The sequence below is a fragment of the Crotalus tigris genome, unplaced genomic scaffold, assembly GCF_016545835.1.
Source record: "Crotalus tigris isolate CLP2741 ecotype Arizona unplaced genomic scaffold, ASM1654583v1 scf7180000020151.727365, whole genome shotgun sequence".
Classification (NCBI taxonomy): Eukaryota; Metazoa; Chordata; class Lepidosauria; order Squamata; family Viperidae; genus Crotalus; species Crotalus tigris.
Window position 1 is genome coordinate 284,608 of NW_024097879.1, and position 119,572 is coordinate 404,179.

The 119,572-nt window shown below is 44.6% G+C and overlaps 2 protein-coding genes across 7 annotated transcripts; both read left to right on the forward strand.

The window, feature by feature from the left end:
• The first annotated feature begins 15,013 nt into the window (after positions 1-15,013).
• On the forward strand, positions 15,014-33,503 carry OAF (out at first homolog). 2 transcript variants are annotated; one of them, XM_039365680.1, is made up of 4 exons: positions 15,018-15,395; positions 29,504-29,638; positions 31,947-32,127; positions 33,113-33,503. In XM_039365680.1, exons 1-4 carry the CDS (start codon positions 15,141-15,143, stop codon positions 33,385-33,387), a joined length of 846 nt encoding a protein of 281 aa, XP_039221614.1. In that variant the 5' UTR covers positions 15,018-15,140; the 3' UTR covers positions 33,388-33,503. The 2 variants fall into 2 exon arrangements, with proteins under 2 accessions (XP_039221615.1, XP_039221614.1); XM_039365681.1 differs by lacking the exon at positions 29,504-29,638 and having other exon boundaries at positions 15,014-15,395.
• Positions 33,504-43,270: 9,767 nt separating this feature from the next.
• On the forward strand, positions 43,271-106,977 carry POU2F3 (POU class 2 homeobox 3). Of its 5 annotated transcripts, none has more exons than XM_039365687.1 (13): positions 43,271-43,479; positions 55,728-55,796; positions 72,557-72,591; positions 90,189-90,293; positions 92,433-92,508; positions 95,886-95,968; positions 97,660-97,842; positions 99,072-99,213; positions 100,255-100,391; positions 100,839-101,000; positions 103,411-103,468; positions 104,120-104,252; positions 105,177-106,977. In XM_039365687.1, the coding sequence occupies exons 1-13, from the start codon at positions 43,452-43,454 to the stop codon at positions 105,214-105,216; spliced, it is 1,251 nt and encodes a 416-aa protein (XP_039221621.1). In that variant the 5' UTR covers positions 43,271-43,451; the 3' UTR covers positions 105,217-106,977. The 5 variants fall into 5 exon arrangements, with proteins under 5 accessions (XP_039221621.1, XP_039221620.1, XP_039221623.1 ...); XM_039365686.1 differs by having other exon boundaries at positions 43,272-43,479; positions 92,406-92,508; XM_039365689.1 differs by lacking the exon at positions 55,728-55,796 and having other exon boundaries at positions 43,272-43,479; positions 92,406-92,508.
• The last annotated feature ends 12,595 nt before the right edge of the window (positions 106,978-119,572 follow it).

A 119,572-nucleotide genomic window follows, 5' to 3' on the forward strand; every position in this document is an offset into this window, starting at 1 on the left:
GCTATTTATTTATTTATTTATTTATTTTATGAGACTTATATACCGCTTTTAAGTGCAAGCACTCTCTAAGCGGTGTACACCAGTAAGCAATGTATATATATATTTACATTGCCCCCAACAATCTGGGTCCTCATTTTACCTACCCCGGAAGGATGGAAGGCTGAGTCGACCTTGAGCCGGTGAGATTTGAACCGCTGACCTGCTGAACACAGTCAGCTAAAGCGGCCTGCAGTACTGCACTCTAACTGCTGCGCCACCTCGGCTCATTGCTATGTGTTCAAGATGGACAGCGATTAATATTTATATATTTATATGTCTATGTATGGGTAGAGAGAGAGAGAGAGAGAGGTACATAGTGTTATGTCCCGAGCCTTTGCAAACGGCTCGGGCGTTTGCAGGCAGTCCCGGGCAGGTGCAAAGCTGCCCGGGACCAGACAGGCTGTCGCCAGCGCCGTGCGCATGCGCGGGTGCTGGCGCGGGAAAAGTAACCCATTTACCCGGGAGTTGCCTATATAAGAGGCTGCGAGTCGTTTGGGCGAGGCTGAAGCCATCTTCCTGTAAGCTGAACGCTGAATAAATGAAACTGAGAACTCCAGCTGCTTCTCGTGTCTGTTTTCCCGCCACGGACTCAACACTGGCGACGAAGGTGGGATGCCTTGCACTACCTGGCAAGGAAGAAGTGTAAGCTTACCCAAGGAGTCCTGAGCGGCGGAAGAGGAACGGCGTCGACTCGGCAGCTGCCCGCCAATCCGGTGCGCATTCGGGGGTAGGCTGGCTGATAGACCCGTTCCTGAAGATCCGAAGATGGCGAAAATCGGAAGGCTTTCGGAATTCGACATCTCACATCCAGAGCGGTGGGAGTCCTACGTATCCAGAATGGAGAACTACTTCAAGGCAAACCAAGTGAGGGAAGATAGCTTGAAGGCCGCCACCCTGCTTTGCGTTTGCGGCCAAGACGCCTTCGAAATCGCAGAAAATCTTGCAGCACCTGTTCCAATAGAGTCTGTAAGCTACGCAGACCTGAAGAAGCTGCTGAAAGAGCACTTCCACCCCAAGGTGTCCGTTATCTCATGGCGCCACACCTTCGAGCAGAGGGATCAACGGTCCGGTGAAACAGCCAAGGAATACATCGCCGCGCTACGGAAGGCCGCCAAGCCCTGCGAGTTCAAGGACCTCGAGGAACGACTGAGGGACCGATTCGTGTGCGGGCTAAGGCATCGAGAGCTACAACAGAGACTTTTTGCCAAGGAAGAATTATCCTTCCAAGACGCCTTAAGGAAGTCACCGCAGAAGAAGCAGCAGGCGGCGCCATCAAAAACATGCGGCCGATCAGAAACAGTGCAGAGGGTGCGTCCGTGCACCAGGAAGACGTCCGACGAAACTCCGAGGAGGATCCGGACGAGGAAGTCGACCGTCTACACCCCGCGAAGGAAGAGAACCAGAAGGGAAGCTCTTCGGCTCTGCTCAAGTGCATCGGCTGTGGAGGTCGCCACAGGAGAACCGACTGCAAGTTCCGCTCCGCTACCTGTCGGGCATGCGGCAAACAAGGGCACATTGCAGCTGTGTGTCTGAGCCGACGAAAGGCACAACCCCAAGAAGAACGCCTGAAAGGTACCAGATTCCCCAGCCAGAATAGGGTAGGTTTTTGCGCTTCGCGAAGAAGCATCTGTAGAACAGGCAAACCTGATTCGTCATGCCACGTCTGCGCCTTTTCACCCGTCCACCAACGGTATGGCGGAACGCATGGTGCGCATCGCAAAGGACGCCTTGAAGAGACTCACCTACGGGGACTGGCATCACAGGTTGGCTGACTTTCTCCTTTCTTATCGCACCACACCGTCCACTTCTACAGGGAGAAGTCCAGCTGAACTTCGTTGGGGGCGCCAACTTACTACTAGACTTGACCGGTTGCATCCGGACAGACTGCCTTCATCTACCTCACATCCTAGGGCACCTAGACAACTACTTGTGGGTGCCCCGGTTTGGGCTCGCAATTACGGGCCTGGTCATACATGGGTCCCCGCTTCTGTGTCCAGGATCACAGGTCCTCTCTCCTACGAGGTTGCCCTGGACAACGGTCGTGTCCTGCATCGGCACATCGACCAACTTCGCTCTAGGCGAGACTTTTCTGCTGAGACTCCTGGGTCTTTTCCAGGGGGGGAGGGGGACCCTTTGGAGCAAAGGGAAGGGCAAGAGTTACTGCCCATCTCCACTGAGGGAGCCACAAACGGCCCATCCCAGGGTTCCGCGAGAGCTCCGAACAAGAATTCCATGAGCTTACCTAACTACCAGGCATCCACGCCTACTCCAGTCACGGAGGATACCCGGGGGCATCCCAACAAATCATTCCCTGCAAGAGAGCTGGCACACAATCCCCAAAGTTGGCCTGACCTTACCCCAAATCCTACAGGGGGTCAAACATACACAGAGCTAGTCGAGGAACCAAGTCCCGACTACAACACCCCTAGCACAAATCAGGGAACACCTGAGTTTTGGGAAAGTACAGAAACCCACACGAGCCCGAGCACAGAATGGGGTTCAGGGAATGGACAGCCTCCTGACAGGTCTTGGACTGACCCAGGAGGTTCTACAGAGACGCCCAGCAGTGGCTATCACTTCAAGGGGCCCGAGGGTCTACAGCTAGGCAGGTCAACCAGGTCACAAAGCAACAGAAGCCCTGGCCTGACGAGCCCGGTGGGCAAGCAAGCAGGCCAGGCATCGGGGCACAGTCCTTGGAAGACACCAGGGCACAATAGAGAGAACAGGCTCACGCCTCCCTCCAGTCAGGGGACTTATGCCAGTAACCCACAGCTAAGAAGGTCACAGAGAGCAAAGAAATCTCCTAAGTACCTAGAAGACTACATAACATTGCTGGCAAGGCAAAGGCCAGTAAACAGTGGGAGCACTGGGGAGCAAAATGTCATATAAAATAAATGTTGTATGTTGGTAGTAGTTTTAGCCCGGGGGAAAGGGGTGTTATGTCCCGAGCCTTTGCAAACGGCTCGGGCGTTTGCAGGCAGTCCCAGGGCAGGTGCAAAGCTGCCCGGGACCAGACAGGCTGTCGCCAGCGCCGTGCGCATGCGCGGGTGCTGGCGCGGGAAAAGTAACCCATTTACCCGGGAGTTGCCTATATAAGAGGCTGCGAGGCGTTTGGGCGAGGCTGAAGCCATCTTCCTGTAAGCTGAACGCTGAATAAAAGAAACTGAGAACTCCAGCTGCTTCTCGTGTCTGTTTTCCCGCCAAGGACGCAACACATAGGTAGAGATAGGTAGATAGATAGATAGATAGATAGATAGATAGATAGATAGATAGATAGAGAAATAGATGATAGATAGATAGATAGATAGATAGATAGATAGATAGATAGATAGAGAAATAGATGATAGATAGATAGATAGATAGCTATGTATATAGCATGTGTATACATGTGTTAAGTATGCGTCTGGGAAAATATATATTTTCTTTTGAGAGAAGGCAACAGAATTTCATTTTTAATGTGGGCCAGCATGCTCACAGTAAAAAATGACAATAAAGGTTATTTTATCTGTCCTATCTTATCATGCAAACGTCTGACGCCTGCAGTCGTAAGCGGCTGGATTCCTGCCCCCTCGGAGAGTTTCTTCCCTGCTTTGGCTAATTGCTGCAGCCCTTTTCTAAAAAGCCAGCCCTGGCCTCCCCACCTCTCCAAGCTCTGGAATAAATAATCTTCAAATAAAGGACTGGTTCATTTCCTTTCATGCTTTTCTCCCACTCCTTGTCAGCTCTGACCATGGGCACCAATATGTGGGCTTTTTTTTTCCTCCCCCCAGCCTGATGATCTTTGCAACCAGGCCTGGAGTTTCAAGCGGGGGGGGGGGGGGGAGGGAAAGCTTGTACTTTGGCACGGCCCGATCCCTGCCCTGGAACACTGCGAGGCCTTGTAACTTTTCTGACAAGTTGTAGACTGCAATCAAGTAATCGGTCTCCCATCTTCTTGCCATGTATTGGTTCTGCAAAAGTTCTGGATTTACTCATTGGGCTAATCTCTGATTCATTTACTGCATCATCCCTGTCTTAATGATTTATTAGAACCAGTACGGTCTAGCGGTGAAGGCACCAAGCTACAAAGCAGGAAACTGGGAGTTCTAGTTTTGCCTTACGCATGAAAGCAGGCTGACTGACTTTGGGCCAATCACCAGGAGACTGGAAGTTCTAGTCCTGCCTTAGGCATGAAATATGGTTGGGTGATTTTAGGCCAATCACCAGGAGACTGGGAGTTCTAGACCTGGATTAGGCATGAAAGCCAGCTGGGTGACTTTGGGCCAATCACCAGGAGACTGAGAGTTTATATCCTGCCTGATGCATGAAAGCCAGCTGGGTGACTTTGGGCCAATCACCAGGAGACTGGGAGTTATAGTCCTGGATTAGGCATGAAAGCCGGGTGGGTGATTCTGGGCAAATCAACAAAACTAACCAGGCTCCATTTCAACATAACTAATTAGCTAAACATGACCACTCCCCACATTTAATAATTTTCTCATCATCTTTATGACAATTTGCAGACAAGTTTTGGAAAGCACAAAAGTTTGCAGCTGCCTTCAGAAACTATAATTTACAAGCTGCAGTACAGCAAATCCCAGTGTTGAGAAACTTCCGGTTTAAGGACAACTCATAGTTAAGAACTCAGCCTATTATCGCAAAATTTGAGTTAAACACACATTGATTCGGGTCAAATACACAATGGTTTGAGTTTGTTGCACAATATTACTTATACAGTATTATACAATTATGCTGTTCTGGCTAACATATAAATGTGAGTTAGGGACAGACATTGGAATGGAACTCACTCTTAAATTGCAGACTATCTGTAGCAGTTTCCTTGTGTTTTAGTGAGCCAAACCCTGCCCTCCGTGTAAATGTCGGAACCCAACCTTCTTCCTTAAGATGGTAACCAGAGGGCTCTTCATGAAGGACCACCAACCTTTGCATAGAAGGAGGAAGTTACTTTGCTGAGTTCTAAGCAGTCATTTCAAAGAAGACCCAAATTGTTGGAGGGGAGATGCCAAGAGGCCTGTAAAGCAGGGTTCCAAAATGTTTCTAGCTTTGCAAACCGGGGGAGGGGGAGGCACGTGGGGGGAGGAGAGGAGAGGTTAGCACATTCAGCTAACCAATGAATTACATAGAATAACAGAATTGGAAGGAGCCTTGAAGGTCATCTAGTCCAAACCCTTGCTCAGGCAGAAGACCCTATACCAGTGGTGGCGAACCTATGGCATGTGTGCCAGAGGCGGCACTCGGAGCCCTCTCTGTGGGCACATGTGCTATCGCCCCAGCCCCACCTCCTCCCACGGCCCCCTCCTTACCAGCAGCCCCCCCCGGAGGAGAGTCGCCCTGAGTGTGGCCCACGTGGAGCAGCGCAGCCAAGCACATGGAGCCGGGCAGCAGGGACAAGACTCCGCCCTTGCACTCCATTGTGCACAGATGATGCTGCAGGGTTTGGGCGGAGGGCATGGCCGCCCTGGTGCTGCTGGGCCGCCTGGGCAATCTGCTGCGTGTCATGGAGGCAGTGAGTTGCCCTGCAGGTGGGCGGGGCAGGGGCAGAGCAGGCTGGGGGTGGGGGCAGAGTGGGTGGGATGGGGCAGAGTGGGCTAGGGGTGGTTTTGGGGCACTCGGTCTCTAAAAGGTTCGCCATCACTGCCCTATACCATTTCAGACAAATAGCTGTGCAGTCTCTTAAAAGCCTCCCGTGATGGAGCACCCACAACTTCCAGAGACAAACGTTCCACTGATGGGTTGTTCTCACTATTAGGAAATTTCTCCTTAGTTCTAGACTGGTTCTCTCCTTGATTAGTTTCCATCCGTTGCTTCTCGTCTTGACTTCTGGTGCTTTGGAAAATAGGTTGACCCCCCTCATCTTTATAGCAGCCCCGCAAATATTGGAAGACCACTATCATGTCACCCCTAGTTCTTCTTTTCAAAATCCAATTCCTGCAACAGTTCTCCATGTTTTAGCCTCCAGACCCCTAATCCTCTTTTTTTTTTTTTTTGCTCTTTGCTGCACTCTCTCCAGAGTCTCTACATCTTTTTTATATTGCATTGATCAAAACTGGATGCAGCATTCCAAGTGTGGAGCAAAAGTCTCTCTCCCTTCGTTCAGAATCTGGCTTTTCGTTGAATGGGACGGAAAAGTATTTTGTCTGGAAGACTGGAGGAGAAGATTTTGTCTGGATCCACCCTGGATGGAGAATTTTCATCCCTGCTGGGAAACACTCCTCCTTGATGCAATTTGATTGGGAAAACTGGCCACTTTCAAAGGAACTGGAGGAGGAATCCTACCAGAGCCATCAAACTGGCAAGGAAAGTTCTCCCAACTGAAGCCATGGTCAGCTCAGTCTGACCCATCCGTCTTCCAGAACAGCTGTTTGATTCTGAGACCACCTCTGTCCGCCTCTTCCTGTTCCCCAGCATCTTTGCAGCTGGGTCTGGCCAGCCAATCTCATTCCTGGTTAATGAGAAACTCCTGGACTTTGTTTCTGGGATTGCAGTCCCAGGCAGCAAACGTGACTTTGCAAAGCTGCAGGAGACAGAAACGGAGCTGAGACAGAAGCTACCCAAAGCCAGCAATGACTCTGCTTCATCTGAAGGGATGAGTTGGGAGCCCCCAAAAGAAGAACATGTCTTTTTCATGGGAAAGGGTAACCCCAAGTGAACAGGGGTGTTCTATCAAGACCACCCTTGGAATATTTCATCCAGTTTGAGTGGCCACAATATAAAAAATAAAAGACGTTGAAACTCTAGAAAGAGTGCAGAGAAGAGCAACAAAGGGGACGGATGCCACCCACATGGATCTAGTTTGATTCCAATATTTGAGGGGCTGCCCCAAAGAAGAGGAGATGGGGTCATCCCCTTTTCCAAAGCACCTGGAGGCAACCACGAAGGGAAACTCAAAGAGAGAAGCAACCTGAAACTAAGGATAAATTTCCTGACAGTGAGAACAATTAACCAGCGGAAGGACTTCCCTCCAGAAGTTGAGGTTTTTAAGAAGAGATTGTCTGAAATGGTATAGGGTTTCCTGCTTAAGCAGGGGGTTGGACTAGAAGACCTCCAAGGCCCCTTCCAACTCTGTTATTGTGTTTTGTTGTTGTTAACTGCGAAGTCGTGTCCGACCCATCGCGACCCCATGGACAACGTTCCTCCAGGTCTTCCTGTCCTCTACCATCTTCTGGAGTCCATTTAAGTTCACACCTACTGCTTCACTGTTATTGTGTTAACCAGGGTTTAAGAAGAAGGCTTCTGAGTTTCAAAAGGAGGAACATCCATTTTTTTTTTCTGGAGAATGGAAAAAAAAAGAAAAGAAAGGATACTGATTGAGCCAGGCATATCTTGGGAAACCGGCACAGAAAATTGAAAGGTTCTCTCCCCTCCAGCTTCGTTATTATGAACCCTGGGGGAAAAAATGAGAGAGAAAAATATTGTTGCAAACCGTTGTTATTCCTGGCTTTCTGCTCAGCAGGGTGGAGGAAGGAGATGGGGAGATCCTGGCCGGTGGTGCTTTCCTGCCCTGGCTTAGATTTTGATCAGTCCCTGGATAGGCAACTTGGCACCCAGGCCAAGCAAATGGCAGGGAAGAGGCCTCCGGGCGCCAGCTCTGAACTGCCACATCAGCAGCAGCAGCAGCAGAGCGGGGGCCACGAGCCGTCAAGCTGGCCGGTGACGGTAATGGGGACAGCGCGTGGTTTGCTGGCTGAGCTCCAGCGCCCGGCCTTGGGGCCTTGGATGCAGAAGAGAGGAGGAAGCTGCTGTGGTTTTGGGGGGGGGGCAGAAGTCTCTGCCGTGGAATCAGCATGAGCCCCGGCAAATGCGAGGGCTGGGCAGAGGCCCAAAGCCAGCCGAGAGGCACAGGGGCAACCCCGCTTGCCTGCAGTTGCTCGCCTCGGCTTTCATTTGAGGTTGTTTGCGTAATCGCTACCCTGGTCGGGTCTTGGAAGCGCTCGCTGGGCAGAGTTGGTAGCTTGGAGCAAGCGGGGTGGGCTGGAAGGGAAGACGGGAACGTAGATCTGGGACCAGGCAGGAAAGAACACGAGGCTCCAGCTGGAACTGAAGCAGAACTTAACCCTGGTGAGCTCAGTTGAGAAGATCTGCAGAGCCACCAGGCTGGAGTGGATGGGGATGGGGAAGGGAGGGAGGGAGGGAGGAAGGAAGGAAGGAAGGAAGGAAGGAAGGAAGGAAGGAAGGAAGGAAGGAAGGAAGGAAGGAAGGAAGGAAGGAAGGAAGGAGGGAGGAAGGAAAATGGATGGAAGGAAGGAAAAAAATGGAAGGAAGGAAAAAAATGGAAGGAAGGAAAAGAAAATGGAAGGAAGGAAGGAAGGAAGGAAGGAAGGAAGGAAGGAAGGAAGGAAGGAAGGAAGGAAGGAAGGAAGGAAGGAAAATGGAAGGGTGGGAGGGAAGGAGAGAGGGAGGGAGGAAAATGGATGGAAGGAAGGAAAGAAAAGAAAATGGAAGGAAGGAAAAGAAAATGAATGGAAGGAAGGAAGGAAGGAAGGAAGGAAGGAAGGAAGGAAGGAAGGAAAAAAAGAAAATGGAAGGAAGGAAGGAAAGAAAGAATGCAATCATAGAGATAGTCCTTCACTTACAACCATTCATTTAGTGACCATTCAAAGTTACAACAGCCCCGAGAAGTTATTTACAGCCGGTCCTCACATTTATGACTATCACAACATTCCCACAATCAAAATTCAGGGATTTGGCACAACCGTGTCCCTAACATAGTCACTGCAATGGTTCACTTCACAACTGTGGCAAGAAAGGTCGTAAAATGAAACAAAAGTCACTTAGCAAATGTCTCTTAGCCACAGAAATCTGGGGCTGAATTGTGGTTGTACGCCAAAGACTCTCTGTGCGATGTCCATTTTGCTCTCACGAGTTCATGGTGACCTAACCCTAAGTGGAATTTCCCTCCAATGGGATTTTCCCATGTATTTTACCAGGACTGGTAAAGTTGATTTAACCCTTGCTGAACTGTGGGAATGTTAACTCCTCCCTTTTTACTGGACTCATCCAAAAGTACGGTGTGAACAGACTTGAGATACATGAGAATCCAGGAAAAAAAGGGGGCAGCTTAGCAGCCAGGAACAAAATCTCTGACATAATGGATTTTCCCGGTTGCACAAACATCAAGGCAACTATACGCAACTCTTACGAAGTCTCACCTTTGAGCCAGTTCATATCCAGTTTATTTTGCCCTTGTGGACCCAAAGACGCCCAAAGACCTCCCAGAATTCTCCCAGGGAAAACGATTTAGAAACATTCAAACTGCTCTTTCTAACCGGAGGCCCACAAGCCAAGCCAGCAGCCTGCAAACCTCTAACCTGTGGCTTGTTGCAAAGCCCTTTTCCAGAGAGCTGAGCAGTGAGGCGTTGCAGCAGCCTGGGATCAAGAAGAGAAATGCATCCATTGCCCTCATTAAGAAGCCATAATCTCTCCTGAGTTGGCAGAAAAGGGTTATAATGGAGGTTGACACCCTGGCTCAGTCTTGGCTACCAGCTCTTGATTTGCAGATGGCCCGTTTTGGCACCAGCCTCTAATCCAGTGGTTCTCAACCTTTTTAATGCCATGATCCCCAACCGGTCGTAAGTCGAGGACTAAACCGGTTGTAAGTCGAGGACTAAACCGGTCTTAAGTCGAGGACTATCCAACCGGTCGTAAGTCGAGGACCTTCCCTGACCAGGAGCACCACGCATGCGTGGTGCCGCCCCCTGCGCCGGCTGAGGCGTAGCTGGCAAGCGGCAGAGACGGCGCAGGCCGACCACCGGCTGGGCCACCAGCTGGCCCAGCCCAAGGGAGGTAAGGCACCCGCCGGAAAAGGGGAAAAAATGGCGGACAGCCTTGCTTGGCGACCCCCGTGAAATGGTCGATTGACCCCAAATGGGGTCGCGACCCATAGGTTGAGAACCGCTGCTCTAATCTAATGCCAAGGTTTATCTGGGAGGTGCAACAGCCCACCACTGAATCTTCATCAATCCCACTAACAAGGGAGGGTGGAAGTTTGTCCCCCACGATTGCAAAAAATAAAGACTGACTAGTGAAACAATTTGCTGGAAGAACTAAAGCTACCACTTAAATTCAGACCAGCAGACACTGGCTACTCTGTTTTCAGATTTTAGGGATGGTTCCCTTACTCCTGAAGGTTGATGCGGCACTCCGGGTGTGCCTGACTTCCGAGGACCGGCCGGCTCTTCTAAACACTGTTCACTGGATCCTTTCATTTTTACAGTGGATCTCTCCAGCTCCAAGACTAGCGTTCGCTGTAAACACCATTTATTTATTTATTAAACCAAGTTATAGAGCTGCCCAGCTCACCCATAGGGGCATCTGGGTGGCTTACAACGTTAAAAATATGTAATAATTATAATCCACTATATTTTAAAAAAACATAAAAAGCCCCACCCCCACCTCCCATGGCAGCAATGATTGGCCCAAAGTCACCCAGCTGGCTTTCTTGGCTAAAGTGGCACTAGAATTCACTGTCTCCTGGTAATTGGCCCAGTCACCCAACTGGCTTTCATGGCTAAGGCGGCACTAGAACTCACCGTCTCCTGATGATTGGCCCAAAGTCACCCAGCTGGCTTTCTTGGCTAAGGTGGCACTAGAACTCACCGTCTCCTGGTGATCGGCCCAGTCACCCAACTGGCTTTCATGGCTAAGGCGGCACTAGAACTCACCATCTCCTGGTGATTGGCCCAAAGTCACCCAGCTGGCTTTCTTGGCTAAGGCGGCACTAGAACTCACCATCTCCTGGTGATTGGCCCAAAGTCACCCAACTGGCTTTCATGGCTAAGGCGGCACTAGAAGTCACCATCCCCTGGTGATCGGCCCAGTCACCCAACTGGCTTTCATGGCTAAGGCGGCACTAGAACTCACCATCTCCTGGTGATTGGCCCAAAGTCACCCAGCTGACTTTCTTGGCTAAGGTGGCACTAGAACTCACCGTCTCCTGGTGATCGGCCCAGTCACCCAACTGGCTTTCAAGGCTAAGGCGGCACTAGAACTCACCGTCTCCTGGTGATCGGCCCAGTCATCCAACTGGCTTTCAAGGCTAAGGCGGCACTAGAACTCACCGTCTCCTGGTGACTGGCCCAAAGTCACCCAGCTGGCTTTCATGGCTAAGGCGGCACTAGAACTCACCATCCCCTGGTGCCTTAACAACTAGACCAAACTGCTAAATTGATGGATGGTGGCATTCAAAGTTGCCATTGCAGCCCAAAGCATCCTCTTCACAGCCCACCAACTGGTCATAAATGCGTGATGTGCAACTCTCCAGAGAGCTTCCAACTGGCTGGAATAGAGTAAAATGCACTGTTTCTCTATTGCGTGTCTTCTGTATTTTGGATGACAAAAAATCTGGATGTTTTTTTGCCCTCCCTGGCAGTGAGGAAAGCATCTGCCACACAATCCATCTTGGTCTCCTAGAAGCTGGAAAGACATTTGTAAGGACTGAGGAAAGAAACCCCCTCCTCTCCGGTCACAGTCAACCTCGTGGGCTGCTGCTAGTTGGATCCAGATGTTGAGCTGGGGACTCCCCCAAACATAATACAGCAAGGAGACTCTGGGCCACATGTTCTCCAGCACAGCAGCCGTGGGACGCCCTGTGCTATCCGTAGGTGGCCTGCTGGGAAGAGCATGGGAAAAGCACTGCAGGAGAAATTCTCAAGTCTGGTTTTAATCATCCAGGCACATACTCTGCTGATAAGGTCTCCAAGGATACCATTCAGAGGGAGAAGAGAGTGGGGTGTTCGGTTGGGGTGTCGCTCACGAAGCCAGCTGAATCTAGGAAATCAGCAGGAATTCAGAGGGAAAACTTGGCGTCTTCTGCTCTGGGAGAGGACAATCAAACTTGAGTTGGCCCAGAGCACTTTTTATTAATTAGTAGACTCCAAAGTCATGTTTCATTAATTTCAGTCTACGTGGGGATGGGAATAGGGATCAGATTGAGACCAAAACCTTCCTCTTCTGGGTATTTCTTCCTTAACTTCCGCCTTCTCCAAGATGTAATTATTTTTCTGCAGGCAATGCTCACAGATCTTTTCCACTTTTAGGGAAGGTTGTCAGCCACCAAACCTGGTGACTCCATCAAGAAGGAGAAACTTTGCAGTCCTCTCACCCCCTTCTAGGATGCCTCTGAGATGATTCAGACCCTCACAGTCAAGAAATATTCAAGCTACAACCGTCTTTCAATGCAGATTGATCTCAACTTCAGACTGGATCTGGTCGTCTAAGTCAGGGGATAGCCAAGGTTTAAGACTTGGGGACTTCAATACTGTTCTCGTAGACCAGGGGGCTCCAAACTTGGCAACTTGAAGACTTGTGGACTTCAACTCCCAGAATTCCCCAGCCAGCATGGGGAATTGACCTCTCAGCTTGGCTGGCTGAGGAATTCTGGGAGCTGAAAGTCCACAAGTTTTAACATTGCCAAGTTTGAATAACAGAATGCCAGAGTTGGGAGGGAGCTTGGAGGTCTTCTAGTCCAACCCCTTGCTCAAGCCAGGAGACCCTCTGCCATTGCAGACAAGTGGCTGTCATCTCTTCTTAAAAATCTCTGGTGATGAAGCACCCTCAAGGCAAGCAGTTCCATTGGTTAATAGTCATCATTGTCAGGAAGTTTCTCCTTAATCCTCAAGGTTGCTTCTCTCCTTGATTAGTTTCCACCCATTGCTGCTTCTCCTTCCTTCAGATGCTTTGAAGAACCCTGGTCTAAGTGAACGGACCCTTTAAAACACAAAGCCAATTAAATCAGAGAACTTGACTCTGGGTTTATTATTTTGACAATTGTGTGCATAAGGGAACTTCATGAGTTGGAATGCCCAAAAAAAAGCATCTGGTTGGGATCCTCCTTCAAAAGCCGAGAGTCTCTGTCCATTGACAATTTAGCCTGTGGATTGTTCTTCTGAGAACAAAGGTCCTGCTGAGATCCTGCAGTAGGTGCCCTGCCGCTGATCCACAGCTCTCTTGCAATTGGCTCCCAATCCCCACAAAACTTCCTTTTTGGAGAAGAAACACATTCCTAGGAAAAAGGCTTGGCTTCTCCTGTGACCTGATGGTTTTTGGGTTCCTCCTTTTTTAAAAAAACAAAAAACCTCCTTGGAGCAACGTCAAAGATGAGCAGAAGAGGGATGGAAAATCTCAGCCCAGCACAAAAAGTGAGGTTAGGCAGGGGTCTTCAAACTTGGCCCTGTTATGACTTGTGGACTTCAACTGCCAGAATTCCTCAGCCAGGCACGCTGGCTGAGGAATTCCGGGAGTTGAAGCCCACAAGTCATAAAAGGGCCAAGTTTGAAGACCCATGGATTAAGGCCATCAAGATGGTCAAGGACAGCAGAGCCCATCAGCCAACCAGCATCCTGCTGGTGAGGAATGTTATCAAACCATCTATCAATGCTAACCAAGCTTGAAAAGGTTTTCGAGGAATAAGGTGTTTTGGCTCCCAGGAGCATCCCTCTTTCTGTTCTCTGCAGAAAGCAGGATTTGTCCCTCAAGCACTTCTTGGAAGCAGCCAGCCAAATCTGAAGCTGGAAGCCCCTCCTGTCTTACACTGATGATGTTACCTAGTTGGGTAATGAAAGGACTGCAAGAAAACAACCCAGCTCAGAAGAAGAAACCAGCATTCCCACCCACAGGAAAAGCCACTTGTACATAAACTGAGAGCAAACCCCACTTCCTCCTAGCACTGATGCTGTGACCTAGTTGGATCATGAAAGGTCTGCAAGAAAGCCACCAAGCACCCCACAGTTCAAACCCCAGCGACAAATACTCTCTTCTGCTGGGTCTCCAGGACAGACCACCAGCTTCCCAATGGAGCATCTGCCACCGTGCAGATTGTGGACTTCTCCCAGTTCAGCTGCCCCTATTTTTCCAGGGCAAAACCGCTCCCGGTTGAAGTCTTGTCAACTTCTGTTTTTTTATTTCGAGCACATGTGGAGGAACAACTGGACCGGGCCCCGTTTGCTTCCAGCTACTAAGTGGGACTCTCATTTCTCGCTGAAGAACGGAGCAGCCTCAGGAGATGGTTTAAATCAGTGGTTCTCAACCTGTGGGTCGGGACCCCATTTGGGGTCGAACGACCATTTCACGGGGGTCGCCAAACAACGCAGTCCGCCATTTTTTTCCCCTTTTCCTTAGCTGTGCTACTCCCTTTTATTCTATTGGCTTTTGAAAGCCAATAGAATAGTCTCTCTTGAATAGAGTCTAATTCTATTGGCTTTCAAAAGCCAATAGGAATGGTCCAGGCTGTCTCTGCCCTGCTGAGCCTGCCAAAAGTCCCATCCTGCAAACGGTGCTGCACCAGTTGAGTAGTCCTCGACTTACGACCGGTTGAGTAGTCCTCGACTTACGACCGGTTGGGGGGTCGCGGCATTAAACAGGTTGAGAACCACTGGTTTAAATTAAAGAAAAAAAGGGGTCTCTTCTTCCTCCCTAGAAACGGGCGCCCACGCTCTATTCCCCCCCACCCTTCGCTCCCTTCCAAGTTTTCTGACGTTCACACGACCCTCAAACCTTCCCCACCCTTCCCAGCCTCGCAGTGTGCGTTCGCACTACAGAGCCGCGACGCAAAGCAACCCAGCCCCCCCGGGCAAGCCTCGCGCAACTCCCCCCCCCCCCGAAACTCTAGGCAGGCTAAGCGCCACGTGGGAAGCCGGCCTCCCCTCCCCTCCCAACTCCCCTCCTCTCCCTCCTCCCCGGCGGCGAGGGCGGGTATTCTCCAGCCGGGCCCCCTCCCGTCCCCCTTCGCAGCCCCTCTCCGGCCCAGCCGGGGGGGGGAGAGGAAGGGGGGGCGCCTGCAGCTTTAAGGCTGCTCCTCGCGGGTCGCGGCGCGGGGCAAGGCGGCGAGCGCGGCCGGGGGCGCCCCGAGAGGGGTCCGGGCAGGGGTCGGCGGAGCCCCGCAGCTGCCAGCCGCCGAGGAGGCGGGTTCCCAGAGCGGTCCGCCCTCCCGCCCAGCCCAGCCCAGCCCAGCCAGCCGGCAGCCGCTCTCCTCCCGCTTCCCCCCCCCCCACTCGCGCCGCGCAGCCAGCAAACTTCGGGAAAGTTTTTTCCGCGCGGCGGCCGGAGCAGCGCCCGGGGCTGAGTCCCGTCTCTGGCCGTCCAGCCGCTTTGCGCTCCGGCCGGGGATGCCCGCTCGGGCCAGTTGGGACGGCCGGCTGCCCGCCGCGCTCCTCGGCTGGCTGCTGGGGCTGGGGCTGCTGCTGCGGCTGGGGCTGAGCGGGGCGGCGGCGGCGCCGTCGGAGCTGCGGGTGCGAGTGCGGCTCCCCGACGGGCGGGTGACGGAGGAGAGCCTGCAGGCGGACAGCGGCGCCGACTGCGTCAGCCTGGAGCTCCGGAAGAGCGACGGGACGCTGGTCAGCCTGACCGCCGACTTCAAGCAGGTGCGCGGACGCCGTCCGGGGCTGGAGGGGGGGGGGCTGGTGGGGAGAGGAGAGGACCTAGAGGGATCCCGTACAAGAAACGGGGAGTCAGCGGGAAGGAGGGGGGGATAAACTCCCCTCCCACTGAGCCTCCCCACTCCCGCCCCCCCCCCCGGTGCGAGGAAGCCTTTTACTCTCCGGTAAGGAAAAAAGCTGCCTTGATCAGCTCAGCTTTCATCCAGCCAAAGGGATCCGGGCGGTGTCGTTTGCTCCTGCTGCGTGGGATGATGCTCTCGACAACCCTGTGAGGTAGGCCTAGAGAGCTTGGCTGCAAGCACCCGGGACTGAAACCTGGTTTCTTGGGTCGACTTCACCCTTGGAAGGAGAGTCCCTGGCTTTGCAGCCCACCCTGGTTAAGATTTGACCCCATAATGCAGCTGGTGGAGAGAGTCAATGGCTGGAAAAAAAGAGGACTTGAAAGGCTTTTGGTCATTTGCTCGCTCATCAAATGGGAACTTCCAGATGTGGAGGGAGGGGGGGAAATGTGGTGGGGAGGGGCTTTCCTTCAGAAAAGTGAGTTTGGCAGCTAAAACTCGGTGGAAGTTTGCAATTGTCTTTATCTTTCCATGTTGGATGCTTTTTATCCTCCCATTTTTTCCCTGTTCTTGTGCTTCCCCCCCCTCTTTTCACACCAGCCCTGTTGAGAAAATGTGTCTAGCTGACAGGGAGTTCCCACCTGGGTCCTCCTCCTCCTCCTGCCCCCCCCTCCCCCAGCCTCCAGGGTTCTTCCCATATTGCATCTTCAGCTTTCAGATCTGCTCAGATCACAGCATTTTTTTTCTGTGCAGTTGCTCCCAGACTTCAAAAGTTTCGTTTTCTTTTCCAAGCCCTCAAAAATATATATTTAAAAAAAAAAAAATCCCCCGCATTTCTCCCATGGCTGTATTCTCCCTGACCTGCTTAAAAGTTGGGACATCAGGCAGATTACAAGACTTGGGAATCGCCTGGAGGTGTATGCCTAATTAACTTGAGTCACATGTTGTACTAACCACAATCAGAAGCCAAGATAGCTGAGCTGGACTCTGGGAATCTGGGAAACCATATACCACTGTTGGGCAATCAGCTGATTCAGCCCAGCCCCAAATCTGCAAGCTTCTTCTGGTTCCTTCTGTTGTGTTCCAGTAGTAGCTGAGGGTTGAACTGAGGAGTCTTTGGTGCTCTCTGAGCTTGTTTGTTTTCTTGTAGATGTTTCACAGCCCAGCTAAGTAACATCATCTGTGCTAGAAGGGGATGGAGTTTGTAGGGAGGGTGAGGAGGAGGGGGGTCCTTAGTGCTCTCTGAGCTTAATGGTTTTCTTGCAAACATTTAATGACCCAACTTGGTAACATCTTCAGTGCTGGAAGGCCTAGGAGAAACCCACTCCCTTCTAGCACTGATGATGTTAGCTAGTTGGGTCGTGAAACCATTTATCACCTAGTTAAGAAATGTCCTTAAAGAGAGAGGGGACTTCCACCCATCTAGCTGCAAGCACTGGAGGTCTCCCTGGGGAGGCCACATCCATGCAAAATAACACACGGCCTGGACTTTGTCTTGAGAACAGAGAGAGACTCTTGAGCAGTGGTTCTCAACCTGTGGGTCGGGACCGCATTTGGGGTCGAACGACCATTTCACGGGGGTCGCCAAACAATGCAGTCCGCCATTTTTCCCCCTTTTCCTTAGCTGGGCTACTCCCTTTTATTCTATTGGCTTTTGAAAGCCAATAGAATAGACTCTCTTGAATAGAGTCTAATTCTATTGGCTTTCAAAAGCCAATAGGAATTGTCCAGGCTGTCTCTGCCCTGCTGAGCCCGCCAAAAGTCCCATTCTGCAAACGGTGCTGCACCAGTTGAGTAGTCTTCAACTTACGACCGGTTGAGTAGTCCTCGACTTACGACCAGTTGAGGGGCGCGGCATTAAAAAGGTTGAGAATCACTGCTCTTGAGAGAGACTTTGGGCCTCTGCTTATCAACATGGACCATTTCCCCCAATCTTTATGGGGAGGAGTTATCTTCTCTTTGGTGAGTGTATCTGATGAGCTGGCCAAGATCACAGGAACAGCCTTGAGAAGATACAATCTTTCCCATTCTCCAGTGAGGGAATGAGACAGTCTCTGGCTTGGAACCACCCCTCCTTTGTAAACACATAGATGGAAAGGCCGGAGATAGTTGCTGGGAAAGAGAGAGGTAATCTCCTGCCCCCCCCCCCAATCAACTCAGGGCTAGCCCAAGAGCTACTACTGGTTAGGAACACCCAAGCACTGACAGTGATGGATATGAAATAATTCTTACTGCCAGGAAGACAGAATAAATTATAGAGCAAAGGTCACCTGGGAAAGTTCTCTAATCTTTTGAGGAAAGTCCAATTCTGCTCACTTCTTTCTCTTGAAGAAAATACCTTTGGAGGTATTGAAGATCTCTCGTGGAAATGCAACATCTGCCTACTTTTCATATCTAGCTTGGGAAATTGACTTCTGCAACTTTTGGCATGGCTTCTTGGAATGTCATTTCTCCAATTTGGTGCCTTCTCAAGAGGTTGAAAGATCCTGAATAACAATAATAGAGTTAGAATCTCTTAGTCCAACGCCTTGCTCAGGCAGGAGATCCTATACCATTTCAGGCAAGTGATTGTTCAATCTCTTCTTCAAAACCTGCAGCGTTGGAGCACCCACAACTTCTAGACTAGAGGCAAGCCATTCCACTGGTTAATTGTTCTTGTTGTCAGGAAATTTCTCCCTAGTTCTAGGTTGGTTCTCTCTCTGATAGGTTTCCATCCGTTGCTTCTTGTCCTGCCTTCAGGTGCTTTGGAGCATAGGTGGACCCCATCTACTCTGTGACAGCCCCTCAAATATTGGAAGACTACTTTCATGTCACTCCCTAGTCCAGTGATGGTGAACCTTTTAGAGACCCAATGCCCAAACTGCAACCCAAAACCCACTTATTTATCACCGGGTGCCGGGTGGGCATGGCCGCGGTGGTCATGGCAGACTGGGTGGGCGGGGTCAGGGCGGCGGGGGCCAGTCCCTCGCCATCTCTGGGGCATGGCACGTGTGCCCACAGAGAGGGCTCTGAGTGCTGCCTCTGGCACGCGTGCCATAGGTTCGCCACCACTGCCCTAGTCCTTCTTTTCATTAAACTAGACATGCCTAATTTCTGCAACCGTTCTTTGTATGTTTTAGCCTCTAGTCCCTATGCTGTAATGGAAGCGCTCCAAAATGTTTCCTGCCCAACTGGATGATAGGGTCTGATCCTCAGTCTTCATCCCCTGCCCCCAATTGATTGTGATCTTTGGCCACCTAAAGGCTGTCCACCCACTCTTGGTCCAGAAGTCTCTTCTAGGTGGACTGGTTTAAACATTAGACCACTGGTTCTCAACCTTTTTCATGCCGCGACCCCAACCGGTCGTAGGTCGATGACTACTCAACCGGTCGTAAGTCGAGGACTACTCAACTGGTGCAGCACCGTTTGCAGAATGGGACTTTTGGCGGGCTCAGCGGGGCAGAGACAGCCTGGACAATTCCTATTGGCTTTTGAAAGCAAATAGAATTAGACTCTATTCAAGAGAGTCTATTCTATTGGCTTTCAAAAGCCAATAGAATAAAAGGGAGTAGCACAGTTAAGGAAAAGGGGAAAAAATGGCGGACGGCATTGTTTGGCGACCCCCGTGAAATGGTCGTTCGACCCCAAATGGGGTCCTGACCCACAGGTTGAGAACCACTGCATTAGACCTAAGTGTCTGGCCTAATCCAAAATGGGTTTTCTCCCCCTCCCCCCCCTCTCTTTTGCACTTCTTGAATACATACAGAAGAAAGCATTTTTAGCAAATGGTTGGTGGAAAAATAAATATTGTTATTGACTGCTTTCACCATTGCCTTGTGGGGCTGCCATTAAATCAGACATGAAACATCATCCCGTTTGCAGGCATTTGGAGACAACTGAGTGATTGGGTGGAAAATCCTTCGAGTTGAACTCTTCATAAGGAATTCCATGGTTGGCCTCCCCACCTTCTCTTTTCCTTGTTCTTCAGTCTTGCATGAAAATGTTCTAAAGCAGAGGTCTCCAACCTTTTGGGTACCAGGGACCAGTTCCGTGGAGAAAGGTTTTTCCACGGACCGGAGAGTGTGTGGTTGTGTGTTCTGCCTGCATCTCGCGGATGGGACTTTGCTCGTTTGTGTGGACCAGTTGGTGGCATGCCATGGCCCAGTACCAGTCCACAGATCGGGGGTTGGGGACCCCTATTCTATAGTAACTCTTTAGCACTTCAGAGTTGCTCCCTTTCCTTTTTTATGGCCTTGCCCACTGGCTACAAGTTGATTGCCACTATGGACAAACTGCCCGAGAAGATACACCCGTCAAGGAGGAAGGAAGTTCAGACATGACATTTGGGATTCCCCGTTTCTGGATTTAACCAAGAGGTGACTTCTCTCTTTTAGAGCCAAGGACAAAGGTTCCTTGTGTGAGAAGATTGGAGGCGGATCTTGCTAAGATCTTATTAAGTAGCAAAATATGGAGAAAGTGCTATTCAGGGAGAAACTGTGTCAGGACAACCTATAGTGTCCCCTGGCCTCTCTCCCCCTCCCCCACACTTTCTCTTTCTTTAGTGAAGGGGGGGTCTTAAATGTCACCCCAGAGTGTTTCTCCTTTTCTTTTCTGCTACCTGCAAAGCCACTTCTAAAGTAGGAGAGGGAGGGAGGGAGGAAAGAAGGAAGGAAGGAAGGAAGGAAGGAAGGAAGGAAGGAAGGAAGGAAGGAAGGAAGGAAGGAAGGAAGGAAGGAAGGAAGGAATTCTTGGTGAGGTCATCTTTAGAAAAATTCATATTCCACTTGCACCTTCTGTGATGCACTATGAACACTGGAGGAGAATTTAAGTGACTGTTCGTTCATTATCACTTCACCATACCAGGGATTAATTTCTAAGAGGACAGGTACAAAGGGATGGTGAAATTAGCCCCAAAGAAGCTGATCCCTATGGCTGCAGAGCCAATTAGGATAGAGAGTAAATCAAAAATATGAAGTCTGGCATAAATTGGTCATTGTAAGAGGAGAACCTTGCTGGTCTGTGGTGAAGACCAAATCAACCCCTTTTCTTACCATGTTATTAAAAGATACTGTATAAGCTGCACTTCTTACCATCCCAATGTGTTGCATTTCCATTCATTCCATCTCTAGCATGTCCACCCAAGCTAGGAATTCTGGAATTTGAAATCTAACCCATCTAGAAGATGATATTCTTGAGACAGGCAATTGTGAATAGAAGTTGTGGTGTTCCCAATTGCCCTAGAAAGTTGATGGACAAATAAGAGATAGAATGGGTCTTCTGAAGATCTGTTGACCACAGTGGTTCTCCAGTACTTCTACAAGGCCTTTATTCAAGCAGGAGCAAACGCCAAAAATCTTGAGTTTCAGCAGAGACCAAAAAGGGAAGGGTCCTTTGGGAAGAACTGGGGAAGGTCTAGCATTTCCAGATGTTTCATATTTCCATTTCTGACCCCACCCCCACTTTAAACACACAACTCTCTTGAATTCCACAGCACTGATGCGCCAGCTTCAAAGCTCCTTTGATTTGGGCCTGACACATCCTAGCAACCGTCAGGGAAAGCAACCTGGCGCTAAGAGATACCTACCTGCAAGGTGATGGGAAGGCTATGGAGCAGACAGGAAGAAGACCTTTGAAGCATAGAAGATACTCTTTCTAACATTGTTAAGGACCGAGTGCTCTTAGCCATGACTGCCATGTTGAGAATCAGCTGTCCCCTTATGAATCATGAATTACTTCAGTATTATCGCTTATCTTCTCCCCCTTCCTTTCCTGGAAGAGATGATAAGAATATTTAAAAAGGCACTTTTCAAAAGAGCCACGCAGATATAGAAAATTTTCCCAGTCGAGCTGCTCTTTGAAACACAGAGAGCCTGTTGGAAAATACGGCAATCAGTTAGCAATCCTTATCTCCATCCCTAAAGCCCTGTTTATTTGCTCACCGCACGCAAGCAGAGCCCTTCCCCTCTCATCTAAGTAATGGAAAGTAATGGGAAGCTGTAGTAGGAGGAGTGGAAAAGAACAAACTCTTTGCTTTGGGAAAATTCTACCTCCAACTTCCAGAGTTTGAAGCAGGTTCCGGCTGGTCAGGACTGAGCTGAATTCCCTGACCTTGTGCTAGGCAGTTGTGTTGAGACAGCAACGCCTGTGATTTCCAGACAGCAATCCAGGCTGGAGTAACCAACCCTTCAACTGGCATTTATGCACATAAACACAGAGACAAGCAGGCACCTCTCCTTGAAAAGAGTAGTAGATAAAGGATGTCACCTAGAAAGGCAAGTCCTAGTCCTACTTTAGGTATGAAAGCCAGCTGGGTGACTTTGGGCCAATCGCCAGGAATTGGTGAGTTCTAGTTCCGCTTTGAGGATGAAAGCTGGCTGGGTAACTTTGGGCTAATTGCCAGGAGACGGTGAGTTCTAGTTCTGCCTTAGGTGTGAAAGCTGGCTGGGTGACTTTGGGCCAGTCCCTCTCTCTCAGCCCCATTCATCTCACAGGATTGTAGTTGTGGAAGAAGGAGAATTATATATATTCAGCTCTTTGAGTTACTTACAAAGTCATAAAGGCAGGATTAAAATCTAATAAATAAATAACTAAAAATACATTTTCCAGCTCCATGAAATGAGGGAAGCCAGTTGATGTTAGATAGGACTTTACCCTTTGTATGTGGGGGCTGGGGGTGGGTGGGTCCGAGCAGAGAAAGTGAAAGAATGTCTGAAAGCATCCTGGGATCTTCGATCTCTGTTTACATTGCATTGGCTCGCAATTCTCCAGTCATCTGGAGGAGAGAGACGCCCCCCCCCCCAATACACCCCAGCTGAAGTGCCAGGAAATGCAGAAACTGTCTCTTGAGTGGTAGTTAAAATTCCAAAGCCCGGGGCCCAACTTCCCTGCATTTTTTTACTCTAAGGCCTCTGCTGGATTAATCTTTCTGCAACAGTTTGAATCTACACGTGCTGCAGATATTATCCAAGGTACCTTGGATGGATGGATGGATGGATGGATGGATGGATGGATGGATGGATGGATGGATTTAGGTTTAGGTTAGATTCAGATTCAGTACAGAAAGAGTACAATCCAAGGAAATCCATCTATTCTCTCTCTCTCTCTCTCTCTCTCTCCCTATCTATCTATCTATCTATCTATCTATCTATCTATCACAGCGGTTCTCAACCTATGGGTCGTGACCCCATTTGGGGTCGATGGACCATTTCACGGGTGTCGCCATTTTTTCCCCCTTTTCCGGCGGGTACCTTGGTCGGCCTGCTCCGTCTCTGCCGCTTGCCAGCTACGCCTCGGCCGGCGCAGGGGGCGGCACCATGCATGCGCAGCGCTCCCGGGCAGGGAAAGTCCTTGACTTACGACTGGTTGGGTAGTCCTCGACTTATGACCGGTTTAGTCCTCAACTTATGACCGGTTTAGTCCTCGACTTACAACCGGTTGGGGTCGCGGCATTAAAAAGGTTGAGAACCACTGATCTATCGTTATCTATCCATCTCTCCATGTAAGTATTACAGGCCATTCCCTGCTTACCTGCTCTGATATCAACCAAGTCTGTACCCCCCCCTCCGCACAACCGCACATCCCTCACGCCAAAGAAGTGGCCATACCAAGCCAGTTCCGTGCTTTCAAGGACTCATTTTGATGTTCCCGAATTCCTGCCCTTTCCCCCGAAAGAAGGAAGACTTCTAAATGTTCACTTAGAATTTCCACTGGGAGTTGTAAGGCCAGCTCTCTGCTGGAATATCTCAGCTGCGTTAAACATTAGCAAATTTATCACGAGGCTATTAAAGTCTATGTTTCCTGTTGCCCTCTCTGCACTTTGGAAAAACGCGGCTTTTGTTATCCTGCAGCAGCTCCGTGGCGCGTTTGCATTTTAATTAAGCATTATCTTTCTAAAGAGGTGGAAAAATGGAAAATCCCTTTGGAAGATGGGGTGTTCCAGTCAACCAGGATGCCAAAATGACATTGCTGAATGGGATTATGGTCATGTAAAACAATACCTATCAACCATTCATTTAGTGACCATCCAAAGTTACAACGGCACTGGAAAAAGTGACTTATGGCCAACCCTCATATTTACGACCATCCCCCAGAGTCACGGGTTCAAAATTCGGGCGCTTAACAACCAGCACGTATTTACAATGGTTGCTGCATCCCAGGGCTATATGATGGTGGTTGGGGCCCTTCCTGGCCAGCAAAGTCAATGTGGGGACACTGGGTTCGTTTAACGACTGCCCAATTCACTTAAGGACTGCCCTGATTCTCTTAGCAACTGTAGCAAAAAAAAAGGTTATAAAATCGGACACGACTCCCTTAACAACCTCCTGGCTTAGCAACGGACATTCTGTTGGGATTGTTAAATCCAGGGCTACCTACAATATACAGTATAAGAGAATTTAGTCTGAATACTAAGTAGCCCTTCGTATGGAGTTTAGACTCCTATCCTGCCCACGCTAAACGCACTTTTATTCTTTCTGAGACCTTAAACACACCCACACACCCCTTTGCAAGCATATTCAAAATCCTTCTGACTTAACGTACCAAAATGCATGAATGCACATATACTGCTAAGTTGAAAAACCTGGAGGGCAAAAATTAGACATCGGTTTGTGCAACCTTCCACTTGTTCTCGTTCCTGACTTGCCTAAACTGCTCTCTGTGGCGGAACCTGGACTCCCATCGGATGCGAAGCTGTGAGCCTCGTGGTTCTGCAGCATGGATGGTTGTTTTTTCCTCTTTGCGAACTGCTGGATGGCAAGGTGATCTCTCTAACTGAGTTCCAGAGACGGCCTTGCCATTCCAGGCAACATAAACCCCTGCCAAATTTGGAAACATTAAACACAGATTCCTTTCCCCGCCTACACATTTTGTGTCCCTGAAGTAGTCATCAAAGCAAAACTTCCCAATAAAACTCCCTGCAGGAAGAGCTGGCCGAACATCCCCAAAACAAGCAGTCACAGCCGCCATCAGCTGCAACATCTGTGGAGGTGCTTGATGTCACGCAGAGGCTTGGAAAATTTCAAGGAAATCCCTGGGCGCTGCGTCCTTTCCTTGGCCAAGATATTAGGCTCTGTTGAATCTTCCTTTTTGCTTTTTTCTCACTGGGATTATAGGGAGAAAATTTAGGGGAAAGGCTTGTGCTTGGAAATGCTGAAACACACACGCATGCACACAAACAGACAGACCCCCGATCTAGTGAATTGCCCTAAGAAATCACACCAGAATTTCTTTCATGGAAAGCCCGTGGTCTTTCCGGGATGGTCAACCTGATCTGCTTCCAGGATTGTGCTAAAAATTGAGTTCATTTTTTTTTTTGACAACTTTCTTAGTTTAATTAGCTGACGCCAAAGCTACAGAAAAACTGAGACGGAATGATAAAAAAAAAAAAAGGAAACTCGTGAGAAATAAAGTCCCTTTATCAGATTTTCCGTGCAGGAATGGGGTGTATACTGTATGCATGTAAAGTTAGTAAGGCTTAGAGTCCACTGAGGCATGCTCAGCCTTTGTGCAAATGTAATTTTAAAGGGTTGGGGAGAAGAAGCGCACCTTCTCTTGAGTATCGTTGCTTAAAAATCCCCACTTTCTCAGTAAGGCAGAAAGTCTGTAAACCATCGTGGAAAAGCATATCACAATTTTAAAAAAACAGGAAAGAGGATTCCTGATATCACAAAAATATGTATAGGTAGTCCTTGGCTAACGTTCACAATTGAGCCCAAAATTTCAGCCTGTATGGTACTGCAGCCTTCGGTGGTGTTTTATATCATGATAATCTCGATAACATATCTAAAATAAAACACATCTTGACATCTCATTTTTCCTGTTTGTCGCATAAGGCAAATTTGGTTTCTTTCTCTTCCCGAATATATGATTTGCAGTTGGCCTGTTCTTTTTTGCTCTTCATATTCCTTTGCTTCTTCCACCCTTCCTTCTGGATTATTGTGATGCTCTTGGCCTCTTCTACACACACACACACACACACACACACACATACACACACACAACCACACACACATTGCACAAGATGCTAGCAACCACCCACATGCAAAAAGTTTCTCTGCGGCCTTCCTGTTTACTCCAGGTCCAGCCCAGTTGCCTGCAGCCTATAAATCTCTCTGCACGCAGAGAAATCTGTAAATATTTAAAATTGGGTTAGCCATATTGCAAAGGCCCCCACTTTTGGCAGTGCAGAGAGAGAAGAATCACAGGGGGTGGGAAAGGAGGAGTGTCCTGTGGGGAAGGGAAAGGCCCATTTGCCTCCTATCTATGAGGGATCCAAAGGGACACGCTTTAGGGATCCCTGACCTTTTAAGGCAAGAATAGTTTCAGCAATCCTCAGGGATATTAGTGCTGGCTGGAGGAAGCACGTTGTCTTCCTTGTCGTTCTTGGTCTTGCAAGGATTAAATTGCACCAGTTCAGTTACAAGACATTAGCAAGGGCTTTCCATGGACCCTCTGGATCTCACTTTGGGTAGAACCTTCAACAACATCTTGAACATGAGAGAGACACTAGAAATACCAGAAACATGGGGGGTTTTCACCCGTAAGTCCTCTTTGAAGGATTAGTGAGGTGCTCTTGGATCAGACGGGACCCCTGACAGCTGTATAGACAATGCTGATGGTTTCATTTTCCATCAGTAATCCATAACTCTTCCAAGGAGGCTCTTACGCTCTCCTTGATCTCAGCAATGTACCTTGTCCTCTATCTCCCCTTCTGCTTCCCTCAACCTTGCTACTTACCTTGATGTTTGTAGTTGCTTTTCTAGTCCATCATCTGTCACAACTCTTGTCCAAAATAGGTCCGCGGGGGTTCTCTGGTGGTCGTAAGTGAGAACGAGTCATAAGTCACTTTCAGTGCTTTTGTAACTTGAATGGACATTAAACAAACTGTTGTAAGTTGAGGACTGCCCACATGAGCGTATCCATTTATCAAATGCAGAGTCTCTCTAGTGGTGACTTCAGGGATAGGTCCATGCATTTTCCTTAGTGGTAGTCTTCTGCAGTGTTTCTCAATGGTGGCAACTTTAAGCTGCATGGACTTCAACTCCCAGAATTCCCCTGCTAGCATGGCTGGCTGGCTGGCTGTTGAATTCTGGAAGTTGAAGTCCATATAGCTTAAAGTTGTCGAAGCTGAGAAACATTAGACTATTGCCTTCTTCTGATTTTATTTTTCAACTTTCCTGGTGACCTCCGATATGTGCAAAACAGCCACTTTGCTGAGCTTTTTAACATGAGCCAAGTTCCAAGAAATGCTTCTATTTATTCCATTTTTTGTTGCTGTTGATTTCCTTATTTCTGGCTTTTGTGTGTTGTCTAATTTTTTTTTATACTTGTTTGCTTAGAAAGTGTGACTTAATAAAGGACCACTTGTCCATCAAAAATACCTACTCAGAGCAGGGTTGGGGGGGAGAGATTGGCTGTGATTCGGTTGCATTCCCAATTGATCAATCAGCCTGGACATCTGTTATGGAGGTGGGGGGGGGGAAGAAACAGAGAAACTTTTTTCTATATTGTACATTCACTGCACTTCATGCTTCCTGACATATGTCAGATGGAATTAGGTTGCTGCAAATTCTTTCCAGTCGAAGGAACCAAGGGGTCAGTTGGAAAAGCCGGACTTTCGTTTCCAGGTTTGGGGTTAGCCCCTCCCAGCTAAATAATGCCTTATTAGCAAGCTCCAAAACATGCATTTAGATTGCAGAATTACACACTCTGTGTAAAAAGAGGAGAGGTGCGTTTATTTGTCTGTGTGTGCGTGCACCAAAGTTACAACTTCTTGCAAAGCCTCATCTCAACTCTGAGCTGCAAATATTCTCCTTTATTGGTTGCTAGACAAGTGACGGTAAGCCAAGGACTCCTTGGAGGGGGGGGTGGAAAAGGCAGAGCTTAGCGCTGTCTGTTGAAATTTGTTTAATTGCACCCAGGCTTCCCTTGCAGTGCCGGTTTGTGGGTAGCTCTGGAGAACATTTGCAGAGAAGATTGGCAGTCATTGAATATGATTCCTCTCCCTTCCTGGAAATACCAGAGTTGTATTGAAGGCTAAGCTCCAGATTTCCACAGCAGTGTGTGTAACGCAATATTTCCTCCCCGCAGTCTTCCACCTACCGTGGGTGTCAGGGGCTACAGGCTGTAGCAGGAAAGTACTGTAGAAACATGACAAGGATACGTTGTCCTAGATCAGGGGTCTTCAAACTTGGCCCTTTTATGACTTGTGGACTTCCACTCCCAGAATTCCTCCTGGCTGAGGAATTCTGGGAGTGGAAGTCCACAAGTCATAAAAGGGCCAAGTCTGAAGACCCCTGTCGTAGATGGAGAGACTTGTGTGAAAACTTGCAAGCATAGGACTTGATGGCACTCCACATTGCTTTTCAGCTTAGCTCACAGGAGGAGCTTTCTGGGTCTTTGTGTGAGTGTGTGCGTGGCAGCTCTTGGCCTCCTGCGTCTTCACAAATGCAGCCTGCCAGATCTCAGCTGTGAGGCGTCCAGATGTTTCCTCTTTTGTGTGGCTCCTCGTTGCGATTCATGGGAACAGAGACAGTGACTCAGTCATGGGACACGAATGTCTGGAAGGGACGATTCATCTCCAGGAAGGGCTTAGTCAACCTTTAGGACGGTTACTAGATTTCGAATCCGTGGCCTGTTAGCCATGTGCCTGGGATTCTGCAGGATTTGTGAGGGACGACAGCTGAGAAAGGACACGTCATAACACAACGCAAGGGTGTCTCACGATGGTGTCTTGTGACATTTCAGGGACTCCCCGACCTACCTTGAGATTTCTTTCCTCGCCTGCAGTCTTGCAAAGCCAAGATAGTTCTCTGCTTAAGAAGAAGCTGGAGGAAGAAACAGGGGGGGGGGAACAGACTGACAGTTCCAGAGACTTTGCTTCAGTTTAATTGGTGTTTTGCAATCCCGTTGGGGTTTTTTATTAAAAAAATATAATTTGGTGATTTGCATAGTATTTGATTGTGTCTTTCAGTGATGGAAATTCAGGAAAGGCAAAATTAGATTTAGTTTTCTTTTCTTCCATCACAGTCCCTCCCTCTCCCTCCCTCCCTCCTTCCTTCCTTCCTTCCTTCCTTCCTTCCTTCCTTCCTTCCTTCCTTCCTTCCTTCCTCTTAACCATCATCCTTCTTTCCTTCCTTCCTTCCTACCTTCCTTCCTTTCTTCCACTTAACCATCATCCATCCTTCCTTCCTTCCTTCCTCTTATCCATCATCCTTCCTTCTTTCCTTCCTTCCTTCCTTCCTACCTACCTTCCTTCCTCTTAACCATCATCCTTCCTTCTTTCCTTCCTTCCTCTTATCCATCATCCTTCCTTCTTTCCTTCCTTCCTTCCTTCCTTCCTTCCTTCCTCTTAACCATCATCCATCCTTCCTTCCTTCCTTCCTCTTATCCATCATCCTTCCTTCTTTCCTTCCTTCCTCTTATCCATCATCCTTCCTTCTTTCCTTCCTTCCTTCCTTCCTACCTTCCTTCCTTCCTCTTAACCATCATCCTTCCTTCTTTTCTTCCTTCCTCTTATCCATCATCCTTCCTTCTTTCCTTCCTTCCTTTTTGCTTCTAATCCAAGAAGCTTCTTCAATTCTGACTGGATGGTGAGGGAACTGAAGAAGCTTCTTGGATGAGAAGCAAAATATCTTCAAAGAAAAACAAGAAAGTCCAGTTGCCTCGTGGAAAAGTATCTTTCGGATAACTATGACCTGGATGACTGAGAATCTCCATAGACCTTTCCTCCCTCCCTCCCTCCCTCCCTCCCTCCCTTTCATTTAGCAGTAACTTGTCCTGGTCCTCTATGAGCTACTTCCTGTCACAGGTAGACTTCTCTTTGCCGGGAAGCCCAAAAGGAAGAAGAATCAGCTGCCAACGTCCTCGTAGGCTCTAGTTAGCTGCCAAGGTTGGTAGTTGGGTTTCCGGGATAGGTTCGCCACCTGGTATTCTTCAATGTTTTACGTCGTGGTCCAAATTTCAACATCGGCTCCACTGCCATGACGGAAAGACCTTGAGACAGGTCAAAGCGCTGGGCTGTCTGCCAAATCAAAAGAAACATTTCTTCCCTCACAGGAGGTGAAGATATTCCGAGCCCTGATACTTGGGGAACTGGAAAGGGGACAGAGTCAGTTCCAAGCTCTTTGCTTCATCACCAGGCTGCAGCGCAACGAGATCATCCCCAGCGAATCCATGGCCAAACTGAGACAGGTAAGCCAGAGGAAAGCTCATCCGCGTCGCAGCTAGGATGAGATTTAACTGTAAGCCACAGTACTGCAGGCCACTTTAAGCTGACTGTGTTCAGCAGGTCAGCGGTTCAAATCTCACCGGCTCAAGGTTGACTCAGCCTTCCATCCTTCCGGGGTAGGTAAAATGAGGACCCAGATTGTTGGGGGCAATGTAAATATATATATACATTGCTTACTGGTGTACACCGCTTAGAGAGTGCTTGCACTTAAAGTGGCATATAAGTCTCATAAATAAATAAATAAATAAATAAATCTCTTGTGATTCTTTGGAGAACTGAGTCAGTTTTCTGCAGAAGGCAAGGCATGCCAAGAGGTCTCCAGGCCTGGCTGTTGGGGTCATTTCCTTTTTTTATATTTATGATAAATCAGCCTAGTTATTAATATCGGTGGTGAGAATATGCAAGAATAGGGGCCCCCTGGTGGATCCCAGAGCAAATGCTTGACTAACACTCTTCTTTTTAGAAAAAAAAAAATGTTTAAGTTGACGTTGGATGTCCCTTTGACTGTTCCTGTCATATTTAAAATACATCTTGTGCTTCCAAAGGTAAAAAAAAAAAAAAAAATCCTTTGGGAGGCTGCCGCCTTCTGTGCGAAATTTCCCGGAATGATTTGCAAAGTTGCATCACCTCACTGTCAGTGCAGGAAACGCTGCAGCGGCAAAACAGCCTCTGTAAAGAGACCCACTCTAGGAAGAGGGGGCCCTGGGGGGGGGCCTTGAAAGAATCGTAGCCGTCTTGCGCTTCTTCAAATGAAGGTTCACCTCCGTTCTTTCTTAAACAGTTTGGCCATTCTTTCCCCTTTGTTGTTGTTGTTGTTGTTAATTGCGAAGTCGTGTCCGACCCATCACGACCCCATGGACAACGTTCCTCCAGGTCTTCCTGTCCTCTACCATCTTCTGGAGTCCATTTAAGCTCACGCCTCCTGCTTCAGTGACTCCATCCAGCCCCCTCATTCTCTGTCGTCCCCTTCTTCTATTGCCCTCAATCTTTCCCAGCATCAGGCTCTTCTCCGGTGAGTCCTTCCTTCTCATTAGGTGGCCAAAGTATTTGAGTTTCAACTTCAGGATCTGGCCTTCTAAAGAGCAGTTGGGGTTGATCTCTTCTAGGACTGACCGGTTGATCTCTTCTAGGACTGACTTTCCCCTAGTTTTTCTATTTGGAAGTCCTGCGAAATGGACAGGGCAATGAAGGAACTGATCCAGAATTCTGTAGTCAAGAGAGGAGCCCCAATCCCTAGTCATCTGGTGACAGGGAAAAGAGAGGAAAGTAGTAGTAGTAGTAGTAGTAGTAGCAGCAGCAGCAGCAGCAGCAGCAGCAGTAGTAATAATAGAGTTGGAAGGGACCTTGGAGGTCTTATAGCAGTGATGGTGAACCTTTTAGAGACCGAGTGCCCAAAAACTACCCCCCACCCTCCCCCGAACTGCCCGCCTACAGGGCCACCCACTGCCTCCACGGTCCACCACAGAACACCCAGGCAGCCTAGCAGTGCCATGGCAGCCATGCCCTCCGCCCGCACCCCACAGCATTGACTGCACGCGACGGGTGCGAGGGCAAAGTCTTGTCCCCGCTGCCCAGCTGCCATGTCCTTGGCTGCGCTGCTCCACACGAGCTGTGCTCAGGGGTGACTCTTCTCCAGGGGGGCTGCTGGTGAGGGGGCTGTGGGGGGAGGCGGGTCTAGGGCAATGGCGTGCATGCCCACAGAGAGGGCTCTGAGTGCCGCCTCTGGCATGCATGCCATAGGTTCACCACCACTGTCTTATAGCCCACCCCCCTGCCCAAGCAGGAAATCCTATACCATTCCAGACAAATGGCTGTCCAATCTTTTCTTTAAAACCTCCAGTGTTGGAGCATTCACCGCTTCTGGAGGTAAGTTGTTCCACTGGTTAATTGTCCACATTGTCAGGAAATTTCTCCTTGGTTCTAGGTTGCTTCAATCAAGATCAGATTGAAGAGAATAATTGTAGCTCACGGTTGGACTGTGGGATCCTTGGTGATCTCTGAGCTTGTTTTTCTGAAGATGTTTCATAACCCAACTAGGTAACGTCATCAGTGCTAAAAGGGAGTGGGGTTTGTCTCTGTCCCCTCCGCTCTAGCACTGATGATGTCACCTAGTTGGGTAATGAGACATCTGCAAGAAAACAATCACGCTCAGAAAGCACCAAGGACCCCACATCTAGATCAGAGCTAGGGATGGCTCAAAGCAGCGATTGAGTTTAAAATCAATATCAGGAATGGAAATGGTGATGTTCCCCCATTTTTTTCCCTTGCCAGAAAAACCCACAGACAGTGCGGCAGGCGGAGGAGGTTCGTGCGCTCGAGCATCTCAGCATGGATATAGCTGTCAATTTCAGCAAAGGGGGCCAGCTTAGCTCTCACATCTACAACATCTGTTCAGAGGCCAAGGAGACCATCTACACGCGAGAAGAAGATGTGAAGTTCTGGATGGAGAAAGGTAGGAAGCACTTTAGCCATCAGGGGACGGAGCTATCTTGTAATGCCCCTCATGCGGGGATTGTCCTAGCTGACAATCAAATACTTCCATTTTCCCAAATGGAAACAAATATTGCTTTTATAGGCATGGAAAATAGAAGAGGAATGTCAGCTGAAGAGTTAGGATGGAAGGGCTTATTCAAAACTTTCCTGGAAATAGATAAGCTTTCCTTAAGGATTAGGTGTGCAAAATATTCCATTGTGGAGCAATCTGACTGTAAAACAGACCATTCTGAATGTTTCGCTAGTAGAAACAGACCTTCTGTCCATTCAAGGCTGAACCGCTCCAGAATACTATTGCTGGTCCATTTTGAGGATGGAACAGCCTAGGTTTGGAGCGAGATGTTCTGCAGTTCAGACTGGCGTGGTTCTGACAGACAGAGATGAATAAAGCAGAACTCCGAGGCTTGGGAATTCCTCAAAGAACATGTTTATTAGGTTCATAGTATCAGCTCAGTCAAAAGTGAAACCAAGTCTGAATACACAAATAACAATTGCCCAAATACAAAGTTTAACGTCTCACCCACAAAACTATGCAAGCAACTACGTTCCCCAATATACTCATTTGGCGGGCTTTTTTAATGCAATGCCCAGTCCCTGGTCATAGGAACAGTAGATGACCTTGGTTCCCATGGGACACAATATTATTTTGATTAACGAAGCACCTGGGCAAGCCCCCCTTCCTCCGTTCAATGTGGCAACCTAGAATGAGAAGAGAAAAATGGCTGCAGTCATGCTCATTGTAGAGCTGACACAGACATTTTGCCCACAATTAGTAGTGAGAGAAGAGAGGTCCTTGCTGAAGGACCTTTGCCGCTTCTGCAGGAGAAGGGCAGAGTTGTTAATGAGAAAAGGAGGACCTTTGGTGGAAGATGACAAAGGAGGAAGGACTTTAACTAGGGGAAGTGACTTTCTTTTTCCTCTTCTTCTGCCTGTCTCTCCTGCAGGGGTGGATGGCTCCATGTTTGAGGTCCTGCCTCAGTCTGCCGACTTGCCTGATCTGCAACATTGTCGGGTCTGTGTAGATCGCTGGAAACCTTGCATCTGCAGCTATGCCTTGAGCATTGAGTGGTACCCCTGCATGCTCAAATATTGCAAGAGCCGAGACGCAGCGGGAAAGGCAACCTCCTACAAGTGTGGCATCCGCAGCTGCCAGAAGGCCTACATTTTTGATTACTACGTGCCCCAGAAGCAGCTCTGCCTGTGGGATGAAGAGACTTAGCAGGACACCCGAGTAGCCATCTTTTTTTTCCAGACTGTGAGGACTTGTCTTCTACCTTCCTTCCTGGAGCTCTGGGTAGGACTACCAAGATGGCTGCCTGGGCCTGAAAAGAAGAAGGGGCAGGGCATGGAGGGAGGGAGGGAGGGAGGGAGGGAGGGAGAACCCTGTGAGATGCCTCCTAAGCATGTTTTTGGGAGTAACTCTCTCCATCTTCTCCTGTAGAAAGGGCCACCTTCAGATTTACAGGCAGAGATTCCAGTCAACGTAATGTTGTCAAAGATGAGGAACATCAGAACAAGGGCTGTTGGCCCTCTTGACTTTTGAAGCTTCTTGACAGCAATGAGATCTGTGCCTGCTTTTTTTTTTTAAAAAAAAAATGAAGACAGGGAGGATGTCCTTCCTGGACAACCTCCCAGAAAGGATTAGACACCAGGTAGGTAGCAGAATGCCTTTGTGGATAGAGGATCTTCTGGACAAAGCTTGTGAGCTTCCAAAATGTCCTACAGTTGCTACCTGGAGCCACCCAAAGGAGGAAACATAAAGCCATGATGACATTGGAACCTGCAAGGACATCACACTGATATCCCAGATATTCTCTACACCATCTTATGCAAGAATAAGAGATTATTTGAGAACGCTGTAGGATGGCTGCTCTCCTGCAACCAACTGTCAGTTACCACCGTACCATGTGCTCTCAGCGACCAACACCCTGTGGATAACGCCATCCCTGGCCAGCTCTGACGATGGCAGTTTGCCAAAATGCCTCCGATATATATGCTGCAAAATCATCCAGGTGGGCCCCCAGGTGAGGGTACCCAGGGCCCAGCTCTTGATCTTGATTGACTCCTTAATGCTGGAGCAGGTGAGAACATAGATCTCTGGCCCCTTTTTTCCTCATCGCTCTGCCTTCATAAGGGATTGCACCCACCTCGCTTCCAGGGACTGAAGATTGCAGACAATCAGACCCCATTTAAAGAGAGTCCAATAGCCTTTCCTGGGCTGGAGCTCCCTGTGTGCCTTTTCTCCTGATGAGAAAGTCAAATGCTGTTTTACTTTCTAATCTGTTTCTGTACCTCCTCTCCCACAAAATTGTGATTGGACAGAGCAATGCAGTGTGTGTGTCTCTCTGTGTGTCTCTGTGTGTGTGTGTGTGAGAGAGAGGGAGAGAGAGAAAGAGAGAGAGAAATAATGAATGAATATAAAACTAAGGGGAGCCATAATAATGCAAAATATGAATGCCCCAAATGTTAGAGAAAAACAGCAGAATATTTGGGTTACAGAAATGGAGCACATACCCAGATATGAAGTGGGAAAGAAGCAGAAGTGTGATGTTGCGTACAGTCAGTCCACACCTGGCACTTTGCCCCTCAGTTAAGACTTGAAGCAGCATCCTTTGAAGACTCGTAGAAGAAGCTGTGATACAAACGCACACAAACACACCGTAGCAGCAATGCTACAAGCTTTGTGGGGGGTTTTCCTACCTTCCCAACCATCTCCCTGCCTGTATTGGTGCTATCACCAAATTGAGAAAAATGGTGGCAAACTGGAACATCTGGATTGTGTTTCTACAACACAATAATAATCTAGGCTTGTGTCTTTTGCCAGTCATTGTGTTGTGGGAACACAGCCAAGCATGAAGTTCACATTGAGGTTAAGGCCTTGCATTGGGTTTTTTTTTGTTTGTGCCCCCTTTGGCTGACTTGTGGTTAGTGTATTGTGGAGCCCATCAATTGAGGTGGTTAGTTTTGCAAAGAAAGACAGTGAAATGTAACAGAAAGTTGCTGTTTCCCAGGTTCCCACACCTTTGGATGGGCGGAAATTCAAGATGGCCCGTTCTTGTCACAATAAGTTTGCAGTGATGCAGAGAGCGTTCCCTGTTGAATTTCTGCCTGCCTTGCAGTTGCTGCTGCTTCTTCTTTTAAAAAGGGGATTTATTGCAGATCAGCTGTAGGTCTGTTATGCATCCTTAACTTCTTTCCCTTTCTGCAGGCTACCTTCCCTCTGTAATCTGGGCACTTCAGACCGTTGACTTTCAGGCCTTAAGAATTCTATTTTAAAAGATAATGTTTATCTGTCTATTTCCTAGAATTGTGTGAGTGTCAGAGAGAGTGAAATGTGCAGCTGTGATTCGTGTTTTTGATTGGAGTTCCTTTGGCACTCTTAAAAATGACCCCGGGAAATGAAATAAATGTAAACTTGAATGAAAGGTGTGTGGGTTTTTTTCAAACAAATTATTTATGATATGTAAGCTGAATAAACTGATTTTGAAAAAAAATATCTTTACGCAGTTTATGGGTTTGACAGAGGATTTCACTAACATTGCCCAGAGCTCTGAAATGTGCATTTCTGACTGTGATTCGTTCACTGTTTTTATAGCTATATGTCAGCATGCATAGGAAATCAAGCATCACTTTTATTAGTGCTAAGAATGTGCCATATTTACCTTATTTCTTACAAATGAGGAGTACTGGAGAAACTCAACTTATATGTCTCACTAAGAAACTGACTTTGTCTATGTCTCCAAAGAGTGCAGAGAAAAAGCAACAAAGATGATTAGGGGACTAGAGGCTAAAACATGTGAAAAAGGTTGCTGGAACTGGGTATGTCTAGTTTAATAAATAAAAGGACGAGGGGGGACATGATACCAGTGTTCCAGTATCTCAGGGGCTGCCACAAAATAGAGGGAGTCAAGCTATTCTCCAAAGCACCTGAAGGCAGGACAAGAAGCAACGGGTGGAAACTCATCAATGAGAGAAGTAACCTAGAACTAAGGAGAAATTTCCTGACAGTCAGAACAATTAATCAGTGGAACAACCTGCCCCAAGAAGTTGTGAATGCTCCAGCACTGGAAGTTTTTAAGAAGAAACTGGACAGCCATTTGTCTGAATGGTTCCTGCTTGAGCAGGGGGTTGGACTAGAAGACCTCCGAGGTCCTTTCCAACTTTGTTATTCTGTAATTCTTTGATTAGCATAAGTTTATGTTTTTTAATGACAGTTGCAGCACTCAGGACGGGGGTCATGTAATCACCAATTAAACCTTCCCAAGGGGCTTCCAATAAGCAAAATCAATGGGGGAAACTGTAGTTGCTTAATGACCATATGTTTCACTTAAGAACTGCAAATATTATCTTAACTCTGTCCGAAAAAGGGTGTAAAATTGAGCCTGTCTCACATATCAACCGCCCTGCTTAGTAACTGAAATTTTGATTCCAAAAGTCACAATCCAAAAACTACCTATAGACCTATGGAAACATGCATTTCAATCTATTATTTTGCCCTGACAGACCCATATCAATGTTTTCCCACTTCTCTTAACTCATAAAATTCTCACTTCTTTGGGATAACAAAAACACGAGTGGATCGTGCTGTTTTGATTTTTAAAATTGGTTTTACGCATGTTAATACCCTGATCATTTCAAAAAAGGCCGAACTAAGCTGGTTCAGAAAGAACTACAAAGTGGAAGGATTATTATACCAAAAATCCTTTGCCAGTGCAGATATCAGAATGCAAGGAAAGTGCTTAAACACAGAGCTGGCTTTATAGCTCACTAATTCTCCTTTATTTCTGTTAGAGGAAATTAAGTAGACTTCTTTCATTATGCAACAGACTAGATACAGCTTTAATTCTGACTTGGTCCATGGGTTTCTTTCTTTCAACAGTTGCTGTTTAAGGCTAGAAATGAGGGTGTTTTTCACTAGAATTCCTGTTTTCCGGTGGAGTTTATAGATGTTGTGGTTGGCAAGCATTGGACTGGGGAAGGCAAAAATGTGGGCTTCTTGTATAAAAAACTGAGTTTCCTCCAGAGCTTTGTGGTGCAATCTTTCCCACCACGAAAGAAAATCAGAACACTGAGAGCTAGTTCCTTGCCAACTTCATTCCTCCCTACTAGAATATTAACTTTCAGTTTTTCTTTTCAAAGAAGGAATTCAGTTGGAAAGGAACAAGGGGTCTTGCATTGATTTATTGACAAAGTGTCTAAATTATAGTATTTCTCAACCTCAGCTGGTTTAAGACATGTGGACTTTGATTCCCAGGATGGCTGGCTGGCTGGGGGATTCTGGGAACTGAAATCCACCTGTCTGAAAGTGACCAAACACTGACTTATAGGCTTGCTCATAAGGCCCTATTTCTCACTGCACCATCCACACACTCCTGCTGTATAGCCTCATGGGCTTCAAATACATCTGCATTTCAAAAAGGAAAAAAACCTTCCGTAGTTTTTGTCTTGAAAACATTTTGCTTCTCATCCAAGAAGAACTGAAGAAGCTTCTCAGATGAGAAGCGAAACGTTTTTGAGAAAAGAAAAAACACTATGGAAGTCTGATCATCTTTTGAAAAGCATCTTTGGGACGCTGCCACGAGGCCTTCTCAAGAATCTTGCAAGTACGGGTAGTCCTCACCACAACTAAGCCCAACATTTCTGCCGCTAAGGGAAACATTTGTTGAGTGAGGTTCGCCTCATTTTACAACCTTTCTTCCTACCGTTGTTAAGTGAATCACTGCGGCTGTTAGTCACCCGGTTGTTAAGTGAATCTGGCTTCCTCCATGGACGTTGCTTGTCAGAAAGTCACAAAAGGGGATCACGTGACCCCGGAACTCTGCAACGGTCATAAATAGGAGTCAGTTGACCTGTGTCTGAATTTTGATCACATGACCTTGGGGATGCCTCAACAGTCGTAAGTGTGAAAAACGGATGTAAGTCACTGTTTTCAATGACATTGTAACTTCAAATGGTCACTAAATGACTTAAGTTGAGGACTACCTGTATGGTAGAAACACGGGTGTCTTTTGCAACGGGAAAAAAAATACCATACAATGCACCATTTTTTTCCCCAAGCCTCATTTGAATGGCCTTTTTGACCTGGCTGGGGTCAGTTCAATGTCACAGATAATGCCATACTGTCGTAAATGAATTGCTCCTTTGGAAGATGGGTCCCCAACCCCTGGTCCATGGACCGGTACTGGGGCCATGGCATGCCAGCAATCGCACAAACAAGCAAGGCCCCATCCGCAGGATGCAGGCAGTACACAAAACCACACACTCTCCAGTCCATGAAAAAACCTCTCTGCATGGAACTGGTCCCTGGTGCCCAAAAAGTTGGAGACCTCTGCTTTAGAAGAAGGGGAGAGGACATAAGTCTTTCCCTTTTTTCACAAGAGTTTCTTTACATCGGAGACCGGTTGAAACGCAGCACTGCAGTACCGGAGGCAGCTGGCGCTAACATCATCATCGCCATCATCATCATCACAACAACAACAACCCTATACCATTACAGACAAATGGCTGTCCAGTCTCTTCTTAAAAACTTCCAGTGTTGGAGCATTCACCGCTTCTGGAGGCAGGTTGTTCCACTGGTTAATTGTTCTAACTGTCAGGAAGTTTCTCCTTAGTTCTAGGTTGCTTCTCTCTTTGGTCAGTTTCCATCTGTTGCTTCTTGTCCCGCTTTGGAGAAGAGCTTGACTCCTTCTTCTTTGGGGCAGCCCCTGAGATATTGGAACACTGCTATCATGTCCCTCCTCGTCCTTCTCTTCATTAAACTAGACCTACCCAATTCCAGCAACCGTTCCTTATATGTTTTAGCCTCCAGTCCTCTAATCATCTTTGTTGCTTTTCTCTGTACTCTTTCTAGAGTCTCAACATCTTTTTTACATCGTGGTGACCAAAACTGGATGCAGAATTCCAAGAGTGGCCTTACCAAGGCATTGTAAAATGGTATTAATCAGTGCTTTTTTTCTAAAAAAAAAAAAAAAAAGGGTGCCGGAATTCACACACGTCATACAACCGGCCTTGCCTACCCTACAAGGTTCCATCCCTAAAAGGTGCCGGAACTTTGTTCTGGGCGTTCTATGAGAAAAAAAGCCCTGGTATTAATACTTCACGTGATCTTGATTCTATCCTTATTTATTTATTTATTAAAATTTATAGACCGCCCCACTCCCGCAGGACTCCGGGCGGCTAACAATAAAAATCCTTCTGTTAATGCAACCTTTAAAAAGAATTGACCGACATCCAATCCCTCTCTATACTGTCATGCAAATTAGGAGCTACCTCTAATTGGTTACAGCAGGGAAACTAGTTACAGCAGCATCCTATGTGTCAGCAAGGTCAGATATGGGGTGAATTCTTTGGGGTAATGAGGTGGAACTACAGAAACAACAGTCCATTGAGAGAACAAAGGGGGTATTCTACGAACATAGTTGCTTCTTAATTATGGGGTGCTTCTTAAACAGGCCTTGGTTCCCAGAAACTATGGTCAATGTATTTTCTCCTAGTTTCAACAAGTTTTTTTTTTCTCTTTTCTTGCCTTCCTCTGAGTTTTATGGCTGACTGAGTTTATTGTTCCTTGGATGCCTGGGAAGGTAATTAGAGGAAGGAGCCTTTTTGCTTTATGATGATAATAATTTTATCAAACTGTATACTGCCTGACTCTGTGGTTCTGGGTGACTCACGGCAATGGAAGAAATTACAATAAAATCAGACTTTATTACTCTAGCTAGCACCATTCTTGATCCTCCTGCAGCACCAAGAAATTCATCTTAAAGCAGAATGAATGTGGAACCAGCAGAGTCTTTATTTTCCACTGCCTAAAGATTCTCAAGAGGAATTGCCTAACATTTCATGAAAATAACCAAGGGACAAAATGTTCTAGGGGTGACACGATAGCAGTGTTCCAATATCTCAGGGGCTGCCACAAAGAAGAGGGGGGTCAAACTATTCTCCAAAGCACCTGAAGGCAGGACAAGAAACAACTGATGGAAACTAATCAAGGAGAGAAGCAACCTAGAACCAAGGAGGAATCATTAATTAATGGAATGGCTCCTGTCCAGAAGTTGTGGATGCTCCATCACTGCAAGTTTTTAAGAAGATATTGGAGAGCCAATTGTCTAAAATGTTATAGGGTTTCCTGCGTGAGCAGGGGCTTGGAATGGAGGACCTCTAAAGTCCCTTCCAAATCTGTTATTGTATTCTGTTAAAATTCTTTGAATGATTGAAACTGAATCTGGAGATGTTGACCTGCAGTGATTCTTCAAAGGACCACAAGGGGTCACGCTAAATCCATCCTACAGTAAGGCAGTCCTAGACACTGAGAAAGTTGCATGAAAAAAAATATCTACATATTCAGATTCCCCAACTTTTCTTACTTAAGAGGAGATAAAAGGCGATAGGTATGCAATGGATCACACCGATGTACAAGCACATCCACTTTTCTTTTGAAAAGGAAAGATGTAATTTGCTTGCTCGCACAAGACACTAAGTTAAAAGTATTGGTTCGAGAAAGCAACACATTGGAATACAAAAAGGATTTATCACATTAAGGTTTAAAATAGAATATGCTACTATTTCTGGTAGCCCTTCATTAAGTGACCAACTTTTTTACAATGAAAAGGAGGACACAAATAAATTGAAGAAAAAAAATATCGTAAATAAAAGAAACATTTTATTCATTGCAACAATAATACAGACAACTTGCATGTGCAAAGTTTGCCAGCCGGGTGTTTTGGCGCGCTCAGCAGCAATTCCTATTGGCTTTAGAATGCCAATAGTGGGACTAGCACAGCTCATGCAAAAGTTGAAAAAAAAAAAAACATCAAAAAAAGGTGCCGGAACGCCGTTCTGAGCTTTCTATGAGGGGGAAAAAAGCCCTGCAGATTAGTCTTCAAATATCGAAAAGGAGGACATGAAGGAGGACACTTTTTGAGGGAGAACAGAACTTACAAAAGGAGGACTGTCCTCCCTAAAGGAGGACGGTTGGTCACCTTACCTTCATAGACTTTTGCTAATTAGAACTAAAAAATGAATTATTGCAATTTGATTAGTAATAAGGAATGCAAGAATGGGCCTTCCAGATATTTACTGACACCCCCACCCACCACCCACCCCTGACCCCCAGCTATCATATCAATGGACTCATCAACCCTTGGAGATTGATATTGACTATTTGGGGGGAAGAACATGTCAAGAACATGTCAAGAAGAACATGTGCATCAAGTCCTTTATGGAGAAAGTGAGCTGCATTGAGATTTTTCCACCCACTTTTGCTGTGATGGGCGAACCTCAACCAGATATCCATCATAGTTCTGGTTCTACAAGGTAAGAGGGAAAACAGACATTCAGGCTTTTGTGTAACCCATTTTCTTTTTAATTCAGAAACATATGAAGAGCGGTTGCAGGAATTGAGTAAGCCTAGTTTAAGGGGAAAAAAGGACTAGGGGTGACATGATAGCAGTTTTCCAATATCTGAGGGGCTGCCACAAAGAAGAGGGGGCTCAAGCTATTCTCCAATGCAGCTGAAGGCAGGACAAGAAGCAACAGATGGAAACTAATCAAGGAGAGAAGCAACCTGGAACTAAGGAGAAACTTCCTAACAGCGGGAACAATTAACCAGTGGAATGGCTTGCCTCTAGAAGTTGTGGATGCAACAACACTGGAGGTTTTTCAGAAGAGACTGGACAACCATTTATCTGAAATGGTATAGAGTTTCCTGCTTGAGCAGGGGGCTGAACTAGAAGACCTCCAAGGTCCCTTCCAATTCTTTTATTCTGTTAAAAAGCTCAGGGAGCTGTTGCCATTTAGGGTTTTGGCCTCTAAAGTTTGCATACTCTTACAATGGATTTTCAGGTCCATCCCCACCGCCAAATAGCCTAAACTCCCTATGACTTTAGAGGAAATAAATTTTGAAATCTCCAATTTCAAAAATGAAGGTCCCTGGCAATTTGCATAAAGCTCACCAAAATAGATGGCTTTGCATAATTTGAATATAGTTTAGGCAGCTCCCTCTGTGCCTATAATCCTCTGATCCACAGCAACTTTTCGGCGTATGTCAAGTGTGAACAGCCCCTAAGAGAAGCACATCTTTAACCACAACTGTGTTCATACCAGACCACCCCCATTAAAAAGGGGGTGAATTCCCCATGGACGGCTGAGGAATTCTGGGAGTTGAAGTCCACACTTGTTGAAGCAGCCAAGGTTGAGAAATATTGATTTAAAGGCAATTAAGCCTTTGGCTTTTCTGCATTGCACCACACACCAGCAGGGCAAAAGGATAGTTTTCTATTGTTTGTTAATTTTTACTACTTACCGTTTTAATATTTTGTATGCTTGCTTTTATGATGCTGTAAGCTGCCCAGAGGCACCTTACAGTGAAATGGGTGGGATATAAATTTAATAAATAATAATAATAATATTTCTTCCTCTGCCGATAAGTCTCCCTAGATCTATTGGTAAGTCAATCTCCTCCCATCATTTCTTCCTGGCCCTTCTATTTGGCTAGATCACTATCGCAAAGACTTAGTCACTCTGTGGTGCAATCCAAAACACATTTCGCCCCACCACATCGTTCTGAGCCCACACAGTCCTGCTCCAGCACAGGTGGGCATCTACATTGTCTCAATGAGGCCCCCAGGACTGTGTGGGTTTGGGGGTCTTCCAGCTCTGGAGCCCCCACTAAGACTTTGCAACTTTGGCTAAGAACACCTCCCACTGCAGAGGTCTCCCTCTCAGTTATGCATGCAAGAAAGAGCAGGAAGCCAGCCCTGTTTCTGGAGAGGGTTGGGGCTAAGATCCAGCGCCACCTGATCCGTCAGGTAAGCAGACCTTAGGGTCTGGCTGCTTCCCCCCCCCCCTCAAACCTTGCACACAAACACAATACACTGCACAAACACACACATACATGCCTGCCTACCTCCTGCTCGGCCCCACCCTCTTTCTCCAGGGCTGTTGGGACGCAGCCCAAATGAAGCTACTAATATGCAAATGGCCCACTTTGCATGGGACTCCAGCCAGGATGTATAATATTAAAAAAATATATATGGAAAAAAAAAAACAAAGATTGCCCGGGATGAGAAGTCATGGGGGTGCGGCTACAGCGCAGGTAATGTTCTCACCTGCCTCAGTACAGCCAGGAACACTAAGCCGAGCCAGAGGTGTGAGCCACAGCTGGCCGGCTGGTAAAGAGGCTGGTGGGGAGAGGAACTCGGCAGAGGGGGGAAGCTGGCAGCCCCACGGGCCACCTTGGCGGGTGGGGGCTGGCCGGGGACTAGCAGATATTTTCCCAACAGCAGGATGGTGAATCTGGACTTAACACACCCAGGTAAGGCCTGACAAGGGCAGGGGAGGAGAGGGGGAGGACGCTTAGGGGAGGGGGAGAAAGAGGGAGGCCTGGCTCCTAGTTTCACCCAGGGAAGAGCCCCCCCCAGGGACTGCCCAAGTGTCAATTTCACCCCAATCTGGCTGGGAAGTTGCTTTCTTCTCCCTGGGACTTTGGAGGAGCAAAGCGTATCAGATTCAAAGCTGACCTGAAGCAAGAAGGGGAGGGGGAGGGAGAGGAGCTGTCAGAGCCATCAGGGCAGGGGGACAAAAAGATTGGGGGGGGGACTGAAGGAGGAAGGTGAAATCGTCCCCTCCAGGTTAAATCGCAAGGCAGTCGGCAGGTGGAGATGGCTCCACATTGTGCCAGGTGACTTTCTGGGTTGGATAGAGCTGGGTTAGCTCAGTCCCTGAGGAACGCGGTTGCCCTTTGCATGTGCTCAGAAAACCTCTCCCAGCTTCAGGTTCTGGCCCTGAAGAGTACTAGCGACGCTACTGATAGGATTTCTACTGATCACAGCAACTCTAGGGAGAGCAGCTTGGCTCCAGGACAGGGGCTCGGGTTAAGCCATGAGGCAGCTGGCTATTAAGCCTCATGGATTGAAAGAGTTCAGTGACTGAGCGTCTCTTGTAGGTCCACATGGATGGATTGTTTACTTTGCACGATGTTGTGAGTGTGTGAGTCCATGCATCCGGAGGATTGGGGAGAGAAGGTGAATTCTTTTTTTAAGGTCTGGGGGCTGTACCAGTGTTCAGCCTGAGGCTAGCAAGGGATCCCATCCTGTTCCTAGTGAAGACAATGGCAGGATCTGAATTCTAGACCTCCCCACCCCCCCACTTCCTGGCATCTATTCCTGGTTAGCAAAGAGATTACAGAACTAAATAGACTCAAATAACAAGACAAAGCTTCTTCAACCACGTTCTCCTTTTCCTATGAGTTCCCCTCCTTCTCTTAGTCTGACTCCTCTACCTCCTCCTCCTCCACCACTACCACCACCTTCATCTTTTCTTTCACATCCTCCCCTCTTCTTTCTCTTCCATTTTTCTTTTTCATTATCCATTCCTTCTTTCCTTCTTCTTCTCCTCTTTCAACTTCTTCTCCTCTTTCCACCTTCACCTTCCCCTTTCTACTTCTCCACAATATCAGAAAGAGCTAACTAGGCTTTGGATAACAGGACACTAAGGAGGACGTTTGAGCTTGCAGGGAACTTCTTCAGCGGAGCTCTCAGAACCCCTTCAGGATGTTTCTTGTCCCACAGAAATGCCAAAAGGGAGTCAGGAGATAAGGGGACTGATGTTCAGTAAAGACATGGCATTTGTGGAAATGTAGCATTAAAATAAGTTTGCTGTGAGAACTTTGGTAGTTGGCACTGTACTAAGATAGATGATAGCTAGCGAATCATCAGAGAGAGAGGGAGAGAGAGATCAGAGGGAGAGAGAAGAGGGAGAGGAGAGAGAGAGGAAGGAGAGAGAAGAAGGAGAGAGAGAGGAGAAGAGGAGAGAGGAGAGGGAGAGAAAGGGAGGTGGATGTGAGGGAGAGATTAGATGGATGGATAGATGGATGGATAGATAGATAGATAGATAGATAGATAGATAGATAGATAGATAGATAGATAGATAGATAGAACAGACCTTGAAATGCTTATAGCAGCAGAAAAGGAAAACTAATAGCTAGAAGACCAGATGCCTGCAGAAAAAAATTATTTCATTTTTAAATTTAAATGGAAACCTAATGCAATCTCTCCCCCCCCCCATTTTTACCTTGGCCCTAGACGTCCTTTCTTGGGTGCTACACCTGGAACTTCAGGCAGGGTGAAGGATGACCTTAAGCACAGGGGAAGCAGGGCACCTCTTGTTGCAATCCAAATTGTTCTGGATTCTGATTTTCAGAAAGAATTGAGTGCCGGATCAGGGATTCACAATCTCTGTGTTATTCGATGTTGTCTTCTTTGCACAGTGTTTCTCCTCGAAAAGCAGAGCTGCTTCTCCCCAAAAAAGAGAATACTTCTCTAGCTCATTAACGGCAACAACAGTAATTGGATTTTGTGTGTCTGTGGTTCCAAAAATAACATTCTTACTATTGCAAGATGCTAATCCATAATAGGCATTCATACAGTTTTCTGTTGGAGGATTGGCATCCCATAGTCCAAGAAAAATTGCCAAGAAAAGTGCGGGAAGGACATGGGGAAAAAGTGTTCTCCAGACAAAGTCCTTCATATTCTGCTAACATCTAGGAGAGATGGCTCAATACATTTTCAGTGAAGGTTTTCCTTGAGAACATCTCAAAAGCTATGTCAATTTCTGAATTTTGTTGCAATGGTTTCTAGCACAAATTCAGAGTGATGGTTTTGATCTATGAAATCCTACCTAGGCAATCTGAAGGATCCCTTCTTTTGCAGAAAATTGTCTAGTTGTTGAGAACTTCATATCAATCAATGTGGCATGCCTGCTTGTCGAAAGAGACCAGGATGAGTCCAAACTCTGTGGATTTCTTCATGGTGGGGGCCACTTTCCTGTCTCCTTCTCTGCATCTGTTCACTCAGCACCTTCTCTGGTAAATTGTAGGCGCCACTTTGATGTTTACCTGGACTTCAGTCTAAGGTGACAACTAAACTGAGTTCCCTATTGATGTGATGCTTGCTATAATCTTGTTTTTCATTGAAGAATTGTAAACATTGTAAGCATCATAGAGAGCCACACATAGTTTGAGGAATGATAATAATACAAAGACCTGGAAATAGAAATAGAATGACTGTGGCAAAAGAAAACAAAGACAATACCAGTAGGAATAGGCGCCTTGGTGCAATCCAAAAACATCTGGAGCAGCCTTGGCATTGACAAAATCACCCTTGGTCAATTGCAAAAGGCAGCTTGACTTGGAACAGCTTACATCCTGTGGTGAGATCTTTAATACCATCAAACAACATCTGCTTATCCCAAATCCTTGGGAAATAGGTGAATTAAAATACCAAATCCAGTCTAAACATCTGTCTGACTATGCCATAACCATAATAATAATAATGGCATAAGTCTCTGCTTAAGTTTGTTCAGACATTGTTTAACAAATGTATCCATAACAATGACATGATTAGCAAAACAGTAATACTAACTCTATCTTTGGATCAACTAATCATTCAGAGCAGACATCACTTTTGTAGATAAGTCGTTCATGAATAAATATGTCTATCTAGGCAAATGTAGAAGTACAAACTTCCATGTCTATTTTAATGCTCAGTTTTTCTCTCCCAGAGAGACTATCACAACATGTGATAGCCAAGATTTCAAGTTCTGACTTGCATATTGATTAAATATATAGGCCACCAAATTTCAACACAGTTCTGGGCAACCTGCAGAATAAAACATTTAAACCAACTTTGTTACATTCCCCAAAGAAACAGGTAGATGGTTGAATCAGTAGCAAAGAGCAGAGGACATATGGAATGGCCTTGAAGAACGAGAGGAGGAGTCACCATCCATGGTCAGATAACCAGGGCTTGATCCCAGGCTAAAAAAGTAACTTGAGAAACCATCTCAGACAAACCCTTCTCTAGTTCCTAGGAAAAGTTCAGCAGGAAAGTCATTCAGAAGTCATTCTGTTCCTAGAGCTCTTACAAGAACATAATCCTGATTTATGTGGCACTGATTTTTTTTTTTTTTTTGTAGTCTGGTCTACGTTCATGGGTTAACACAGACCATGTTCAAGGACTAACCTGGACATTTCTACCCTAATTATGACATTAGGAGGAAAAAAATTCAGAACATGAAAGTTAGTATTCATAATCAATTTGGGTTGATATAATTATGCTGCTCAACAAAGTGTAGAACAGATGGGATTTCTTTCCCGCTTGTTCCTGTAGAGAGTTTGTGTTGAAGTTTTGGAAGTCCAGAAAAAAAGAATAAGAGTGAGAAAATTAAAATCCTGTTTACCATTTAGCCAAGGAAAGGGATCTAGAAGACTGAAGGCTAGATAGTAAAACTTGAAAAATGAGGATGTTTTTGCTTGTTAGCTTATTTGCACATATGTTACCCTGTAGATTCACTTTTCCAAACAATTCTGAAGCTGTTATTGTGATGTGTTCCTCTTATAGCATGGACACAACAACGCCATTGTTAGAAATGATAGATTTTAGTAGGTAAGTTTTAAGAGGAAGGATTCTCCACCTTGGTCATAAAATTAGCTATTGAATCTTCTAATTTCTCTGTATCCTCATTTCCTCTTTTATCCCGAATTTCTGAGCAAATGGAAATTGCTTTCAAAATCACATCCAGACAATGGTAATCCTCAGGAGTTCACTTTTGTTTCAGACCAAGTTGTTTAATGGTGTGGGAGATGTTTCATCATCTCCATTAGCTTTCATTGAGTTGGGTCTTCTCTTCCACACATCCGTTCTTCTTGTGTGAATGTAGTGTAGAAAGTAAAGCATTTTATGTTGTATCTGGCCTTCAGACTGAATAAAGAGATTCTAAACAGCCTTGTTGCTTGTGTACGTTAAGTGTCATTTTAATGTACATTGTAAGTAGAACAAGAAGCAACAGATGGAAACTAATCATGGGGAGAAGCAACTTAGAACTAAAGAGAAATTTCCTAACAGTAGGAACAATTAATCAGTGGAACAGCTTACCTCCAGAAGTTGTGGGTGCTTCATTACTGGAGACTTTTAAGAAGAGACTGGAGAGTCACCTGTCTGAAGTGGTGTAGGGCAGTGGTTCTCAACCTTTCTAATGCCGCGACCCCATAATACAGTTCCCCATGTTGTGGTGACCCCCAACCACTTATACATCACCGGGTGCCAGGGGCGTGGCCAAAGAAAAGGGGGAAAAATGGCGGACAGCCTTGTTTGGCGACCCCCGTGAAATGGTCGTTCGACCCCAAATGGGGTCCCGACCCACAGGTTGAGAACCACTGGTGTAGGGTTTCTTGCTTGAGCTGGGGGTTGGACTAGAAGCCCTCCAAGGTCCCTTCTAGTTGTGTTACTCTGAATGTTTATTGAATTAACACTGCAGAAGGATGGAATATTTTTAGTATGATGGCAGTAAGATTGCATTTTTGTTATGATGGTATAGATGTACGGAAGAGTTGATAGATATGTCAGTCAAATCCTGCCCAAAATGAGAACCACAATCGCCTCAGGAGGTATACTGGGGTTTTTTTTGCATATTTTCTGTTTTCAGAATGCTTAAACAATGTACATGAAAAGGAACAATTGTATTATTTATTTCAAGTACCTTCAAGCCACCTTTTCTGCTTATGATTAAACAAAATGCTATGTAATTCACAAAATGACACTAATTGGTCTGTTAAAAAGCAGAAATAGCTCTGGTGCCTCCAAAGATTTTGAATTGTAACCTCCCTTTAATTTATTAATAATGGTTTTAATAGCTGAGATTGATGGAATCTGAGATTCAAAACATGTTGCCATAGAACAAATGTAGGTACTTCCAGCTGCAGCAGCCTAGGTTTCCATTCTAGTTAAGCTATTATTTGTTAAATATGTGGCCAGGATACAAGAAAAATAGCATATTATTCAGAGTTTCATACCCTCAGATATACATCAGATAATCCCCTGATTATGGCCCATTCGTGAGATAGGTTTAGTTAGAATGGAATGAGATACAGGACATTCTTCGTGGTGGATCCAGCATTGCACACCTTCCAGCCAAAGGACATATGCTTAATTCTATTCGGAACCAAGACCTTGAAAACGTGATGGGCCTGCTGTGATTCAAAGATCTCCTTTCTTCCAAATAAAATCTTTTCTGATTTCATGCTTCCTGAAGACTCGGATTTAAAAAGCAGCAGATAACACAAAAACCCATGTGGTGGTAAACAACTAGAACTTCCCACAAAGGGTATTACTATGTAAAGTACAGATTGAATGTCCAATCATACAACTATATACTTCCATGTCACCCCTTGATAATTAAATAAGCATTTGGTGCTTAGTGACTTTGCAAATGATGGGATTTTTCAGCCTCAGGTCTCAATTGTGTCACCTTTTTGCCTTTTGGCAAAAAAGAAGAAGAAGAAGAAGAAGAAGAAGAAGAAGAAGAAGAAGAAGAAGAAGAAGAAGAAGAAGAAGAAGAAGAAGAAGAAGAAGAATAAGAAGAAGAAGAAGAAGAAGAAGAAGAAGAAGAAGAAGAAGAAGAAGAAGAAGAAGAAGAAGAAGAAGAAGAAGAAGGAGACGACAGAGAATGAGATGGCTGGATGGAGTCACTGAAGCAGTAGGTGTGAACTTAAATGGACTCCAGAAGATGGTAGAGGACAGGAAGACCTGGAGGAATGTTGTCCATGCGATCGCGATGGGTCGGACGCAACTTCACAATTAACAACAACAACAACAAGAACAACCGTGAATTTGGGTTTTCCAAGAATACAGTTCTGGATGACAGCACAGCTCTTTTGGGGAAGGACAAGGAGAAGATAAAGGCAAAGGAGAAGATGAAGAAGGAGAAAGAGAAGGAGGGGAAGGGAAGGGAAGGGAAGGGAAGGGAAGGAAAGGAAAGGAAAGGAAAGGAAAGGAAAGGAAAGGAAAGAGAGAAAGGGGAAGGAGAAGGAGCAGGAGAAGGAGATGAAGATGAAGAAGGGGAAGGGGAAGGGGAAAGAGAAGAAGGGAATTAGAAGGAAAAGGAGGAGAAGAAGGATAACTTTCCACAATTGAAAAGAGGCAGTAACATTTTCTATTCCACAGCTGTGCCCTCAATTTAATGGGACCAGCAAAATGGTTACCCTGGATGCTTATCAAATTCCTCGAATGACAGTTAAATATTTAACCAGAGATCTGCTCACGTGACGTCCTAGAAATTACTCGTCACCTTTCATGAACCTCCAACAGAACTTACAGGGACCACAACCAAAACCTAGGATGGAGAAATGCTGAACAAGAGTGAGGTCCGTTTTGACTTCCGGTTCTGGTTCACGGCGTTCCTAGTCATACGAGGAGACTCATCTCCTCGTCGGCTAGCTTTCCCTCCGCCAGTCGACCCTTATACGGGTCGAAAGTCGGCCTGGAGAGTGTGACTTCCAACAAGGGGCTTCAGCTTGGCTGTGGAGGAGCAGCAGCTTCTCCAGCTGTCCGGGCGATCTCTGAGGGCCGATGGAGAAGAAGATCAGCCAGTAAAATGGCCGATCACCCTGCTGCTTCAAATCGCAAGTCAAAGAACATCTAAGCTGTAAATCACAAGTCAAAGAACATCTAAGCTGGTGAATTCGGATGAGACTTTTCCTTGTTACTTTCTCTATTTTACTTTGCTTTTGGAACCTGTAAGAGCCTTGTTGGAATTATTTCCCTGGCTTGAGAAGGCAGCTTTTACGTGTTTGGGAAAGAAGGCATTTTTTTTAAGACTATATCTTATTTTCATACTTTTTGGGATACAGAAAATTCTCTCTCCTTTTTTCTAAGAATTGTACTATCATTTGGTGTTGGAAGATTATTTCTTCTTTCACACTATACTTTTAAAGACTGGAAAAGACTTTTTCTTAACCTACTGAGGACATCTAGTAGCAAAAATTTAACATTGTAATTTCTGGTTATTGTTTGGAAAGTTTTGACCTTCAAATTATTTTTGAAAAAAAATAAGGTGTGCAGCTGTTGGGAACTGTGGGGGTGGACACTGACTAATCTTTATCAAATACAGTCCCCACAAAAAAAGAAAAAGAAAAAAGAGATTTTTTTCTACTCACTATTAAAATGGAGGAATCGCATTCACAACTAAATTATAATCTTATACTGAAAAAGATATTATGAGGCCACTGCAGAAATTTGTGCCATATTGAAAGAACCTATAACAGAACTAAAATCCAGAAATCCCACGTCAAACATTCAAATGGATGCTCAGATTACATCTGATTATTTGACAAATCAAAACATACTAGAAGAAGAATTAACAGAGATAAAAGAGGAACTCATCATACCTTACAAATCTCTCATTTGTAACCTTGAGGAACAGAAGAAGCAAAGACTGAGATTTGAAACTACAAAGCAACGATATTTTAAGGAGGAGAGAAACAGATACTTGACACAGAGGATGGGACTCTTATTTTTTCAAAGCTCACTGCAAGCAACAAAAACAGATCTACTGGCTGAAAGGGAAGCGTCTTTATGGAAACCTGTCCGACATAGGAAAAAAGCCAGAATTAGATTGAAAAGAGAAATTTAAAAAAGGTGTAATGGAATAAAAGGCAACGCTGGATTTAAAGATTGTTTTAAGGATTAAGGCTGATAGATATTTTAAACAGATTAAGAATGTACTGGATTTGTGTATTCATGTAGTGAGTAATAGATTCAATTTGATGAAAATCATTATGTATTGGAATTGAAAAAATGACGACTATTTAGATTGGATGGTTTCAATAATCAATGGAGTGTTTTAAATTAGTAAGATGACCTTTTTGTATGACAACAAAGACATGATAAGGCATGATAACTAATTGGAGAAAATTTGAATTTTGTTTAATGAACTTGAATGAATTAAGGTTTAATATTATTTTGTTATTTTAAAGAGATGGATTGATTGTGGGATTATATATGTATAGGGTTGATTAATACTTTATAGCTATTATGATATTTACTGTGTTGTGGAAGAAGAAACAAATGAGATTGGTGATAAAATGAGGGATGTGAGAGATCAAGAATTAGAATTGATAATTTGCTGTTTTAAAGCTAAACTATGGTAATTGTAAACTGATAAAGTTATAAAACAGGTTTAGCAGTCATAGAAATTTAAAATAGAAATGGAATATTTTAAATGTATTATGTTATTTGAGGGAAATAGAGAGGGGATAGCGAAATGTATTGTGCTGAGCTGTTTATATATGTCTTTACTTTTGAATGTTTGATCACCCAAACGCTACGGTGGGTCTTGAGTACTTCTTCTTAAGAAATTAAAAAACTAATAAAATGTGTTTTTTTTAAAAAAAGAGTGAGGTCCGTTTTGTTCTGCTTTCTGCTGAAGAGGCAGCCTCACTTCGGGGTTGCAAAATGTGCCACTCGCCTCCTTGGCAGAGCTGACGCCTGCTGTGGAAACTTCAAAGACCTCTCATCTTCTGCAATGCTTTGGCTTGTGCACAAGCTTTCCTTCTGCCATCCAACTGAGGCAATGAAGCTGTGTGGGAAAGCTGACGGGTGAAACTTGCTTTGTGGGGTAATGAAACCAACAAGTCTGACTATGTTGCACAAGGCTCGCTCCTTGCTGGTGCTAATTAATCCGAGTTCCCCTTCTAGAGATCGGGGGGGGGGTGGAATCATTTCTGATGAACAAGGGCGCGCAGGGATGACCGTGACATCGCAGAGAAGGGGCCAAGCAGCCTAACTCCCCCCCCCCATGCAAAAAAAGTATTCTAAAAGTGAAGAAGGCACCCTTCTGGAAAGAGACAACCTCAAGCCAAACACATTTCCTAAATGACATTGCCAATCATGTGCTCGGTTGCAAGCCCAAAGGTGTGTGCTCACCCAAGGAATTCACAAGGCGGTTAGCTGCTGATGCTACCTGTGACGAGATGCTCTTCCCGTAACCAGCCTGTTTGATGTTAAATCCAATTTAATTACAACTGGCAGCTTGGCAATCGCTCCAAGCATCCTCCTCTGGAATCTCCATTCGGTTTCTTTGTACCGGAGCCAAAAGTCGAAGAAAACTGGGAACAGGTGTTCTTAGAACTTATGCGTTCCAAGCTCAGATTCTGTCGGGATTGGCATTCGATCAGGATGGGGCAGTCAAAAGCAAATGGCTGGCCCTCAATGCCGCAGCAGATGGCAAGGGGTGAAAACCTGTGCCAACAGGGAGATGGGCTGAGCACTCTTTGTTCAGTTCAGCTCAGCAACTGCACGTCTCTGTTGATCCACAGGCTCTGAGCATGCACAGAGTGTGTTCTTTGGATACAGTGCACGCCTGCTGTTTAACTGGGGTGCAATTCCACCTCTGCAGAAGAAGTTTCAATCTTGCCCAAATTGCCAGGTAAAAGAATTGGAGAACAGGTGGCAGAGAAAAAAAAAACCTTTTCAACCCAGGGCCCTCAAAAGTAGAATTTCCATGTAGTAGAAACCCTACCAAGAAATAGGCAAATGGGAGGGCCTGATTACATCACCTGGTGAGCAGCCCCAGGGCCGATCTGCTCCTACAAACCAGGGTCTTGCACTGAAAACATCCCAGGCAAGTCTTGTTTTGGATTAAGAGTGGCAGCTTATTGGAACTTTGGGACTGATCCCAGACCGAACGTAATTTTTTAGACTGAAAAGATTATCCTGTTCATGAGGCCCATCATCTTAAAGCAGGGTTTTCACCCCTGAAAGACAGTTTAAAATTGTTTAAAATTTGTGATAAAGCCAATCCAACATGAAATCGTGAAATTGATGGTTTGTTCCCAGTTTTCCAGGGCAGGACCAAGCAGGTATTATTATTATTATTTACTTTGAACAGTGGCTAAATGAGTGATCTAAGTCAAGGACTACTTGCATTTCTTTTGAGCATCTTTGAGCATCTTTTTTTCCTGAACTCTTGAATTATCTTTTGCTATTGCTGGTTACTCTGTGGACTTATGCCTGCAAGATGCAGAACTTCAGCCTGCTGGAAAAAGAACTGAACTAATAGCTTTGTCTTTTTCAAAGGAAACCTCACTTGGCCAAACCACAGATAACATAAACAGAGTGTTCTGATATATATATATATATATATATATATATATATATATATATATATATATATATATGTGTGTGTGTGTGTGTGTGTGTGTGTGTGTGTGTGTGTGTGTGTGTGTGTGTGTGTATCATTCAGCAATGCAAATGGCTCTTCTGTCTCTCTTTCTCTGTCTCTCTTTCTCTGTCTCTCTCTTTGAAACAAAAAAGAGAGATCAACTAATAGATATTTATGCAAATTATGATTCGTTGCACAATCAGCCAGATGTTCAGACTGGATCTGACATTTGTGTCCACTTACTGAGTCCTTCCCAATGACCTGGGATAGGCAGATGTTGTTCTTTAATGGAATTAAGTCTTGTCCCAGGATGTCAGCTGCATTTGACTGATGGGGGTTTTGTCAATGCCCAGGGTGTTCAAGTGATGCACCAGATGTTTTGGGATTGTACCCAAGGCACCTATTGCTATTGGTACTTCTATTCTTGCTTTCTTTTGCCAGAGTTGTTCTGCTTCTATTTGCAGGTCTTTGTCTTTGTGATGTTTCTATCCAGTTTGGTAGCAAAGAGTTAATACTTTTTTGGTAGGGTCTGTTGTTGTTTTGTTGTTATTTAGTATACCAGGAGTGTTTGTAGGGTAGTCAAAAAGTCAACATCTACAAATTGTGACCACCAGCATATGATTAAAGACATCAAAGGGGACAAGTTGTATCATTGATTGTGACAACTCTCTTGGCTTTTTTGGACAGACATGGTCTATGGACACCACTGAATATTCTTAATTCCTACTTGGATTTTTCCGCCTTTAATTTAAATGTTACAAATCTTCATACAGTGTACTAGTTCTATGCAGATTTTAATGCAATACATTTATATTATCCAGTGCTTTTTTTGTAAAAAAAAAAAAAAAAGGTGCCAGAACTCACACATGTCATACAACCCTCCTTGCCTATCCTACAAGGTTCCATCCAAAAAAGATGCCGGAACTCCGTTCTGGGTGTTCTATGACAAAAAAAGCCCTAATATTATCTATTCCTCCTATTCTCATCTCCTAATCAGTAATATTGAGATAATTGCTAGCCAATCCTAGTTCAGGATGAATTTAAAATAAATATATAGAAACGTACTTGAGGTAGGCCCCAGATACAGTCCTTGGAGAAGGTTAAAACCCAATCAACCTCAATAAGCAGAATTATTGGGAAATGTGCTTCAAACCTTGGTGGTCAAAGCTGATTATTTTCTGTGACCTGATTCTTCATTTCTGAAGTACTTCATGCTCTGGATTTTTAGAAGACCACTTGATAACATTGATTGCTTTTCTGCACCACTTCTCGTTAAGAAATCAAAGCCAACTCTGAAGTTGTTTGGGATTTTGTTGGTTTCCTGAATCTGGGAATATGAGGATGGAGAAATCTTCAAAGGTCACTGAGAGTAGGAGAAGAGAGGAACATAAGGTGAAGAGGATTTATGACTTTATGAATATTCTAGAAGTTGCTTATGTAGATATTAGAAATTTAAAAGTCTGAAGAAGATTATTCTAATGATCCTCAGTTGCTCATTCTGTTGCCTGGAAGACTCAGGATTGGATTGTGCCAGGTCATTAACATCAGCTTATGTTCCGTTTTCAGACATGAAAATGAACGGTGATGTGGCGGATTCCACAGAAATGAGGAATGAAGGCACTCACCGAGATTCTGGTAAGAAAACATTTCTCCTCACCTTTTCAGGTGTCTTCTAATGCCTCCAACCACAGCCCACATTCCAAGAGGGAGCTGCTGCCTAGAGATTGAAGCCCTTCTTTAGATTGTTATGGTTTGTCTCCAGATTGGGAAACCAGAAACAAGTTTCCATTCTAGGAAGCCAAAAGTCTCCTTTGATTCTTTCTTTACTGTTTCTTCGTCCTCTTAAATTTACTAGGATGGCTATGACTTTGGTGACAAAAAAAGAAAAGAAAAGAAAAGAATTTACTAATAGAAGAGAATCTTGGTAGATCAGTGTTGACCTACAGAGACACTGGTGCTCTCTGAGCTTGGTTGGTGTCTTGCAGACATTTCATTACCTAACTAAAGAACACTGATGATGTTACGAAGCTGGGTATTGAGACGTCTGTAAGAAAACAAGCAAGCTCAGAGAGCACCGAGGACATCACAAAGAAAGAGATTATGGAGGAAGAGTCGGTGGGTGTTTGTTGCTTGCTTGTGACATTGGTGTCTGGTTTATTAAAGCTTTGCTGAGCAATTTTAAGATGGTGAAGAAGCCGTCAAGCAATCTCTGGTTAACTAAGAATTGATGTGACTGTCTCATTGCATCATACTTCTGGGTATGAAGTGATCATAGCCCTTAAGTGTTCTATGTCAGGTCTATTCTACTTAAGTTGTCCATAAAGGTCAAAAATTATCTTAAAGGCAGAATGATTTGAGACCGAAGTACTTCTGCTGGATTTTTTTTCTTTCCTCAAGATTATTTTGGAGTTTGTATTGTTGCCATCTTAATTATCAGCAATCTCAGAAAGATGAGATTATCATGATACATGTAAACTGTGTTAATAAGGCATAAATTAGTCCATCTTATGCTCCTGGTAACAGGAACCAAAGTAAACGCTTGTGGTTATGAAGTTCAAAGGAATGATTATAATGCAGTTATTTCCTCCAGAATGAACAAATGATACCTCTAAAAAAGAGCTTAAAGGCCAAATCTTTTAACATCCAGAATTCCAAAATTGTTGTCATCCCCTAATTAAAGATTTTTTTTTGCAAGATAAGCCATCATCTGTCCAACTCCCTTCACTTGACTGCACTTCCAAGCATTAATATTTGGAGTTGACTTTGTGAGCAGAGCAAACCCTTTCAAAAATGAGTGAAATTTTACACCCAGATACTCGAAGAGTAGACTTCAATGCATCTAAATCTGTGTTAAAAATTAAATAAATGTTTCATTAATTCTGATACAAAAAAAATTAAAGCATTATTGTTTAATGTTGAATGCTAAAGTTGGCTACAATTCCCATCATGCCTTGCCAGCTTGTTCAGTGGCAAAGCTCTCTTTGATGGCTGGGGAGAATCTTCCTTGGGCTAAAACGGTGTTTCTCAACCTTGACAATTTTAAGGCATGTGGACTTCAACTCCCAGAATTCCACAGCCAGCAATGCTGGCTGTGGAATTCTGGGAGTTGAAGTCCACATGCCTTAAAATTGTCAAGGTTGAGAAACATTGGGCTAAAACTTCTCCAACCTTGGCAACTTTAAGACTTGTGGACTTCAACTCCCAGAATTCCCCAGTCAGGGAAGCAAAGCTGGCAGGGGAATTCTGGGAGCTGAAATCCACAAGTATTGAAGTTGCCAAGGTTGGAGACCCCTGGGCTTAAAGATTGACTGTTGGCTTGGAAGCACTTAGATGTAGGACTTTCCTGGGGCAACCAATATAGTACTTTAAAAAAAAACCCACAGAAGTCTTAAAGTGCATTCCACAAAATATAGTTTAATATTCCATAATAGACCAAGTTGCCACTGATGAAAAACACTATGGGAACTGAAAACCCATAGCTTCCAGACCAATTATATCATGCTGATTGGAGGACTTGAATGTGGCTTAAAGTGAGAAGAATGTCTTTTCCTGAGAGAGGAGAACTTCAGCAATGATGTGAGAAGGTGGTGTCCCAATGCTCAGCAGGAATTTGTATGAGTAACACCGGTTACAACAACTTTGGCACACAATCATTGCAACGTCTAGATTAGCCAAGTCTAGGAGACCAAGAGAGGGATTTTGTGCTGGTGCTAAATTTCCAACTACTGGTTTTCGAAGTAAAGTTTAGGCTTGTTGATTAGGGTGGAATTATCAGATTGTCCACATCTACTGTATGTGCAACACCATCAGCAAGCAACAAAGTGCTTAAAAAATGTTACAGAACTCAGGTAGAAAGAACTAGTAAGAACAATGGAGTAGCCAAGCTTTGTCTATATCAGGGAAAATCCAGCCTTTAATTAAACTTCAAGTCCATTTCAGGAGAAAATAGAACAGAATAACAAAGTTGGAAGGGACCCTGGAAGTCTTCTGATCCAACCCCCTGCTCAGGTGGGAAACCCTATACCATTTCAGACAAGTGATTGTCCAATCTCTTCTTTAAAATCTCCGGAGTTGGAGCACCCACAACTTCTAGAGCAGTGGTTCTTTACCTGGGCGATATTGCCCCCCAGGGGGTGATTTCATTTTTCAGGGGGGCGATGGAATGAAAAGGGGACGATATGGGGGCGATGGAGCGAGAAGTTTTGGGGGAACTTTTGAGACTTTTTCGTACAGTGAATGGCTGTATATCTGTCGTACAAAAACATCAGATCGCTCGCTATTAGTGGATTGAATTGTGTTTTCAGATGTTCCTCCAGCTAACTTCAGTACAGAACGCCGTACATATGTAAATACGCATTGCTTATCTTCATGCGTGTTGTGCAGCAGCCTCTACCCATACAGTGGTGCGCCATTGGCCAGAATATGGGAGATATGGGGAAAAGACTGGAAATAAATTATTTGCATCGATATGTCCTGATGAACAATTTTAAAGAAAACAAAAAAAGTGTTTGCATAAATTGAAGAATTATTTCCCATGTTGTGATTGAGAGGTTATGTTGGGGGAGGGGGGCGATGACAACTTCCTCATTGGCTCAAGGGGGCGATTCGTTCAAAAAGGTTAAGAACCACTGTTCTAGAGGCAAGTCATTCCACTGATTAATTGTTCTCACTGTCAAAAAATTCTCCATAATTCTAGGTTGCTTCTCTCCTTGGTTAATTTCCATCCATTGTTCAGGTGCTTTGGAGAATAGCTTGTCCCTCTCTTCTTTGCAGAAGCCCCTCAAATATTAGAATACAGCTATCATGTCACCCCTGGTCCTTCTTCTCATTAAACTAGACATACCTAATTCCAGCAACCATTCTTCATATGTGTTGGCCCCCAGCCCCTTAATCATCTTTGTTGCTCAAGGTGGTCCAGTGATGCCACTAGAAAAGGGTTAGGGTTAAATGGTTCAGCCTATTTTCTCAGTATGTTCAGTGGGTCAAAATTAGGAATAGGAATGGATGTCAACAATTCCTTTCCCCATCTTTTTACTCCAATTGACCCCTAAAAAAGTTTGAAGGTAAAGTGGGAAGCTTCCTGGAGCATCCTCCCCTTCCTATTCTCACCCTTAATTTCTTTTTTTAAAAAAAGAACTAAATTTCCCTTCTTTTGTAACAGAATTTCAATAGCAGGATCTTGTTGGTCTACAGCTGATTGGATATCTCAATGGGAACGGTCAACTAGAAAATCAGTTGCAAGGTTCATGGTTCAGGGAACACAAAGCAAAGTTGGGGCTGATGTTGGGACAAAACTTATAAAGATAGGAAGTTCATCCCCAAACGGTGCAAATGATCAAGATGTAGGATGTACAACTACTTAGAACTAGCTCCTGACAAGGTCATCCTTCCTTGAAATTTGACATTCCTCCAAGTGTTCTTTTTTTTTTAATTTTCAACCCGCTGCCCCCATTAGCTTCTCATAGGTTTAGAGGCCATAAGAGGGCATTAAGGTGGTAGTCAAGGTCTGAACTGATCAGAACTGGTTCTGTTACAAGTTTGATCTTACTTTACTTACTTATCCTAAAGTTAGATCTGTAGGGCTGAGCTCAGCAAGTGTCTCATTCTTCTCTTCCCATGAAACATCATCTGGAGAAATGAGTTCCCTCTCCCTGCTTATGAGATTCCAAGCTGGGTAGCATAGTCTATTTTGGGTCCAGTACTGAGTCCAAATCTGGTTAGCCCTTGGCTCAATCTTGCTTAAGATTTTCTTTATGTTATTGTACTGCAGGCAAAAGGCACCTTCATTGTCCCCCCTCTTGTGTTGCCTTATCTCTCCCCCCACTGGTGCCTGGCATGGTTTCCTTTGGCTACTCAAAGGTTGTCCAGCTTGTTCTCCCCTGGTGGACCAACATCCTGAGCAGAACCTGGAACGCCATAAAATTCCATGAAGAATAAGCAGCTTTCCTGCAATCTTGGTGGTGACCTTGGTGGCAGAGGAAGCTGCCAGGAGAGAAATCCCTGTACTCCCCCCCTACACACACACACACACACACACCTTATGCCAACAAGAGGGAGTGAAGGCAGCTGACACCTTCAGGGTTTCTTCAGCCTTCTGTTTCTTTATCTGCTTGCCAGAGGGTTCAGCCCAAACCCACAGGCCTGGGAAAGTGGGGGGAAAAAACAAAAAACAACTCCCACTATTCCATCAAAGGCTACTATTGATTTGGGAGAAGTTGCCAAGACCCCTTACCAAAGGAAGGCTGGCATTAAAGGAGGGTAGTAACCTTTGACCTGCCTTCTCTTCCTTTCAGTTGATCTTTTTAAATGGATTTCTTTAAAAAAAAAAATCTGGTAGAGGCAACTCCTCCCTAACTCCTTGGGATGCAAGGATGAGTAGGCAGACATCCATATCTCTGTATTTGTGGTGAGCCCTAGCTCTCTATCTCCCTTGATTGCAACAGCCCAGATATAGAGACTTCCCTTTGGAAACAGGGTGTGGTTGAGGGGAGGGTGGGGGTGAGGTAAGGCCTTGTTTTTTTGTGTTTTTTTTTTAAAGAAAATAACACCATGGAACAGGGAATGGGGAAAGCAACTCCAACACACCTGTCCGTAACTGAAAGGCTGCAGGGGTTGGGAACCATGCTTCTCACTCCCCACCTTCTTCTACTGGACAAGTGGGAAACTGTTCCAGGATCCTCTGCAACAAATGTGGGCAACTCCGCCTCACTCAGATGGACTCAATCCACGCACCTTGTGTCAAGTCTTGCTTAAAAATGGAAGGAGGGGGGAGCTAGTTCAGACCGGTGAGGTCTGGAGCCTTTCACAGAGCAGGTAGGAAAAACAACATGTTCATTCCCTCACCCCAGACTCCCCCCCCCTCCGCCCCCCCCCACTTCTTTGCATGTAGGAGATGGACATATTAGGAAAAGGGCAAAAGTAGGATTCTTCTGCCAACAACATGTTTTCAACAGTTGAGGAACGCCGTTGCATGTTTTCCCTTCCAGTGTGAAGCTCAGGGATTGTTTACCTCTTCCCTGCTGTTTTGGTAAACGTAGATCCTTCTGCAGTTAGGATTTCTTTTCTTCCTTAAGGCATTGGCTGTCGTGAGAGAGGGGAAAAAATGGAAGCAGCCTTAGAGAAACAGGAGAAGGATTTCAAGTAGAAGGAAGGAGGAAGGAAGGAAGGAAGGAAGGAAGGAAGGAAGGAAGGAAGGAAGGAAGGAAGGAAGGAAGGAAGGAAGGAAGGAAGGAAGGAGGGAAGGAAGTTTCACTAGGAAGTTCAGGTCCCCACCATCTCCAGGAATCTGCTGTGTCCTGTCAAACTCTTTGGAATGAAATGTCTTCTTAAATTTATCCTTGGGAATCACCTGTAGGACACTGAACAGAAGCAGAAGATGCTTTTCTCAGCTGTAACAAAGGAAAGGGAGGAACCTCTGGAGATAAACATCTCTGTCTCCCCACTGGACTACCTGAGCCAAGACAGTGATGAGTGCTACTACTCAAATAAGGAGGAGTTCTTTGCATGCAGAAGGACCTCAGTTCAGGTGCCCATCACTCCTAGGTTTTGGTGGTTATTCTGTTGTCCCATCTCTTCTGATCCTCTAGGACTCGTTTCATCCAAGGCTACTACTTTGGAATTTCGGCTACCTTGTCTTTTGTTGGCCTCTGTTTCGATTGCCTTTGATTTCTCCAAGTTTCATGACCTTCCCAGTCACTCTTGCCTGGAGTGACTGTCAGAGGTCCAAACTACCAAGTGTCCAAAATATTTAGAGTTTAGTTTCCATTATCTCAGGAGCCTTCACACGCTCCTCTACATTTGCCAACTGAAATCAACAATGCTCAAGATAAACTCTAATTCTGACTTTGAATAAATCATATATAATCCTATATTATCTAAAGTCAGATATAATCTAAGCTGGGATTTTTATACCTTGTGGAAACCTGCTGATCGGATCACAATGACCAGGTGCCCAGTAACATTTATTTAACTATGATTTGTTGGACAAATATGATGTCTGTGCATAACCCAAAGGGCCACAAGATCCACATAGACTATGTATGTTCTTCCCAATTACACATCCCCAAAACAAACCATGTAACAAGGCTTGGATAGCACATCCCAGCTGGGATCCTTATGCCAATCATGAAGCAGCTGGTTGCTATGGCAATCCTGGGCTATAGAACATTTGCATAAAGCAGCTGATTTCCATAATGGAGCTCTGAGCCAGACAGGGGTAAAATTTCCATACAGGGCCAGCTCCTCATGAAGAAGAAGTCCGTTGAGGTGGAGGATTAAGGGAGGGTGAAGATTTGAATATCAAATTAAGAGATATCCTGGAATATGGAAACAGGACAATAGGTAGTAGGACTGGGCACAAGGAAGAAGAGAAGGAGGAAGAGGAGGAAGAGGAGGAACTGATGAAGAAGGACCAAACATAGAAGAGACAAGGATGGAGATAACAGTCCACTGAAAGTACCAACCCTTCACTTAGGACCAATCCTTCCTTCTGTCCTAGATGGAGATATGATATCAGTGGTGGGATTCAGCCGGTTCGCACCAGTTCGGCAGTACCAGTAGCTCATTTTTTGTCACCCAGGCCCAGAATGGACTTCCGGAAGCAGCATCCACACAGAGAGCCAGTTGTTCACATATTTGAATCCCACCACTGGATGGATGGATAGATAGATGGATGGATAGATAGATAGATAGATAGATAGATAGATAGATAGATAGATAGATAGATAGATAGATAGATACAGTGATGAGATTCAGCCGGTTCACACCACTTCAGCAGAACCGGTAGCTAATTTTTTGTGGCCCAGACCCAGAATGGACTTCTGGAAGCGGCATCCACACAGAGAACCGGCTGTCCACATGTTTGAATCCCACCACTGGATGGATGGATAGATAGATAGATAGATAGATAGATAGATAGATAGATAGATAGATAGATAGATAGATAGATACAGTGGTGAGATTCAGCCGGTTCACACCACTTTGGCAGAACCAGTAGCTCATTTTTCGTTGCCCAGGCCCAGAATGGACCTCCGGAAGCAGCATCCACACAGAGAACCGGTTGTTCACATATTTGAATCCCACCACTGTATGATATGCAGAGGTTTTGCATATCACGAGCCCCCACCCCCACCCCCACCCCCAGACAACATATAATGGCTGGAGCAAAGGAGTCAATAAACCAATAAGCTTATCTTTCCTTCTACATGACTGAAAATTACGTGGCTCTGATTTGGAGTAGGAAAAAGCTTTTGCACAAGAAAGCTTTATTGTGGGATCTTCTCCATATTGTTCCAGTTCAAAAAAAAAAAAACATGCTTAAACCATTTTTATCCCACTGGAAAAGATAGAAGGAGACTTTCTCAGTGAGTCGGTCCTAGTGATGTACCAGAAAATGGCTTTGTGTGGTGCAATTTTACTCTTAATCCTTATGCTAGTGAGAATAGATAAGGTTCCTGGGTAAAAAGCAGTAAATACTTGCCAGGGGGTTTTCAGGGCCTTTTGTAATCATGAAGCGTGAAAGAGAGAAGCTTGGCTGAACTTGAAAGGCTCATCGTCTTACTTTAGTCTTGGGACAGGAGGCAACAAGGAAGCCGCAGGACTGTAGAGAAAATTGGGAAATTGGGGGAAAAAAATCACTTCTTGTCTTGATGCCCTCAACTGAATTTAGTTTGGTTTGAGAGCGACTTATTTTTGCATCTGTCTTCCTTCCTCCTTCCTTCCTTGCTTGCTTTTCCTTCTCTTTTCTCTCTTTCTCTCCTCCCTCCCTCTTTTTTTCTTCCATCCACTCTCTTTCTTTTCCTCCCTTCCTCTCTCCTTCCTTCCTTCCTTTGCCTTCCTTTCTCTCTTTCTCTCCTCCCCCCCTCCCTCTCTTCCTTTCTTCCATCCACTCTCTTTTCCTTCCGTCTTCCCTCCTTCCTTCCTTCCTTCCTTCCTTCCTTCCTTTGCCTTCCTTTCTCTCTTTCTCTCCTCCCCCCCTCCCTCTCTTCCTTTCTTCCATCCACTCTCTTTTCCTTCCGTCTTCCCTCCTTCCTTCCTTCCTTCCCTCCTTCCTTCCTTCCTTCCCTCATCCCTCCCTCCCTCATCCCATCCATTCATTCATCTTTCTCAGTTGTCTGAATGCGTTACAAAACAATTTCATGCATCAACATTGCTTCTTTTCCAAATTGCAGGGGAGAAAACAGGAAAAGGGAAAACTGGCAGACAAAAGGATAGAAAGGTCTCTCCGAACCTTCCCTCCATCGGCCATTCCTTGTCTTGAAGCCTCCATCTGATCCAGATTACATTCATCATTTCTGCAAAATCAGTTTCCTAAGCCTCATGCCTCTATTTTACATGCAAGATGGTCCTTCCTTTTTCATCTTATTTGTTTCACTTCATTTGTTTTATTTTATTTTATTTTATTATTTTATTTTATTATCTTTTCCTGGGGAGCATTTCTCATCTCTTCCGGGCAAGGTCTGAACCCCCTGCTCAAGCAAGAGACCCTATACCCTTCCAAACAAGTGACTGTACAGTCTTCCCTTAAAAATTTCCAGTGTTGGAGCATTCACAGCTTCTGGAGGCAGGTAGTTCCACTGGTTGATTGTTCTCACTCTCAGGTTGCTTCTCTCCTTGATGAGTTTCCATCCGTTGCTTCTGGTCCTGCCTTCAGAGGCTTTGGAGAATAGGTTGACCCTCCTCTTTCTACTATCAGGAAATTTCATTTCATCCCTGGATAATATGTTTTAGAGCTTATTGTGAAGGCAGACCATCTGACCATGGATCAATGTTATGTCAACTCAGGAATGTTGACTTTAAAAAAATTGAACATTGAAGGGGTCCTTAGATGCTTTGGAGAGGGAACCCACGATCCCAAATTCTTGATGAGAGTTTGATGGAATCCAACGTGTTTGCTTTGTGGCGAGGTGGGCAGCAAACAAATTTAATAAATCCATAAATAAATGCCATGATCTGCTCCATGGGGCAGGGGACACCTGCTTTCTTGCTAAATTGTTCCCTGCTTGATTTATGGTTTTGTTTGCTATTTGCTCCTGAGTGGCAAACAACAATAATTGCTCGACAAAACCAAAAATTCCACCCAGAAGTGGGGCACATTTTCTCCTCTCCAGGGAAAAGTCCCCAGGCAAAGTCGCAGGGCTCTTGCCAAAGCTGTATAAATTGACTCACAGCTGGTGGTTGCCAGTTCTCCAAGCCAAGAGAGGAAGCAGACTCCTCTCTCCACAGCTTGCTGGGACTCGGCCTTGCTCCCAACACCTTCTGCCTCATGCCTGGATTTGCAGTATGGATTTGTGGATCCAGTTCGGTTGGAATATTGGAAGCCCTCTCCTCAGAGACGTCCGTTAACCTACTCAGCCTCCGTGTTTCTTCCCCACTGGAAAGAGGTTGGCCCCAAAATGAGCCACACTGAACCCTGGCTCTTTTCCAAGAGGGATGAAACCAAAGCAATGCAGTCTCAGTCATTGAGCAAGATGGGATTTCACTGTTGGAATTCCAGCTCTATGAAAGTGGCAACCTGAAGTATGTTCAGAAGGGATTAAACCTATGGAAGCCAAGGGGACTTCATTCGGAGCCATCGGATTGGCCTGGCTGGGCTGCCAGGATTGCCCTGGAAATATGGTCCATTTTGATTCCTAACAGCAGCTGCAAATTATCTGGTAGAAGCTGGTGTCCACAGCTAGAGGCCAGGTGGATTTGACCAGTTGATCATCCTAGCTTGATACTTAGGCATACTTCTCTGTTTCAAGAAAAAGTTGACCTGCCTTTCTTTACAATTGGCACCAAGCATTGAATACTTTCTTTTTCTCCTTTCTCTTTTGGTGAACCACATACAGATGTGTTCTCTGCCCTACTTTTAGTCTTGCTTCACATCTAGGGGATCCTTCTAATGCCTTGCCGTTGTCTTGGCGTTAATCTGGGCTGATATGGATGTTGATTCATGCTGAGCAGATGTTTTGGGGGGTTGTTTCCTTTTTAGCTTTTTGATTGTCTTTTTTGAATGGTATAGAGAGCAACCCCCCCCCTCCTTTCTAGCACTGATGATGTGACCTAGTTGGGCAATGAAACGTCTGCAAGAAAACAACCAAAGTCAGGGAGCACCAAAGACCCCACAGTTCAACCCTGGGCTACAAATATTCTTTTGTATTGGTTACTTTGGCTCAAAGGGTTTGCCTCTAATGAACTCCAGAAGCTGCTCTTGGCATGACTTCCGTGAATCCTGGAGACCTGCAAATAACAAAGATTCTCTCCAGAATGCATATAGATCCTGCTATAGGCACCTGATAGCCTGAAGCCGGGCAAGACTAGACATGGCAGTCAGCATTGGGCTTTGCTCACCTTATGAAGAAGGTATGGAAGAGATCTAGGTAAAATGCAGCTGCTGCTAGGGAAAAACATGTCTTTGGGAGCAGGGTTGGAACCCACAGTATGCATAATTCTCTTAGGAAATCAAATCTCAATGTTAGTTTGAAAGGAAAGTAGCATTTTACTCAAATTCTGAAGAACGAAATTCTTGCTTGGTTGACATGCTGAGCAGTTTTGGGAAGGAACCACTTTTAGGTCTAAGAGGTCTACATATCCAAGAATTTCTTGGGCTTCAGTAGCTATAAGAAGGATGTGGACAAGCCTTCATCCATTTTACCTCTCTCTAGCTGCATCCAATTTGGCTCCAAGAGAAGCAAGCTGGACAAGAGTGATTGACCATCTAGACGTGGTCATCTGAGATGTTCAGTCAGAACTCAAGAAGCTTCTTGGATGAGGAGCAAAACATCTCCAAGGATAAACAACAGAAGTCCAGTTGTCCCTTGAGAAAGCAATGTTGATTCAGGAACTACAACTCCCAGCTTTCCAAGCTAGCATGAGAATTCAGAGACTTGGAAGCTTCAGAGACATCCTTAAGGAAAGCTGAAGGAGATCTTTGTGCATTCCTCCATACAAGAAGAATGCAATCAGAAGTGAGAAGAATTCTCTCATGCTTTGCAATGAAACAGAGGTTTAGAATTGCCCCCTGAGCTGGGAGGTGAGCGATGTGTGGGTTAGCTGGGTGCCTTCCTTCCAAACATGCCTCCTTTCTACCTACAGAGATGGATTTTTGGATCTAACACAAAGTCCTCTTTCCATACCATTTCGGCTGAAGAGGTGCTGTATATTTAACCATTTTATACTGTAATGTTGCCTACCATTTTTATTAGTTGCCTATGGCCAGAGATTCTCAGAAAATGCTATAAAGAATAGAATAGAATAGAATAGAATAGAATAGAATAGAGTAGAGTAGAGTAGAGTAGAGTAGAGTAGAGTAGAGTAGAGTAGAGTAGAGTAGAGTAGAGTAGAGTAGGGTAGGGTAGGGTAGGGTAGGGTAGGGTAGGGTAGGGTAGGGTAGGGTAAGGTAGGGTAGGGTAGGGTAGGGTAGGATGGGGTAGGGTAGGGTAGGGTAGGGTAGAACAGAAAATAACAGAACAGAACAGAACAGAACAGAATAGAATAGAGTAGAATAGATATAGAGAACAAAATGGAATGGAACAGAACAGAATAGAATAGAATAACTTTATTGTCTCTTTGAATATATATTAATTGGCATACATTAAAATGAAGTTTCATTGCATTCAGCTCTCAAAGGGTCAGCACCTCCAATATTGCACTACATAAATATGACAAAAATAAATAAATAAATACAGAATTATGCGTATACCCAGATATATTATAAAACACAGAGAGACAACATAGTCTAGTTCGGGTTATGTATACCTGTGCATGGCGAAAAAAACGAATCTTGCGAGTTTAACCAGACGGATGGCATAGGGAGCAAAGCTGTTACAGAATCAGTAGAATCACTAGAAACACTTCGAAGCCTCCTCCCAAAGGGGAGCAACACACCAGCAAAATAGGCAGGACAGCTTCATAAAACAGCACTATATGAGAAGAAAGCTGAAAGGGAAGAGAGAAGATAATATGCCGTAAAAAAAAAAATGCAGCTTTGCCAGGATCTTTCCTCCTTTATTTCTCTGCACGATGAGGCAACCAAGCCAGAGAATCACAGGCCAAGAGCTGAATTATAGAAATTCTCCCTCTTGCCTGTTTTCACCACAGATTGCACTATGCAATTATAAACGTGTGGTAGATTGGACCCTGCCTTATAGATAAGAGAATGGGAAGGCAGCTTCTGCCATGTTACTGGTCTTTTTGCCTTTCACAAGGTGCACAGGTGTGCCTCACCTTTTGGGTGTGCCAAGGTTTCAAGAGCAGCAGGGACCACTACTGACATGACAGCAGTGTTGCAATATTGGAAGGGCTGTCCCAAAGACGAGGGAGTCAAGCTGTTCTCCAAAGCACCTGAAGGCAGGACAAGAAGCAATGGATGAGAGAACCAAGCTAGAACTAAGGAGAAATTTCTGGACAGCGAGGACGATTAATCAGTGCAGCGGGTTGCCTCCAGAAGTTGTGGGTGTTCCATCACTGGAGGCGCGTAAAAAGAGACCCGACAATCATTTATCTGAAGTGGTGTAGAGTCTCCTGCTTGAGCGGGGGGGGGGGGGGGTTGGACTAGAACAGAGATCCCCAACCTTCTGTGGAGAGAGGTTTTTCCACGGACCGGAGAGTGCGTGGTTTTGTGTGCTACCTGCATCCCATGGATGGGATTTTACTGGTCCATGGACCGGGGGTTGGGGACCCCTGGACTAGAAGACCTCCAAGGCCTCTTCCAACTGTTATTCTGCCAGAAAAAAGAGGGGCTCAACCTATTCTCCAAAGCAAAGGAAAGGAAGGAAGGAAGGAAGGAAGGAAGGGAGGGAGGGAGGGAGGGAGGGAGGGAGGGAGGAAGGAAGGAAGGAAGGAAGGAAGGAAGGAAGGAAGGAAGGAAGGAAGGAAGGAAGGAAGGAAGGAAGGAAGGAAGGAAGGAAGGAAGGAAGTTTAATCCTGCATACACTATACCCTGGCAGCTGCATTAAGGCTGATATCAGCTATGCAACTCACACTGAGAGAACTGCAACTACAATTGAAGATCACCAGTACAATTTGGGTCCAGGGATCAAAAAGTTGTACATATCCACCAAAATCCCCCGATTCCCATCCATCCGCCCCCCAATATAAGGAAGGGCAAAACATTTCCATCTGGTGACACTGGGTACAGGTACTCCTTGACTAACAACCACCATTGAGCCCAAAGTTTCAGTTGTTAAGTGAGACATTTATTAAGTGAGTTTTGCCCCATTTTATGACTTTTCCTGCCTCAGTTGTTAAGTGAATCAATGCAGTTGATAAATTAGTAATCCGGCTGTTGCGCGAATCCGGCTTCCCCCCTTGACTTTGCTTGTCAGAAGGTCACAAAAAGAGGATCACGTGACACCCCCCCCCAGGATGCTGCAACCGTCATAAATATGAATCAGTTGCCAAGCATCTGAATTTTGATCATGTGACCATGGGGATGCTGCCACGGTTGTAAGTGTGAAAATGGTCATAAGTCCCTTTTTCCAGTGCCGTTGTAACTTTGAACAGTCACTAAATGAACTGTTGTAAATCAAGGGCTAGCTGTACATGATTTTTGCTACCTCGGATTGCCAGAAAGAGTCAGATGCTGAACGTTTGCCTGTCTCGGACCTGAGCGTCATGGTTCCAAGAGATGAAACTCTTCAAAGAACTTTGAGGCATTGTTTACCTTAAAGAATCTTTATTAGAGGAACATAGTATCAGCACTAACACAGTCGAAGCCAAAAACTGGATTCCTTCCCCTGAGCACATAATATCAAAGCACAATTCCCTCCTCCAATTAACCGTCATAAATCACATTCTCCAATTAGTTTGAAATGCAGGCTTTCCCTCCAGTTCTCCAGCCCGCCAATTCTTATCATCTCTTATTATAATAATCTTGGTTCATACACCAGGTCCAGTATTGTTATGTCTAGCTAAACTCTCATGCACGTTCCTCCCCCCAGCCTCATCTAACTCTAAGAGTAAAATATAAGAACAAAATGGTTGCATCTCCAACTGTTGTCAAAGCAAAAACATCCAATGTTAGCAGCATTGACAATGAGATTATAAATGAGAGGGAAGAAAGTCGGGTTTGTTCAGATATAAAAGTTGGAGTAGTTTATGAATGGCATTAACCGGATTTGACTACATTTGCTCTTCTTTTCTCACGCCCTCATTTCTGGCCCTTTATTATTTCTTATTTTGTTTCTGAATGTTGCATAATGTTGCTCACTTCCCAAGGAAACAGTATGATGGGCAGATAATTAGCTGCACACGTAGGTGTCCATCCAGATGTGATGGACTTACACTTGTTCTTATCTAGCCTCAATTATTTTATTGATCCATTCTTCTTTTCTAATCTGATTGTTCTATAAATTTAATCACTGCAACCAGCCATGGATGCCTGTGTGTGTGTGCATTTGTGTATGGGTTGGAAAGCTGGGTTGGAAATACCGTACAGGCAATTGACTTACCTCCAAAATTCTTGTTGCTAAGGGAGACAGTTGTTAAATGAATTTTGCCCCATTTCACAATCTTTCTGGCAACAGATGTTAAGTGAAACACTGCAGTTGTTAAATTAGTAATGGGATTGTTAAGTGAATCTGGCTTTCCCATTGATTTTACTTGTCAGAAGGTCACAAAAGGGACCTGATTCCCAGGGACATGCAACCGTCATAAATATGAGTCAGTTGCCAAGTGTCTGAATTTTGATCACGTGCCCCTGGGGGATGTTGCAATGGTTGTAAGTATGAAAAAGAGTCACTTTTTCCAGTGCGGTTTTAACTTCAAATAGTTACTAAATGAACTGTTGCAAGTTGAGGACAACCTGTATAAATATATAATAGTTTCTCAAAGGTGCTTTTTTCAGGAAACTGGACTTTCTTGTTTTCCTTTGACGACATTTCACTTCTCAACCAAGAAGCTTCTTCAGCTCTGAGTGTATCTGCCAACTTTTCAGATATCTCCAGTCTACAACACAGCAGTCCCAAGAAGGCTCCACACCCATTTGCACCACTCAGGTGACTGTGAAGACACAAATAAACTTCCTAGTGTCTTCAACGACTCTCTAAAAGAAGGCAAGTGACCAGCTGTCTGCAAGAAGTATAAATCCTTCCATTCCCCACCATCCAGTCAGAGCTGAAGAAGCTTCTTGGATGAGAAGCAAAACGTCTTCAAAGAAAAACAAGAAAGTCCAGTTGCCTCCTGAAAAAGCACCTTTGGGATAACTATGACCTTGAGGACTGACAACCTCCATAGACATATAATAGTTTCCCGCTGAAACAAAAACAGGCAGTCAAGGGGTAAAACAGAGATCTCGGTTCAAATTCTTCCTTTGCCAAAATGTTTCTCCTCTCGGAATCCACTCACTTTCTCCAGAACTTACCTTGCAAGTTGATTTTGGCAAACTGTCAGAAGATGAAAGACTCTAAAGAATTTTGTTCCCTAAAGTGTTTTGCAGAATGGATAAATAGTAATTATTTTGCCATCTCCCAGTTCACTGATTGTATCTGTGGGAATCAGATTTTCTTTAGAGATGATGGAAAATTTAAGCACCATTCGGTGAGGGCGTACATTCAGGGCAAGTTCCCATTAGTGCCCAAGCTTTGCAAATGTTCGTCTTCCCAAAAGCTATAGCTTATCAAGTGATTTGTACCCTAATTTTTAAACTGAAATAATAATTGATTCTTTCTTCAGCTTCCTCGGCCTCAGCTAAATACAAATAAATATTTAAGATAAAGGCAGTGTTTAGACTTCCCTTCTGTGCACACTTATTCTAAGTGGACAGATAACTGTAAAACAGAGTATTATCAACCCAAAACCAGCATCAAATGGCCATTCACTATTAGCCGAAATGTTGAGTTAAAGGAGACATTTATGTGTGACTATAGCTGCCCAGAGTTGCCCTGTGGTAAAATGAGTGGCCAATAAATTTAATAAATAAATTAATTGTACCCAGCAAGTTCTAAAGGATTGAAGATGACTTAAGAAGATGACTTAAGATTTAGCCGTCAAACCACTAAATCTAGTTTTTATTTTTCAAAGCCAATAAGATTATTACATGTTTTTTTTTCTTTTTTTAAAAAATAAATAAATCCCATACTTTAGGTAAAAAAAGAGTTTTAAAAAAATCTGCTCAGAGACATTCCAGTGTTTCCTATGACCCTAAAGGAACGAAAATGGTTTTTAAAAAGTTTGGCTCACAGAGGCCAAATCTGATCACTTTAATGCTACAGCAAGATCATATGGCCTTGGAAGCTTTTGCTTTGAGGAGGGTTTGAAATAGTCTTGAAGTAATCAATGAAGAAATTGAACCATAAACTTCCTTTTCAATACTCAGACCACGAGGGGGAGACTTTAGCAGCATTTTGATTGAGAATGTAATCATTTGCTTTTTCACTAAAATATTAATCCTGATTTTTCTCTTTTATTTACAGGAAATGAACGGAATGGCTTAGACTTCAGCCAACAGGTAACGCCTACTATAATCCTTTCGATTGACTTGAATTGCTAAAGGGGTTGTTTTTAAGGAGGTAAAAGAATACACAAATGTTCTGATGAAAAACCAGATTTGTCTTGGGGCAAAACCTTGTCCTAGTTTTACATCTCCAATTTTCCAGTTGCTGGACATCTACCCAGCAAGAGTTGTTAGCTTCATTGTAGTGTGAGAGTGGGGTTGTGGGTTGATAAGAGACTGGGCTAGTTTGCACAGTCAGCCAAGGTATTTCATCTAGACGGATGTTATGTTCATAAGGTTTAAAGCAAAACATGGCATGTACAAAAATGCCTTCAAGTTTAAAACCGAAATCAAAACAAGCCCACTTCTTCCCAAACTGCTATTTTACTGGTTCAAGAAAAAATGATTCCATGAAGGATCATACCACTTCCTTCTGAAGCTCAAGAGCTGGAGAAGGTTTTCCCATATATCCATTTATTGTATTTAAACAAAGAGCAAACCCTACTCCCTTCTAGCACTGATGATCTTACCCAATTGGGTAATGAAACGTCTGCAAGAAAACAGCTAAGCTCAGAGAGCATTTGGGACCACACAATTCTCTTATACGTTGCATTATTTTCAGACACACAACCTCTGCTCCTTTGGGAGCAATGTATGGAGAGCCACAGTCCCACACACTCTGCTTTGAAAGTGTATTTCCAATCACCCTCCTAAAGTTCAGCATGCAAAGTTCCTTGAATTCCCATACTTTAGATGACTGGTTAGATGACTGATCCCCTTCCTACTTACTTTTCAGCATATTATGATTTTCAGTATCCTATACTTTCCCCCCATAAACCTAGATCCTTGACCCAGCTCACACTGCTAAGTTTCGAAAATAAACTTTTACCAATCCCAATCTGGATTCTTTTTTCTTTTTCCCCCCAAAATGGGAGCAAATTTGCTAGACAGTCATCTGGCTGAGATTGATCATCAATGAAACTTCTCTTGAGTTTCCTTTGGCGTTTCCATCTCAACGTGTATCAATTTGTTGATTCACGCACACCCCTGATAGAAAGTATTGTTGTTCAGAAACACACCTGCGCTGACGATGACTTGTTTGGAAGATGTTGTGAGCAGGGGGAGGCGGGGAAATATTGCAATAGATGTTCTTGATAAGGCTGTGAGCACAAGCTGTCTGGTCGTTTGTCATATGACACCCCAACAACATATAGTATTCAGGGATGAGTTTTAACATACAAACGTATAAAAATATAAAGTTAAATTTTCCCATATCGTTGGGAGGGAAGACAGATTTGAGTTGGGAGAAGCTTCTTACTGACTTTCATATTTTCTGGAGATCCAATTCTTTTGACTTTGGCTACTTCATTCTTATGATTTCGTGATTTTCCATTTTGCAAAAACTGCTAGTAAAGACGAAATTGGTTCATAATAACACCCACTTTTTTCCCCTAGCACAACTTGGCTGATCTTTAAAAGTTAAGCAAGTTGGATCTGGGTGGTCCTTATAGGAGAAGCCATCAGGAGACGGAGTTGCCAGAGGCTAGACTGAGAAGTAGAAATAAATTTAGGGGGGGGGGATCTCAAGAGAAAATAAAGACAAATTCTTTCCGTAGCATTGCCAAGGAAACTTGGAAACTCAGCAAGAGCTGAGTTCAGTTTTGAGATTTTGCTTTGCCTTGTACAGGAGGGTGGAGGTAGAAGCGGGTTCTTTGGTTATTTGTTTATCTACAGTGCTGTGTCTTTCGTGGGTTTAAAAACAACCAGCACAGTTTAGTGTTTGAAATGTGCTTCCATTCTGGCAGGTTCTGAAAAGGACAATTGTTCTAGAAGCAGAATGATGGAAAATGTGGACCTATCAGAAACCAGAAAAGCTTCTACTAATAAAAGAGAATATTTGTAGCTCAGCATTGAAATGAGGGGTCCTTGGTGCCCTTGGAGCTTGCTTGGGGTTTTTTGCAGAAATTTCATTACCCAAACTACGTAACATCATCAGTTCTAGACCTGATGATGTTATCTAGTTTGAGTCGTGAAACATCTGCAGGAAAACAACCAAGTTCAGCAAGCACCAAAGGACCACTCAGAAAAGCTTCTTTTTCATGTCATCTATTCGGGACACGAGAGAAAAAAAAGAAAAAAGAGAGAGAGAGAAAAGGACAAGGGGATAGCAGAGGATGAGATGGTTAGATAGTGTCATCAATGGGGTGGCATGGGTTTGGGCAGACTGGGAGACAACAGAGGACCAGGGGCCTAGCATGCTGTGGCCCATGGGATCATAAAGAGTCAGATGCAATTTAGCAACAGAACAAACAACAAAAATCCAGGACAGTTTTTGGAAAGATTGTTCAGATAAAGCGAGAAAATATTATCCCAATATTACTTCCTCAGTTTCACATGGTAGATCCTAAAATGTTATTGCCGTTGATCTCACTGGTGCATCCATTTCTAAGTCCGTGTACCAAAGACAAGGTCTGCTATTCTCTGTGCCCAGTTGCCATTGAGGGCATCTCCAAATGTGCTGGATGACCATTCCCATCATATCCCAATGGATAATTTCACTTACTGGACGCTGGAAGGACTGTGTGGTTCGGCTTACGCCAAAATCAATGCTGAAACATTCTCCTTCTGTCACTTCACAGGAATAAAACCAGGACATAAAATGGGAGGGTGAGCACTAAACTCAATGTTTAAATCTGTTTGTTTGGTTTTTTTTAAGCACAAGTTTCTAAACCTTCTGACTGCAACAATAGGCTTGTAAGGGTGACAACAGCTGTCAACAAAAACAGCAGCTGGCATGGCAGAAGGATGATCGGAAAAGATTTGAAGTGATTAGCGCCTCTGTTCTGCTAGCAAAACAAGACTTTTGCTGTGCAAACTGAATGCAGAAGAGAGTGTGTAAGAATTACGCAATCTGTTAGAATATTGATCCCGGGAAAAGAACATTGTCTGCCTGCAATTACCAGAAAGGGCGAAGTTGGCAGATCCTGGTTGTGTGAGAAAGTTGGTGGACAACCCAAGACTCTTTCAACGGGGCCCAGAGCAAAATAGTAACCCCCGCCCCTACCTACTCACATATCACAATTTCATCTCACACTTAGAAGTTTGTGACTCATGGCAGAAAACTTTCATTGGAAACGGCGCTCTGAAATGACTTAAACCACGGCTTTTCCACCAGGCTAAAATGGAAATGAACACAATTCCAACCTAAAGAAGAATCCTACAAAGGGTTGATGGCTGAATGACAACTGGGTTGTGCTTCCTAGTAGGAATTTCTCAGTAGTTTGGCTTACAACCCCTAGTTATGCCAGAACCAGCTCCTTCTTCACTGTTCTTTGGAAACGGTGGCCTCCAGCTTGGCATGGGTAGACCAGTCAACACCTAGTCAAAAACCAAGATTTGCTTTACTTTATTTATTAAATTTATATGCTGCCCATCTCACTATCAAGAGACTCCAGGTGGCTTACAATACATATAAAGGTAGTCCTTGACTTACCGTAACTGAGCCCAACATTTATGTTGTTAAACGAGACATTTATTAAGTGGAGTTTTTCTCCATTTTATGATTTTTCTTGCCACAGTTGTTAAGGCAATCACTGCAGTTCTTATGTTAGTAATATGGTTGTTAAGTGAATCTGGCTTCCCCATGATCACATGACCCGGGATATTGCGACCGTCATAAATAGGAGTCAATTGCCCAGCATCTAAATTTTGATCACATGACCTCAGGGATGCTGCAATGGTCGTAAGTTTGAGAAAGGGTTGGAAGTCACTTTTTTTAGTGCTGTTGTAACTTTGAACGGTCACTAAATGAACTGGTATAAGTCGAGGACTGCCCGAACAGCAGTGTAAAACAAAAGGAGACAAACATTAAACCTTGGGGATGGAAAGTGAAGACACTATAACTGACAACAAAGTAGATAAATAGGAGCAAAGTGTAGATAGAGGGAGGTGGGACCTTCTCCAGATCTACTAGCCACCTCCAGAATGGGGTGTCGTCCCCATCGGGACCTCAAGCCAGTTGGCAGAGCCAGGTTTTCAGGACTCTTTTAAGGGATGAATCTTACCTTGAGGGGCATGGTATAAACAACTCACATTGTACACTGAGCCACAAGACATGACATTATGGTCTGACATATTGGATGGACATGTTGGCTGCACCCCTGCATAAGAGAACTGCCAAAGCAACTTCAACATGTGAATATAGGGGCAGAACAGAAACAACAGACTTCTTGGGAGAAGCGTCTCCAGATAATTCTCCTTTGGGTGAAGATCCTATTTGATTGCTGGACTTGGACGGCCCCTAATCAAAGTGACCTTTTCCCCTTAGTAATTGCATTAGCTGCCCCTGTGCTCGGAGTGGTTTTGACCCTCTTCCTTGGGTGAAGAATCAAACAATCACCTGGAGACACCGTCCATTGGAGTCTTACCACAGCAGAAGTCAACAAGAATATGATAAGGAAAAAAGAGGATTGTCACAACATCAGGAACAACAACCATAAGGGGAAAAAAAGTGATAAGCAGAAAAGTCAGATCAGGGAGAGGAGGTGAAAGATAAATGCTCAGGTGGGAAGAGGTGTGGTTATGCCAAGCTTTGATGGGAAAGAGGAGAAACCTGAACTTTGTGGGCTATAAAGGAAGATCTTAGTATCAACACCTGGAGAGAGGTCAGAGATGGGAATATGCAATATTTAAAGTGTTTACCAGCCAGCTCATCTTATGCATTCAGAAAATACAGGTGTCATCCACTCCGTTGGAAGGTCTGGAGAATTCATAAAGCACTGCAAAGCAGTGGTTCTCATCCTTTTCTTCACCCTGGACCCCCTTTAAATATCTTTTCTGGCCATGGACCATTGAGATTTAAATCATAACATCTCTTCAACCCTTTGCCGACCCCCTGTGATGACATTGTGGACCCCAGATTGAGAACCAGTCCTGTAAAGAGCTTCTTGAAAAGAATACTAGAGATATAAAGTATGCACGCCAAAACAGAAAAGTCTGAGAAATTGGATCTGTTTTGAGTTACCTAAGGAGGTAACTTGGAGAAGGTTTGCTTCCATATCCATTGGCAATTTCTTCTATAATATATAGCCTGCCATGAAGAAGGGCCAACGAGTGGTTGAGATCAAACATAGCTCTGATGGGGCCTGTAAAAACTTGCCTGACTGATGCCCTATATTGCTTTAGCGAATGGAGAGGCTTCCTCTTAAAAACAGAATAAAATCCAAATTGGGCAGGTTATCTGATGTCAAGGTGACTTGAAGTCTTAGTTAGGTAGGTTGTGCCACAGATGTTGGACAGAGAACGGATATTGAATCAAAGCAAAAGGATCTTCACCTTGGGTTGCTTGGAAAAGGAGACCTAGTAAGCAAAGCTGAAGAATTTGCTGACAGGATCTCTGAGCTGACGCCGCCTTTTCATCTGAAACTGAACATGCAGCAAGAAAAACCAGGGTAGAAAAGCCAAGGGATGTAGAAAACGTTAGAGTGGCATCAAAAATGTAAATGCATTTGTTTTGAAACATCTCTTTGGAACTGAAGGAGTCAAGCTCCCTTTGAAGCGACTGATTCTTTTGAACATCTTGATGGATTCCGACTCTTGGCGATTCTGTGGCCTGGTCTCTCTCCATCTTCCAAACTTGCACTGCTTCTTTGAATTTTTCTATTCTCTGGCTGGTGTCCGCTTTGATGGGATTGAACCTCTTACTGATTCTCAATGGAAAAATTAAGACTATGGTTAGAAGATCCAAAATTTAACCAAGAGGGTTGTATTGCAGCAGAAGTGAGTTCAATCTCTGCAAATAAACAACGTTTACTCATTGTTGAAGGATTGGGTCATTCAGCTGCCCATCATCCCCTGGAAGAAAACTATACACCCACAAGTTGCTTTAACAATTTGTGATGCTCCATCTCAAAACCAAACTACGACCACATCTATCATATTCATAAACTATGGTGTTAGGTTGGGTTGGATTGAAAAGAGCAGCCTTTCTCTTGTCCATTTCTTGTGTTTGGAAAGATCTCCAGATAAAGACCAATTGCCATGTCTTGAGGGAAAGAGCCATGGGAATGGGAATGTGCTAACCAAGAGTGTGAGATGCTTTTGAGTGGGGAGGCCTTTCTCAAATCTTCTGGGCCACTCAAAACTAAAACTGAGAAACTTAACAGAATAACAGAGTTGGAAGAGACTTGGGAGGTCTTCTAGTTCAACCCCCTGCTTGAGCAGGAGATCCTATATCATTTCAGACAAATGGTTGTCCAATCTCTTCTTTAAAACTTCCAGTGTTGGAGCCTTCACTGCTTCTGGAGGCAGGTTGTTCCACTGGTTAATTGTTCTAACTGTCAGAAGTTTCTCCTTAGTTTCAGGTTGCTTCTCTCCTCAGTTAGTTTCCATCTGTTGCTTCTTGTGCTGCCTTCAGGCGCTTTGGAGAATAGCCTGACTCCCTCTTCTTTGTGGCAACCCCTGAGATATTGGAAGACTGTTATCATGTCACTCCTCGTCCTTCTTTTCTTCTCAATTTTTCTTCTCAATTGCCCCATACATTCCTTCTCAGTTCTCATCTTGGGCCACATCCTTGTCCAAAGTTTCAACTAGAACCTCCAGACTTCAGAAGAAACAAAGTGGAAAATATGTCACTATCGAATGACCCTCCTACATGGAGGGTCTACACGGAGTATTGCAAGACATAAATAAAGCAAAGAAAATCACATTTGCCATAAAACTTTGTTGGGCTATATTATGGTATGCACCATCCTCAGGTGGTGCAGGATAAAAGTTCCATCCTACATCTCTGGAAGGCTTCTGTGACAAAGGGTGTCCTAAGAGAATATTTGTTATGTTGAGACAGTATTTCCATTGGGCTTCTCCTACATGTCCTTGACTGAATATTTCTCCACGAAATAGAAAACATTAACTTCTGCAAATTACCTTCTTCTTTGGAGGCTGGTTAGGAAGCTAAACCCTTACCCATTTCCCTTAATTTTGTCATGTTTTCATTAGCTGTTGCACCAACAAAAAAGAATATTTGTAACTTGGATTTGAACTGTAGGATCCTCTCTGAGCTTGGAAACTTTCTGGCTGATGTTTTATTACCCAACTAGGTAATATCTTCAAGTAACAAATGGTTGCAGACATTCTAGACAGGATCTGGGGCCCAAGCCCTATGGTTCAAGGTTTTAAGGGATCCCCAGCAGCCCCACCCCACCATCTTTCCAGCGAAAATCCCAGGCGTTACATTTCCACCCCCTTTTCCCTCACTGCTGGTGGAAGGGAAACTTCAGAAAGGATTAGATGAAATCTAATGGCCTCATTGTTATGGTTAGTCCTTTTGGTGGTATCCACATTCAGTCCCTCTCGAAGTTGTACTGAAGGAAGTGAGGGCCATAAAGCCCCTTTGTTCACCCCCCTTCCCCTTCATCGTATGACAGAATCCAGAGAGGGCAGAAATGGGGTTTTCCATAGTCGATAACTAGAAATGAAATATAATTGGATTCTGACAATTTGCAAGCCTTGATCACCGTGCAAGTTAACACATGTCACTGTGGCAATAGCAAAGCTGTTAGGATTTATAAGTTAGGATTATTTGACGTTATGGTGTCTATATGAGGGAAAGCTTTGGAAGAACATGCATGGATTAAGGAAAGTCTGGGGGACAGTAGGTTGGCCAGTGAAAAAGGTTTTGTGACAAAAAAAAAGAAAGGAAGACAAGATAAACAAAGCTTTGGAGAGTCTTCCTATCACGAACATGGAGATGAATGTGAACGTCGGAAGGGAAGCAGGGAGAGTGTGGAGAATCTACTTAGGGATTTGAGAGGTGGACCATATCAGGTAAGTCCACCATGAAGCAACTTAAGGAACTTGAGCTTCCCCTAGAGAAGAGGAACACAGAGAAAGTTGCAGATGTCAAAATTGTAACCCTTTCCAAAGCATTTTAATAAGAATGTCAACAGGTCTTTCTTTTTCCAAAAAAAAAAAAAAGTCAAGCAAGAGGAATTGGCTTCATGTTGACAAGAAGGCAGAGTAAATAAGACTTCCCAAGTTGGTTTGACAGGTCTGGAGGCATCTGCCTACTTTTGGTTATCTACACCTGTATCAGTGTAGTTCTCCTCACCCTTCCCTCTTGGGCCTGGCCAGGCATCGCTCCTGTTCCCGTAACTGGTTCAGGGTGACGCTGAACTTCACATAGCTGGTTTTATCTCATGTCTTCCTGAGCTATTCTGGTTGCCAAAAGTTGCCAAAAGAGGGCTTTTCTCCACCGATTATTATTAGTTGAATTCTGACGATTTCACCCTTTTGCTAAGGACGAGCTTGAGCAGTAATTACAGGCAGGTTGGGAGATGATCTCCCTTCGTAATTCTTGTGAAATGTTTATGAAACACCTTCCTCAAACGGGTTATGCAAGTCGGCTTTGATCGTCTTCCATCTCCCTCCATCTGTTGTTCAAGGAGCTGTTGATTGTTGTTGATTTCTTCCATCAGTTTGGGCACATTTTGGAGTGACCAAATGAATCAGTTGTAGGCACCTTCGGTAGCAGCCTTCCCTAGCCGGTGGCCGCCACAGATATGTTGAACCTCAACGTCCATCATTCCCAACTAACCCCTCTGCAGCTGTGTGTGTTTTAGTGTGTGTGTGTGGGGGGGGGTTTGCACATTTTTAAGATGTCTGTATTTATTCTTCTGGAGCAATACAACCTTACTGATAGTTCTCTATTAGTTTTCCTCTAGAATATGTCGATTCTGTTATTGCAATTTCATTAGCCTCCGCTGCAATGAAAGAGATTGCAGAGAAGAGGAAGAATTTTTTTTCCAGATTTAGAAAAATGTAGATAATAAAAAGAAATAGATAATTTCTCGAAATTAGCTACCTAGAGGAGTGGTAGAAGCATGGCTCCCCTTTCATGAATGGAATTGCTATTGTCAGTCGTCTCCTACATGAGTTTTCCAGAATAACTAGAAGAGAAATCTGTTGGTGGAAATTACATCATGCGCTTCCTTTGGTTTGGGTTTACCCTGCTGTTTAAACCAAACCATTCTGGTTTGTAGGCACTTAGGAATTACTCTCCAGCCACTGACATCAAGCATAGGAAGCATTTTTCTAAAATAAGACATTTAAAAAGATGTAAATTAGGTTCGTAACCATCCCAATTACTATAAAAGATTATCTGTTTAATAAGCCACAACACAAATTACATTTTAATGACTTTATTACAGGAGAGTCAACATGAATTTGGAACTAAATTCTTCCTCACACCACCATTTTTTATTGGGTTGAGTTTGCCATCCAAAACAGGTTTCAAACTCTGGCTAAGCAATGTGTTGATTTTTCAAATGTAGGAACATACTCTGTGTCCTCCTGGGTGAGATCCCTAGCCTATCTAGTCCAGTAGTCTATCCTCACAGTGGCTACCAAATGCACCGGAAAGCCCCTTAGTCTCCCAGTTGATGACCTTCAAAGGTAGCCACACTGACACCAAGGCTAGTAGCCATTGGTCTTGAAACCATGATTTAGGAAAATTCCTAACCAGTCCACCCTTGGCACTTCAGGTTTGTTTTAGTTGTGGTTTGCCAATTGGCAGGATTCATACAACATGTATAGTATTTGACTTCCTTCCTTCCTTCCTTCCTTCCTTCCTTCCTTCCTTCCTTCCTTCCTTCCTTCTTCTTCTTCTTCTTCTTCTTCTTCTTCTTCTTCTTCTTCTTCTTCTTCTTCTTCTTCTTCCTCTTCTTTTCCATCTCTCTCTCTCTCTCTCTCTCTCTCTTCTGACAGTAGCTAGCAAGATGGAAACTGGCCCAGAAATAAGAAGAAAATTATGAAAATCCATACATAAAGGAATTATGCAATTCCTTCAAAATGTTATTTATAAATTTAAGAGCTGGTAACTTTTGGAGATAGGCGGCTTCAGGACAGGAGCAAGGGATATTTGTAAATATGGAACCACCTCAACCAAATCAATACAGCAAAGATATGTCCCCTGAGGGTCATTAGAGAAGAAAGATCTGCATTCAATCTGGGGACAATTCAATCATCTAGATTCTTGAGTAAATAATCCTATGGATGAGTTTCTGTCAATAGTTAGATGCATGACTTTAGCTACTTCTAGATATGTTAAATCAGTTTTGCTACCTGCCAGAGACTCTGTTGTTGTTGATTTTCTGTTGAGGAAGGTTCTATCTTTCTTCCCCAAAACTATACTCTGATGGTGCCATCAGCTCAACTCAACCGAGTTCTACCCCACCAAGTCTCTGAATGATCTGTGCACAATGAGCCTAACATTTTGTATTAGTGATTCCTAGTTCCTTTCATGGGCCTTGCTCAGAACCTATATTTAGTGTGTTGCTTTCCATTCTCCTGGAGCTTTTCCTGAAATGTCCTACATTAGATGAACACCAGGAGGAAATTCCATGGATTTAGTTTGCCTCCTCCTGTAGCAGCTACAAAGATGGGGAAAATAGTGCTCTGTAATTTCCCTATCTTCAGAGAGTCAAAAGCCAAAGACTACCTTACAGTCATCCTGGTTCCCTGTGTTTTTCTCCGGCAAAATATTCTAGGCTTTAAGATTGGCATGGAAGGAAAGTTTGAATCACCTCTTCTTATTTTATACCTAAGTTGATTTGACTCACACACTTAAATCTTGGATGTCGGAAAGCCTAACACGATTTGGGTCTTTGTTTTGCTAATCTACATCCGATTTTCTTGTGGATCTGAATATGCAACTGGGGTTTTGTAAAAAGTTTGGCTCTGCCTCCCAACCTTGTGGGTTGGTTGCATTTCTGATAGATCAGTGACAGGCGATGAGCCAAATTTCAGGAGAAAGATAGAAACCAGGCGGAGCCAATGTGAAGTTCTCCAGATGGTTTAGGGTCCTCCATGGTCATGTTGGACACAAAGAAAGGGGGAAGCGATCCCACAATTCAGCATTAAAGGAACAGGAGTGCTCATCTTAATGCCAACCTTACCTTATTTTCCCATGTTGTTTAGAGCAGAGACGCAACACACCCAGTTGTGCTTGGACCCCTTCCAAATTTTTCTCCTTTGGCAGCAGGAAAAATTGATTTCAGTTTGGAAAAATCTTTCATTCCTTCCAGGCCATTGGACTGTCTTGTTCACATGGAAAGGAGAAAGTACTGTTCCAGGAGCCAACCTCTTTTTTCATTCTCCCTTTTCTCTTTACCTGCTGGACTTTTTTGGGGGGGATTTGTTTAGCGGAGCTGGCCTTGAAAAGATCACAGGTATCTTCCGCCAGCTCTTCGGACCTTCAGGCGTTGTGGCTGCAGAGAAGGGCCAATTATTTGTGATGCAAGAACATTCTGGCAACGTGCTGAGGAAGAACGAGGGATAAGAGGTATATCTTTTCTTGCTATCTTTAGTTCAGGGAAAGGGTCTCCTCCTCCACTTCTTCCTCTCAGACACCGGCTGGGTTGATGGGTAAGAAAAGATCTCATAATGTTGGGCGAGAAAAGATCTCATAATGTTAGGAAAATGTCAGAAGTCCTTTGGCAGTAGAATCAGCTGCAGGGCAGAGGAGGGCTCCTTTTCCTTGTAACAATCTTGTCTTGGAGATGTTTTAATTCGCATTCATGCCCTGATCAGGAGATGGTGAGTGATGGCCAATATGCTGCAGATAGTCAGAGTAACAGAATAACAGAACTGGAAGGGACCTTGAGGGTCATCTAGTCCAACCCCCTGCTCAGGCAGGAAATCCTCTACCATTTCAGACAAATGGCTTTCCAGTCTCTTCTTAAAAACCTCCAGTGATGGAGTGCCCACAGCTTCTGGAAGCAAACCGTTCCACCGATTAATTGTTCTCCCCGTCAGGAAATTTTTCTCTTAGCTCCAGCTCCTAGTCCTTGACTTACATACACAATTGGGACCCAAATTCCATTACTAAGCAAGTCGGTTGTTCTTTGGATCACACCTAATTTTACTACCTGTTTTTACCACAGTTGTTAAGCAAATCACCGCAGCTCTTGCGTGACTCACGCGGTCATTACGCGAAGCCTTTGAATTTTGCCTGTTGGAAGTCACAAATTGTTGGAAGGTCACAAAGGGTGATCATGGGACTCCAGCACATGGCAGCGATCATGAATATACGCCGAATGCTGAGCACCTGAATTTAGATCATATGACTGTAGAGCGAGGAACAGTCACTAATGAGTGGCTATAAATTGAGGGCTACCTGTAGTTTCTTTTCAAAGGAAGGGTGTTCTCAAAATACTCTTTGATAAAATAGGCTTGAGTCTCCTCACGTGACACAGAACATAGCTTTATCTTTCTTTCCCCTCTTTCTCTTTCTCTTTCTCTCCTGCAATATATCCTCCCCACCATAAAAGGACTTTTCCCCGTGTTTTACCATTTTTTAACATGCTGAACACTCCGAGTCAAATCCCTGGTAGAATTTAATTCCTTTTTTTTTCCCCATCCTCTATGAACTCTTCTCGCCCTCTGCTGGTCCTGGGTGTGTATTGCACTAACGGCTTGGGAGACGCTCTTTCTGGCTTTTGGTTTTATTGGAGAGATTTTTACTCTTCTGGAACTCCGGATTTCAGGGTTCACACAGCACGCTTTTTCAGAGAGATGGAGCCAGAGGGCAGGAGACAAGCCTACACTGGAATCTGAGCAAACCATTTGCTTTTTTTTCTTGCATCATCCATCCCCAGAACATGTGTCACTGGATGGATTTAAATTAATCTAGTAAATAATACTTAGACAGTCCGGCTCTTTTATTCAATGTCAGCCTCTGACTTGAACTATAAGCCTTTTTCTTTTTTTTGTCTGACAGTTGTATAACTTTGCAAAAGTTGGTGGGATAAAGGTATACTTGTCCTTTGTTTCCAAATGCATGTTAACTTGCAATGATGGGGAAGGAAGCCATGGGAATGTGTGCTTGGCAACCGGATTACATTATTATCAGGAAGACATATGCGTCTTCTCCCAGGTGGCTGACCCAGGTTACATATTAATTGTATAATAACAAAAATGCATTTACCAAAAAAAAAAAAAAACCTCCAATGAAAGACAATTTGGAGCACTGGTAGCCTTCTGTCATGTTAGACTCTGGGTTGAATGAGTAACCTTTCTGCTGATTACAAATTAATACATTCATACAGGTCTCAGAATAAAGCTGAATATAATGAACAATCATCTCTAGGAAGGATGACTTTGCAACTCGCTGAAAAGTAGGAGGGCTGCGTGTCTTGTGTTTTAGCATTTTGCAACGATTGACGAACTTGATGAGTTCTGCTGACTCAGAGAGACTGAAGAAAATTATTCTAGATTAATGACGGGATAAAAAGAAAAAGATGATTGGGGCAAGTCGAAAGAGCTTGGGAGCAGAAGTATCTGATCACTAAGTAGTTTAATCACATAAAATGATCCTGTTCTTTTTTGATGAAGCAGGGGTGTTAATCAGTTCAGAAGAGCTGAAGATTTGATTTAATAATTGCGATTACTTAGTTTTCAGTTCTTTAGCAGGACCTGTTCTATCATCTTGTGTCTTTTATTTCTGACATTTCTCAGTATTTTAGAACATTTTAGATGCAAAGGTTTACAGTCTGGCCGACGAAAGCTTAGTGATTTTTTTTAACCACAGGCTTGTTTACATTAAACAGTCTGGTTTATTCTATCGTGGTGTTCGTTTTTCTTTCTTTTAACTTAGGCTAATATATATATATATACATATACATACACACACACACACACACACACACACACACAGAGTGCTTTTTTTGTAAAAAAAGGGGGGGGGCTGGAACTCACACACGGCATACAACCCGCCTACCGTACAAAGTTCCATCCAAAAAAGGTGCCAGAGTGTGTGTGTGTATGTATGTATGTATATGTATGTATGTATGTATGTATGTATGTATGTATGTATGAAACTACTGACAGAATTCTCAGTGGGATCATCAAAGCTTTCAATCAAAAATACTAAATTGAAAAGTTTTTCAATTTGCTCCAGAATGTAATTTGGTACACCAAAGAAATAACATCCTACACAAACCCAGAATATGCTCACTTAGGATTACTATAGAATCAAGATTTCCCTCAAAATATCAGAAAATGTTTGGAGACTTATTATATTTATGAAATACTTATTTGGCTACAATAAGTATGCAGAAGCAAAGTAATTGCACTTTTACTTAGAATTAGTTTTAAACTTTTATCAACACCTGTTTCATCAACAGCTGTGACCCACAACTGCTAAATGCATTTTCCATATTCCAGTAGAATCTTTGCCGTTGTTAAATGAGTCATATGGTTGTAAAGTGAATCCATCTTCCCCCACTGACTTTGTTTTTGTCAGAAGCTGGCTGGAAAGGTCCCAAATGGGGATCATATGATCCCGGAACAGGGAAAGTGTCATAAATACATACTGGTTGCAAATGCCCGAATTTGGATGACATGGCCATGGGGATGTTGTAATGGTCATAAATATGAGGACCAGTCATAATTCATTTTTTTCTAATGCCAATGTAACTTCAAACTAGGGGTCTTCAAACTTGGCCCTTTTATGACTTGTGGACTTCAACTCCCAGAATTCCTCAGCCAGTGTGCCAAGTTTTTTTTAAAAATATTTTTATTCATAATACAATTAAAACAACAATGGACAAACATGACATTCCAGAATGAATTTTCCTATCAGTTCCTATCATGGTACAAAAGCTTAATACATCGTTCTTAACCTCTATATAAGCCTCATCTTCTATACAATACAATTATATATACAATTATATGTACAGTTATATATATCTTTTAATTCTACCATTAACTTGAAGTCCGAGCAGTTCTCCTTAATTCATACCAACGGTAAAATTTGCCCCAGATTTCGAAGTATTCGTGTTCTGTCTTGTCTTTCATAATCATTGTAAGCCTGTCTATCTCAGCACATGATAAAATTTTATGCAGGATCTCTTCTTCCGTTGGAGTTCCCTTATTCCTCCAATTTTGAGCAAAAACCAGTCTGGAAGCCGTTAAAATGTGTAGCATTAAATAAAGTATGCCTTTGTCATGCTTTTGCGTAGTTAAACCTAATAGAAAGAGTTCTGGTTTAGGTTCTACCACTTGCTCTAATATTTCTTCCAACCATACTTTAATCCTGTTCCAAAAATCACAAGCTCGCGTGCATTCCCACCACATATGATAGTAAGTTCCACTTGTCAAATTACATTTCCAACATTTAGGGGAGACATTGGTACACATTTTAGCCAATCTTATGGGTGGGAGATGCCATCTATAAAACATTTTGTAAAGGTTCTCTTTGTAAGAGGTGGTCAAAGTAAGCTTCTTGTTTCTTGCCTATAGTTCTTGCCAGATGTGCAGATCAAAATGAAGACCAAAGTCCTTGCTCCAATTCAACATAGTCACCTTTACTTGTTCCTCGTACATTGCCTGATCTAACAAATAGTGGTATAATTTTTTAATTATTTTATCCTCCAACCCCAATATTATTTTATCCAATTCTATTGGTTCTAATTTAATGCCTAACTCTTTTTCGTCTTTCCAATATCTCACCTGCAGTTGCAGGTATGCCCACCATTCTAATTCTATCCCTTCATCCTGGAGGGTTTTCCTGGATTTCAATTCCCCTCATTTAATTTAATTCCTCTTTTCCCGGCAAACCTTGTAGAAGGGCATCCCAGCAAACTTCAAAGACAAATTAGAAAGAAAAAGTAAGAATTGGGATGCAGGGAGGTGGGTGCAAAACATTTTTTTTTCCAAGCTTGATCAGGCCACACCTTCCGACAGGAGACCAAGCTGCAATCCTTGCAATTTACCCTTTTAGGTGGTTTTGATGGTGGTTTTATTGTATAATTATTGTTTTAGGTTTTAAGTGGATGATTGTTTAATTGGGCTTTCAACTTGCCTGTTCTGCCTTTGGCTTCATTGCCAGCTGCCTTGAACACCATATGCTTAGGTAGAATGACAGGGGAAAATGTTATGAGCCAAACAAACAGAGAAAATAGCTTGATGGCATCTTAAAGGCTCACCAATTTATAATTGCTTTGTTCTTTTCATTCTTTAAAGCACCGCAAACATCTTAGCCAAGGTTTTGCCACAGGAGATTAACTTCTGTCCTCCTTTGTGTCGTCCATCTTCAACTAGAATAGATCAAAGGGGTTTGAAGTAGCTTCTCTTCCACAATACTACATGGAGACAACTTGCTCCCTTATGGGATAGAGCAGGAGTCTTCAAACTTGGCCCTTTTATGACTTGTGGACTTCAACTCCCAGAATTCCTCAGCCAGCATGCCTGGCTGAGGAATTCTGGGAGTTGAAGTCTACAAGTCATAAAAGGGTCAGGTTTGAAGACCCCTGGGATAGAGACAAGTTCTGATCATGTTGGTTGTTCTTTTCTTTCTCCAGAGGAATCTGGAAGGAGTAAACTTTTAGCCATATGGTTTCTTCCAAGAAAAACGTGTAAGACGGAAGGAGAATAGTTGAAGAAACCAAGTCTGAAAAACTGCACCAATCTTCTTGCTCTACATAAACAGTTTGTGGTTCCAGTTTAACTTGGTTCTTCATCTATTGTTCAAGGATCATTAGTCATAGTCATCCAGTATCAAGGATAGACCAACTGGATGCCTAGGGCAGGGGTGGGGAAACTTGGCTCTTTTTTGACTTGTGGACTTCAACTCCCAGAATTCCTGAGCCAGCATGGCTGGCTCAGGAATTCAGGAAGTTGAAGTCCACAAGTCATAAAAGGGCCAAGTTCCCCACCCCTGGCCTAGGGGATGGTTTCTGTGTGCAAATATTCCATAAAATGTGTTTTGGGGACATAGGAAGAAGTTTGATTTGTCTTTGGCTCATGAATCTGGGCCCAACATAACTCAGAACAACAAAATAACTGAGAATTGGAAGGGACCTTGGAGGTCTTCTAGTCCAACCTCTGCTCAAGGAAGAATCCCTATACCTTTCCAGACAACTGGTTAAACATCTCTTCTTTAAAAACCTCCAGTGTTGGAGCACCCACAACTTCTTGAGGCTGCACAGATATTTGGATGACATCTTTTCCTTCCTCTGTTGATCAATGCAGACGTCATTAGACAAACATTTGACTTTGTTTCCAAAGAGATTATACCAAGTGGCTTATATAGACCTGTCTGGCACAAGCTATGATGCTCTTTTCTGCATCGACATGTCATTACTCAAATGTTGTGACTATTTATGTCATTGGTGAAAGGACATCCTGATGGACAGGATATTACTTCAGAGTCAGAACTGCAAGCAGTCTACTAACTGAAGCTTAGCTTAAGAAGCAAAATATTGGAATTGATTTTTTTTTAAGATACAAGTAAATTGTATCTGACATATCTCATAAGGAGAGGAGCTCTGTGAAAAGAGTTGGTTAGGAATCCCTTGAGTGAATGTTCCAATATTTCTTTAGAAATCAGTCTGGGGGGGGGGATGAGATCTCCATGAAAATATAGACATTAAGTCTCTCTTCCCTAGAGTTTTTTTTTTCTGTTTTAGAAATTTAGTGCTATCCAATCACTTTGAGTAGACTGAACCCCACAGCAAGTCATTTGAAACTACCCTACAGTCTTCTCCAACTTGGTGCTTTTCAGATAGGTTCGAAAATGTTGCTGACATTATCGTTCCTTTTGCTCCCCCTTGCAGATTAAAACAGAAGACCTCAGTGACTCCTTGCAAGCGTCCCTGTCCTCCAGATCAAGTCACCTAGCCCAGGGCAATCCCATGATGCCCGGAGGACAAATTCCTGGGGTAAGAGACAGCACTTTTCACACATAGAAGCGCAGATGACGAGTTCAGGAATAAGACTTCCCCGGAGGTCTGATCTGAAGGCCCTTGGAACACGAAGATAGTTCCGTTCTGATCCACACTTGAATGAAATCTGCTGAGCCGTCTTAACGTGGATGGCAGGAAGAACGTCCTGGTTGTAGAAAGAGAAGAAAATGTCTAGGCATGGGATCTTTTCTTGAGGGTTTTGTAGCTTTAGGGGGATTGTCCCAAAGGTGCTTTTTCAACTGAACTGAAGAAGCTTCTTGGATGAGAAGCGAAATGTCTTCAAGGAAAAACAAAGGAACTCCGGTTGCCTCTTGAAAAAGCACCTTTGGGACAACCATGACCTGGATGACTGAGATTCTCCACAGACATTTAGCTGTGCCTCTAGGGGGGGTTATATGCATGGCATGGAAAAATAAATAGAACTATATTTCCCACTTCCTCATCATGAGATCCTGAGGTTGTCCAGGAAGACTGAAGGATTGAAGGCAGTGGTGGGATTCAGCCAGTCTGCACCTGTTCGGCAGAACTGGTAGCTAATTTTTTGTTGCCCGAGCCCAGAATGGATATCCAGAAGCAGCATCCACACAGAGAACCGGTTGTTCACATATTTGAATCCCACCACTGATTTAAGGGGAACATGAAGGCCAACTTCCGTCCTTGAATTCATGGATGAAAGACATGGTTTTCAGCATGGACATTTATGGAAGGTGAGGCTATTGGCATTTGTAAAGTTTGCAAGTGAGGTTCACGATGTAGATTACAAAAGCTCTTGCTCATCTAGAATCCTACAATCATAGGACTGGAAGGGATCTTAGACGTCAACAAGTCTAACCCCCTGCCCATGTCAGGAGTCCTTAGAACAGGGGTAGACAACCTTGGCTCTTTTATGACTCGTGGACTTCAACTCCCAGAATTCCTGAGCCAGCATGAGGGAACTATGGCCCCCTCATGACTTGTGGACTTCAACTCCCAGAATTCCTGAGCCAGCCATGCTGAGGGGGAAAGGGAGTTGAAGTCCACGAGTCATGAGGGGGCCATAGTGTCCCCACGCTGGCTCAGGAATTTTGGGAGTTGAAGTCCACGAGTCATAAAAGGGCTAAGTTTGAAGACCCCTGGTTTAAATATTTAATTATTTTTCCACACGGTCACATGATTCACGCATTTGGGCAGGGGTAGGCAACCTTGGCTCTTTTATGACTCGTGGACTTCAACTCCCAGAATTCCTGAGCCAGCCATGCTGAGGGAAAAGGGAGAGGTTTCCAAGCTGAGCCATGCTGGCTCAGGGATTCTGGGAGTTGAAGTCCACGAGTCATAAAAGAGCCAAGGTTGCCTACTCCTGCCTTAGACCATCCTGGATAAATGGTTGTCCTATCTTCCACTGGGGCTGAATATCACAATATGGCTGGATACCATATGGTACTGCATGAAAGAAACTATAATGTGTCCTAGCTTTTGAGCAATGGGTAAAGCCAATCACTGTCCCAGGGGAATCCTGGTTTATGCTAGGAATGGGCAATCTTTTTCTGATCTAGAGACTTATATAGCCTTTGAGTGATAAAAGGACACTCTCCCCCAAATAGGGTGGGGCCAGAGAACTAATTAGGTCTGCTTTCATTTATATTTAAATTTAATTAAAATTAAATCAAGTAAAGATGATTACTCTCTAGTCATGCTTAATAATACCTTAATATTTCCACTCCTTATGTCACATTAAGAATCACAGTTTAGGCCACACCTTTTTGAGAGAGTCACTCCAATACATAAGCCAAGGCATTTGGGCAAAGCATCGTTAATTTTTGGCTTGGTTGGGGATTGGGAGGAAGGGATTATCCCCCAAAAAACCTTGGTTAAACAAACAATGGCTTAATTCAATGAGGGCTCTATGACCTGGGCTTCCAGTGTTGCTCAAGCCAAGAGCAAGCTGACAATGGCCACACATTTGCAAATGTGTTGTTATTTGGGGGAGAGAGAAAGGAGAAAGCAGAAAGCAGGAGGATGCATCTGAAGCAGAAGAGGGACAGTTGCCCAGTGATGGGCTGGCTGTGGAAGGGTGTCCTAGTATATCTGACCTGTCTTCTTCTCCTTCAGAATGTGAATTCTCTTCATACTTTGCAGCAACTTGTGCAAGTTCCGGGGCCTATGCAGTCTGTTCCACTATTCCTGCTTTCTCAAAGCCCAGCAGGACAACAAGGTAAGGTGAACATCTTTAGATGTTGGTTGATTTCTATAATGTCTGTGTAGGTCAGTGTTTCTCAGCCTTGGCCACTTTAAGATGTGTGGACTTCTTAAAGTCTGAGAGTTGAAGTCCATGCATCTTGGACTTGCCAAGGTTGAGAAACCCTGGTGTAGATGCTGTTCCCTAGTCCTGAGTCATACCGCCTGTTCCTCAAGTAGTTGGGAACTACTTCTTTCAGCTCCTTCTCCCTTCTCTGAGGTCTAAGAGTCCAATTTTTTCTCCAGGCAACAACTGAGCAACCTTCTCCAGGAAATGCTTAATTCCTGTTTCTAAAGCCTTTTGGTCCTTCCAGGAGCTTCCTGGCAATAGCAAGGAGAAAGTGGGCCTGCTCCATTGATGGTTGCTAGCAGCTTCTTGTTCAAACCTCTCAGGGATTCTCCTGGATAGCAAGACAGCTACACCAGCAAGTTCTCCAGCTTGTTCCGCCCACCCTTCCAAAATTCCCCTCCACATGCAGCAGAACCCTTGGTCCCAGGTAGACATTTTCTACCCAGCCTTAATCTCAAGACTCCTGAAGGACCACAAGCTCAGGAATCCTTATTTCCATGAGGACAACATTACACCCTTATCCAACCAGATTTTGATCACACAACAGCTGCACTTGCTCATCCACTCTCAGATTAGGGATGAACATGGTCTTATTATGAATAGAACTGGCATTTCAGAATCCAAGATCACCAGCAATCCAGCCCACCAAGACCAAAATTTTGGCTGAGCCACCAAAGAGCGCATTTCCCCCTGCCCTGGAATGGCCAGCTCAGCACGGTTGTTTCTTCTGCTTCCTTATATCTCCGATTATTTTTTTTTAAAAAAGCAAATGGTTCCAGAGTCAAAGTTCAGAGCAAGTCTGCTGTGATGCCTGGAGCCACGGAGTCATGCTTCCATGTCCACCTGTCACTCTTCTCCTTTGGGGAAACAGATGATATCGCCACTCATCTTTTCCTGCCCAAACCTTCCCCACCCACCCCCCCAGGAAGAGACTTACCGAAGTAGGCTGCACCAGCCACCCTACAACTAGGAAGCAAAGCCATGGGGCTAATTTTTCACGTCTGGCTCATTTAGATCCTATCTGGCTCAAATATTGTAAAATGATTAAACAATGGAGTGGAGCAGTCGCCAAGCCTTTGCAGAGCCACACAGGACTTGTGAGTCTAATTGTGCTGACAAGCGTGCCCCTGATTTGCAAGTTTCCAGGCGCATGAAACTCGAATCAGTTCCTGCCCTGTGGTGGTTTCAACAGTTCTGTTTTGTTTTCTTTCCCCTGGAGACATGACATCAGGAGCGAAGTGAGGGTTTTGCTGAAGGAGGTGCAAGATCAGGATTACACAGGCCAGCAATAGAAACCCAAAGGTAATTCATGGTGACTCAGTTTTCAGTGACAGGCAGGAGCAGAATCAAGGAGAGAACCAACCTGGAACGAAGGAGAAATTTCCTGACACAAAGAAGAAGAGGGTCAACCTGTTCTCCAAAGCACCTGAAGGCAGGACAAGAAGCAATGGATGGAAACTAAACAAGGAGAGAACCAACCTAGAACTAAAAAGAAATTTCCTGACAGGGAGAACAATTAACTAGTAGAAACGACTTGCCTGCAGAAGTTGTGGGTGCCCCAACACTGGAGGCTTTTAAGAAGAGACTGGACAACCACTTGTCTGAAATGGTAGTGAGTCTCCTGCTTGAGCAGGGGGTTGGACTAGAAGACCTCAAAGGTCCTTTTCAACTCTTCTGTTATTCTGAAGGAGATGAGTTGAGTGAAAAAGTATTACACACTACACTTGATCATACCCAAAAGGCTGAGAAATTATGGATGAAAAAGTATGAACGAGGGTGCCAGCCAAAACCCAGTTGAAATGTGGGTCTTCAACCACCGTCCTGACTTGTCACACGTGGTGTGCAACCAGAAGAGTTCACACAGTGGCTGAAGATTCTGCTGTGCTGCCTTTTTTTTTTAATAAAAACACACAACCTGTTTTCACCTCATGCAACAATTCGCACAATTAACAGAGGCCTTACGAAGAAGGAGGACACCTGCCAATTTGTCTGTTTGGTGGCAGGTAATTCAAAGCATGGATGACTTCAGGAGCTGTTGCCTCATCTTTGTCATCAAGTCACCTCCAGCAAATTGTCTTATTGTCACAGCCACATGCCTGTGAGACAGGGATGGTGGCGTTTGACTGAACTTGCTCCAACCTGGCTAGGAGTGATGGGAGTTGTAATGCAACCTGTGGGGTGGGTAGATGCTACACAATTGAGCCCAAAATAAGTAAATCACTGCAGTTGTTAAGCTAGCAATACAATTGCAAAGTGAATCTAGCTTTCCCGTGGACTTTGCTTGTCGGAAGGGGATCACATGATCCTGGGACACTGCGACCGACATAAATACGAACCAGTTGCCAATCATCCAAATTTTGATCATGTGACCGTGGGGATGCTGCGATGGTCGTAAGTGTGAAAAACGGTCATAAGTCACTTTTTCAGTGCCCTGGCAACTTCTAATGGTCCTTAAATGAATTGTTGTAAGTCAGTGGTTCTCAACTTTTTTAATGCCGCGACCCCCAACCGGTCGTAAGTCGAGGACTGCTCAACCGGTCATAAATCAAGGACTACTCAACTGGTGCAGCACCGTTTGCAGAATAGGACTTTTGGTGGGCTCAGCAGGGCAGAGACAGCCTGGACAATTCCTATTGGCTTTTGAAAGCCAATAGAATTAGACTCTATTCAAGAGAATCTATTCTATTGGCTTTCAAAAACCAATAGAATAAAAGGGAGTAGCACAGCTAAGGAAAAGGGAAAAAAATGGCGGACTGCGTTGTTTGGTGACTCCCGTGAAATGGTCGTTCGACCCCAAATGGGGTCCCGACCCACAGGTTGAGAACCACTGTTGTAAGTGGAGGACGACCTATAATTTTAGGTCATTTTCTTAAGATTAAGCCCTCCAGACATTACTTTACTTTACTTTACTTCTGAATTTAAAACAACGGGATGCAACAATCAGAGGTCAAGAGTGATTCTCTGCTGTGACCTTTTCGTTTCCGGCCCTCAGAATCACTCTACTTTTCATTTTGAGCAATTCCAACTTGTATTAGTGAGCTGAGGGGGAGGTTAATTTGCACAAGCATCTTTCTCTAGATGACTAACCAAGTTGTGAAATGTTGCATTGGGGAAAGAGAAGGCAAGAGACGCCTTGTCATCAAGGGAATGGAATAAGGGGAGAAGGGGGGGCGCGTCTCTTGAGACTCTAAAATTGGGGATATGGGACAATGATCTGCATCTGGATATGGTTGGACTTGGTGGAGCTGAAGTATCTGACCAAAATTTTCCTCCATCTCTTTCAGCTCTCCAGTCAAACCTTCTCTCCTTTCCTCAGCAGCAAAGTGGGCTTCTGCTCCCACAGCATGGACACAGTTTAGCATCTCAGGTAAGTCCCATCCATTGACTTGCTGCTGTTGTCGTTATAAGGGTTGTCATTTGCTGAAACTCTGTTCAACTGAGAACCGAGCTAGAATTAAGGCGGAATTTCCTGACAGTGGGAACAATTCACCAGTGGAACGGAAGTTGCCTTCAGAAGCTGTGGGTGCTCCATCACTGGAGGCTTTTAAGAAGAGACTGGACAGCCACTTGTCTGGAATGGAATAGGGTCTTCTACTTGAACAAGGGGTTGGTCTAGAGGACTTCCACCATCCCTTCCTAAATTCTAACTTAAAAATTCAAAATAGAGCTGGAAGGGACCTTGGAAGTCTTCTAGTCCAACTCCCTGCTCAAGCAGAAGACCCTACACCTGGAATACTGCTATTATGTCAACCCTAGTCCTTCTTTTCTCCAGACCACCCATACCCAAATCCTTCCAACTCTGTTATTTTGAGTTCTTCTAAGCCAAATCCAATCGGTAGTTCCAGCCCATATTTTGAAGAGGTCCATATTTCTCCTTAGATTTTCAAAAGTTCAAAGTTCTATAAACACATCCCCAATGCTACAAAAAGTGCCAGTGATGAAATCTTTCACCTTGTAGGTTCATAATCCTATTGCCAAGCCTAGGTTGACACAACCCGTTTCCTACTCACAGTTTAAGTGCGTTGTCTCTGTCTCTTTCTCTCTGTCTGTCTCGGTGTCTGCCTCTGCTTCTGAAAAGTCTGCAGGGCACAATAGCTCATTAAAATGCCCCAGAAGATTAAGATCATGGAACTCAAAAGAAGGTCTTCTTTAACTTGAGTTGGATGCCTGATAACTATAGGGACCCATTCAAGGACTTTTGTTGCCAATACTACAGAAATGGCTTTACTCTTGCTGAGATTTTCAGCTTCTCAGTCTATCCCACTTAACCTGAGGTTTCCTGATAGACATCCTCTTAATCCTGTCCCAAAGGTGCTTTTTCCAAAAGGCAACTGGACTTTCTTGGGGGGGGGGGGTTCTTTGAAAACGTTTTGCTTCTCATCCAAGAAGCTTCTTTGGTTCAGCTTCTTGGATGAGAAGCAAAACACTTTCAAAGAAAAAAAAAAAAAAGGAAGAGAAGTTGCCTTTGGGGAAAAAAAAGTACCTTTGGGGCAACCATGACCTGGAGGATTGAGAATCTTCACAGATTTCCTAATCCTAATGAGATTCAGTCTTGCTGACCGTCCATGATGGCACCATCCATGAACAAGAGAGACTGAAAAGTAGTGGCTGGTTTGCGTCGGCATCAGAAGCTTAAGGTCTCTGTGGTTTGGCCTGCCACTGTAGATCTCATGATGCTCTCCTAATGGGGTGCTCTTCCAGATGTGTCTGAACCAGTGTTTTTTGAACAACCGGTTCTCTTATTCGATGCAGGCCTGGGCCTCCGCCTAGAACGGACTTCTGGAAGTGGCATCCACACATTTCCAGCAGGCCGTTCTAGGCTTGGGAGGCCCCCTCCAGGCCTCCAAGGCCTAGACTGGATTTCTGGCAGCCAGCCAGTTCTCTGAATGCAGCAAAATTTAGCCACCAGTTCTACTGAACTGGTGTGAACCGGCTGAATCCCACCACTGGTCTGGACCCATGTGGCTGGGAATTCTGGAATAGATTGTCAAAGGTTGGAGAAGGATGAGTTGCAGCTGCAGTGCAATGACAATTCCACAATGGATTGTATTTTAACAGGCCATGGGACGTCCTGGACACCCTGGGTCATCGTTGGAGCCTCACCTGGAGGCCCCTCAACACTTACAAGTGGCCAAACACTTGTCGTCCTCCATGGCAACAGATGAAGCCAATGATTTGGAAGAGCTGGAAAAATTTGCCAAGACTTTTAAGCAGAGGCGCATCAAACTGGGGTTTACGCAGGTGAGAGGAGTCTCACCTGGACAATTCACATACCTTTGCTTAAAGCAGTGGTTCTCAACCTGTGGGTCAGGACCCCATTTGGGGTCGAACGACCATTTCACGGGGGTCGCCAAACAACGCCATTTCCCCTTTTCCTTAGCTGTGCTACTCCCTTTTATTCTATTGGCTTTTGAAAGCCAATAGAATAGACTTCCTTGAATAGAGTCTAATTCTATTGGCTTTCAAAGCCAATAGGAATTGTCCAGGCTATCTCTGCCCTGCTGAGCCCGCCAAAAGTCCCATTCTGCAAACGGTGCTGCACCAGTTGAGTAGTCCTCGACTTATGACCGGTTGGGGGTCGTGGCATTAAAAAGGTTGAGAACCACTGGCTTAAAGGAAAAGGCCTTTCTGCTCCCAAATGCAGTAGTGGAAGGGCACCAGGGGAAGCCTTCCAGATCTGTGCTAAGAGGGAAAAGTGAAATAGCAGGAAAGGACACACATGCAGGCATGGAAAAAAGAGCCAAAGTTTAAGTCACAAGGCACGCCCGCCATCTTGATATTTTGGACCTTCTCTGGAGATGCCCCTGGCCCAAGCCTTTGACTCTCCTTGAATTGAGTCCTGCACATTTGTTTCCTTCCTCCCTCCCTCCCTCCCTCCCTCCCTGCCCGCTCCCTCCCTCCCTCACTTCCTTCCTTCTTTCCTTTCTTTTCCTTTCTTCTTCCTTCTTTCCTTCCTTTTCTCCTTCCTTCCTTCTTTCTCTCCATTCTTTTCCTTCCTTACTTCTTGCTTCTTCCTTCCTCCCTTCCTCCCTCCCTCCCTCCCTTTCTTTCCTTCTTCCTTCCTCTTTTTCTTTCTTCCTTTGCTTGTTCTTGTAAACGATCTGAGGCTTAATCAATGAAGAACTTTTTTTTTTACAACAAATACATAATCTGTTAATTCTAATTAGTTTTCCCCCTATTTAGTTATTTTTCTAATTTGTACCCACATGCACCTTACAAAGATAGTCTGTGGCTTTATAGTACTATAATAGCGAGTATAATTAGCAGATCGTAATTAACCCTGTTACATCATTCTATTACAATGATATAGTACAGTATAACTAATATTTAATGTATTCAAAAAGAAGATGGTGCTCCTGCAAAAGAAACATGATAAGAGAAGAATCCTATGCAATGTTCAGGCAATAACACCAGGATCTCACTCTCCCAGGTGCTTTAGTCCATTTTCTGACACCTTTTCCTCTCTGTAGGGCGATGTGGGTCTGGCTATGGGGAAACTCTATGGAAATGATTTCAGTCAGACCACCATTTCTCGCTTTGAAGCTCTCAACCTGAGCTTCAAGAACATGTGCAAGCTAAAACCACTTCTGGAGAAGTGGCTGAGTGACGCAGGTATGATTATATTTATATATATATTTATATATTTAAGGGGCTCAATAATGTTCTGTCTTCTTCAGAGCAGTGGAGAGTTCAATCCTAGGTAGTGGCAGATAATTTTTCTCTCTGGGCACAAAGAGAATATATTTGCTATGAGCGCTCTATAGGTGTCAGGAAGGGCATCTGGCCAGCAAATGCTGAGCTCTGTTCAGTCGCCCCCAACGCCGCTCCAGCGCAAGGGATTACAGGATGTTTAAAAGGGAAAAAAATGTTTTGCCTTCTTCCATTTCTTTTTCTTAAATTTTATTAGTTTATAATATACGATATAATCAAAATACAAAGTAAATAGCAGGACAGATGGGGAAGGGAAAAGGGAGTAGAGAAGCGTGCTTAAGGTGGGGGGAAAATGAAATTTTGATTGTGGGCTTTACCAATTAGATAGATTTGATGTTATTGAAATGGCTAGTTTATATTATTTTGTAAAAGTAAAAAGTTGAGGTTTGAAATTGATACTCTATTTTACCAAAGGAAGTTGGAAGTCAATGCTTTCCCCCCACCACCACCACCTTTTTCCCCCTCCCTTGCCTTATTCCATTTCTATCTCTTTGCTCATTGGATATTTTCCATTATTTTGGGGGGTGGATTGGAAGGAGGGAAGCACCCTTTCAATGCCCTACAGAAGTACCTTAAGAACCCATGCACATCCAATTTGGGCAATGGAAGGTTAAGCCAAACTGGGCTGTGTGACTGTGATGAGCACATTGAGCCACTGGGGGTCAGCAGAGTGTTTTGAACTCGTCCAACACAGGCAAAATAGAGGAATGTGGGGATGCGCCACCAGAAAATCGTAGAATATGCCAACTTTCGTAATCTTTAGGACTCTTGCTGAAATGTACGTTGAACAGTCCAGAAAAACACAATGACAGACTCAGATCTGCTCTTTGTAACATTCAGAGGGAATGAAGGGACTCTTTCTAATAAAGTCAGACAAAGTGAATTGCAACGACGACAACAACAAAAAATTGGCTTTCCTCTTCCCCCTTCCCCCCTCCACAGAATCCTCCCCCTTAGATTCGTCCGTCAGCAGCCCCACTTCCTACCCCTCTGTAAGCGAGATGTTTGGACGCAAGAGAAAGAAACGAACCAGCATTGAGACCAACATTCGCTCCACGCTGGAGACACGGTTCCAGGACGTAAGCATGGCTGTCCTCGAGGGGAAATAGGCAGAGGTCCTGGTAGGGATGCTCAGAGCTGAATGAAGGTTGACCATTGTTGGCAGCATGTTGGCCAGCAAGGATAAGCAGAAAGGCGCCACAGACAAAAGGCAAGCCAGCATGTAGGAAATGGGCCAGCAGGGAGAAGCCTGGCCCTCTTTTAAACTCAGGACGGTTTCCAGCCCAAAGAAGAAGCAGTGAGTTGCCAGAGGAGAAGCTTGGAGATGTAGGAGAGACAATCCTGCTTTCCTTTTTCCATCTGGCTCAACCGAAAGTTGCTTCTGTAAAACGGGCAGGCAAAGGACCCTAGAAATTGGACTCGACGCCTTCCTTTCTTAATCTCCTTAGCTCCGAAGCTTACAGAACGGGGAAGGCAGCTCCGCTCCATCCTTCCATCCATTCTTATTGTTGACTTTCTCTCAGCAGAACCCCAAGCCCAGCTCGGAGGAAATTTCCCTGATTGCGGAACAGCTGGCCATGGAAAAAGAAGTGGTCCGAGTCTGGTTCTGCAACCGAAGGCAAAAGGAAAAACGGATCAGCTGCCCAATGCCTTCCCCCATGAAGTCACCCCTCTACAATTCCAGACTGGTAAGGAGGGCTGGCTGGGCCCCTTTTTCTCTAGGAGGGAGGGAGGGAGGGAGGGAGGGAGGGAGGAAGATAGGATGGATGGATGGAAGGAAGGAAGGAGGGAGGGAGGAAGGAAGGAAGGAAGAAAGGAAGGAAAGAAAGAAGGAGGGAGGGAGGGAGGAAGAAGGAAGGGAGGGAGGGAGGGAGGAAGGAAGGAAGGAAGGAAGGAAGGATGGATATGGGAATGAGAGGAAGAAAGGAAGAAGGAACGAAGGAACGAAGGAAGAAGATGGGAATGAGAGAGACGAAGGAAGGAAGGAGATGGGAAGGAAAGGAAGGAGGGAGGGAGATGAGGATGAGAGGAAGGAAGGAAGGAGATGGGAAAGGAAGGAAGGAAGGAAGATTGAAAAGAGGAGGGAGGGAGATGGGGATGAGAGAGAGGAAGGAAGGAGATGAGGAAGGGAGGGAGGGAGGAAGGAAGGGGGAGGGGGGAGGGAGATGGGGATGAGAGAGAGGAAGGAAGGAAGGAGATGGGGAAGGAAGGAAGGAAAGAAGGAAGGGAGGGAGATGGGAATGAGAGAGAGGAAGGGGAGATGGGGAAAGAAGGAAGGAGATGGGAATGAGAGAGGAAGGAAGGAGGAAGGGAGGGAGGGACAGGCAGGAAAGAAAAAGAAAAAAAGAAAAAAAATAAGGGGAGGGAGGTTCAAGACCAGAGCCTAGCTCAGGACAACTTCAACTTCAGCCCATCTCATCATAAGCTGGGGGTGAGATGAAGGCCCGTCAGGGGTTTAAGGAGAAGAGTGAACATTCCTGGGTGTGATTCGGCCACCGTCAGTGCAGATGGAGAGTCCCAGCATGCTGCATGTCAGAATTTTTTTGCCTCCCATTTTGATCAGCCACCACCTATAAAGGAAGGCCTCCATCCTCCATCATTTACAATAGAGCAAACATATATCTATATGCATTTTCTTTGATGGAAAGTGGTGGGAAGCTCTGGTTCCCCTTCCCCACGCTGCCACACTGCAATGCCCAGCAGCCTCCAGGACAAATGCCCGGAGTTTTCATTCAGCCACACAGCTGGGAGGGGTCACATCTGTAGCCAGCCAGCCAGATAGCTAGCTGACCAGGAACTCCTCCCCTCTGCAACATTCCCTTCTGAAAGATTGTGCAGCCATGATGACAATGGCTTTAAGGAAAGGACTGGCATCCAAGTGAAACTGGGAGCAGAACTCGATAGACTAGAAGGGACTTCCCCCTCTCCTCTTCCTCCCTCCCCACCTGTTCCAGGTGTGACATTAGTTCCCCAGCCAGCACGACTCCTTGTTTTGGATTCCCCAACAGGTTGCCAGCAAGAAGGGCTCCATGTTGGCTCTGAGTCACTAGGAGACCTGGAAACTTTTTTCCCTGAGTCACCAGCAACGGCATCTTCCACTGTCTCGGGCCTGCTGCTTCCTGCCCGTCTTCTAAAAGTTTGAGTTTCGGGCATGTAAGCAAAGGCAGCCGTTCCAGCTTCAATATCAGCAAATGCAGAATGTTGAAGAAGCAAAGCCTTGTGAATCCTGTGCATGGATCAAGCAACTCTCCTGAGCACGTGTGGCTCAAATGTCTGCTCTAGAACAGTCCTGTCTGGGCTGGGTTGGCCTTAGATCAGAGGTCCCCAACCTGTTGGGCACCAGGGACCGGTTCCGTGGAGAGAGGTTTTTCTATGGAGCAGAGAGTGCGTGGTTTTGTGTGCTGCCTGCATCCCGCGGATGGGCTTTGTTTGTTTGTGCAGACCGGTTGCTGGCATGCCATGGCCCAGTACTGGTCCACGGCCCAGGGGTTGGGGACCCTGCCTTAGATGACAAGGAAGTCATGGCTTCTTCTCAAATGCCTTGTGTGATGCTCAGGACTGGGCAACCTTTAGAGCCCAGAACCTAGAACCGGGGTGTCAAACTGCCCGCCCGTGAGCCATGTGCATCACGCAGAAGCTGCACCCACCCCAGCTCTGGCAAGGGGGAAAAAAAATCACGTGACGCAGCGAGTTTGACACCCCTGCTCTAGAACCTCTAGAGCAGTGGTTCTCAACCTTTTTAATGCCGCGACCCCCAACCGGTCGTAAGTCGAGGACTACTCAACTGGTGCAGCACCGTTTGCAGAATGGGACTTTTGGAGGGCTCAGCAGGGCAGAGACAGCCTGGACCATTCCTATTGCCTTTTGAAAGCCAATAGAATTAGACTCTATTCAAGAGAGTCTATTCTATTGGCTTTCAAAAGCCAATAGAATAAAAGGGCGTAGCACAGCTAAGGAAAAGGGGGGGAAAATGGCAGACTGCGTTGTTTGGCGAGCCCCGTGAAATGGTCATTCGACCCCAAATGGGGTCCCGACCCACAGGTTGAGAACCACTGGTCTAGAGTCAACCAACCAGAACTATCTCCACCTCTTTTGTAGGTTTCTACCTCAGGATCTTTGGGTTCCCTTTCTGCCCACAGTTCCATGCATGGCGCAGGTAAGTTCTACCAAAAATGGATCTATTTTTATTTTATTTGCTTTGTTGTATTTTTGTAAGCCTGGCATTTTATATCTTTATTTTCAAAACATCTGTACACTCCATCATCAAAAGAAATCACCTGGGATTCTTCAAGCATTTTGGGCTTGGAGTACGTTATCCCTCAACATCTCCGTAGCCTCAGATCCTTGGAGGTTGGCCAAGGAAAGTCTTCACTGATGTAGGGTCAAACACAGGGGAATTCAGCCAGAGCAGGGGCTGAAAACTCAAATGACAACTGTATTTTTGTGTGTGTGTGTGTGCATACAATTTAAAAAAGAGGCAGGGCTTAAGTGATACAGTTGCAACCTCCATCTTAATGTTTTTGACCCTGCCCACAAATTTTACTTTGTATAGTGAGATGGGCAACATATGAGTGAATGAATGGCCTCTATGAAGTTAAAATAGCCATTGTTAACAGTCTCTAGCTACTAGACTTCAGCAGTTATGAGGACACTAATGTGGTAAATGTGCTTTTCACATGCAAACAAGGAAAGTGAGTGTGAGAGAGAAAACTCACAAAGTTCCAAATATCCACTGAAACAGAGAGATACATAGCCCTGCCTCTCTTGTGCTTCCTGACTATTCTTGATGCTCTTCTCTACTTCCTAGTGTCTTCTTCCTGTTCTCCTGGCCATGCCAGCCGGTCCTCATCACCTGGCGCAGGACTTCACGCCAACAATCTCAGCATGCCTCAAAGTAACTCTAAAGTAGCCATTAATTCGTCCAGTTTCAATTCTTCTGGGTAAGGACATTGCTATTTGCATTATTCTAAGGGACAAGAGGATTCTGGGTATAAAACCAAGATTGACACGTGGACAATAGGGATGAGTAAGAAACTTTCAGTTGCTCCTAGGGAATATATCCAGGATAATGCCCTGTCCAACGTTTATCTCAAATGTATTTATTCATATCCCTCCTTTATTATTTTTATAAACAACTCAAAGCGGTATACATATCTAATATCCTTCCTCCTCCTATTTTTCACACAACAATTCTGTGAGGTGGATTAGGCTGAGAGAGGTAGCTGGTCCAAGGTCAACCAACTGGCTTTCATGTCTAAGGCAGGACTAGGACTCCCAGTCTCCTGGTGACTAACCCAAAGTCACCCAGCTGGCTTCCATGTCTGCAGTAAAGCAGAACTAAAACTCCCAGTCTCCTGGTGATTGGACCAAGGTCATCCAGTCAGTTTTCATGTTTAAGGCAGGACTAGAATTCCCCATCTTCCTGTTTCTAGCCTGGGAGCCTAGACCAAACTGACAACTATCCCTTAAAGAATGCAATAGTCTTCCAATATTAATTAGTTTACGTAGTTGAGGTTTATGATGGCTCTAGATCACCACTGAAATGCTAGCTACATTTCAAAATCATCTTATTTTTTTTCTCCTCTGAGAAAAGTGTCAAAGAAGAATGTTGACATTTCCCTGAGTGAAAATCAGGAAAAATCACTCAATAGGAGGGGACAAAATCTAGGTCGCCCTTCTGAATTGGCTCGCCCGCCATTGAGTGATTCATGCTAACATTTTTTTCTTGAGGGGAGAAGCTTGGCAACTCCACACCAGGTACCATCGCTCACTTGGCCTTCTTCCATCTTGAGGTGCCCACCTTCCATCTTGAGGTGCCCACCTTCCCAAGGAAACAACTGAAGTGTTGCCTTCGTGTCTTTCAGATCATGGTACCGATGGAACCAGCCTACTTACCTCCATTAAAGCATCACTTGGGAAGAGCATCCATAGCTCCCTGTTTTTTCTCTGTAGACAAAAAAAAAGATAAAGAAATTGGGGGGAGACATCACCTCTTTCCACGGATGACTCCTCCAGGAGATGTTTTCTCAGGCAAACGTTTGGCACATTGGCAAAAATGACTTTGTGCATGGCTGGATCTCCCGTCGATAGACGCAAACCCCGAACTCTCAAAGAGACTCAAGCTACAATGGGTTCCTCTCTCAACCCGAGAGAGGGGTGTCTGTGTGTGTGTGTGTGTGTGTTGTCTACGTGTGTCCTCTGTTTAGCCCACCAGCTTGCCAGCATCTTCTGCAGAAAAGATGTCCCTTTTAGGTCTAAACAGGCCCTTTTCTAATCTGAGCCAAGGTTGCCCAAATTATTTCATTTAAGGATTGAATGGTCCCCTTGAACAGCCCTTTTGAAGTCCATTTTTTTTTTTTTAGCAAGGGCGTGGGGGAAGGGGGTTCTAGATGCACGGCAGGTTTTTGTTCTGCAGGTCCATCCAGGTGAGAACTCGTAGCCAGGTGAGATTGGGAAGCAAGAGGGCTATCACCCCGATGCGGCATCTCTGTGCTTCAATGGGGTGGCGCACTGACCTGGTGCATTGGGGTCCCTGCAGTGCAGAAAGGTGGAGATTTTAGCCCCAAAGCATTTGCTTTTCTAATGTTTGGGAGGTGGGGCTATAGAATAAGCAGTACTCTGTGTGTATAGGTCTCTCTAGCACAAAAGGTCTTTCCCTCTTGCTTCTCAGCAAACCCAGTTTTGTTTTGTTTTTCACGCACAATGCTTCAGATGCAAGGAGAAAACTTAGAACTGGCCTCAGGGCTTCTTCCCCAGGACATTTTCTTTCTTTTTTTTTTTTTTTTGGGAGTACACTCCTGGGAGAAGATGTAATTGACTGGACCATAAAGATGTCTCAAATGGGCCCGTCAGTTTCACCCCATCCTTCATGAGGGGATAGGAACTCAACTTTATTCTCCAGGTTCTGGCTTTCCTTGCGGGTGTCTTTCCACTTTTGCAAATTTGCGAAAAGCTGCTTTTAGAGTGAGATGCTGCTGGGGAGATCCAACGTGAGATGGTGAAGACTGGAAAAGAGGTGGGGAAGTTACGGGAAGGTGGGGTGGGGGAGAAGAAAGAGAGAAGGGACACGAATTCTTTAAAAAAAATAGCTGAAGGTAAAGACTTAAGGAGCTGCTTATCTTCAGGTCTCCTGTAGCTGCTATTCATTAAAACTTCATGCCGTATCAACCTTGCAGGAGATGGCTAGAGACTTCACACCTTTAAAACATCCCGACATTGCACTGCCATTGTTGTTTCTGGGAAGTTGGGGGCTGGGGGGGGGCTCTTGGCTCCTCTACAGGGTGACTGGGAGTGGGGGGAAGAGGGCCCCTACCCACACTTGCAATTGTCTTGCTTGTTCCTTGAAGAAGTAAAGCTGAGTTGGATGATTCTCACTCTTGGTTTTTTATTTGAGTTAGTTCTTTACCAGAGAGGGAAATGAGGGTGAGCTGGAAAAGTCTGCATTCTCCCCCCCCCCCTTCTCCAATTGTAGATTGATCCAGATGGCTTTTCAGCCTGCTTTCCGGATTTCTTTTAAAGGAGGGAAGAATTTCGGATACATTCTCCTAGGTCAGTGATGGCAAACCTATGGCACGGGTACCAGAGGCGGCACTCGGAGCCCTCTCTGTGGGCACACGTGCCGTTGCCCCAGCCTTGCCTCCCCTCGCAACCCCCTCCTCTCCAGCAGCCCCCCTGAAGGAGAGTCGCCCTCGAGCATGGCCCACACGGAGCAGTGCAGCCAAGGACATGGCAGCCAGGCAGCGTAGACAAGACTCTGCCCTCACACCCCTTCATACAGTTGATGCTGCAGGGCACGGGCAGAGGGTGTGGCTGCCATAGTGCTGCTGGGCTGCCTGGGCGATCTGCGGTGGGCCCTGGAGGTGGTGAGTGGTCCTATGGGCAGGTGGGGTGGGGGATGGGGGGCAGAGTGAGGGCGGGCAGGGGTGGTGGAGCAGGGACGGGGCCAGTTTTTGGGCACTCAATCTCTAAAAGGTTTGCCATCACTGTCCTAGGTAAAGTGTGAAGTTCAGGCACCCTGGTTTGTGAATGAGGTAGCTAGGTCTGTGTGTGTCTGTGTGTGTGTCACTGAGTGTGAATGCTCTGCCTTTCAGCACACAGATCCTTGACCAGTACTCTGCACCCTTCCTGTCGCTGCAGTGTCACAATTCTGCTACCAATATCTGGTGGCGTGATCTCAGGGTGCTGGGAGGGGTGTAAATGGGAAGATGGGGACCTTCTAGGATCCACAGGTTGCCTTCTCTTGATTAGCAAGAAAGCTTTGCAAGAGGTCTCGATTCAATGCTACCAATCTGTGTAATTTTAACACAAGCAGATTAATAAATTTCTGCACTTGCAGTCAATGTAGTCCTTGGACTATTTTCTAAACACTCCCAATTGAAGTCTTCCTTTTTTTTTTAAGGAAAATAGAGTGGAGTGCCATATTTGGACTGGAAAAATCCCAGCAACCACACTAGAGGGCAGCAAAGAGCTACAGAGAACTCTAACCCTTTCTCATTTCTAAACAGTTATGAAGATTGATATTTGCAGAGAATATTTGCAGTTCAGGGTTGAACTGTGAGGTCATTGGTGAGCTTGTTAAGGTTAGTTGTTTTCTTGCAGACATTTCATGACCCAACTAGGGAACACCATCAGTGGAAGCAGGGAATAGGGATAACCTTCACCCTAGGACAATTGCTTTGAGCTCCAGATGCAGAAGAGGCTCCAGATTCCAAAGTGTACTTGAAATCAACCAATACTTTGACTTCAAATTAGTAAATCAGATTAAAATATAAACCTGAAGAATCATTTCAGTATTTTTTTACATCTTGTACTGAGTGGATCATTTAATTCAATAGATTAAAAAGGGGGGGAGAGACAAAAATACAACTACATAGGAACAAGGGTAACCAAATCAACTAGGGATCACATGACTCGACTGTTGCTCTGGTCCATTTTGCTTAGAAAATATTTATTTTCCATTTTGCTTAGAAAATATTTATTTTCCATTTTGCTTAGAAAATATTGCAAAGGTGCTTTAGAGCTATGTTCTAGAGGTCAGTGCAAAAAGTCTGTCCATGTTTTGAAATCCCAAGTTAGAGAGAGAAGGAATTAAAATTCATCTAAGATGAACCTACATCCTGCAAACTTCCCCTCCCACACGTCTACCTGAGACTTGAGGAAGAAGCAGGAGGCAGGTGACCTGTACCAGGTGGATCAGGGCCTGTTCTAGACATACCTGTAGTGTGACATGATGCTGCCCTGGTCACCGGAAGTCTCTGGGCTCGCTTTTGCGGGTATACAAATACTTTGTATATAGGAGTGGGTATGAATCTAGCCACCGCTTAGTGGGGATGTGAGCCCATGAAGACTGTTGAGTGGCCCCTTTAAGTTCTAAACATCACTGAACTGCAAAGCACACTGGCTGGGGAATTCTGGGAGTTGAAGTCTATACATCTTAAAGTTGCTAAGTTTTGAAAAACACTGATTTAGAGGGGGGAGAAAGATGGGTTTCATTCATATGTGCTAAGCCTAGTTATTAGATACACCCATTGTCTGGTTTTGACAGCAAGTCCATATATTAGTCAAGGAGGCAGAGTTCGCTCCACACTCTCTGTCCCACCTCAACAACAGTAAAACCCAAGTTTAACAGACAATACTTTTAGGCAGTGCTTTTTTTCTTTAAAAAAAAAAGGTGCCGGAACTCACACACGTCATACAACGTGCCTTGCCTACTCTATAAAGTTCCATCCAAAAAAGGTGCTGGAACTCCGTTCTGGGCGTTCTATGACAAAAAAGCCCTGCTTTTAGGCAATGTAGCCACTAGATTTGGTGAAAGATTGTATGGTTCCAGCCAAAGAAGGTGAAGCAAGAAGCTGAAATGGACGCTGGACATTCAAGAGAAGATGGTACATGAACTGATAGCCTAGAAGAAGAGACCAATGCAGTGTCTAGAATGTCTCAATGTCTCTAGTTTTGGTTTAGTATTCATGTGAAGCTTAGTCTTAAATTGCCCAATGTCTTCTCACAACGTACTGAAGTGCACTAGTTTACTACTAGTATGCTGTAAACCTAGTCCATGTGACTTATTAATGGCTCATTGGATCATGCAAATCCAGAACATTAGGTTAATTGAGTAAACTTTGGCCAGGTTCCTACAATGCTTTAATCTGGATTAACAAACCACCATTATTACAGTGTAGAAAGTGATTGTCCCTTTTATCATAGGATCTGATTTCCACAACTTTCTTAGACGATGGTTGAAGGTCCAAAACAAATTAAAGACCATGAATGGTAGCGCCGGTCAATCAACCCAGTCCACGATTCAATTAATCAGACTTATATGTCCTCCAGATCTGCTTTCTTCTCTTTCACCAGAACAAGCAATCCAAGTTCTTCCAACTTTCCCTGTAGTGGTTTTTATGTCATGAATTAACCCACATCTGAAGTATTTTTCTACCAAAAATCTAGAAGAAGAATTTATGTATTACTGTTTTATTAAAGAAATTATATATGGCTGCCCAAGTCATTCATGATGACTCTGGGTGACTTACAAAGATAAAACTTCAGTACAAAACCCAATAACCCCCTTCTCCCCTCATGGCAATAATCAGACCAATCACTTGATGGGGTCCATATCACTCTGGGTTCCCCAGGCCCATTGGCAGATCCATGTCTCCAGGGTCTTTCAAAAGAGTGTCAAGGTGAAAGACAATCTCATTTTCACCAGAATGATGTTCCACAGAGTGGGAGCCACCACAGAAAAGGCCCGTCTTCTTGGTCCCACCAGATGGACCGCCTTAACAGATAAAACCTGTAACATCTCCTTCCTCCCCACTCTGATGGGCGAGCTAAACGTAACTGGAAAAAGACAATCCTTCAAATAACCTGGCCCCAAGCCATGGAGGGCTTCACACCTTGAATTGGACCCAGAAGCAAATCAGCAAACAATGCATCTGGAGAGATGACACATATGCAAGTCTATACCTGCCCAAAACCATGTGGGCAGCCACATTATGAACCAACTGAAAATTTCAGATATTTGTTTTTTAAGGGCAGCCCCATGTAAAATGCATTGCAGTTGTCAAGAGAGGCATTGACTAAGGCATGGGTGACTGTGAGCAGGACTTGCGCTAGAGGAATTCTGACAAGTCCAGAATCTGCTGGGCTTTTTATTTCTTGCATCTGGGAGATGTAACTTCAAATAGGATTAAGGTTTTTGACCGCAGCCACAGTCTTATGAACTCATAACCCAGTGCAAAAAATATCTATGGAGATTCTCAGTCATCCAGGTCAGGGTTGTCCCAAAGGTGCTTTTTCAAAAGGCAACTGGACTTTTATTTTTCTTTGAAGAGGTTTTGCTTCTCATCCAAGAAGCTTCTTCAGTTCTGATTGAATGGTGGAGGATGGAAGGGTTAATATCCCTTGCTTCTGGTCATTAGTACTCTTCCTGAGAATCGTTGAGGCTGCTTGGAGGTTTATCTGTGCCCACAGAGTCACCTGAATAGTGTAAATGGGTGTGGAGCCTTCTTGCAGCTGCTGAAAGGATTGTGTTGTAAACAGGAGATAGGTGGTGTCATGTCCCTCCCCCTCTGTTGAGAGAGGGCTATTCAATCTTAATGTAAGTGGCCTCTTTGACCCCTCTTTCAAACCAGTGGTCCTCTCTGTCCAGAATGTGGACTTTGCTGTCTCCAAAGGAGTGGCCTTTGTCTTTCAAATGCAGATCGTCAGAGCGTTCACAGTCTTATTGCGCTGAGATAACCCAGGAGTAAATACAGTAAACAGTGGTTTGTATAAAATGGTTTATCTTACACTCTCTACAATATTATACACCAGGAACAATATACATATACGTGCTAGTACAGCAGGATCCAATTAACCATAGTTATAGCAGGAAACGGAAGAAAGAGAACACATCAGCCTTTATACAAAGGCTCTTAAAGAGACACAGATCCTGCTGAGTCATCCCCATCATTACATTTTACATCTTATATTACATAAGCTGGTTAACTGTTAAATCAAGACCTTGACACAGATGAACAGCAAAGTCCACATTCTGGACAGAGAGGACCACTGGTTTGAAAGAGGGGTCAAAGAGACCATCTACATCAAGATAGACCAGTCCTCCCTCAACAGAAGGTGAGGGATACGACACCATCTATCTCCTGTTTACAACACTGTCCTTTCAACAATTCCAAGAAGGATCCACGCCCATTTGTACTCTTCAGATCACCCAGAGGGCACAGATAAACCTCCAAGTAGCCACTCGACTTACAACCACAATCAACCCCCAAATTTCTCTTGCTAAGCAAACCATTTGTTAAGTGAGCTTTGCCCCTTTTTATGACTTTTCTCACCACAGATGTTAAGGGAATCACTGCAGTTGTTAAGTTAGTAGCACGGTTGTTAAGTGAATCCGGCTTCCCTCATTGACTTTGCTTTTCAGAAGGTCTCAAAAGGGGATCACATGACCCCGGGACGCTGCAACCATCGTAAATACGAGTCAGTCGCCAAGCCTCTGACTTTTGATCACGTGATCCTGGGAATGTTGCAAGTGTCGTAAGTGTGAAAAATGATTATAAATCACTCATTTCAGTGCCACTATAATTCTGAACAGTCACTAAAGAAATTGTTGAAAGCCAAAGACTCCCTTTACTTACTAAATATATTGTAAAGCAAAATGTTGAAGGTGTAACTGTATACTGCATTGAAAAAAGTTGGAATTCACTTTTTTTTCCTTTCTCTTTTATCATGCATCCCTTTCCCCTTCTTTACCTTCTCCTATTCCTGCATTATCTCGGCTTCTCTTTGTATTTTGTATCATAATAAACTTCAATAAAATTTGGGGGGAGAGAAATTGCAGGTTACACTGGAATATTGGTCTGCTTCAAAAGGATCTTGCCTTTTACAAACTAGATACAAATCTCATTCTTTGGATCTGATACGTCCCAATCAAACAACAGGACACAACTTCAACCACAGATTTGCAAGTTGCTTTTTTGTGATAATGTAACTACCACCGGCATGCTCAAATTGAGCAACCTGTAGGTTCATTATCTGCACTACACAATGGTAGCATTATTATGATATTATTAGTATAAAGATAACAAGGTTTCTGAGGTTTTTGTGGGTGTTTGTATGCAGGTCTTTGGTTATTCGGGTTTTCTCCCGCGTAAAATTGGAAGTGTCTTGACAACGTTTCGACGAAGTCACATTCGTCATCTTCAGGCTGGTGTTTTCGGCTTCGGGCTCCTAGAAGCATATATATATATTTGTAGATTTTCACGGGTATAGGTATGCAGGTCTTGGTGTATTCGGGTTTTTTCCCGTGTAAGATTGAGAGTATCTTGGCAACGTTTCGACGAGGTCCCACTCGCCATCTTCAGGCTGGGGTCTTCGGCTTCGTGTTTTGCTCACTTTGCTCACACAAGCACAAAGCCGAAGACCCCAGCCTGAAGATGACGAGTGGGACCTCGTCGAAACGTCGCCAAGATACTCTCAATCTTACACGGGAAAAGACCCGAATACACCAAGACCTGGGATTGAGAAATTGTTCTTCTGGTTGGGACAAGATGAACCTCTCTCCAGCCCTTGACTCCTTGTTCTCACTGTCAGGAAGTTCCTCCTTAATTCCAGGTTGCTTCTCTCCTGGATTAGTTTCCATCCATTGTTTCTTCTCCTGCTTTCAGGTGCTTTGGAGAAGAGGTGGACACCCCCCCCTTCTTTGTGGCAGATCATGTGACCCCTAGTCCTTCTCTTCATTAAGCTAGACATACCCAATGCTATTAACTGTTCTTCATATGTTTTAGTCTCCAGTCCTCTAAAGAAGGAGGAAGAAGGGGAAATAATTGTAAGAAATAAATGCAAATAAACTTTTCCTGAAGAACGTGAAGGTTGTTGTTGCTGTTTTTTTGTGTGGGGAGACTTTGGAAAAGAGATACCCCAAAGGTGATGTGAGAAGTAGCAGGAAGGGAGGGAGGGAGGAAGGAGGGAAGGAGAGAAAGGAAGGAAGAAATCCTGTCAAGATGGACTAGCTGTGCCACAAGCATCTCAGAGCAACTATCGTTCTAGCTAGACATCCTCCCTTTTCTAGAAGTATTTTGGGCATTCAGCATCTGATCCTGCACTAATTCTGCCAGGTTCTTGCACGGTAGTGTCATGAGAAAGCTATGGTGCTGCTAATTCCTCAGCAGAGAAGGAAGGAAACTCCTATCACCAGGGAAACAGCCACGGCCAATCTGAAGAACCCAACTCGGATGCTTCTGAAGTGTCATTGCAAAAGAATCTGGTTGGTTTGGATGGGTGATTGAGAGATATAGCCATTATATAAAGAAAAACAAGACACCAGAGATACAAGCCATCCAGTTTTCATTTCCAGAAGCCGGCATCCTCCTCGTCAAGGGATTTCCACCTTTGTATCGATAGCTTTGGAGGTTCAGCTGTTCTAAGGGTTGTGGAGGAAGGAAAAGAAGGAGGAACAGACTCGTATTTGGGGATCCCAGAACTTCATTAAGAATCAGTGACAGAGGAGACCACTAGCTCATTGCTGAATCAGCTTCTGGATTTGTCATCTTTTCTGTTTCAAGGATTTGGGGCTTTGCTTGTGAGTACCTGGACAGGGGTCAACTCCCTGACATGTTAATTGTGTGTACCATTTGTTTTTTTAAATGAATGGAAATTAAGAAATTAAAGTCATTGAATGGAAATCCTAGAAGAGATGACTTAGAGCAGAGTTCCCCAACCTTTTCAGAGGGGGAAAGGGAAGGGAAGTGGGGATGATTTTGTGGGAGGACCATTGCTCACACAAGTAAGGCTGAGAGCACTCTTCACCCTTGTGTAAATGAGGCCCCAAGCGTTTGAGCAAATGAAGCCCCGAGCGTTCGTGCGAGTGGGGTCACCAGTGTGTGACCCTCATGTGAATGGAGCTGTGCATGTGTGCACACACCAGCCAGCCACACACGCAGCCCAGTTGTGATTAGGCAACAGACCGGTAGTGGGCCATGGGTTGGGGACCCCTGATTTTGAGTCCCTGAATAGAATAAAGTCATTGAACGGCCATAGAGATTTGGGAAAATTCATTGCTTAGTTAACTGCTTTCTTGCTGATGGAATAAAGCCCCAGACTGCCTGCACTTCTAGCAAATAACTTGTCATCTGAACCAGTTCTTCTTAATTCCTCTCTGGACAAGGAAAGGATTTGAGATTGCCCACTAGTGCTCCATGGAGAGATTGCAAGACTATAATTTTCCAATGGGTGTAGAGTTCTGGGAGATAATATCTATCTTGCTCAATCCACAGTCAGCATCTTTAAGGACCCTGGGATTGCATAATCCCTTTAAGCAATCCCTTTTGGAAATTGCTTGTTAATTGCTTTCCAGCCACTAGGAACCTTTAAGTCAACAAGCACAGGGTGAGTTTCCTTCAGTGCTTAGCAAAAGACATTTAAAATACAAGCTTACAGATTTAAAAATACTTTTGGAATGATTCTGGAATTGTACAAACAGACTAAGGGTCCTGATGAAGGGGTGCTACACTGGGCATACAAAAAAAAATGGACTGATGCCTTAATAATTAAAATGGATGTACAAATAACAAACCAAGAAAATAACCCCAATAATTTTTCTACATTGAATTTACAAAAAAGGCTTGCTAAAACTATGAAGAAGTTTGCAAGAGGAGACAAAGAAAAAAATGGGGGGAAACCAAGTTCCAGGATATTATTTGAAGGGATTAATGATCAAGATTGTTAAAAGTGAAAAGAAATAATATAAGATCGGTTTATTTGATCAAGGTTAAATTAGGTAAGTTCTTAACCCATAATGAACTTCTGCTGACCAGGACTGAACAAGGAGATTTTAAGACTTTGTTTATACAGTAGATAAGATATGGGGAAAAGAGATCCTTTGTTTTAATTTAAGAGAAGGAGATAAGTTAATTGTTTCTACTTGTTGTGATGAAGGGGGGTGGTTTCTTTCTATATTTCTTTTTCTTTACTAAATTCTTATTTTCTTTTCCACTGTTCTATTTTTCTTTACTCCACTTCCTATTTTTTTCTATTTTTCTTTTTAAAAAAAATGGATTAGTTTTTAGCTTTTCAATTGTAATTTATTTATCCAAGTACCATAAAACTTGCTATCTATCTATCTGTCAGTCAGTCAGTCATCTAACTATTTCTAAAAAAGAGGGAGAAGATGAGAGAAATAATTGTTTACATCAGGGGTCTTCAAACTTGGCAACTTTAAGACTTGTGGACTTCAACTCCCAGAATTCCTCAGCCAGAATTCTGGGAGTTGAAGTCCACAAGTCTTAAAGTTGCCAAGTTTGAAGACCCCTGGTCTACATCAATGTTTCTTGACCTTGGCAATTTTAAGATGTGTGGACTTTTTCCTGCCTGAGCAGGGGGTTGGACTAGATGAACTCCAAGGTCCCTTTCAACTTTATTATTGTTGTTGTTACTTCAGCTTCCAGCCATCCTGCTTCATTGTCATTGGGCTAGTGTGCATATTTACTTCCCACTCTCTCTTCCTCTCTCTCTCTTTTCAGCTACAAGAACATGTCCCCCATCCTTCTCCAAATCATCAGTAGCACCTGCACTTGGCTTTTCCTTTACTGGGGTTTTTTGCATCGAAGCAGGTATCGCAGCGCAGAATGGAGCTGTCGAATGGTCACTTTGTTGCATGGCACGATGGTCTCTTTCCTCTCTGGCTACGTTGTCTTCATTGATGGTCCCTGGCCGCTGACTCATGCAGGTAGGAAGGAGGGGGGGAAGCTCCACCAGCTTATTGGAAGAAGCAAGGAGTATCAGAGTGGCGTGACAGACGAGCCCTCTAGGACCAGCCCAGTGGTGGGATTCAAATATGTGAACAACCGGTTCTCTGTGTGGATGCCGCTTCCAGAAGTCCATTCTGGGCCTGGGCAACAAAAAATTAGCTACCGGTTCTGCTGAAGTGGTGTGAACCAGCTGAATCCCATCACTGTATCTATTTCTATCTATCTATCTATCTATCTATCTATCTATCTATCTATCTATCTATCTATCTATCTATCTATCTATCTATCTATCTATCCAGTGGTGGGATTCAAATAGATGAACAACCAGTTCTCTTTGTGGATGCTGCTTCCAGAAGTCCATTCTGGGCCTGGGCAACAAAAAATTAGCTACTGGTTCTGCTGAAGTGGTGCGAACTGGCTGAATCCCACCACTGTATCTATTTCTGTCTGTCTGTCTGTCTGTCTGTCTGTCTGTCTATCCAGTGGTGGGATTCAAATATGTGAACAACCGGTTCTCTGTGTGGATGCCACTTCCGGAAGTCCATTCTGGGCCTGGGCCACAAAAAATTAGCTACTGGTTCTGCTGAAGTGGTGCGAACTGGTTGAATCCCACCACTGGACCAGCCCTTTCCACACTGCTGGAGGGTGATCTAAAATTCCTGCCGTGTCAGCCTTGGAACCAAGATTAGGCAAAGTTAGACCAACAAAGGAGAATATTTGTAGCTCAGGGTTGAAATGAGGGCTCCGTGGTGCTCTCTGAGCTTGCTTGTTTTCTTGCATCATTAGCACTGATGATGTTACCTAGTTTGGGTAATGAAATGTCTGCAAAAAAAAAAAAAACCAACCAAAAAAAACCCCTCAAGCTCAGAGAACACCAAGGACCCGTCAAAGTGACACCAGAAAATGGTCAAATCTGGTCCTTGAAGCACTGAGGCAACCTGTCTTCTCAACGGGCTCAACATGGCTCTTTCCAGCTCCCTGCCAGTCAGTGGCATGCACAAATATCATTCTTGCAACGAATCTGACAGATGGGTCTTATCGGCATGTTCAGAAGACACGGGGAAGCCCCAAAGCAGCTTGTGCTAAGCCTTCCAGAAGACCCAATGCCTCTATGATTCAAGCGGCAGGTTCAGATAGATGCTTCCCAACCTCTCAATTTGCACCTCTGAATGTTTCATTGTATTCTCAAACATCGTACAACTCTGTGCTCAGAAGTTGGCCTATGTTATTATCCTGGGACAATGGAGGAAGGGGGAAGGAGAGGAATAGCTGATGGCCCCAAGCTTTAAATTAGAAACCTCTTAACCTAAGGATCGGGCTCTTAGCCTTCTTGCCCATTTGTCACTGCTTCTCCTAATCCAGGTGACCTTTCTGATCTCCACAAGTTCTCCTCCTGCACATTATCAGCTGCTTCCACCAATGCATCACCTTCCATTTTAGTTTCATCTTCCACCCAGCTCATATGACTTCTCCAGCAACGATCCACCAACATTGCTCTACCTGGTATAGAGAAAACTTCCTACTTTTTCCGTTCTTCATCAACAGCTTCTCCACTTCTTCCTGTAATTAGCATGCTCCATAATTGGTGCAAAATGGTTAGTTAGAAGTTCTTTAGGTCCAGTTCATCTGCTGGTGACTCCATGAATTGTCCTTGGGGTTCCCTGCAGCAAGCCTCAAATGGCTTGTGGTTGCCTTGCTCTACAAGCTGAAGTCCATGCGTCTTAAAGAGGCCGAGGTTGGGAACCCTGGTTTAGCACATGCAGTGGCTCTCAAACAGAATAACAGAGCTGGAAGGGACCTTGGAGATCTTCTAGTCCAGCCCCCTGCTCAAGCAGGAAACCCTATACCATTTCAGACAAAAGGCTGTCCAATCTCTTCTTGAAAACCTCCAGTGCTAGAACACTCACAACTTCTGGAGGCAAGCTGCTCCACTGATTAATTCTTGTAATTGTCAGGGAATTTTACATTTTCCTGCTCTCTTCCCCATAGCCCAAAAACCTCTCACCTCAGCTCAGCCTTGCAGGGTGGGGAAGATTGAGAGATCACAACTGATCGAACTGGATTGTAAACAGAGATTTGAATGTTGCATTCTGCACTCTAAGCCCTGTTATTCACTACATTATTCAGGCCTTGGTGACCCAATTAAACACCGAGATGTCTTTACAAATTGCAGGTGGGTAGCACATAGTCAGGGACAAGTTGGACTTGCCCTGCAAGGATATTTCTCTCACTTCTGAAGCACGAATCCCAAGAATTTCAGAGAAGACAGCTGTTGTTTGAGATCACCACTTGATACACCATATTTGGTGGTGATAATGCATAAGCAAAATGTTGGCAAGTATAAAGTCAGTCACCAATTAAGAGCCCTTAGGTTTATCTAACTATTTATATAATCTTTGAGGTAGGCGGTGATTGTTTATGGAATTCTGAGACTTTAGTTAACAGAGTAGCCAACCCAGTTTCAGTCATAAGGACTAGAAACTTCCTTCTCCAAATGAAAACAGTGCTCTCCAGGACATACCAAAAGCATGTGAGTCCTATAGCCCGCCCACCCTCCTTTCCCTTCCTTCTTTCTCTGTTCTTTCGTTCCTTCTTTTTCCTCCCTCCCTCCCTTTTTTCTTTCCTTGTTCTTTTCTTCTTTCTTTTGCCTTCCTTTGTTCCTTTTCTTCTTCTTTTTTCTTTTCTCTCTCTTTCTTTCAAAAATCATCCATTTTTCATCTCTCTCTCTGTCTCATTCACTGCTTCCTGTCTTGATCACTTGGGCTTAAATGTTGGTTCAGTTTTGCTAGTCTGCATGTTGCCTCCTCTGTTGTGTCTTCACAAGCCCTCTCCTACCTTTAGTTTAGCTCTCCTTTGCTGGGATTAGATCTTGAACCCCTTTCACACAACACCTGCCAGCCTTATGGGTCAAATAATTCCTTGGAGGGAAATCTTATTCTAAGCTTTTGACTCCCAGCCCCATACAACAGGGGCAGCATATACAAGTCCTGTTCATTATTTGCAGTGTGGGAGTCCTGTAATTACTCCAGGGGTGATAAGAGCTAGGCAGCAGCACCAAAAAATAATATCCTGTATTTTGAAGCGTATTAAATTAATAGTAAGCTGTGGCGTTCTGCCCTTTTACCATGGAAGAGCCCAGTATGTTTACAGGGAGAATTACAGTGAGATTGGGGAGGAGAATCAGGAATGTGAACTCAGCTGGAAGAGTCATGCTCTTCAAAGGGATCTGTAAAGAGAATTTTGAGTTTCAGCTTTAACTCCCTTGAAGTTTCATAAACATCCTTTAATTTGCTCCAGGGAGAGTTTTCGATCTGTAGGAGGGATGACTAACTCTAGATTCAAGGTCCAAAAGGTGCTTTTTTCCAAAAGACAACTGGACTTTTTTTTTTGTTTTTCCTTGAAGACATTTTGCTTCTCATCCAAGAAACTCCTTCGGTTCTGACTGAATGCTGGAGTATGGAAGGGTTTATATTCCTTTGCAGTCATCTGGTTGTTAGTACTCCCTCTGAGAGCCA

Excerpts from the sequence above, each read along its gene's own strand:
- OAF (XM_039365680.1), top strand. The coding sequence starts at position 15,141 with ATGCCCGCTCGGGCCAGTTGGGACGGCCGGCTGCCCGCCGCGCTCCTC. Across the intron at positions 15,396-29,503 it reads TGACCGCCGACTTCAAGCAG|GAGGTGAAGATATTCCGAGC; the intron begins GTGCGCGGACGC and ends CTTCCCTCACAG. Across the intron at positions 29,639-31,946 it reads CCATGGCCAAACTGAGACAG|AAAAACCCACAGACAGTGCG; the intron begins GTAAGCCAGAGG and ends TTCCCTTGCCAG.
- POU2F3 (XM_039365686.1), top strand. The coding sequence starts at position 43,452 with ATGGTGAATCTGGACTTAACACACCCAG. Across the intron at positions 55,797-72,556 it reads AGGCACTCACCGAGATTCTG|GAAATGAACGGAATGGCTTA; the intron begins GTAAGAAAACAT and ends TTTTATTTACAG. Across the intron at positions 103,469-104,119 it reads CAGTTCCATGCATGGCGCAG|TGTCTTCTTCCTGTTCTCCT; the intron begins GTAAGTTCTACC and ends TCTACTTCCTAG.